At 44.0% G+C, this 144,179-nt stretch overlaps 1 long non-coding RNA gene across 1 annotated transcript; it reads left to right on the forward strand.

Annotated features, from left to right (window-relative positions):
• Nucleotides 1-10,890: 10,890 nt before the first annotated feature.
• Nucleotides 10,891-108,092, forward strand: LOC141134655 (uncharacterized). Its single transcript, XR_012243260.1, has 3 exons — nt 10,891-11,237; nt 107,621-107,755; nt 107,836-108,092. It is a non-coding gene; the product is annotated as an uncharacterized lncRNA (long non-coding RNA).
• The last annotated feature ends 36,087 nt before the right edge of the window (nt 108,093-144,179 follow it).

The following is a 144,179-nucleotide window of genomic DNA, read 5'->3' on the forward strand; positions in this document are numbered from 1 at the left end:
TTTACTGCATTCAGCACATTCATTTTTAGAATCTACGTTTTAGAATATAAAACAGATCCATAAAACTTGCTGTGTATATGGAAATACTTCTGTACTGTTAAGCTGTTCAAAAATGAAATAAAAATTATTTAATTACTATAGTGTCTTGTCTTGTGTGTCATTTTTTCTTTATGGTCTGGTGCTTGATGCCTATGTAAAATTTTTGACTTCGCCTACATTTAAGGCAAATGCTGTAAGTGTAGCCCTTGTAAAGCCATTTTTTATGTCAAACTATAGTTTTATAACGCAATCACAAATGTTTCTAAGGGTTGCTACACATGTATCTAAAGCCCCAAACAGAACATCTATATATTGCATCTGGTCAGGCCTTGGATGTGGTGGCTGCATTTGTTTTGTTTTTTTACCTGGTGATCCTGTCAGTAACACACTTCTGTCCTAGTGTTGGCGGGCCGCATCACGCATTGCCATAGCGAGCAGCTGAGCCAACCCCAAATGTGACATGACCTTCTGCTGATAACCTTGTTTGAGACAGTCATGCAGGCAGGATTAACATATTTGATACAAATAATATCAAACTTGCAAAAAATTTACTGAAAAGAAAAAACTAGTGCAGCCACCAAAACTAAGGGCAGGTAAGCTGAAATGAATGTAATTTCTTTTTCATACATCATGGGACACAGAGTTAGGCTAATATTCATTACCTGCTGGGTTATACTTCATCTCCAGGTGAATGGACACTGGTAGACCAAAGGTCTTTAGACAGGAAGTGATCCCCTATATAACCCCTCCCACGCAAGAAGTACTTCAGTTTTTTTTTACCAGTGTCTGCAAGGTGGATGGCACGGTTGTTTGAGCTCTCTGCGCTCCAGGTCTCTCTAGTCCCACAAATGGTTCTTAAATGATTCAAGGGATTGACCGATCAGATCCATTTGACACAGGCTTTATATGCTTAGATAAATGGTACCCGAGCCCCGCAAAGAAGACTCAAGACCCTGCAAGGTTTTGCCTGTAATGCAGCCTCCGGGCACTGGACCCTGCGAAGTGGAATCCTGGACACCACAGCACTAAGGTATTCCTTCAGGGTGCTGTATGGGTCCAAGGGAGTGGACCCTAAACGTGAAAAGGGGTACCCAGTCCTTGAAGGTCCTCAAGTGACAGCAACCCGCCGTGATAGGTGAAGTTTGGGCTCTTAGTTTCTAAGCTGCCCTGCACCTGGACGGGTAAGTGAAACCCCTTTACTTATTGTGGAGTTTCCCAGTGATTGTAACAATCTGTCAAGCTTGCTAGAGGCTGGACACCTGTCTGCCGTGACCATACGGGAGAGTTTTGAGCTAGCTGTGGGTGTTTGCAAGGTGTATCTTTTTTTGCTTGTCTGGCCGTTTTTTACCTGTATGATGGCACACGATGGTGCGCCATTTTGCCTTGGTTTGCCATGGCACACATGCATTCGCAAGAGCGCCACTGGGCTCAGCAGTTTGTTTGGCAGCCATGGTGCACGCAGCTTCACCGCACATGAGCTGTAGCCTTTATCTGGGCGCACGAAGATTCGCATCGTATGCGAATACAGCCACGCCCGTTTGCCGGAACCACGCACAGAATGTTCCGGCGTACAGCCAGCTTATTTAAGCTGTTTATGCCAAGTATGCGGTGCTTCCAGAAAGCAGCTGTGGGACACAGAGCAGGCGCTGAACAGGCATTTGCAATGGTTCATTTCTCCTTACCTGGGTCACTTGAGTCACCAGGTGTTGCTTGGCAGGCTAAAGTTGCTTAGGATTGTTACATAGGGGCTTGGTGAGCTCTATTAAAGGGTCTCCCTTCTGAGGTGTTTTAATACTACACCCATGTACATTCTTTTTATGGCTACTAAATGTCTTTAAAAAGGAGCGGGACTAACACTACAGGGAAGGGCACACCTATGTCGTCAGTAGTTCCTGATGAACCTAGTTGTATCACTAGTGTTGTATCCCCTGAAGGACCAGAGGCTTCCGGGCAATCTGAGCCGCCGCGCCTATCTGGTATTGTGCCTACAGTCAACGCTGCTGCTTCACCCTTTATCAGCAAGGATGAACTGTCCTCGGCCCTAGCCGGATTAGAGCACAGGATTGCTGGCATGATTGCCTCCATCCTACAGGGTGGCAGGAAGTGTGACAGATCCCCCTCCCCGGAGACTCCTAGTCTGGAGCAGGAATGGGTTGAGGATGCGGAAGAGCTAAAAGCTCAGCATTCTGTGGAGGGCCTGGCGGATGAGTCTGCTTCCGAGCAATCTGGACAAGAAGATATCCAGTTGATGTCTGCCTTTCAGTCACAGAGGCTTTTGATCTTGACTCTTACCAAAATAGTTCATTCTGCCTTTTAGGTTGCTTCTTGCAGAGGTTACTGAGCCCCCCTGGTCCTCTTTTGGGATCTCTGAGGCCGCACAGGCTTTCCCCTTACACCCTTTGTTGGAACAGGCACTGTATGCTGATTGGGAACATCCGGACAGGATTTTTGTTCCTCCTAAGAGGTTTTCCCTTTTTATATCCCATGGATGAAAAGTTTAAGAAGTGGAGCATGCCAGCTGTAGATGCAGCAGTCTCTTCCTTAAACAAGAACTTAACTTATCTGGTAGATAACGCACAGGGCTTGAAAGACCCTGTTGACAAGAAATTGGAGTCATTTATTAAAAGCTTCCTTTTCTTTGGCCAGTTCAGCTATTCAGCCAGCTTTTGCAGCAATTGGTATCTACCAGTCCGTAAAGGATCAGATCAGACGGCCTGACTGGGAGGATGATCTGGCTGGAAATAAGACCGATATTCCTCGAGCGCTGTGTTTTGCTGTTGACGCCTTAAAGGATTCAATACAGCAGGTTTCTCGTTTAGCTCTCTTCTCTGTACATATGCACAGACTTTTGTGGCTTAAGAACTGGTCAGCCGAGCTTCTTTGTAAAAAGTTATTGGCAAGTTTCCACTTTCATGGGGAACGTTTATTTGGTGATCATTTTGACAAATCTATCCAAAAGATTTCCGTAGGGAAGAGTTCTCTACTTCTTGTAAAGAAAAGCATCAGGTGTCCCTCGTTTAAAACCTCAGGGACTGCTTCCTCAAACGTCTCAGCGCCAAGGCAGATCTGCTGTCAACAGGGCACTAGGGCCAGGGTAAACCGCAAGGCCAGGACCCAAAAAATCCCTGGGTCCAAAATTCTTCTAAACCCAGCACCAAGCCCTCCTTTAGAGGGGACACCCCCACTCCATCGGGTGGGGGGGGAAGGCTGTTGCACTTTTGCAGACATTTGGAGAACAATAATTCAGGACGAGTGGGTCACCTCCAACCATATCCCGCGGTTACAAGCTGGAGTTGCGAGGGGTTCCCCCTTGGGTTTTTTAGATCCAGCGTTCCCTCGGATCCTCCAAAAAGACTTATTGCTTCAGGCACTACATCATTTATTATTATTATTCAGGATTTATATAGCGCCAACAGTTTACTCAGCGCTTTACAACATTAGGGCAGACAGTACAAGTACAATACAATTCAATACAGGGGGAATCAGAGGGCCCTGCTCGTTAGAGCTTACAATCTAGGAGGGAGGGTCAAGTTATACAAAAGGGTAATAGCTGTGGGGGATGAGCTAATGGAGAAAATAGTGCAGTTGTTAGATGGAGGCAGGATAGGCTTCTCTGAAGAGGAAAGTTTTCAGGGATCGCCTAAAAGTGGATACATTTGGCGAAAGTCTGACAGATTGGGGTAGGGAATTCCAGAGGATGGGCGAGGCTCGGGAGAAGTCCTGGAGGCGGATATGGGAGGAGGTGATGAGGGAGCTAGAGAGCAGGAGGTCTTGGGAGGAACGGAGTGGGCGATTAGGTTAGTATTTTGAGACTAGGCTAGTGATGTAGCTGGGGGCAGAGTTGTGGATGGCTTTGCAACTTATTGTTAGTATTTTGAATTTAATTCGTTGAGCGAGTGGCAGCCAATGGAGGGATTGGCAGAGAAGGGTAACAGACACTGAGCGGTTTGTAAAGTGGATGAGTCTGGCAGCAGCATTCATGATGGACTGAAGGGGGATAGTCTATTTAAAGGTAAGCCAATGAGGAGGGAGTTGCAGTAGTCGAGTTGAGAGATAACCAGGGAGTGAATCAGGAGCTTTGTGGTTTCATTGGTTAGAAAGGGACGTAGTTTAGAGATGTTGCGGAGGTTGAGGCGGCAAGCTTTGGAAAGTGATTGGATGTGGGGCCGAAAGGAGAGTTCAGAATCCAGGATAACACCTAGCACCCTGACATGTGGGGACGGGTTGATGGTTGTGCCATTGCTCTTGACAGACAAGTCATGGGAAGGGGCACGTGAGGGAGGAAATATAAGCTCGGTTTTGGACAAGTTGAGTTTGAGGAAGTGGTGTGACATCCATACAGATATGTCGGTTAGTAAGTTAGTGATGCGTGAGTGATTATAGAGGTTCCTGTATCTGAAAGGGGCAAGGGGTTTAACTCGAACCTGTTTATGGTTCAAAAAATAAACTGGGACACAAGGCCTATTTTGGACCCAAGATCCCTGAAATAGTATCTGCTGATACAGTCCTTTCGGATGGAGTCTGTCCGCTCAGTAGTAGCCTCACTCCAAAGGAGAGACTTTCTTGCCTCCATCGATATAAAAGACGCATATTTACATTCAGCCTCATCAGAGGTTCCTACAATTTGCAGTAGAGGAACGTCATTTTCAGTTGTGGCTCTACCCTTGGGGCTTGCTATAGCTCCCCGGGTGTTCACAAAGGTCCTAGCACCAGTACTGGGTCTTTTAAGGGCCCAAGGGGTCCTGGTGCTCAGGTATCTGGATGACCTCCTGCTCAGAGATCACTCATTACAGGCTCTAGAACAGAGCATAACATGCACAATGCGGTATTTGAAAAGCTTAGGCTGGATCATAACTACCGAAAAGTTAGCCTTGAAACCTGCTCAAAGCCTAAAGTTTTTAGGTCTGATCCTAGATACGGTCCAAGCAAGAGTATTCTTGACACCCGCAAGGATTTGTGCCCTAAAGGATCAGGTGTGTCAGATAAAGGGCACCAGACAACCCTCCATTCAGGTCTGTATGAGTCTTTTAGGTAGGATGGTATCCTCCTTCGAGGCAGTGCCCTATGCCCAGTTCCATTCCAGGCCTTTACAACAAGACATCTTGTTTGCTTGGAACAGGAGAGGACAAGCCCTGGATTATCCAATGTTCTTATCTCCTAGGGCACGTTAAAGCCTAAACTGGTGGTTGCAGAATCAGAACCTGTGAAGGGTAAAATCCGTCCTCCCAATAACTTGGAGGGTACTGACTACAAATGCCAGTCTCTCAGGCTGGGGAGTGACCCTAGAGGGGTCAAAGACAGAACAGATCCTGCCCATCAATGTCCTGGAATTACAGGTTGTACGACTGGCCCTACGGTCCTGGATGGTCGAGCTTCAGGACTGCCCTATCAGGGTTCAGTCTGACAATGCCACTGCAGTGGACTATATGAACCACCAAGGTGGTACCAGTAGTCGTTCAGCTCTGAAGGAGGTGAACCAAATACTAGCCTGGGCAGAGGGACATGTGCTGATTCTATCGGCAGTCCATATCCCGGGAGTAAAGAACTGGAAGGCAGATTATCTCAACTGCCAGCAGATCTGCCTGGGGAATTGTCCTACACCCAAGGGTGCTCCAGGAAATTTGCCAACGTTGGGGATGACCAGAGGTCGACCTACTGGCATCCAGGTTCAACAACAAGCTACAGCAGTTTGTGTCCCGAACAAGAGATTCTCTGGCAATCGGAGCAGATGCTCTGGTAGTTCCATGGAGCCAGTACTCCCTGGTTTATGCTTTCACTTCGATTCCTCTCCTTACACATTTGTTGCGCAAGATTCAGAGAGAGGGCGTTCCCGTTATTCTGGTGGCACCAGCCTGGCCCAGAAAGGCCCTGGTTCCCGGAGATTGTGAGACTGACAATAGACGGGTCATGGACTCTTCCACATCACCCCAATGTACTGTCTCAAGGTCCTATATTCCACCCCAATTTACAGTCTCTGAATTTGATGGCATGGCAATTGAAACCAGGGTGTTAGAGGACTGTGGCATCTTGGGACCAGTGGTGTATACCCTAGTGAATGCTAGAAAAACTGTCACTAGGAAGATCTATCATAAGGTCTGGAAGACTTGTATTGCTTGGTGTGAAGCCAAAAAATGGCATCCTCAGAAATATGTGATTGGGAGAATTCTCTTTTCTACCGTCAGCTGTGGAAATCAGATTTGGCTTTGAGTACAATCAAAGGTCAGATTTCGGTCCTGTCTGTATTCTTCCAAAGGCCTTTAGCCTCCCATTCGCTGGTCCGAACCTTTATGCAGGGGGCAACTCGTTTGCTTCCCCCCCCATTGGGTCACGGAAATTCCATTAGACTTGCTGTCACGCAAGCTAGCCTTCCTCATGGCCATCACCTCGGCTAGAAGGGTGTCGGAGTTGGCAGGCCTTTAGTGCAGGGAACCATATTTGATCCTTTACCACAACAGGGTCGTGTTACGACCTGTTCCATCCTTTTTGCCAAAAGTGGTGTCAGCCTTTCATTTAAATCAGGACATTATTTTGCCTTCTTATTTCTCTGCATTCCTTGGACGTTGTCCGGGCAGTCAAGGTTTATTTGTCTACATCCGGGGATCAGACTCCTTTTTTTGTTTTACCAAAAGGACCCAAGAAGGGGCAGGCAACTTCCAATTGGGTCCGTCATTTGGTCATTCAGGCCTACGATCTGAAAAGTAAAGCTCCTCCCTTTAGGGTGAGAGCTCATTCTACCAAGGGTGTAGGAACCTCCTGGGTTTTTCGCCATCAGGTGTAAGGCTGCTACCTGGTCTTCAGTGCATATGTTCACAAAATTTTATGAAGTGGATGTTGGAGCAGCCGAGGATTCGGCTTTCGGTCTGTGTACTGCTGGCTGCCGTATAAGGTCTGATGGCTATTGTTTGGCAGGGTGTCTCCCTCCCCTCTAGGCTGTTGCTCTGGGATGTCCCAGCAGGTAATGAATATTAGCCTAACTCTGTGTCCCATGATGTATGAAAAAGAAAATAGGATTTTTTCGTCATACTTGCCTGTAAAATCCTTTTCTTTGAGTACATCATGGGACGCAGAGGTCCCTCCCCTCTTTTTGAGGATTCAGTGCTTGCTACAATACTGAAGTACTTCCTGTATGAGAGGGGTTACATAGGGGATCACTTCCTGTCTAAAGACCTTTGGTCTACCAGTGTCCATTCACCTAGAGATGAAGTGTATAACCCAGCAGGTAATGAATATTAGCCTAACTCTGTATCCCATGATGTACCCAAAGAAAATGATTTTACATTTTGATGAAAAAATCCTATTTTTTTTTTTTTGGTTCTTAGGTGGTTTGGATATACTTTAAATGCAGTGCACACAGGCAGATTGGTTATTTTTTTTTTTTTGTAACTTTAAAGTACCAACAGCTTACAGTTTTTATTATTAAAAAGAAAAAAAAAAAAAAAAAAAAAGACTCTGTGCATCACTTTCTTATTTTCTGCCATAATTACATTAAGGCCCCTTTCACGCCGGCTGTCCGATCAGGTCCACCTGTCAGTTTTTCAGGTGGACCTGATCGGACCTTGCACTCTCCTTTATGGAGCGGAAAATGTTAGCGGTGACATGTCCACTGACATCTGCTGCTATCCGATCTAATCCGGTCTGCGAAATCCAGATGGATGGTGGTCCTATTTTCCATCCGACTGGCAGATCAGATCGATCAGACGAAAATGGACAGGTGGTCTGTTTCCATCCGATTTCCCCCTAGAGAAAAATGAGACTCTGTCCGTCTCCGCTCTGCACAGTAAGCGGAGATGGACCTGTCATCCGCCTGCTCAGCGGGGATCAGCGGAGCGATCCCCTGCTGAGCAAGCGGAGTCCATCAGGCGGAGGCGCCCGTGTGAAAGGGGCCTAAGAGTCCCTAATCCCTGGAGAAACTTATTCTACTATCACAGCCTAATATCTCTATCAGGTACAGTTGTGCTCATAAGTTTACATACCCTGGCAGAATTTATGATTTCTTGGCCATTTTTCAGAGAATATAAATGATAAAACAAAAACTTTTCTTTCACTCATGGTTAGTGTTTGGCTGAAGCCATTTATTATCAATCAACTGTTTACTCTTTTTAAATCATAATGGCAACAGAAACTACCCAGAAGACCCTGGTCAAAAATTTACATACCCTGGTGATTTTGGCCTGATAACATGCACACAAGTTGACACAAAGGGGTTTGAATGGCTATTAAAGGTAACCATCCTCACCTGTGATCTGTTTGCTTGTATTAGTGTGTGTGTATATAAAAGGTCAATGCGTTTCTGGACTCCTGACAGACCCTTGTATCTTTCATCCAGTGCTGCACTGACATTTCTGGATTCTGAGTCATAGGGAAAGCAAAAGAATTGTCAAAGGATCTGCGGGAAAAGGTAGTTGAACTGTAAAACTAAAACAGAAAAGGGATATAAAAAGATATCCAAGGAATTGAGAATGCCAATCAGCAGTGTTCAAACTCTAATCAAGAAGTGGAAAATGAGGGGTTCTGTTGAAACCAAACCACAGTCAGGTAGACAAACTAAAATTTCAGCCACAACTGCCAGGAAAATTGTTCGGGATGCAAAGAAGAACCCTCAAATAACTTCAGGTGAAATATAGGACTCTCTGAAAACATGTGGTGTGGCTGTTTTAAGATGCACAATAAAGAGGCACTTGAAGAAAGATGGGCTGCATGGTCGAGTCGTCAGAAGAAAGCAATTACTACACAAATTCCACAAAGTATCCTGCTTATAATACGCCAAACGGCACAGAGACAAGCCTCAAACCTTTTGGCGCAAAGTCATTTGGAGTGATGAGACCAAAATTGAGCTTTTTGGCCACAACCGTAAACGCTACATTTGGAGAGGAGTCAACAAAGCCTATGGTGAGAGGTACGGAGGTGTATCGCTGATGTTTTGGGGATGTGTGAGCTACAAAGGCACAGGAAATTTGGTCAAAATTGTTGGCAAGATGAATGCAGTATGTTATCAAAAAATACTGGAGGAACATTTGCATTCATCAGCAAGGAAGCTGCGCATGGGACGTACTTGGACATTACACCATGACAATGATTCAGAACACAAGGCCAAGTCGACCTGTCATTGGCTACAGCAGAATAAAGTGAAGGTTCTGGAGTGGCCATCTCAGTCTCATGACCTCAATATCATTGAGCCACTCTGGGGAGATCTCAAACGTACAGTTCATGCAAGGCAGCCCATGAATTTACAGGAACCTGGAGGCTTTTTGCCAAGAGGAATCGGCAGCTTTACCATCTGAGGAGATAGAGCCTCATTCACAAATGACACAAAAGACTTCAAGCTGTCATTGATGTTAAAGGGGGCAATACACTGTATTAAGAACTGAGGTAAACTTTTGATCAGGGTCATTTGGGTAGTTTCTGTTGCCATTATGATGTAAAAAGAGTAAACACAGTTGATAATGGCTTCAGCCAAACACTAACCATAAGTGAAAGAAAAGTTTTTGTGTTATTCATATTCTCTGAAAAATGGCAAAGAAATCATAAATTCTGCCAGGGTATGTAAACTTATGAGCACAACTGTATTTAGAGATGAGGTGTCCTCCAAACTTTATCTCTAGCTGAACTCTGAACTCTCACTCTTTGTTTCCACCCCACAGCTCACCTAAATAAAGAGGAAGGCTATGAGGCAGAAATTACCTGGTTTGCAGCTCATTGGAGTAAGAGTGCAAGTTCAGAGTTTGGAGGACTCCTAAGCTCCTCTATTGACTACATTAGGTGAAAACAGTTTAACCTACCAGTATGTTATTTAAATGGTGGTAATAAACCTATGCAAACACAGAGGAGAAAATACTTTTTGCAGAGTGCATGGTGGGATTCAAACCTAAGACCAAGAGCAAGGTAAAACAGCTGACCACTGTATTGCTGTTGATATGAATCCACTGTAACTGTGGAAGTGAACAGACTTCACAATATGAGTCGTGTATAAGCATTCATATAAGCTTATTTAAAAGTCCATTTCACCCAAAGCCTATTTTGTGTGGTTATTAAGTTCAGGCACGTGATGACCTTTTAGATCTCACATAGAATCCACTGAAAGCAGAGGAGAGAAAGCAGAATTTTTGGGAAGCTTTAGCAAATGGCCTTGTGGAGGGGGAAGATACAAACTACTATAGGGAGAGCAATTGATCCAACTTTGCAAACCTAACCAAAGATGGAAATGTCACCTTCAGATGTTGCTAGTTTTTCATTTAAAAAATAAAAAAACTGCTGTTATCTATAGGAGGAAAGGACACCTGTCTTTTTCTGATTTAAGCTGTTTTGACCGTTTTTAAACTGATAAACTAGTCCTATTAAAATAGCCTGATAGTGCAAAATAATAACATATCAGTTGAAACATGTTTCTTAAATCTTTATACATGTATAAAGATCTGAGAAAAAAAATATATGAAGAATATCCCACATAATAGATGTCAGGGGCAAGGTTAAACTGCTGTTCTGCAAATGGCAAGTGTGCACTACACTGTATATGTCTGTGTTGTCTATATCTACCTTCGTTTTTGCTTGCTTTTTCCATTGCAATCCTAAAATGACACAAATCAGGTTTGTTGCAGACATTACGAGGATGATTAACAGTCTGTTCGCTTATTAAAGGAATTTTCCCTTCGATTAGTGAATGAGTTGAACCTCTACTGAATGTTTTTTTTTTTTTTTTTTTTTTCATTTTCATTTTTAGCAATCAGGTATTCTTTGCAAAGTGAAAGTTTAGTGCATTCACTAAGCAAAGGGAAAATTCCCCTGCAAAGTGAACAGTCTATTTGCTTTTAACCCCTATGTCCATTTTCCTTTCAAGCCAGACTTTTGTATGTCCTTCACATCATTTTTTAGGGACATAACAATAAGAGCATTTAGAACATGCAAACACAACAGAACTAGTCTTATTTAATCAATGGAGATTGATTTATGGTTTTGTTATAACTTTCCTTTGTGTTTTGTAATATACTTATTATGGCTGTTCCATAGCCACTGGCATGATTCAATGCTCCATATTTGCTCTGGAACAGGAGAAAACCCCTTTGCCTAGTCTAGACTTGGCCAGCGCGGCAGGAAGTTGATGACAGTAATGATAGCCTGTTTGGATGCAGTTTGCTATTCCCTGCCTTTTACTGCAGGGTAGTAAAGAGGTTTATCATAATACCATCATCTCACCACGTAAGGTAAGGTTTCCCCACGCCTGTCGTTTCTGTGGTGGGTGGATGGCGGAAGTAAAGTTAATCACTAGTTTTTACATTATAGTTGGGGGACTGAGTCATGCTCATAAGTCTGTTGTTGTGTTGGAAACACCACGGATGCATTTATGACCCTTGTTATAAGAGTTTATGTGCTAGTAATGTGTGTTTAAATATATCCCCTGCAGACCTGGCAGGTTTGGTTACACTAGCTATAGTTAGATTGTCTGCTATCTACATGCCTTCAATCAGCAGCTAATCACATCTGCTTTCACAAGATGGTGAAGTTGGGTCATACACGACATGTCTGCATGTATAAAGACTTGGCTGACTCAAGACTTGCTCCAACTGAGGGTTAGTGTAACTGTCATTTGTGTTCTCATCCTGAGATAGATTTATGACTTTTTTTTTTTTTTTGTTAGGCTCTGGAATGCAGTGTTTGAATTGGACTATATGGAACAGTGTTCACTTGTTCTTGCTTTTGCTATGCTTCGCGTTTATTTTTCTATACCAGACAAAGGGAAAACAGTCTGAACTCGCAGGAAACTCCTCTCAAACAAATCTCAGTATCAAACCTTTTTTTTCCTTCCCCATAAAAGCATTTAAAAATCAGACTGTGACTTAATACTAAATCTGGTGTATGTGTGGGTGTGTGTGTGTATATACATACACACACCCACACTGCCATTTAACAAATACTTGCTATGTTTACCAAAGGGCAACACAATGTAATGCATTGGGAAAGAAACAATACTGGTTCATACAGTCCAGTTCCAACACCAGGTTCCTCAATAATGTTTCACAAACACGCCAGCTGAACAAATTGCCTGTGTACACCAAGCCTAACAAAGTTACTACGGTGTCAGCGCACCAGGCCTAACATAGTTACTACAGTGTCAGTGCACACAATATGGGCATCTTTTGACGATGTAGTCTCAAACTAATTTTATTCAAAGTGGTTCTAAAGGCCGAAGGTTTTTTTATTGTAATATAAAAAACCTTCTGTGCGCAAAAGCCCTCCCTCAGCCTCCCTAATACTTACCTGTGCCCCATCTCGATCCTGAGATGTTGAATGAGAGACTGAGTTGTCCGGGACTCTCCCTACTGATTGGCTGAGACACACAGTGGGTGCCATTGGCTCCCGCTTCTGTCAATCAAAGTCAGTGAGCCAATGAGGACAGCGACTCGAGTGCCTCCATAGGAAGCTGCTTGCTGTGGGGGGGGGGCAGGAGGGAGGGGCCAGGAGCACCGGCGAGGGACCCAAGAAGAGAAGGACCTGGGCTGCTCTGTGCATAACCACTGCCACTGCACAGAGAAGGTAAATATAACGTTTGCTATTTTTAAACAAAAAAAAAAATGAGACTTTAGTATCACTTTAGGTCTCTTCACATTTAATTTTTTTTATTGGCCCATGGAAACCTTAACTACTGTTGTTCCCTCTACCAGCAGACTAGGAGGCCCTCCATACACATGATCTGGGGGATTGTCATCTTGAACAGTCATGTGAAAAACAAAATACGCCCCATAGAATTTATTGACTTTGCCAATGTATCTGAATAGGTAAACATTCCATCTTGATTTAAATGGTGCCTAAAGATAAAGTTGCTATACTTGAACAAATGACAGATAAAACTGACATGTTGCATGATAAAAAATCAACAACAATGCCGATTTATCACATGTAAACAAATTAAAATAAAGTAAGTGCACCCCCCATATTTACCACTTCAAATTCGTGAAATCTGGTGTTTTAGATTAGATGCCAATGGTTAGAAAGTCCTAAGAAAGTATACAGGTAGAATCTGGCTTACTTAAACCTCAGACATCTAGGTTATGGTTCTCTTTACTATTGACATGTGCATGTCTGGCAAGGGGTTGAAAACATTTGCCAAATGACTTGAAATTATTCATGCCACTGTACACAAAATGATCTACCAGTGGCATAGATCTCAAACAACTGCTAACTTGTCCAAGCCTGACTGGCCAAGAAAATTCAACCCAAGAGCTGACAGTTTGATGCTAAAAGAAGTCTCCAAGAACCCCAAAATGTAATCTTTCAGGTAACACTTGCAACAGTTGTGAGTCAAAGTGCATGCATCTGCTATTAGAAAGGGATTGCACCAACATAACCTACATTACAGTTTGCAAATGGACATACAGACAAAGAACCAGGTCTTTTGTAACAATGTGCTAGAGACTGATCAATCACAAGGTTGTTTGGGCACAGTAACAGTAGACATGTTTGCCACAAACTGAGGACAGTATTTCAGGAGAATGAACCTCATAACAACTGTGAAGAAAGGTGGTGGAAATATTATGGTTGCTTTTTTAAATCAGGTATTCATTAAGTATCATATCAAAATGTGCTTGATGAGAATGCAAGGCAATTTGTCTAAACTGGAAATTAGTATTTCAACATAATGTTTTAAAGCACACAGGAAAATCCACCAAAGAATTCCTCAAAGAAGAAATGGGGGATTATGGACTTCCCTAGTCAAAGGCCTGATTTAATTACTGCAACCTCTTGCACCCAAGGAATTTTGTACTGAGTGATCAGAAATTATGTCTGGTGGGCAGTTATACAAAATGCCTACAAGACATCAATACAGCTACAGGGGGCAATACCAGTTTTTGATGCCAAGGGTATATTTACTTTTTCTAAGTACACCATTACATTTATGAATATTTTTGTTTGAATTAATGATTGAAAAGGACAATTTTTTTTTCTCGTTCTTAGTTCATCTTTAGCTGTAGCCACCGTTTGAAGAAAAAAAAGCAAATGTTTGCATGTTATGTTGAAAGTCCATTTCCATGGGTTGCGCTTCATTTTTCACAACTGTGTCTACAGGTACCCATGTGTTGGAAATATGCATGGACAATTTTATACCAGTTTAAGCTTTTGATCTCAATCAAATAGATCAAGACAGAACCCAATGACAATCTGCCATGGCATCATATAAATATATAAATATTTAAAGTGGTAGTATACCGCGGCATTTAAAAAAAAAAACAAAAAAACAAAAATCCCCTGCAGGTCAATGACATAATGTACTAGTATGCATCGCATACTAGCACATTATGAAATGCCTTAGAACAAAGCCCTCCAGTGGTGCGCTGACAGGGCATCCATCTTCCGCCGGTCTTCCTTCTGGGTTTGCAGGTTTTGACTGTATGAGGGCCGGGCTGTGATGCTGTTTGGCACAGAGATTTGAAGGTCCGGCACAGTATGCCGTCCTTTCAGAGCGCATGTGCTGGTGATGTCACCGGCTGCATCCAGTGTGAATATCTCCTAAACCCCGCAAGTTTAGGAGATATTCACTGTACCTACAGGTAAGCTTTATTATAGCAATATATAATGGCATGATGTGCTAGTATGCATTGGATACTAGTACATTAAGAAATATTTCCCTTAGAACAAAGCCCTCCAGTGGTGCGCTGTCACCGCTGACAGGTCTTCCATTTTCCCCTGGTCTTCTGGGTTTGCAGGTTCCAGCTGTATGAATGACCGGGCCGGGATGCTGTCCAGCACGGAGCTCTGAAGGTCCGGCACAGTATGCCATTGTTTCAGAATGCATGTGCCGGTAAAGTCACCGGCTGAATCCAGTGTGAATATCTCCTAAACCCCACAAGTTTAGGAGATATTCACTGTACCTACAGGTAAGCCTTATTAGAGGCTTACCTGTAGGTACAAGTTCAAAAAATTAGTTTACTACCACTTTAAGAGGTGCAATTGACTTAATTACAGAAATTTTTAAAAGAACCTGTAGAAGACACTTGCTTTTAACCTGTCCCAAAGCCTGTTCATCTTTGCTCAGTTACTGAGTAAAACTTCTTCAAATTTCTGGTGGTGTCGCATGCCTGTGTCCCCTTGCATTCTGTGATTCCTCCAAGTGGTCCCTACCTCACTATTGTGTCCTGCAATAATGTGATCTTCTTATTTTTGTTTTGTGTTTTTCAGCAACAGAACTACTTTAAGAAAAATGCGCTAACATGGAAAATTTCTTTTTGCTCCAAGCAATTGTTCAGAATCCTTGTTTTATTTGTAGACTTGAACTGCAGTTAAATGCTGGTTGGCTGCAATAGGCAGCAGGAAAGTGTTATTTTTTGCGTGTTTTTCAGACATCAGTCCAATAAACTGTTATGCCCCGTACACACGGTCGGATTTTCCGATGGAAAATGTCCGATCGGAGCGTGTTGTCGGAAATTCCGACCGTGTGTGGGCTCCATCGGACATTTTCCATCGGATTTTCCGACACACAAAGTTGGAGAGCAGGAGATAAAATTTTCCGACAACAAAATCCGTTGTCGGAAATTCCAATCGCGTGTACACAAATCCGACGGACAAAGTGCCACACATGCTCAGAATAAATAAAGAGATGAAAGCTATTGGCCACTGCCCCGTTTATAGTCCCAACGTACGTGTTTTACGTCACCGCGTTTAGAACGATCGGATTTTCCCACAACTTTGTGTGACCGTGTGTATGCAAGACAAGTCTGAGCCAACATCCGTCGGAAAAAATCCTAGGATTTTGTTGTCGGAATGTCCGAACAAAGTCCGACCGTGTGTACGGGGCATTAGTAGAAGTTTATAATGATCTGATTGATTGATTGCCTTGACATTCAGAACCTGAATTGAAAGTAGTGCAATTGCTAGAAAAGTTCCCTGTCCCTTGAGTCTGAGTAGCAGAGTTAAGGAATCTGATATGTTGGTTGCTATACACTCAGACTTGTTTCCTGGTCTTCGAAACGAAAATGATTGACAAGGTGCACAGTTCAGGAGTGCCATCCCCTAAAATAAATAGAAAAGAGTATGCCCTATCTAGACTGCACCACCCAAAAATGTTACACATTAAAGAATTGGTGTATTTGTTAAAGGGTAAGTTCACCTTTACAATAAAATTACTCATGCACTCAAGCATCCCCAATACATTAAAAAAAGCACTGCTTAAAGTCTAATAATTGAACCTTTTTTTGGTGGCATACCTCCTAGCCATTTGTTAACCCTCCCAGGTACCAAATACCACCAAAAGAAAGCTCTATTTCTGGGAAAAAAGGACATCAATTTTGTTTGGGTACAGCGTGGCACGACCGTTCAATTGTCCGTTAAAGTGACGCAATGCCGTATCGCAAAAAAACGCCTGGTCATTAAGGGGGAAAAAAATCTTCCGGTCCTTAAGTGGTTAAGGCTGTACACATGCCACATTCTGTAATGTCTTGCATTGCAGCTGCAGAAAGAGTAAACCCCCTGTCACATTTGGTGACTTGGTGGGCAGTACCACCCCTGCACGTGACCCATTAAAGTTGGGGATTTCGCTGCAACCGTGTGCAGTGCGTGATAGTTCAGCCTTTTTGGGGTTCAAACAGACAGTGGGGAGACAACATATTTCCTCTCCGCTGCCTGTCAACTGCCCTCTGAAAAGCAATCCATTGCAGATAGCTTTTCAGAGGGGCAACAAGGTCTGCTGCAGGTAAGAACAAGCTCTTAGAAACAGTAACAAAAACAGAAAATTACATTTACTGCTTTTTTTTTACATATGAACATATCAAGACTGTGCTGCAAAATACGAGATACCTAGCAACTTTGCAGAGAAAAGCGCCGGATCAGTTCTCTTCTGAGTGAGAGGACTCAAGGGAGATCTCTACATCCTACAAGGTGAGAGGGGTAAAAGACAGGGTGACCTTTATTTTAATGGTGTCACTAAAGGGGGGCCAGAGGGGGCCCTGACCCCCCAAAATTATGCTGTGCCCCCCAATTAAAACATATTTTTGTTTCTATATGTAGCGGTTGCCGCTGAGGGGACACAAGCTCTCCTGAGAGGCAGAGCGTCCTGACAGCTCCTGCAGGGGATTTCTCCCTCTGCTCGCTGACACTCTGCAATGCTGCATGCATAATATGAGAGCCGCTCGCATAGCCACAGCTGCCCCATCTGCTCCCTCTCCCTGCATCCTCATTGCAGGGAGGAGAGCGACTTCAGGAAGGACTCCACCAGCACTGGGGCGGGCAAGCCTCCCATTATCTAAGTGACAGTGAAAAAACAGACTGATTTTTCCCGTCCGTAGGACAGGAGAATCAGCCTGTAAATTGTCAGACTGTTGGCTGCAGCTCTGTAAAAGTGCCTGTGACATTCTTACACAGCCCAGCGAACACACCCTCCCCACCCCCTCACTGATGGGAGATCATAGAGCAGTGGTTCTCAACTCCTGTCCTCAGGACCCACTAACAGGCCAGATTTTAAGTATTACCTTGGGATGATGCAGACTAGAATACTGCAATCACTGAGCAGCAAATGATATCACCTGTGATGTATTTCAGTTATCTTGCAAACCTGGCCTGTTAGTGGGTCCTGAGGACAGGTGTTGAGAACCAATGTCATAGAGGAATATAGCTCTCCTCCTATCACCTCTGCTCCTCCTCTGTCTACCCATCCCGCCCACACTATCCCCTGCGTTCAGCTGTATCTGGAGAGAGGGAATGTGTGGGCGGGAAATATGAAAACCAGCAGCTGTAGATTCCTGTGTGTGCTAAAAATGCCTGATCTTCCAGCCTGGACCTGTGGGTGAGTGCACACTGCAGTACACCGTGATCACTGAACTGTCCCAATCTGCCTCCCTTCTCTCCCCCATCTGTCCCCCCCCCTCCTGTTCTTTCAAGACATTCACAAACTTTCAGTTACAGTTAGGCAGACCATAGACCAGGGATATGCAATTAGCGGACCTCCAGTTTTTACAGAACTACCAATCCCATGAGGCATAGCAAGACTCTTGACAGCCACAACATGACACCCAGAGGCAGAGGCATGATGGGACTTGTAGTTTTGCAACAGCTGGAGGTCCGCTAATTGCATATCCCTGCCATAGACGGTACACATTTCTTTCCTGCAACCACAGATTGCAGGAAAGAAACTTGCATGATTCCCCCATCAACACCGTTAATGCTGATAGGGGAATCCCTCCCGCTGAGCAATTGTATTCTCCCCCGACAAACAGCTATTATCACTAGCAGATATAGCAACCGCTAGCGATAATCATAAGAGAATCCGGCAGGGCTGGTTGTACCCAATTTGATCAATCAACTTGGTACATTCAGCCTGTCCATTAATGGTTTAAATCTCAGCCAGTTCTCGCTGAAACCGACGAGATTTAAACTGTCTATGGCTGATCTTAGCTCTTAGGCAGCCCATACATTGATCACTTTATTCATTCAACTATTAGGTTGAATGAAAAAAAAAAAAAAGAATGTTCCAATCCCCCCATCTACACTTTCCAGGCGTATGGGGGAATCCTCCCACTGTGGACTACTGGCAGAACTACCATTGTTGCTGTCCTGTCCCTGCTAGGTCCTAATAGACTGCCACCGCTGCCAAGGAGACAGACACCAGACCAGTGCTGTCAATAGCAGGGGCAGGACAGCAAGAGGAGGCTGGGGAACCCCCACAGTGGCAGAACACCAGGGCCCGGTCACAAGTGCAACCTTTGCATCCCTGGTAGTTCTCCCACTGCTTTGGTTCCTTATATTTTCCTGGTGTGCTGGTGACATACCTCTTGTTTTCTGCCACCCTGGGGGTCCCCAATACAGTGGGAAGGGAACTAATTGCATGTGAAAGGGTCTAGTTGCGGGATTGTAATAAAGGGCCCCACAACAGAAGTAAAGTGCCCCAGGATATATACAGTATATATAACTGCATTTTATAGTTGGCCCCCCTATTTTTGTTCCTGTCCCCCCCATGTGCCCCCCCTAAATATGAAAGCTGGAGACACCACTGCTTTTTTTTAGGATGAGTTGACATGGCTGACCAGCTCTCGCATGCATACAGTGCATTCACTAACGATTGTGAATGCTCTACAGTGCATACTTCAGCATTTGAGCTGATTGGCATGATACCTAAAACATAAACATGATTTTCTCAGAAGTTTTTCTCTGCCCATTCTTAAGTTTACTAGAACCATAGAATGTGCACTGAACATCGGATAGGTATACTAGGTTCAGCTAATACGAGTCTGTAGTGCAAATGTCAGGACTCCTTTATAACAATGCCTCAAAGGAACGTGTAAGTGTTATGCAGGGACTGGTTGCCATAGACATCTGTCCTATTTCTAATGGAAATTTGGACTTTATTTCAGATGTCTCTCTCTCTGACCTAGTTTGGCCCTGTGTTTACATCCTATCATGTTTTTCATAAACCCTCATGATGCATCTCCTGAGCATCTCTGATTGTTATCTTCTGTCTGACATTCCACAGGACCCGCATTGCATATGTTTCAGATATGCACACATAATGGTCTCTAAAATGTAATTTTTATCTTAGCAATTGACCTTAGAAGGTTATTGTGATTTGAGTCTGCTCTTTCCCTGTCCCCTAAAGTGTTTTGCTGGTGTTTATTTTCACACTCGTGGTCATAAATTGCGTATATCTCTTGTTTACCTCTTTGCTGGTATCTGGCCTTGTGTGACACACCTATAGGACAGTAATGGAGCATGTGCTGGCCGAGGTAATGTGAGGTAAGTGAGAAGGGGAAGGCTCTGTTACTGCCTCCTGTCTATACATACTGCTCTCAGATTTCCATCACTAAACATAGAAATGCATAATAAAGAGATCACCATGGCCTGTAAGATTTACTGTTCCAACTGATTATTTTATTCCATTATTTCATGACTGCATGTGTGGTCATGTTTTCTAGCGGTGTCTATCAGAATTTCAATTCAAATGGAACATAATCAGATCTCTCTCTTACTTTCTGTGTACCCCCTTCTCTCTCTCTCTGTATGCCCTCCTCTCTATTATATCACTTCCTGTGTACCTCCTTCTCTAGCCATGCACCCCTCTTCTCTTTTCGCACTCTGTGTACCCCCTTCTCTCTCTCTGTATCCCCTCCTCTCTCTTCTATTACTTTCTGTGTACCCCCTTCTCTCTCTGTATCCCCTCCTTTCTCTTCTATCACTTTGTGTATCCTCTCCTCTCTCTCTATGCATCCCCTCCTCTCTCTTTCACTTATTGTGCCCCCCATCTATGCATCCCCTCCTCTCTCTTCTCTTATCCTCTGTGTATTTCTCTCTCCCCCCCCCCCATACATCTCCTCCTCCTCTCTCACTCTCTGTGTATGCCCTCTGTCTCTGTATCTCCTCCTCTCTCTTCTCTCACTCTCTGTGCATCTCCCCCTCTCCCTTCTCTCCTGCTCTGTGTATCCCCCCCCTTCTCTCTCTATGCAATCCCTCCTCTCTCACACTATGCGTATCTCTCTCTCTCTCTCTCTCTCTTTACTTCTCCTCCTCTCCCTTCTCTAACTTTCTGTGTACCCCCCTCTGTCTCTATATACTCCTCTCTCTCTCTGCTTTTATTCTGTGTATCCTCCTCTCTCCTCTTTCTTTCTGTATCGCTTCTTTCTGACTTTCTCCCTGTTTAAGTCTGGCTCTCCTCTCTCAATCTGTGTCTCCCCCGTCTTTCTTCACTCTCTGTATCCCCTTCTTTCTTTTTTCTCACTCTGCATATCTCCCTCTCTTGCCTTTCTTGCTCTCACGCTTTATACCCCTCTCTCTCCTCTCTTACTCTCTGTGTATCTCTCTTGTCTGTGTCTACCCACTCTCTCTCTGTACCCCCTCTCTCCTTCCTCGCTGCACTTACTTCTCTCTCCACCTGTGTATCCTTTCGCTGTCCCCTCATCCCCTTTCTATGGGTCTCCCACATCTCACTCCCTCTTCTTTCTATCACTGTACCCACCTCTTTTTTGTTTCTCTCACTTTTCTTTTTCCTTCTCACGTCATACCCTCTGCGATGTACTGTTTCTTTTAGAAAAGGTTTTATTGATAATCATAGCAATTTTACAGTTTAACAGTGTAGAGAATGCATCATGAATAAACATAACATGAAATTTAGCATCTTATAAATAAAATAAGTGTGCTAGTAAATCAGAGAAAAACAATAAGAATATAACAGAGGTTGAAAACAGTTGTACGTTGGACACACTAAGGTTTCAGGAATGCCCATAGGACTGCGTCCGATTTTTAACAAATACTTGAAGAGTTTGTCTCAACAGGGGCCTAACTGTAAATAGTCCTGAGTATCTATCCATGAACCCATCTCATCCAAGACTATGGCTGGTGGCCAGATGGATTCTTAGGTGCAACTGAGAAGTAAGAGTATTGAGAGGGAGGTTAAAGAAGAACTAGGGGTTGAGATTAGCTAAGAAGGGAGGAGTAAAGAATATGGGGGAAGGAGAGAAGAGGAAAAAAAGGGGGAAGGGTGGGTCCCCTCGGTGGGGAACAAGAGTGCATTAAATCCGAAGAAGGGTGGTATCAAATCTGGTGGGTTTAAGTATATTCGACCCATGGCCTCCATACCTTCAGGAACTTATCATGAGTGTCCGAAAGGACAGCAGTCAGCTTTTCATTAACCATTATATCGTCCATGCCATTCTTAACCGCCTCAAAACTTAGTGCCTGTGTCTTCCATGCCCTAGCTATCGTTAGTTTGGTTGCAGTAAAGAGATGCAGAGCCAGTTGGCGCTCCGGGAGAAGCAGTTCTGCAATTGGGTTGCAGAGAAGTGCTTCGTATGGATCTTTTTTGAGGTCAGCATGGAGTATGTTTCGGAGGAGGGAGTAAACTCTGATCCATAACCTGCATACCTGCGGACAGGTCCACCAGATGTGCGTCATTGTGCCCTCCTGGGAGCACCCTGGGAAACGCAGGGGGAGTAGGCTGGAATGAAATGGGCCAGTCTAGTCAGTGCGTAGTACCACCTGTAAAGTACCTTTTATAGGCATTTTCTAAAAAGATGACGTTCTTTGAGCATTTGGATATCGTTAAAGTCATGACTTGCCAGTCTTCCGGATCTAGCTGTTTCCCTAGTTCCCTTTCCCATTGAAGGTGATAGGAATAGATCAGTGATATTAAACCCGAGGTTTGGGGTCTTGCTCTGCAGAAGTTCTCAAAGGGGGTCAAAGTATAAGGGGGTCGGTCGAAATTTTATAAGCCCCTGGAGAAAATGGCGAATCTGTAGGTAGCTGTAGTGTTTGCGTAACGGGATATCGTGAGAGGAGCGTAGAGCTTCAAATGACATTATCCTACTGGGGGTAAAAAAAGGGTGGATGTCCGTGAAACCGTTTGTCTTCCACCAGGAGAACTGCTGGGGACTTTCGCAGCCTGGTCAGAACAATGGGCACTGGAGAAGTTGAAGTAAGGGTAGATGAGGAGAAATCAGGCTGGCTGAATACTTGACTGAGTCCCATATGCGAAGGGAATGGGCCAGACATGGCCCCGTCACGAGAGGGCGATGTGTGGGGGGGAGCCAGGGCAACAAGGAGATGGGTGCGAGTCCACTAGGTCTATAGTGGCCCATAGCGGCATTTGGTGTTGTGTATGGAGTTGGGATAACGGGGCTATGTTTGCAGCTATATAGTAGGTTTGTAGGTTAGGGACTGAGAGTCCTCCATTGATTCTGCGGGCATATAGTATTTGCTTATTGATCTTGGGATGGGTAGAACCCCACACAAATTTCAGGATTTTACGCTGATGTATTCGTAGGATATGTGGTGGAATCAGGACCGATAGGACTCTAAAGAAGTAAAGTAATTTTGGCAGGTATGTCATACGAATTGCCACGATCCTGCCGAACCAGGATAATGGGAGATGAGCCCAGGAGGACAACATGTCCGTCAGCTTCTTAAGTATAGGAGGAAAGTTTGCCTTATAGAGTCCCGCGTAGGTTGGGGTAAGCTGGATCCCCAGGTAGGGTAATGAGGTCAGCCATTGGAACGTGAAGGTGTTTTTTAAAGTTATCAAGTCCGAGGGCCGAAGATTGATTGACAGGGCTTTTGATTTGGTGGGGTTAACGGACAAGCCAGAGAGGGAGGCAAAAGAGTCTAGTAAAGAGAACAGGTTAGGTAGGGTGATTCTAGGGTTTGTTAGGGTTAGAAGGATATCATCTGCGAACAGTGATATCTTATAGGGTGTGCCTGCTATTTCAACACCAGTTATGTCCGGGTGAGATCGGAACGCCTCTGCCAATGGTTCCATGGGCAAAATAAATAGGAGTGGGGAGAGTGGGCAGCCTTACCGAGTTCCCCTCCTGATGGAAAAGGGAACTGATTTGAAACCATAGTATTTGACCTTAGCCTGGGGTGGGGGGGGGTGGGGAGGAGTCATATAGTGCCATTACCCATTGCAAGAATGACGATCCAAAACCATAGTGGCTGAGTACCGTTGTCAGATAAGGCCAGGACAAAGTGTCGAAGGCCTTGTTCATATCAAGAGACAGTAACATAGTTGCTATAGACCGGCTATGGGCTATGTGCTGAAGTTGTATTATACGTCTAATAGCGTCTCCTACTTGTCGCCCCGGAACGAACCCCACCTGGTCCTTTTTGACCAGGCGTGGTAAGAAGGAGTTTAAAGATTGGCCAGAATCTTGGTCAGTATGTTAATGTCTACATTAATAAGTGAGATGGGCCTAAAATTGGCCCAAGATGAGTGGTCACAGTCGGGCTTTGGAATCATAACAATATTGGCGGTTAAGAGGTTGGGGGTGAGTGCATGGCCATCTTTAACTGCATTGAACATAGTCATTAAATGGGAGGCTAAGACGTCTAAGTTCCTATAGTAAAGGGCCGTGAAGCCATCCGGGCCTGGGCGTTTGCCTACTCTCAGTTTTTATGCCCTGTAATACTTCCGTTAACTGAACGTCTCGGTCCATTAATGAAGTGTGTGTATCGGACAGTTTAGGCAATGTCAGTCCTGTCAGGAAGGATGTCAGGTCTTGGGTAGGAGGCTGAGTGGGGGCCTTGTAGAGGGTGGTGGGGTGGTGCCTAAATTCTTCCAACACTTTCAATGGATTACCTGTGAGGACATTATGTCTAGTGCGAAGAGTGATAGGGTTGTGTTTTGGGGTAAAGGTGCACAGCCTATTGGCCAGCATTGAGTAGGGTCTGTTGACTTTGGCATACCATTTCTTGCGGGCCCACGTACGTTCTGCCTCTTCAGTGAGGCATAGGTCGAGTTCTATACACGCCCTATCTAATCATTTACAATTAGCCGGAGTAGGGGACTGTTTAAAAATTGCGGATAGGCAGTCTAGGCACGCTTCTAAAGAGTGCCGCATTGCTATTCGTTCTTGCTTGCATTTTGCTGTCAGTTGAATTATATGCCCCCTAAGTACCGCTTTGTACGCTTCCCAGAGAGTCACCTCGGAGGAAACCGACCCAGCGTTAAGCCTGAAATATTCCACTGAGGCTTGAGTAATATTAGTGAGGACTTCCTTAAAAGATAAGAGTGAGTCATTCGTAGTCCAAGGGGAATATTGTGGTTTGCTGAGTAGTGAGTGGCATATGACCAAAACAGGGTCATGGTCTGTCCAAGGAGCTGCTAAAATGTAAGCAGACACAACCAGGGGGAGATGTTTCCTCAGAACAACCATATGGTCAATATGGGAATGATGCGGATGGGAGTAATGGGTATACTCCCTGCCAGTGGGGTGTAGCTCCCTCCAGATATCTACCAGGTCATGACTTTGTAAAGAATGCTTAAACTTTTTTGCATTGGGTGATGGAGCTTTGTGTTCCGAGGGGTACTTATCCAGAGCAGGGTTCAGCGTAACATTAGAGTCTCCCGCTAAGAGGAGAGTGCCTCTCTAGTGCGACTGCAACAGGGAGCAAATATGAGAGAGGAAAGTTCCCGGATTATTATTTGGAGCATAATAAGTTAGGATGGTGACCTCCGTGTCCTGAATAGTGCCTTGTAGTAAAAGGTACCTACCATTTGGGTCAGCAATCTCTCTACTGCAACTGAAGGGGACCGACTTGTGTATGGAAATCAAAACGCCCCTCTGTTTAGTTGGGCCATTAGCCAGAAAAACTTGAGGGTACAGGGCATCGAAGTATTTAGGACAGGAAGAAGATGAGAAATGGGTCTCCTGTAGGCATGCTATGTTCACTTTCTGTTGCTTAAGATATTAAAAAACTTTAACCCTTTTTTGGAGGGAGTTCATTCCCTGCACATTCAGGGACAGCCAGTTAAGCATCATGGTACATGGGAAGTTAGCCATAAAACCACTTTACTCACCCACCGCGAGGACCTGGAAAAGGGAGGTAGAGAGGGAGTAAAATAAAGAAAAGAAAAAGGTAGAAGGGCATACTGTAGTACATATAATGGCCAGTAAAAAATTGTAGCATATATTACTGAAAAAGTATGGGTGCAACTGGTTGTGGGGCTAAAGGCCCACAAGGGGGTTGGATGTTGATCGGGACTAATGTCCCAACCAAGAGCCAACACATGGGGGGAGCAGTGATCCAACGGAATCGTTCGGCATTGTTATATTGTAAAATTAACCTTAAATTTTTAAGCACAAGACCTGGTGCACCGCTTAAGGCACTAAAGAGGAACACAAACATCCTAAGATATGTGGTTGCCTTTTATCATAGGTCTCTGTCGCCCTGGGTTCCCCTCCACTGTCGAGGAGGCCCATGGCGAGCGAGCGACCAAAATGACATTGAGGTAGTCCCATATGGCTACCAAATATATAGAGAGGAAGAGGCAATCAATCTCAATAAAAACAAATGTAAATCACAACATTAACAGGGTAAGGAAATAACAACATATTTTGAAACCCACCCACCTCCCAGCGGGGGAAGGGAGACTACTGTCAGCAGTGTGAATGCACCCCGCTACAGAGGCGGCAGTAAGCAGCCAGATGAACACTCCATGGCTGCCACGTAGGACCCCTGTAAAGGGGGCCAAAGTGACATGCCATATTGAGGGCTCAATGTCTTGCCTCAGTGAGGCCGACATATCCCGGAGGCACCATCTTGCAGTTGGGGCGCCTCGGAGGGGGGCCCAGTTCTGTGAAGTTCTTGCAAGCAGTTGAGTGTCAGTTCAGGTTCAATTGAACGGAAAAACTAGCATCTGTGAGATCAGTTCTGCCTTTTACCGATGTAGGTCCGATAGCAGTAGGAGGCATGCTTAGGGTTTCATGGAATCATGTGTAACTTTTCTGTGTAGAACCGTCAACGTGAGAGGTTACATGTCATCAGCCCTTAGGGCCCGCTATGAATCTTTGGGCCTGCAGGTCTCGCAAGGCCTGGGAGCCGGGTTGGGACCTTTGGAGGGGCCTGGTGAGGAGACTGGGAGGATCTGGCCTGGGAGCAAGAAGAGGGTGCATCTTCCTGGGAATGTGGTATATCCAGCTGCAGTTCCTGGAAATTACTTTTCAGGTCTGAGGGGGAGGATGCGTGGAACTGGCGACCGAGAAGTGAAAATGAAAGCTTAAAAGGGAACCCCCATCTATATTTGATCCCTTGGGTCTGCAGGATCTGGAGGTAGGGTTTCAGGCCCCTTCTCCTAGTAATGGTTACTGAAGAAAGATCCGCAAAAAGCTGAAGGGGGTTACCCTGGAAAGAGAGGTCTTGCTGTTCCCGCGCAGCTTGGAAGAGCCGCTTCTTGGTGCAGTAACTGGTGCAGGCTGTCAGCTGGGAAGGCAGGGTCCACTGCCGAGTGTTATGAGGAGTCGTCAGGCTCCGGAGGATCGGGAGCCATTTTTTTTTTTCCCCCTTCCCTGAGGCCGGAGCTGATGTAGGCTGTGTATTATACTTTTGACGGTTCTTCGTCAAGTGGTACATAACCGCCGGATGCCTGATATGTTCTGGAGCTGTGGGAAGCTTGCAGTGTGTGTCGGAGTGCAGGCTGTGCTGTGCTAGCCCAGGTTTGCCGTTCCGTCGGCGCGGAGCAGGGGAATCGGGCAGCCATCTTCCCTACTCACGGGCATGCGCCCCCTAGGGCTGCGATTTTAACACAGGGTAAAGTCAATCTGTCCATCCTTGGGGGTCACTGCCTGGCCTGCCAGAGTGTTCTAGCCCCCAGGGGTGGCTTACCGGTCGCAGAGAAGTACAATGTACTGTTTCTATTTACTCCATTACAGAGGGCAATAGCTCATGGTATACTTCCAGTTACTAGAAAAATGCAGTAATGGTCAGTCCACATGCTCAACAGTAGAGGAAATCGCTCAATGAAGCTGACCGCTCTTCACTCATTCCTTTTGGTAAGATAATAAAGGAAACGTATATATATAAAATAATATGCAAAGTGGTTGGAGGCAAGCTTCAGAATGGCAAAGATGTTTTTATTACAAATTATGTGAGCAGACTGCAGTTCCTCTTTAAAGTGAAAAATTAAAAAATAAAAATATTCTACTTACCTGCTCTGTTGCAGTGGATTTGCACAGAGCAGCCCAGACCTCCTCTTCTCGGGTCCCTCTTTTGTGATCCTCGCCCCACCCTCCTGTTCAGTGCCCCCACAGCAAGCAGCTTGCTATGGGGGCACCCGAGCTGAGTCACAGCTCCGTGTGTCCACTCAGGCACGGAGCCCCGACTTGGCTCCGCCCCCTCTCTCCCCTGATTGGTTAGCTGACTTTGACAGCAGCAGGAGCCGCTGTTGTGTCTCTGCCAATCAGGAAGGAGAATCTCTGATGGCTGAGACACTTGTGGACATCGCTGGACAGAGAGGGAACTCAGGAAAGTATTAGGAGGGCTGGGGGGGTGCTGCTGCACACAGAAGACTTTTTAATGCCTTTAATTACCACATGCATTTATTTATTTCCTTCTGTGAATTAACTTTTTAATGCCTTTTTATGCGGTATTTAACAAGCCTTTTTGGCGTGTGCGCTAAATACCGCATACGAGCAATAGTAAATGTACATTTTCATTATCGCATGCGTTAAGTGGTTATGTGACCATCGTAACGCATTTGATAACCTTTAGTGAATTGTGCCCAGTGTTCTGAAACAAGTATGCAGCTGTTGCACGGGCAGTAACCTCAGTACTCTTGATATGCATATCTTTCAATGATTTGGAAAGCATTGAAACTAGAGACTTTGCATGACAACCAGGCAACTAGTATTCTTCAAAGCAGAGAATTTATACAGTACAACCTGGAGCACTAAATGCAGATATAATGCGAGTTCCAGGGTCGCAGTCCTGTCATATAAGACCTTACACTTCCTTTTATGCCCACTCGCAAAAATATAAGGGGAAATTTGTGTCTTCAGTTACCCGCACAAGCCCCAACACCAGCAAAGCTTAGATTTTCAACTATATTTCTGATGTAGGCTGTTTGGATCAGGCTGGAGTGTGGTCAATATGGGTATTTAGGATTACTAAATGAGCCAAAAGGGCACACTGGTTTATCCAGTAAGTCCGTAGAAAGGTAGTGTATATGCTCACATATGTCAGAGCCAGCGCCATTGGAAGCCATAATGATGCAATGGCTCCCCCTAATGAATTATGTGCCTTCCCCTCATGGGAAAAAAAAATGCAAGTTTGATTTTTGGTCAGTGTTCCACGTAGCTTTGTATCTCAGCATAGATTTCAAGCCCAACTCCAGCCAAAGCTTTTTGTTTTCAGCTTTTTTAGTAGGGAAGGTTTAGAGTTTGTGTCTTTTTAACTTCGTTGCTCATCTAATTTCTTCTCCAATTTGCTAACAGAGTGCAATAAACACTGCTTTCTCTTCCCTAAAAATACGTTTAGGCTGGTATTGGGCTTTATTTATCTCCAGGGCTTATAGGTAATATTGGCAGCCAATTCTCTTGCAAATCTCTTTTTTCAGCCATATCACACTCACTCTAAATCCAGCCTGTTTTTACTTTTCTCACCTACTCTCCCTGCATGATGTACACTTCCCTGCACAGTTGCCAGGCTTATTGTACTTCGCTACACAGTTCTGATATGTTTATATGTGTAATGTACAGTAGGTGTATTTTGCCGTTTTGCTTACTCTTTGTAAAATTTTAACACTTACATATGAACATTGCACAGTACTACTTCTTTTGTTATATTGAGTAAAACTGTTTTCTTTTTTGTTCTTTGAGCCTAAATTTCACCCAATGCCACTTTTAAGCTATGCCTCTTATAACATTTGGGCACACACAATTCTTTTACATCCCTGGATTTACATCCCTGGAGCCTTTAGCGTAGGGGAAGCCTAACTGGAGTCAGTCGGGAATTTTTGTCCACTTGTATATTAGGCTGGGTTCACACTGATGCGAATTTTCCATAATGTTTCATCACTCAAAGTTCAGCCTATGATCTAACTGCCTTTCTTTTGTTTTGTTAGCTTTGTGTATGTTTGGGTAGATACAACATTTGGGTTGTAGGTCACTCCTACATCTATTAGGTTGAGCGACACTCCAGAAATTGAGAGTCTGAATCAGTCAAGTAGTGGCTGACCTGGTAAGGAGGCCAGGGCCCCTAGGGATTTTGGTTATTCATGCAAGCAGAAATTACACCAAGATTCTTATTAGGACCTCAGTCTAGCAGGTATATCCCGTATTAATGTGTTTTGGGGACTTGTGCAAACCATGGATCTTGTGTGGTAAGAGATGGTACCACGGCTAACTTGGAGGGGTGAGAACTCTCAGGATAAACTATAAGGACCAGAGTTATGGGTAATCGTCTCGAACTTCATTCATCGGACGGGGGGAGTGGTGGCGAGACACTGAGAAGGATCAGTCCTTCATCTCTGTAGATGCAGTATATATTGTGGACCTTGGATGGGCCTATTTAAATTATGATTTCCTGGATGATATTGAGGTGATGCTGGTTCTATGGTGTAGCACACAAAGGCGGGGGGAGGGGGGGGCTCTTGACAGTTGTTGGCACTTGTCAATGATGAAGAACTACAAAAAAGTTGGAAGGGGAGGTGGTAAGAGTGGTTTGATGGAGCCATGGGAAAGTTCCTATTAATGGCTATTGTTTATGTTGTTGGGTGTACCCACTGGTAAGGTGAATTGGGAAAGAACAATGGCAAGTATGGTGGTGGTTGGATCATCAGTGAGAAGGTGCATTGTCAGAGGCCGGGATGTAATGGTTTAAAATATCTGTTGATGCCACTGTTTTTTTTATTCATTCAATACTCATCTTGTATTAACATGCAGTAGAACATTTTTTTTTTATTTAACATATTATTGTGCCATGCTCTTATGGTTTTATTTAATTTATTTAATGCTGTTCCTTAAAAATAAAGCTATGGCTGTTTGTTTAATAAAACATCTAAACTGTGTCAAAGCGTTTTGAGTTTTCATTTCATATAGAGTGTCTTTGGCCCTGCCCCAAGTCATGCCGCAACGCATGCTTTTTCATTAACACCCTATAAACTGTTACCCCGAAACTGACACCTGTGCTTGTTTCTGCATATTCTAGTTCAGGGAACTGCAGTAAAAATGCTTGTGTATTTTTTTTAATCTTAGGATGCACACGATAGGCCTTCATCTGCCATGAGAGTTTTCTGGAACTCTCATTTGCTGTTGTGCCTTTAGTGTGACATGATGGACAAGGAATGTTCCATATTACAATACTTACTAGGATTTTGCCCCATACACACGGTCGGATTTTCCGACGGAAAATGTTCGATAGGAGCTTGTTGTCGGAAATTCCAACCGTGTGTAGGCTCCATCGGACATTTTCCATCGGAATTTCCGTCACACAAAATTTGAGATCTGGATCTCAAATTTTCCGACATTGTTCTTGTAAATTTCAATTGTGTGTAGACAATCCCGACGCACAAAGTTCCACGCATGCTCAGAACCGAGTACGAGACGAAAGCGCTCAGTCTGGTAAAACTAGTGTTCGTAATGGAGATAGCACATTCGTCACGCTGCAATTTTTAAAAAATTTTAATGCAGCGCATTCTCTTCTTCTTTAGAGTGCTAGAATAATGATGTTGTTTTGCTGCTGATATTCACACAGAGTTCTGAAAAAAATATTTCTTTATTATTTCTCGTGATCTCCTCCTGAATATTTTATTTTTTGTTTTTTGTCAGATCTCCATAATAATGTATTCAATTTTTGTTTATAGTGTTTTTTTTAATCAAGATCTCCTTGTTTTTTGTCTAGTGCTCTCCATAATATTGTTTTCGTTTTGTGTGTCAAGTTACCACAAAACCATTATTATCTTGTATTTTTTTAACCTCAAGGAGGTTGGTTTGTGTTGGTGTCCCTTGTTAATTTGACATTGTATTTTGGAAATGTACCTGCCTTCTCACAAACAAACTGTCCTTTTTGAAGTAAAACACACAGGCAAGTATTTGTGAATACAAAATAGCCATTTATTATGGATCATAATAAAATAAAGAGGAAGGCAACGCTGGAGAAACTGGTGAAATTGGCAAAGCCTTTGTACCCCAGGGCACACATCAACTATTTTACACCCAAAATTGGTAGCCCGAGCAGTCCATATAATAGTGAGCACAATCCGGGTCCCAGACTACAAGAGATCAGGAACAGCAGCAGATGACATGGCTGTGGCTGTGGTGTTGGAGGTGTGGGAGGAGGTGGTGGAGGAGGAGAAGGATGGTCTAACTCACACAGTTGTGTTTTGGTTGTGATTTGGCCCCTCAACCCCTTATTTGGGGTCATATACATAATTTCCTCACACAAGAGGCATTGGCCCTCCTCCATTTCCTGCATTTTGCTGGCAGTCATGCAGGCAAAGGCCACTTGAAGAGTGGGGGTGGCTCTGAGGGCCGCCTTAGCCTCCCAAATTAGCCCAAGCGATGCCTCCTGCACATTACTCCCCTTCCTGGACCTTTTGGTTGGAAGGAGGAGGGGGAGGGACCTGGGATTCTGCCAGGCTACTACTGGTCCCGGCCACCTCCTGGCTGCTACTTACCCCCGCCACCTCCTGGCTGCCACATTCCCCAGCCTCCTCCTGGCTGCCACATTCCACGCCCTCCTCCTGGCTGAGGCTTTCCTGTGTATGACAAAAGAACATAGTTTTAGTTTTTTGTTCATCAATCGCACACAATTTTCAGCTCATAACTGTTGCAAATTGAATGTTAACAAATAGAAAAGACTATCATTCTGACCCCTGCATTTTTCCTTCTTGTCCTAAACATTTTTGGCCACTACTGTCTATTGGTATGTAAAACACTTTATTAAATCAGCAATTCGTGATCAATAATAACATCTAGTTAACATCGTTAATTTTACGACCAGAAATATCTTGAACAATGCTATACCTGACTCAAGCCGGGCTCCTCCACTTCTTCTTCCTGGCTGTAAGGCCCAGGTTGGACGTCGGAAGCCTCAGCTGAGGTGGAAGAAAGAGTGGAAGGAAGGGTTGAGAGGGATTGCCTCACTTCAGTCTGGTCTGTCAGAAAATGCAGTCTGCCATAGTACCACAGCCTGGGGACATAAATGGCATCTGCTGCTGCTCCTGATCTCATGGATTCGTGGACCTTATTACGCTCTCTATTATAAGTGCTCCTCAGGTCACCAATTTTGGCTTTAAAATAGGTGATGTTTGCCATGGGAACCACCGGCTTCACCAACTCCAGCAGTTTCTCCAGCGCTGCCTGCCTCTTTTGTTTATGATTATAACGCGGATGTTTTACCTGCCACAGACAGGGCAGCTCCCTGTACTTGTCTATGAATATGGGGAGGAAGTTGTGGTCATTGAAGCCATCCATTTTCTCTGCAAGACACAATACAAGACAAACCCTAATGTCAGGCTAAACTCCCCTAATCTTGTCCCAATATAGGCCTAAGTCTATAAGCAGTATGGACCACTGATGTCCCAAGTTCAAATTGTACCTTCGTTCTAAGGATCGGCGCTACCGATACTCCTTCCTCTGCTCACAGATCCTACGTACGACGCACGTGTTACGCTTTATATACACTGCGCATGCGTGAAACTCCGCCCGCCCCTGACCTACTTTCTAGTCTAATCCCTGCCCCTTCTCTTTCTGCGCAGTGGGGAGAGCACATGGTAGAGAAAGAGCAAGTGCACGCAGACAGCAGCAGCAATGACGAAAGCCCGAAGCCACGAACGTCAAAAATCCCGGAGGAGATTTAAGGCCTCAAATATGTCCTTTGTAGAGATGGTGGAGATCTTGAAGAGGGCCCACTATGATGGGAAGCATGGACCTTACCCAAACCCAAATGTCAGAAAGGTCAAGATCATGGCTAAAGTTGTGAAAAGCACAGGAATTTTGGGGTACGACTATCCAAGGATCAATTATGGAAATGCTGGTCAGACCTGAAATTGAGGGAGCAGGATCAGTACAGAAATATCAAGAGAGTTCTTCAAAAAAGTAAGTAGTTGTCATGTGTTCCTATTATTATTATTATTACTTGCATGCTGCTCCACGTGCTTTATTTACTGTTGTACAGTTTATGGCAACTTTCAGGTTCGTGGGCACAGTAATCGTTCGTAGTAAACATTGTTCATTCGCCCACTAATACAATGTTTTTGGCAGATACAGGTTAACTACATTTGTTCAGGCCTATTTGTATTAAAAGAAGTTTATAACATTGTTGTCTAGATGGGTTTGTACTAGAATGAAAGGCAAACTTGATTCATTGTAAGGAGAGGACACTCAGCAGCTGTTTACACATCTGGACGCAGGAGCACTAGTGTGTAACACCAGAACAAACTTTTTAGGGTGTCCCACGCAGGTGCTCCAGTGGATACTAGGGGTGTCTCCATGTGTGAAAATTGTACAAAAAAGGTAAGTATTCCAGCTTTAGAAAAAAAAAAGACAATTGTACGACACTTCCAAGCAATGTTTCATATTATTATTTCTGGCCTCAAATATCTGTGCGCTAAGTATACCTTTTTTTTTATTCACATAGGGGAGAAAAGACTCAGGACATCTGAAGACACCAAGGACCCCCCACCTCCAAAAGAAAAGCAAATCCCCACACCAGAACCAGAACATGTGGAGGAAGGAGAAGTTTATGAAGTGGGTGAAATAGTGACCACAGCTTCAGGTAATAGATGTATGCCTGCATATTCATAATACATGGTGTATTTTTTAATTTTAGGTGATGTGGATGTTGTGGAAGAAGATTCGCATTTCACAAGTGCAAGTCCAGACATCTTCGGGGAGATCATGGTGTGCAATCGTGATTTACAAAAAAACAAGGAAGACCTCAATGATGTGGAAAAAAGACTCAAAAATATCACTGTTTTAGGCCGAATCTAAAAAACGCCTAAAGTTTTAATTTTTTTTTATATTTTTCACCAATTTAAGTATCTTAAAAGCCAAATTTTGAAGATGCACACAGTGTGTCAACATGTGCTATCTGCCATCACGGGATATCAATGTACGCGTTTGGTGGGTGCAACCTCTTCCTCACAACTAAAGTTGCTGAGAGGAAGGAGTTGCACCCCGAAACACGTCTATTAGTCCCCCATGATGTGAGCTAGCACATGTTCTCCAAAAGGCCATTGGAGAACCTAGGAGACAGCTAAAAGAAACACAAGCAGTAAATCAAATGACATATGATATCAGTTTATACCAAAAATATTCATTTGAGAAAAGTTTCACACATTGGCATATCAATGGCCCCCCTACCCGCAAAGTACAGAGATACTTCTGTCTAACTTCGTGGGCGCTTTGGGGGGGCAAGCCAGGACGGCCAGATTCAAGTGTAGTCAAGGTAGTTGGATTTGGAACACCGGCCTCAGTCCCAACTGAGGCCACATAGTTTATAGCATTTTTCCGTAGGAAATTGTGGAGAATGCAACCGGCAAGGACAATATGATTCAGTTTATATTCCGCCATATGGATCGCTGTCAGAAATAGGCAGAACCGGCTGGCCATTATTCCAAAGGCATTTTCAACCACTCTTCTGGCTCTGGCCAGTCGGTAATTAAAAACCCTCTGGTCCGGGGTAAGGGTCCTCATCAGGAATGGCTGCAGAAGATGGTCCCCCAGCGCAAAAGCTTCATCCGCAACGAAGACAAATGGGAGTTCCGCCACACTGTCTTCCGGAGGTGGCTAGCCCAAGCTGCCATTCTGGAGCCGTCTGTAAAACTCGGTCTGGGTGATGACTCCACCATCTGACATCTGGCCACTTACCCACGTCCACATACAGAAACTCGTAAGTCGCCGACACCATCGCCAACAACACTATACTATTAAACCCCTTGTAATTATAATAGTATTACCTTGAGTTGGGGGGTGGTTAGATGTGGACGTGTTTCCCATCTATTGCCCCTCCGCAGTTGGGAAAGTCCCACCGCTGGGCAAACTGGGATGCCACAGTCTACTATTTCTGTGGTGTTGAAGGAAACTGTGGAGTCAAACAAGAAAACAAAATTGTAATTTTGCACATAAACATTGCAAGCAGATTAAACACAAACATTCTTGGCCAACATCAGTATACCGTTTATTTGAAGGAGTATTTAAAGACAAATATATAAAGTACACTTATGAGATTCCTAACCCTCTCTGATGGCCCATTTTAAAAATTATAGGGGGGGGGCGTTTTGGACAGGTAACCCTCTCCACTTCCATGAGAGCTGAATGCATAAATAATGTGTTTAACTTTGGCCAGCTCCTCCTTACTTACACTATAGGCAGCCCACTGTCAGAAGTGTCATAATAAAAAATATGAATACACACTGTACAAATTGAAGCACATATTTTTCATTCTGCAATTACCTATCAAGATAATAAGAGAACAAAACTTTAAACAGTACCATTTGAAAGTATTCAGGCAGGCCCTTGGACTACATGCTTTGGTGAATTCATCCATAAATATGATCACAAAAGAGGTAGCTATAGTGTGTATGGGTTGGGCAAAGTCAGCAGATAGAGGATTGGTATCAGTTGACTTAGCGGTTGGGGGAAGGAGGGTTCCAAATGAGTTTGAGACCCCCAAAAAAAGCCTCAGGCACTCTGCATGAATTTAAGGTCAAAACAACATTTTTACACATTTTAGGGGGTGTTTAGGGTAAAGCACTACAATGGAGCTGACAAAATACATTAAGTGACTAGGCTAGGTGTGTATGGGCCAAGGATAGCATGCTGGGGGCATGAAGGACAAAAAAAGGAACTTTAAAAAATCCAGCATGCATGAGGACAAAGGGGACATTCACAGCATATTACAATCATGGTAATTAGGGAATGATGAAAGAAATACAATACATTAGCAAAAATTAAATACATATAATATGATGTTAAAGGAGAAATCTTACCTTAGTATAGTCCTTCTGCAGGACCTGAATGATGGCAGAACGGGTCTCTGGAATAATGAACCCCAGAGCCTGGGGGGAGATGCCTGTCGAGAACCTGATGTCCTGCAGACTTCTCCCTGTCACCAAGTACCGCAACGTGGTGACTAGCCTCTGTTCAGGAGTGATGGCTTGCCGCATACAGGTGTCCTGCTTGGTAAAATAAGGGGACAGCAAAGCCAAAAGATGGTGAAAAACGGGGTCCATCATCCGGAGATAATTCCTGAAATCATCAGGATTATTCTCCTGGATCTCCTGCAACAAAGGCATGTGCAAGAATTGGTTACACAGGAGCAACCAATTCTTGGTCCATGAACTCCTCCCTGCCCTGTTCATGGACTGGGCTTGGGTCAAAGTAATAAGAACCCCAAGACCAAGCCCCTGCACAGCACGAACTCTACGATGAGTACGTAACCACAACATGGCTTCAAAACGGTCGACTAGTCAGAACGAACTCACTGAAAAACAGAAAGGCCTGAGAAGAGCGAGCTGAAAATCAGAAACGAGCAGAAAAGAACGCACTGCAATATCAAATACGTACTATAAAATATGCACGGAAAAAGAAATGCGAACTCGCTACACCCACTGAAAACCAGATACGAACCCACAAGCACAAACTGAAGAGCTGAAAAGTACAAATCGTCTCTCACCAAACTTCTACCAACACGAGATTAGCAGAAGGAGCCCAAAGGGTGGTGCACTGGCTATTGAACTTCCCTTTTCTAGTGTCGTACATGTTGTACGTCACCGCGTTCTGGACGTTCGGAATTTCCGACAAGATTTGTGTGACCGTGTGTATGCAAGACAAGTTTGAGCCATCTGTCAGAGAAAAATCCATGGATTTTGTTGTCGGCATGTCCGATCGTGTGTACCCGGCATTAGTCCTGTCAGCCTCCTACTAGAAGAGAAAGGTTCTGACCAACATTACTTCCTTTAGACTGTTAAGACGGGAAGTTAAAGATACTGAGCTGACAGGTTTGTCCATTTGCCTTTTATTTGCATATTAGAGACACTCTCTGACAGAAATCACTGTCTGTACAGTAGCAAGACAAACCATACTAAGGGTGTCCACCTGTTAGCATTACAGTCCCCGCACCACCCTGCCCCCAGGCAGTGTCTAAAGTTGGCACTGGGCGCTAGGTAGAGAACAGGCACCTTTGTTTGCTGGTTTTGGGTTAAGAAACCAAAGTGCCCAGTCAATGACTTGTATGTCTTCACTCTTTCCGGAGGATATGTCCTTGCTGTTAATTAAATTATTTTAATGTCAAATGTGCCTGAGGGATGTATACTGAATGTGCTACCTAAATGTGATTATACTTTTTCAGCTCGAAGAGCTTGTCCTATTGTGGTATTTGTCTTTACCAACATATTTACCATATTTCCCTGGGAACAAAACTTTTCTGAGCTCAGGCCCATCCCATCCCATCCCCCATAACCACCAATCCCTGGTGACCACTCAGCCACCTTGTCCTGTATCTGGCCATGTCCCCATCAGTCAAGGCTCTCTTTCCCTGGGGGGGGGGGGGGGGGGGTCAAGAGGCCCTCATGAACGCTGAGGTGCAATGGGCCTAGTACAAATTAAATGTAACATACTATATAGAAACCTTCACCCCATTAAATAAACACACAACAATTAGGTTGGAAAGGGCAAGGCCACAGCTTTATTAAAAATCCAACACATAACACTTTAAACCAGTGCTAGTCACAGTTGTACTGTGAGCAATTCCAAAGGAGGGGGCCTGGCCTTACCATAAGTGCTGGACAGACCGCCTACTTCCAATTTCCGTCAAGGGCATAGCCCATTACAGCCTCTTTTATGCTGGCAAGGTCAAGAAACCGCCACCTGCCTGTCAGTGGATAACTGACGGGCGCCCCACCGCCGCCAGCGTCTGTCATACACCACGCTGAAGGCCAAGGTTAAAGATATCCAAACCGATATCATTAAGGTGAATGCCATCTTATCGCAGCAGATCATCGTTAGCACCCTCCAAATCCTTGTACCGGATCAAAAACCCCCCAATCTGTCGAACAAACTTGGCGACCTGGGCATTAACTTTGCAATGAAAGTGTTCCAGGCGGGGGCCCAGGATCACCGGGGCCCATAACAAGCAAGGCATGATTTCCGACCAAATGAGAACCAAGTTAGTATATGCTGCATAACACTGGGCGATGTCTCTCTTGATAGTGGAGATTAAATCCACGAAATGTATATAACCCACATCATTCTCTCCAGCATGAAGTATCAAGACGATGGGGCCGGAAACATGTGCACGATGGCGCAAACACTCCGGAAGAACCTGATGCCAGTGTAACCCACGGCGCCTAAGCCAGCGGATCCTGGCAAGGTCATGGGTGAAACCCGAATTCTTCCCATAGCTCCAAACTTCTGATCGATGAGCGGCCCAGTAGATGAAGGAATCTCCAACTATCCAGATTGGAGCAGGTAACAACCTGAAAAATTTTAAAACAGGAGGTGTGGGCAGACATACAAAGCAAAACGAGAAGATTCTCACCTAACCAGACGCTGGAGTTCTGTGTCTGAGAAACCCATACCAGCAGCAGCGGTGGCAGTACCGATGCGAAAAGAGTGGGTTGCAAAATCACGCTAAGGGAGGCCCAGTTTCTCAAGGCAAAGTCGGGAAAACCCGCAAAAATTGGAACCTACTCAGTGAGGAGGAATCAGCATGGACGAAAAAGGTGAGGGACAGGGGGGCGTGCGGACAGGAAGGGTGAGGCTAGCGAAACCGGGCAAAAGGGGCCCCCGTACGGGTACAGGACAACCCTCCTACCCTTACAAAACCATTGAGGTACGCAATAGCACCGACACGCAGCGCTCAGAGAAGGATACATCCTCCGTCTGAACACCCCCCCGCCGAGTTAGTGGATTTGGAAACCAGTTCGCCGATGCGAAAGGCACCAAAAAAAGCCCAGGAGAAAGGGTAGCACGTCTCCAGCCCCGCAGGACCCGTCGGACAGGGAATGCTTTCGTGATGTCTTCCCACCCAAGAAGCTGAAACAAAAAGGACAATGCAGACATGGTCGAAGAACCTTTCTGAAGCAAATAAACAAGGTAAGAAAACAAAGCCATGAGTCTGTCATGTTGAGACGAAATTAAGAACTCACCGCTCGACACTTGGACCCATTTGTTCCACACCCGACAGTATGACTCCCACGTCCGCAGAGACAGCGACGCTCGGAGGAGGTCTAGCAAACATCGGAAATTAGGTTCCACAAGTGAGCCAGGCAGGGGAGGCCCTCCAGGGAAGCCGACGGAGCCAGGGAGCTGAAGCGATCGAACTGCAAATGAGAGAGAGCATCAGCAATATCGTTAGCCATCCCGGGAACATGCCTAGCTCTAAAACAAATGTTGAACTGCAAGCCTTTTAAAACTAAAAAACACAGTGGCGACACAACCGGAGGGGAGCTAGCTGACTGTCGGTTAACCACCTGCGCCACGCTCATGTTATCGGACCAGAAAACTACTTGGCTATCCTGCAAACGTTCGCCCCACAGCTCGATGGCAACAATGATCGGGAAGAGCTCCAGCAGTGTGAGGTTCCGCAAAAACAAATCCATGCGGGCCCATGAGGCCGGGCAACACTCGGCAGACCATTCCCCTTGGAAAAAGGCGCTGAAACCACAAGATCCTGCCGTGTCAGTGTATAGCTCCAGCTGTGAGTTCGGCACCTCCTCCTGTAACCAGCAAGACTGGCCATTGTAGGACTGGAGAAAGGAGAGTCATACCCCAAGTCGTCTCGCAGTGGCTTGGTGATACGGACATAATGGCGGGGGGGGGGGGGGGCAGCCACTCCCTTCATGGCCCGCACCAAGCATCTACAGAAGGCCCTCCCCATTCGGATGACTACAGGCGAAGACCAAGTGACCTAGCAATGACTGAAGCTGTTTCAACTGTAGTTTTTTTGGCCCCTTTTGCCAAGCGGACCAGGGAGCGTAGCCTGGACAGCTTGTCGCTGGGCAGCCGAAAAACCATCGCCACGTGTCTATTTCTATGCCCAAAAAGGCTAAAACCGTCACGGGGCCCTCGGTCTTGTCAGCTGTCAGCGGAATAGTAAACTGCTCACAGGTGTCCTGAAAAACAGATAGGAGATGCCTACAAAAAGGAATTCGTCTAAGTAGTGCAACACGGAATCCAGAGGGAGCGCTAGCCGGGGACTGAAAGGACGAAGGCCTGTGGGGACACATCAGCAATAACCACAGGCTACCGTCTTGGCAGTCAAAACGAAACTCCTTACGTGTCGCCATTTTTTGGTGAAACTGGGTGTCATAGTGAAACCAATACTGGCCCTGTAAACCTTAAAGGCACCCCAAATAAGATCTAAGTAGCAAAAGAGAGATGCGGCCAACTCTAGGAACTGCAGCCAGTTCCCGAACGTACGAGGAAGCTGTTTGGATTTGTCGCCCTGCGCCGTGACATAAACGCGACGAGATTTGACTATCATCTCCTGGTCGGGAGGGACGAGCGTGAGAAAATCAATAAATTCACGACGCCAGGTCTTGTCCTTTACCTCTTCTGCCAGGTGCGTGCCAGTAGGCAAGGCGCAGGGGGACCTGTGCAGTCAGGGGACATGAGCAGTGAGTGGGCAGCATGGGATGCGGTGGGATCTCCCACCCATCCGGGTGCAGGGAGATGCAGATCAAGCAGCAAAGGCTGAGGATAGAGACATGGCACATTCAAATCTCCCGCCCTGCTGGACGCAGGGAGAGAATGAGCCACTGGGGGCAGCAGCGCAGATGCCGGGGGAGCCGAAGAACCACCCGCAAAGAGATGTGAGCGGGTGGCCTGCGGGGACCCAGCAGAGACTCCCAGATGAAGAGCCATGGGACGGGCTGTCCTGACAGAAGACACCTGTGCGGATCTGCATGGAGCCCCGGCAGCCCCCAGCGTGCCGGGGGAGCAGGGACAGCACCAGGTGCGGCATCTGTGGGCACTCTTGAGTGAGGGATGGGGGTGGGGAGCACCGCAGCACCTGTCCGTCCGGACACAGAGAAACGGCCAGTGGGAGAGGCAGCTGGAGGAGCCTGGGCAGACCGCATCAAGGCTCTAGGGCTCCAGGAGCAGGGATAACGGGTAGAGACCCGGGCCGCAGAGAGCACTGGCGGGGAGGGAGCCCACCAGGCGGAACCACGGCGGTGGTGGGCAGGTGTTCAGGGCTTCCTGGACGGGAAAGAGCCGGCACCCGGATCAACAATGGCTTCGGGGGAGCGGGGAGGGCAGGCAGGCGTGTAAGTGGCCCTGGAAGGACTGGGGCTTAAACGGGATGGAGGGCGGGCCCGTCTCCGGGAACTCCTCGCCGGGGGCCCCGCAGCAGAGACCTCAGGAGGCGGGAGGGAGAGGAAGGCACCGCAGGGGAGAGGAGGGCAACAAGCCAGTCTGCCTGACCTTGCAAGGCCAGTTCACGGACCCTGGCCAGCAGGAGTTCATGTCCATGGTGGAGGGATAGGGTCTCTTCAGCAGCTCTTCCAACCATGTTCCTCGAAAGACCTAGAATTCCCTGGGAACAAAACTTTTCTGAGCTTAGGCCCATCCCATCCCCCATAACCACCAATCCCTGGTGACCACTCAGCCACCTTGTCCTGTGTCTGGCCATGCCCCCATCAGTCAAGGCTCTCTTTCCCTAGGGGGGGTCAAGAGGTCCTCATATGGAAAACAGAGGAAACTAGATAGTTTTATTTACAATGACAATTTTCCCTATATTAGGATACTCACATTTAATAGGTGCTAAAAGTACACCAATCTGTAACAAGCCAAACAAATATAAAGACGCTGTACTGGTGTGTCCTCTCCTGCTCAGAAACCTCTGCACTGTCTCACAAGCCATCCTGTCCTCAATGCGTGTCAATATCAGGAAATTATGTATTTTCCTCAGGGGGAATTCTATTTGATTGTTGAGATGTCAATCATTTTATAGTGACGTAGCGGCCATTTTGCTGAAGACTGCAGACATCTATAGTTTAATATGTGCTCGCGCCCATTTTCTGATAGAACAAAGCATTCCACACTACCTATACGGCAGGCTGTGCATTGTGACCAAGCACAATAACATACAGCGGCATGATTATGCCAGATAGTAATGGTTTAAAAGACGCTCATCAGCTTAAAAATATAGATATATATATATATATCCCTCTGCAGACTGCATTCAGGATGGCATGTAAGGAGAAGCACACATCTTCACAACCTCATTAACATAATATAAAACCAGTATCATTAAAACAGCAGCATCCTAACCACCTAATCTGCCTGTAAATAGCAGTTAACAGTATGCTAATAAATACTACATGCTACATCATTATATATCATAAGCTAATACTGTGTTTATTAATCCTAATACTATAAAAACATCATCATTACCCATAGGACAACTCATAAAAGACACATAACAGGTAAGTGCATGTGTAGCACGTATTCACAAACCCGCACATCCAGACATGCCCAGCCCTAAACCATCTACCATCAAAGGACGTCCTGTTCTATTGCATAATCCATCTATTAAAAAATGTATATTATTAATGAAAAAAATGTATATATATTTAAATTTCCACTTATAAAAGCCGGACACTGCCTAATGCTAACCAACATGCACATGTTTAAAACCAACCCACATGCACATCTATGCAAGCCGGAAATTGCCTGCTACCAACCTAAATGCACATACCGGCCCAATACCATGTGCACATACAGTACTATGTGATAGGCCCTACACAGCTGTATAAACATCCTCAATATAAAAAATCCATAGAAAAAAATATTCCATAGAAAATATATATATATATAGGCATATAATAAAAAGACTATCAACACACCTTACCACCTCTCATTACCCCCATAAAACATCCTCCAAAGAATAACGATAGAAGACAAGGGGTAATGACCGGTTCCATATATGAATATGAATATTTACCAACCTTATACCAGGTATTGGTCACATGAACCCTAATATGCACCATATCCCAACTTCATCTACCTAAATCAATCTGAATGGGCATGGGAAATAACCTATCCCTCAATGGCTATATAATTGCCAACTAAAATCTGTTATAACCCAATTCCCAACCATAATAAGTATGACCCAAAAATGGTATGCTTAACTATTACTAAGGAAACACTTAAGGTCAAACTCTTTATTTAACCCCCCGGTGCCAGGGATCCCAATTGATAAATCCACCAGGATTCTTTTTTGCTGATCTCTCTTATGTAATTGGACCCTCTCCGGTGTCTGTTAGGGTCTTCTATGCCCCAAAATTGCATCCCTGCTGTATTCTAATTGTGGACATCCCGAAAATGTACAGATAAGTGATGTTTTTCAAAACCCTTTCGGATATTTCTAATATGTTCTTCCATCTGAAATTTTAGCGCCCTTTTCTTCCTACATACATTAAGTTACATGGTCATTTTATGACATATACTGCCCCAATCGTATCGCATGAGATGAAATCTCTAATCGTGTGTAGGATCTGGGTTTTTGGGTTAACAAAACTTTTCACCTTTCTAATATTATTTGGAACCCTATTGCAACTATAGCACCTACCACATCCATAGAAACCTTTAACATCCAAAACATCTTAGGTATAGGTGTGGGTGGCTCAACAATATTGTGTACCAGTTTATCTCTTAGGTTAGGTGTACGCTTGTAGACAATCCTTGGTTTATCTGACAGGCAATCTTTTAGGTGTATATCCTGCTTCAATACCCCTCAATATTTGCTGATAATCTTTTCCACCTCTCTGTTTTGTAACTTGTAGTCCAATACAATGCAAGTACCCATATGGTCCTTATCATTGTCACTTACTTCCTTATCTACTAAAAGCTGTTCCCTTTCTATGCTTCCAACTTTCTCTTTCTCTGTCTTGGGAAAATCTAGTTGGTAACCTTTCTCATTGAACTCATACATTTATCTGTTTGCATCTCAAAATTGTCATTATTTGTGCAGTTCATTTTAATACACATAAATTGCCCTCTGGGTATGTTATTGCTCCATGGTGTAAAATGGCAACTAGATGTAGGGATGAATTTTGGTCAGTGGCCTTAAAATATGTTATCTTTCTAAACCTCTGGGAGTACTCTTAATCTCTAGATCAAGAAAGTGTATGGTTTCAGTACTAATGTCCCATGAGAGCATAACATTACACTCATTCTCGTTCATATTCTGCAGAAAGCCTTCAAGATCTGCCTTAGAACCCTTCCATATTATCAAAATATCATCAATAAAACACCTGTAAAGTAAAATCCTCGAATCCAAATTGTAAAATAACAACCTCCTTCTGCCATTTCGCCATGTACAAATTGGCGATGCTTGGCGCAAATTTAGTGCCCATGGCGACGCCTTTTGTTTGGAGGTAGAAGGTGTTTTCATACCAAAAATAATTGTGTTTTAAACAAAAATCTAAACATTTCAAAATAAATTTACGTTATCTCCTTTCCATATGGATATTCTTTATTAAGGCCCATTTGACTGCTTTCATAGCCCCCTGATGATCTATGTTTGTATATAGTGAGGCCACATCAGCCATGGACAACACTATATTTGCATCACCGCTAACCCCCTTCAACAACTGTAGAGTATGCTTGGTGTCTTTCAAAAAAGCTGTGGTGTTTTTAACCAAAGGTTGCAGATGTATGTTGATATATTCCCCTAGTCTTGCAGTAAGTGACTCTATGCCACTTACTATGGGTCTCCCTGGTGCACTTGTTCTATATTTGTGTATTTTCGGATTAAAATATATAATAGGCAATCTACATGCCTATTTACAGGCAGATTAAGTGGTTAGGATGCCGTTGCTTTAATGATACTAGTTTTATATTATGTTAGTGACACTGTGAAGATGTGTCCTTCTCCTTACATGCCGTCCTGAATGCAGTCTGCAGAGGGATATATATATATTTTTTAGGCTGATGAGCATCTTTTAACCATTACTATCTGGCGTAATCATGCCGCTGTATGTTATTGTGCTTGGTCACAATGCACGGCGTACAGTATGGGTAGTGTGGAACGCTTTGTTCTATCAGAAAATGGCCGCGAGCACATATTAAACTATAGAATGTCTGCGGTCTTCAGGAAACGGGACTATAAAATTATTGACATCTGAACCGTCCAATAAAATTCTCCCTGAGGAAGATACGTATTTTCCCGGTATCAACACGCGTTGGGGAGGGGACAGGATGGCTTGTGAGACAGTGGAGAGGTCTCTGAGCAGGAGAGGACACACCAGTACAGCATCTTTATATTTGTTTGGCTTGTTACAAATTGGTGCGCTTTTAGCACCTATTAAATGTGAGTACCCTAATATACGGGAAAATTGTCATTTTAAATAAAACTTTTTAAAAAGGTAATACACTATCTAGTTTCCTCTGTTTTCCATGTGAATGTTGTTGCAAGCAACCATCCAAGGATCTGAAGGCTGACCATAAACCCAGAGGTGGTTTAAAAGCGTGTTTTGACCGAGCTTAGGTGCAAGGTATCACGCTCTAGGGTGAGCACATACACCAAAGGGGGAGCACAAGGGCGAGTGCTTTACTGTTTTATCATCTGTTTTATCATCTGCAATAAGAAGGATGGACTAGTTATGAATGGACTCCATGTTGCGACTTTGTGCACACATATTAATGCATGATATATTTTGGCACAAGAGCACTTTAAAGCGGAGTTCCACCCAAAAATGGAACTCCTGCTTTTCCGGTTCCTCCCCCCCTCCAGTGTCACATTTGGTACCTTTTAGGGGGGAAGGGGGCACAGATACCTGTCTAATACAGATATATTGCTCCCACTTCCGGGCACCTGAGTCACCCACGGGTATCTACGCCACTTCTGGCGCCTTCTCCATCCCCCCCACTGTCTTCTGGGAGACACACAGGTCCCAGAAGACAGCAGGGACCAGTGCTATAGCGCAGCTATATTCTGATTCCCTTACCGAAGATGGCGGCTGCAGCACCCGACAGCCGAGGGATAGATCGGCTTTGGGTGCCGACATCGCGGGCGCCCTGGACAGGTAAGTGTCCTTATTTTAAAAGTCAGCAGCTGCAGTATTTCTACCTGCTGACTTTTTAAAAAAAAATTGGTGGACCTCCGCTTTAAACACAGTTTTCTTGATTTTATAGTATTGTATTGTATTATTGTATATTGATGCACTTTTATATAGATTTATGTAAATTGCAGGTTGTCACTGCAATTATCGCTATTATCGCATAGGGTTGCAAGCTGTCTATTGCATATGAGTGTGTATGGTACACAGGTTGTCATTGGGAGTATCGCATAAGACTGCAATTTCTAATTGTTTATGATCTCAACTTTTAATTGCATCAGATCGCATCGTTATGTTTGCTTGATTAATCACATAGGAATGTAAAACCTCACCATCACTATTGTACTGAGGTTAGTATTATTAGGATTAAGTAAAATAATCACTTGATTATATTTGGATAGCGCAGCATTATATTGGTTTTAATTTTTGTTTGGCACGAGCATATGGGACGTGATCAATGTTAGCAGCTGTCCTTTAATTATCTCTAATTATCATCTGGATCTTTACATGGTAGCTCGCAAGACTCTGTTTGTTTTTTAGATCCTTTAATAGCAGTTAGCGGTTTAGTTGCTATTAAATTTGAATTACTGCCAAATCATTTTTCTATTTTTGGAATGAATGGAAACCAGTTAGATTGTTCATCCGGCTTTTATTACCCAAATTTTACATTCTAACCCAGAGGTCTCCAAATTTTCTAAACAAAGGGCCAGTTTATTGTCCTTCACACTTTAGGGGGGCTGGACTGTGGCCAGCGGGAGTGGCATCAGTGGGAAAAAATATTTCTACATTTGGTATCAGTGGAAGGAATAGTGCTCCATCATTGGTGTCAGTGAGAGGTATAGTGCCCCACTGTTGGTGTCAGTGGGAGGAATGGGAGGTATAGTGCCCCCATATTGGTTTTATAGTGCCCCATCATTGGTGGCAGTGGGACAAATGGTGCTCCATTGTTGGTGTCAGTGGGCAGAATAGTGTCTTTTAGCAGTGGGAGGTTTAGTGTCCCAAGGGCCGGATAAAGGAAAGCAAAGGGCCACATCGGGCCCCCGGACCACAGTTTGGAGACCACTGTTCTAACCAATGAACACAGACACAACAGAATGTTAAATGAAATCTCCCTAAATGCGGAGGGTGTCCTGCTGTGAAAACAGTTCCAAGAATCTGGGGAAAAAAATGTATGTTTGAAGATAGTTTTAGCAAAAAAGTCAATGTTTGAACAAGAAAGGACATATGGACCTTAAAAATCTGGTAATCCACTGGGGACACCTTGAGGTACCTCTGGGGTTGCATCCAATATGGCCAAACAGTGAATCATGGAGGGGTCTTCACACCTTTACCAGTTTGCAAGATCTGCCCCCAGTGTGCTCATGTCGGGAATGTTTACCATTCCTCTCTGAGAGGGTTTGGCACAATGATTTTTACGTGAGCGGATAGGAAACCATAGTGATGTTTTGCCTTAAACAACCACATTTTTATGATGTCTAGTCATGTAGAATGTAGAGAAGCATAAAAATTCAGTTTACCCCAAACAGTAGGATTTGTTGAGATGTGTGAATAAAATAATGACTTATGTAACTATTAAAGAAGTCTCACTTCATTTTTGATAAGTGACAAATTGCATGCGTTTTTTGTCCAGTCTTTCTACATGGTGTTTTTTAAAAGGCTAGTTGTATGCATAGTTGCCAACAGTCTCGAATTTCCCAGAACATTCCCGGTATTTAGACCCTTGTCCTGGTCTTACCGTGTCCCAGGAAATTTCATGGGAAATTGGAGTTTTCCTGATTTTTCACCACAGCCACCGCTATTGGTCAAGGGCCGGCACTTGTGAATTGTCTCCGCCACCATTTTACAGAAGACCAGATCTCGTGTGGAATAAACAAGAGGCGGAGCCTGGGTGGCAATGAAAGTGGCTGCCAATAGAAATGAAGCTGCTCCATTTCTATTGGCAGCTGCTTTCATTGCCACCCAGGCTCCGCCTCTTGTTTCTTCCCTTTGGTCTGCATGACACCTGGTCTGCTGTAAATGGCACAGAGACCGAATCACCAATAGAGAGCAGCATGGACTATATCTGTGGTGACAGGTGACAAGTGACACGCTATATCTGTGGTGACAAATGACACACTGTATCTGTTATGACAAATGACATGCTGTATCTGTGGTGACAAATGACACGATGCATCTGTGGTGACAAGTGCACTGAATCTGTGGTGACAAGTGAGCCAAGCTGCATCTGATAGCAGGCGACGTGACAAGTGACACACTGCATCTGGAGGCAGGCGACAGTGGCAAGTGACACGCTCAGGGCTCCCACTGATTCTGCATTATGGTGAGTTGAACTATTTCATCTTATATTACAATGCAATATAAGAAATAATGCGCTTCAATCATCCTGACACCATAACAACCATGGTGCCGTGATGATTGAAGCGCCAACACCAGGTGTTTGGAGTATCTTTATCTGCTGATTGTTAAACTTTCTAGAATACACATATTTCTATTGTGGTGTAAGATCTGGGCCTGCTCTCCCTCCTTTCTTTCTTTCTTTCTTTCTTTCTTTCTTTCTTTCTTTCTTTCTTTCTTTCTTTCTTTCTTTCTTTCTTTCTTTCTTTCTCTCCTTCTTCCCTCTCTCTTTCTTCCCTCTCTCTTTCTTCCCGCTCTCTTTCTTCCCGCTCTCTTTCTTTCTTTCTTTCTTTCTTTCTTTCTTTCTTTCTTTCTTTCTTTCTTTCTTTCTTTCTTTCTTTCTTTCTTTCTTTCTTTCTTTCTTTCTTTCTTTCTTTCTTTCATCACAGACTCTAAACACCCCCCCTTCTTTAAGCCACGCCCAATATTCCCTTTAGACCACACCCCTTTTCACCACACGCCCATATTTTTCCACCCCCACTACACCACGTCTACAAATGAATGCCCCACCCCCTAATTATAATAAGACTCTGCCACCAGACAAAAAAGCGTCCTTATGCATTTTTCGAGACTGTTGACAACTATCTCTTGCCTAGCAGTAAAAAGGGTCGCTGGTTCGAATCCCAACCACGACACTACCTGCCTGGAGTTTGCCTGGCTTCTGTCTAAATTGGCCCTAGTATATGAATGTAAGTTGGGGACCTTAGGTTGTAAGCTCCTTGAGAGTAGGGACCGATGTGAATGTACAATGTATATGTAAAGCGCTGCTATATAAGTAACTTAAATAATAATAATAATATGTATGGTCGGACAGGGATTCCCCCCAACGCTGTCTGACCACACAGCTAGTAGGGTGTTTGATGGCGCATGTCTCCAGCTCTAAATGCTTAATCAAGACAAGTGCTGCCACTAGGAATTCGGGGGAGAGGGCATGTCAGGCAGCTTGCTAGTAACGTCCCCTGTTCTCAGGACACATAAACATGGCTTCCCCTTCACCAAGTTCCACCCCCTGTTTGGCTAACTGTGGCTCAGCTAGATCAGCCACCTGACAATTGCTAGGATGCAAGCAACTGGGCAGTACAGCTTCATTCATTTCAATGGTGCAGGCAGCCTGGCCATCAGCACAATAGCAACCAATGACGCTGTGCGGGCCGGCTGCCTGCGTTCTTGCAAACAAAGATGCTGGGTAGCTGATCAAGCTGAATCACAGTGAGACAAACAGTGGGCAGAACTGGGGAACTGGGTTCCATATTTAGTCATGCCATAGAAGAGGGGTGGGAGTGGGTTAAAGGAATGGTCAGTGTAAACAGCAGCAATACACCCCAAAGGCGCTCCCGATAGGCCCACTCATTAAACAAGGGGTTATGGCAACTGAACACAATCGTAGGAACGCCCATAAATCAGGATTCTGGTAGGGGAGGAGCTGACGGGTAGGAATGTGGGAACTAAGGGATATTCTTTACAATCCATTAACGTTTCTCTGGAGAGGCAAAGATAGGTATTAAAACCTGTAGTTAAATTTTAAATGCTCATGAGAGTTTTTCTTTAAGCATGGTGATGTATCATAAAACAATGCACAGGGCCATGCTATATGGAAAGTCTGCAGCTATGGAGGAATGCTACAAAACTATACACTATATGTCTTATGGATTGTACTGTCTTTGGCTTAAAACATACTTGTATCATTCCAGGAGGTTCTCCGTTTCAGATATTGATTACACTTGCTTTTTCTTAAGTGAATTTTTACCTTTTCATGACACATTTGAGAGATGAATTCTATTGTGCTGTCCACGGGTTTGGCTGTCATGTAAGGCCGGTATTAATGAGCTGTAGCTGGAGGTGATGTGTTTACCGTGCACACAATACTTGTACAGAGTTATGGAAATTTAACTCTGCTTTCTGGTTGTTTTGAGCAATAAATGGAACATTCTTTGGAACCACAGACAAATATTTTGTGGCTAAATAATGAACATGACAAAAACACCCACAGCCCCACATAGAAGCTCAGACAATGTTCTCAGTGAATTGCTGTCAGAGCCCCAGGGCACAGAGGGAAGGTTACAGTGAGCCCAATGCAGGAACATTAGCAGGGTAAACTGAGGTAACATGACACAGAGACATGTACAGTATGCAAAGGGGTGATTTGTGTAGAAAATATCCCGATATATGAGCTACACACTACGTCAAGCCTCTGTCTGCCACGTTAATGTGTCTATATTTATATATATATATATATATATATATATATATATATATATGTATGTATACTGTATATATACACATACATTATATATATAACATAGATATGTTTTCAGTTATCTATACCATTTATCAGACCTTTGTTCCACATTAGTTATATATCCTCACATTAACGTATAAAAAAAGGTTAAGGTAGTGAAATAGATGGAGACTTAGAGAGAAAAAGATCAATTATATTATTTTTGTATTTTTGCATTTGCCCACTGTCAAAAAAGCAACCAAATGCTTTCTACTCTTGACAGGACCCGAAGAATGTTCTGTACAAGATATTGATAAATTGAACCCGCCTTTTAATTTATTTAGCTTGAGTGGTCATAAGCATGTGTGTGTGTCTATGCTGGTGTTTGTATGTGTCCACATAGGTATGTGCATAAGGCTGGGTTCACACTGGTCCGACAAACGCTCCGACATTGGGAGCTCATGTCGCAAATCAATGTTTCTCTATGGGAGCCATCTTAACTGGTCCGACACAAGTCAGTCCGACTTTGAAAATGCTTCCTGTACTACTTTGGTCCGACTTTGATCCTACTTCAGCCCATTGACTATCATTGAAGTAGGATCAAAGTCTGATCCTTGTCCTAACCATTCGACTTTGGCATCCGACATTGTGTTATTTCCTGCACCCCGCTGTAGCCCCTCCCATTGTGTGTTAGTTTTGATTGGTCAAAGGACAAGTGTACTATCTGAAAAGTCGGATCAAAGTAGTATCCTGTTCATGAAAGTCGGATGGATGTAGGACCAATGTAGAATCAATGTAGGACTGATGTCGCAGAGCAAAGTAGGATGAAAGTCGTACTACTGTCATGTAGTATAGTGTGAACAAAGCCTCAATGTGTATGTGTATATGTGATTATCTATCCTGTGGCTGTCAGTGACTTGGGAGCCTCTATATGTTCCTCCCATGCTTGCTGTGACCTACTATGAAGCCTGCTAAGACAAGAACTGCAATGGTCGGGTTAATATATTGATCATAATGACTGCGAGAGCGTATAAAACCTGTTAGGCCCACATGATTTAAAGTACGCATATCATTAGAGTTATGTAAGGTGCCATTGCTGAACCCCAGTATTTGCCTGACTGTTTTACTGACCTGCTAACTTTAACCACTTAAAGACCAGGCCTCTTTTTCAGACTCGGTGTTTACAAGTTAAAAACAAGTTTTTTTGCTAGAAGATTACTTAGAACCCCCAAACATTATACATTTTTTTTTCTAACACCCTAGAGAATAAAATGGCGGTCATTGCAATACTTTTTGTCACACCGTATTTGCGTAGCGGTCTTACAAGCGCACTTTTTTTGGAAAAAATTCACTTTTTTGAATAAAAAAATAAGACAACAGTAAAGTTAGCCCAATTTTTATTTTATATTGTGAAAGATAATGTTACGCCGAGTAAATTGATACCCAACATGTCCAGCTTCAAAATTGCACCCGCTCGTGGAATGGCGTCAAACTTTGACCCTTAAAAATCTCCATAGGCGACGTTTAAAAAATTCTACAGGTTGCATGTTTTGACTTACAGAGAAGGTCTAGCGCTAGAATTATTGCTCTCACTCTTACGATTGCGGCGATACCTCACATGTGTGGTTTGACCACCGTTTTCATATGCGGGCGTTACTCACGTATGCATTTGCTTCTGTGCATGAGCTCGTCGGGAGGGGCGCTTAAAAAAAAAAAGTTTTTTTTCTTATTTATTTTACTTGATTTTATTTATTTTTTCACTGTTTTTTTTTTTTTTTTTTAAATGGGTCACTTTTATTCCTATTACAAGGAATGTAAACATCCCTTGTAATAAAAAAAAAGCATGACAGGTCCTCTAAAATATGAGATCTGGGGTCAAAAAGTCCTCAGATCTCATATTTGGACTTAAATGAAAAAAAAAAAAAAAAGTGCCTTTAAGACGTATGGGCAGAAGTGAAGTTTTGACGTTGCTTTCGCCCTGCTATAGTATGGAGACAGGTGGGGGCCATCTTCCCCTCACTCATCTCCATACCCAGCCACGGACAGGTCCCAATTGCCTCCGCTGCTGCCGGCGGCTCTGGTAAGCGGCGGAGGGCGCGGGAGAGTGGCGGGAGGGGGTTGCACCTCTCCCGCTGCCGATAACAGAGATCTTACGGCGAATCCGCCGCAGAGACCACCATTATCGTAAACAGAACCGCCGGCTCTAAAGATGGATACCTCAGTTGTGGCAGCAGCTGCTGCCGACACCGAGATATCCATCTTCAAACTGCCGACGTATATGTACAGGAGCCGGTCGGCAAGTGGTTAATCACTTCAGAATCAATGACCCAGAACAAGTACAGTGCCTTGCAAAAGTATTCACCCCCTTGGCATTTTTCGTGTTTTGTTGCCTCACAACCTGGAATTAACATGAATTGTTTGAGGATTTGCATCATTTAATTTACAGAACATGCCCACAACTTTGAAGATGTTTTTTTTTTTTTTATTGTGAAGCAAACAACAAATAGGACAAAATAACAGAAAAAGTCAATGTGCATAACTATTCACCCCCCTAAAGTCAATACTTTGTAGAGCCACCTTTTTGCTACCTTGGCTATCACAGCTCCAAGTCGCTTTGGATAAGTCTCTATGAGCTTGACGCATCTTACCACTGGGATTTTTGCCCATTCCTCCTTGCAAAACTGCTCCAGCTCCTTCAAGTTGGATGGTTTGTGCTTGTGAACAGCAATCTTTAAGTCTGACCACAGTTTTTCTTTTGGATTGAGGTCTGGGCTTTGACTAGGCCATTCCAACACATTTACATGTTTCCCCTTAAACCACTCAAGTGTTGCACTAGCAGTGTGTTTGGGGTCATTGTCCTGCTGGAAGGTGAACCTCCGTCCCAGCCTCAAATCACACACAGAGTGGTATAGGTTTTACTCAAGAATATCCCTGTATTTAGCACCATCCATCTTTCCCTCAACTCTGACCAGTTTCCCAGTCCCCACAGCATGATGCTGCCACCACCATGTTTCACTGTGGGGATGGTGTTCTTTGGGTGATGTGATGCGCTGGGTTTGTGCTAGACATGTGTTTTCTTTGATGGCCAAAAAGTTCAATTTTAGTCTCATCAGACCAGAGCACCATCCTCCATACGTTTTGGGAGTCTCCCACATGCCTTTTCGCAAACTCAAAACATGCCATTTTGTTTTTTTGCTGAAAGTAATGGCTTTCTTCTGGCCACTCTGTCATAAAGCCTAACTCTATGGAGTGTACGGCTTATTGTTGTCCTATGCACAGATACTCCAGTCTCTGCTGTGGAACTCTGCAGCTCCTCCAGGGTTACCTTATGTCTCTGTGCTGCCTCTCTGATTAATGCTCTCCTTGCCTGGTTCATGAGTTTTGGTGTGCGGACGTCTCTTGGCAGGTTTGCTGTTGTGCCATGTTCTTTCCATTTGGTTATGATAGATTTGATGGTGCTCCTAGGGATCATCAAAGATTTGGATTTTTTTTTATAACCTAACCCTGACTTGTACTTCTCAACAACATTGTCCCTTACTTGTTTGGAGAGTTCCTTGGTCTTCATGGCAGTGTTTGGTTAGTGGTGCCTCTTGCTTATTTGTTGCAGCCTCTGGGGCCTTTCAAAAAGGTGTGTATATGTAATGACAGATCATGTGACACTTAGATTGCACACAGGTGGACATCATTTCACTAATTATGTGACTTCTGAAGGTAATTGGTTGCACCAGAGCTTTTCATGGGCTTCATAACAAAGGGGGTGAATACATATGCACATGCCAATTATCATTTTTTTATTTCTGAAAAATAGTTTTATGTATATATTTTTCTAATTTTACTTCCCCAACTTAGACTATTGTGTTCTGATCCATCACATATAATTCAGATTTAAAAAAACATTGAACTAAAGGCTGTAATGTAACAAAATAGGTAAAAAGCCAAGGGGGGTGAATACTTTTGCAAGGCACTGTATGTAAGGTGCCATTGCTGAACCCCAGTAGTTGCCTGACTGTTTTACTGACCTGCTAACTTTAATCATCTCAGAATCAATGACCCAGAACAAGTATATAGACCAGGAATGTTTGAGAAAAGTCTGAACTCCCTATGTGTTTTGTGGTTCTGGGTCATTGACTCACTGTATTGAAGTTGAAGGGCCAGCCAAGTAACTAGAATCTTTAGAGGGATTCCTCAGCAATGGTAGCTTCCATATATCTCTTTTGACATGTATATTAAGTTTGCCAGCCTCTAATATTTCAAGTGGTTTAGTATATGGCATGGTACGAACAGTAGGACAAAAACCGAATTACCTACAGCTATCTTGTGGGCCTTGCGTGTAAAAACTTTCTACTCAGATGCAAACTGCCCCAGAAAAATACAGTTGGGATCTGAGGTCTGTACAGCCTCCTTTCAGTTTACTAAAACTATATATGAAGGCCTATTTGAGCAACCCATTCAAACTGTACCCCCCCCCCCCCCCCTTGTGGATTCTTGCACTAAAAAATTGTTAGAAAATTGATAGATTGAACAGAGATTGCGCCAGTGTTGCCAACCGTCAGTATTTTTACTGGCAGCCAGTAAAAACCAGGCAATTTCTCCTGCCAGTAAATGCCAGTAAAAAGAAAAGGTTGCCAGTAAAAAATATGGCTGTGACGCTCGGCCCAGAGCCAGCCAAGACCATACGAGTGCCTGCTACAGTGTGTTCGGGCGGCTCTGGTGGAGGCCGTGCCAGAGCATGTCCTGTGATGTCATGGTGCAAGGGAGCCAAGCAGAGTGGCCAGAGCCTTGTGTGTGGGTCTGCGCGATGGGAGCATAGGAGATGGCCAGGAGCGGGACCATCGGTGCTGTTTGGACTGGAGGGACCATCTGGCTTGGAGAGAGACTGTCACTCAGGAGGGGACGTGTCATGTCGGTAATCTATAGTGCTGCACACTGCAGTCAGTATCACTGTGAGAGTCAATTTCAAGTGTGTGCCGCTCATTCTAATTTCTTGCCCCCGAGTCCTGTCCCTGGGCTACTTACTTACTATATCAAAAATAAAATAAGAAATATGTTTTTTTCCTTATTATTTACCTTAAATCACATTGCTAATTACATATTGTACTTGTTTGTAGCCTAAATAGTGAAATTTGTACTTAAAACTGTAATTTTGTAACGTTTGGAAATGCCAGTAAAAACGTGGCTGTGCCAGTAAATTTTGGGTGTCGTGTCAGTAAATTTCAATCTGTTAGGTTGGCAACACTGGATTGCGCAGATTGTGACAAGTGTGGCCAGCTTTACTGCTGACATTCTAATGCATGAGGTCAATAGAATTATGCCCCATACACACGGTGAGCTTATTGGACGAATGATCGTCCGTTTTTTATTGCATGCTGATCTCAGATTGAATCTGATGAGTTTACTAAAGTCACGAAAATTCCCGCACGATAGAAATAAAATTCGGAAGTGATATCATGTGTTGTAATGCATTTGTATTGCATTTTCGAAACGATAGCTGTACTGATTAAACGAAAATCGTATGATCTGGCATCGTACGAAAAATTTTTCCTGCATGTCCGATAGAATACTATCAAATGAACTGTCCTGATCGGCTCTCGAAAGCTCTGTACTAACGATCCGATTATCGTACGATTGCTTCGAAAGCGGTATTTTCCATACGATTTTCTGATCGTGTGTACGGGGCATTACACTTTATACCTGTTCAAATATTGATCAGCAAATGCTACTTAACCTATCACTGATTGTTGGCCAGTTCAGTCTCCAGCTGCCTAAAGGCTTCTTACACATGAATGCCAGAACCTGATTCCAAAGCATGTTCCTACAGTGCTCACGGTGCTGATTAATGCCAAGCGCATTAAACGTATTTCAAGCACAAAAGCCCAATTATTTACATGGGTTCCAAGTGAGGCAATTGTTTTGATTATCATCATACTTCAATTCAGGTGGCTGCTTCAGCCGTTGCCCTCTAATACAAATCTGAAAGAAGCACATGCAGAGATATAATACACTATGGGAGAGAAGGAATATTGGGGGTTATTTACGAAAGGCAAATCCACTTTGCACTACAAGAAATTGCACTGAAAGTGCACTTAGAAGTGCAGTCGCTGTAGATCTGAGGGGTAGATCTGAAATGAGGGGAAGCTCTGCTGATTTTATTATCCAATCATGTGCAAGCTAAAATGCTGTTTTCTATTTTCCTTCCATGTCCCCCTCAGATCTACAGCGACTGCACTTCCAAGTGCACTTTCAGTGCAATTTTAAGTGCACTTTGCATTTGTAGTTTGCACTTGTAGTGTAAAGTAACTTTGCCTTTAGTAAATAACCCCCATTGTGTCTTCAAGAAAACATGCACAATACAGACTTGGTATAACTGTTAGCTGTTATTAGGAGGTGGATTGCTCCTTTACCCTTGAGACCAATCATAACATACTTAGTGTAATAGACCAGCATTGTGGAGCATTTCTGGGCTCATTATTCACCTTAGATTATGGTTTACAGGTATAATGTCTCAATAGATTTATTGCACCATTGTGCTTTACTGCCATAGCCCATCCACTTATATAGCTGTTTCTACATGTTTCTAAATAATCTATGTATGCATACAGAACACTTCTGTGCAGCCATTTCCTCCTACTATTGATATGCATACAGAACACTTACATACAGTATATACTGTGTGTTTCATTATATTTACATATATGGCAGCTAATACTGTTTTATTGAAAGTTCTACAAGACTCACATATGTTATGACTAATGAAAAACTTACTGCTATACTGGCAGGTTCTCACCCCAAGTTTCTTCAGATTTGAGAGCCATGGATATACTATTCACAGCCCTATCTATATCTAATTGACTATGCTGATAAATAGCCCCCCTAAAATTTCTTGACCATTCTACCCTTCTAATTTTCCCTTTCTTTCTTTTCTGCTTTCATGCTTTGTTCACTGGATGTCCTTCTTCATCTGTGAACTTTAAAATCTCTATATTAAAGTACAACTCCACTTTTGTTATGAAAAAAAACATTCCCCTTTGAGTGATCCATGTACATTGCAAGAATTATAACAACCTTTGTTGCAGATTCCTACCTTTTGTTATTCTGAAGAAATCCATGTGCGTTTGTCTCTGCCTCTGTACAGAGTGGGTCTATTGGGAGTGGTTTCATAATTAACTGTCAGGTGTGCAGCTGCAGGCCACAAATGAGGAAATCTGCTGGGCCTGCATCCCTTTAGATGTGCTCCTATTGAAAGTATCTCTCCAAAAATGAAATGTTTGTTGCAGGGGATGCCTGAAATCTGAATTGTATCTTAGGCAGACTTCTGGGAAAATTGGTGAGCCAATCACACAAGCAGGAAATGATGTTTCTTGAGAGTGGTCAGTACACATTCTGTGTACAGAACAACTCCAGGTAGCCATATTGCAATGCATTCTCAGAAAATTTCAGTGGCTGCAGATTGAAAAGAAAAGGTAATTTTTAATAACATTCAATTACAATATGATTAGTGTCACAATTATATGCGCTATATTATTTTTTCTTTATTTGCTATTTTTTTTCCCCATGAAAGTGGAGTTACCCTTTAACCGCTTCAGCCCGGAAGATTTTAGCCCCTTCCTGACCAGAGCACTTTTTGCGATTTGGCACTGCGTCGCTTTAACTGACAATTGCGGGGTCGTGCAACGTTGCACCCAAACAAAATTGACATCCTTTTTTTCCCACAAATAGAGCTTTCTTTTGGTGGTATTTGATCACCTCTGCGGTTTTTTGAAATTTTGAAAAAAAAAACATTATTTTTTACATTTGCTATAATAAATATCCCCAAAAATATATAAAAAAAAACATTTTTTTCCTCAGTTTAAGCTAATATGTATTCTTCTACATATTTTTGGTAAAAAAAAAATCGCAATAAGCGTGTATTGATTGGTTTGCGCAAAAGTTATAGCGTCTACAAAATAGGGGATAGTTTCATGCCATTTTTATTTTTAACTTTTTTTTATTAGTAATGGTGGCGATCTGCGATTTTTATTGGGACTGCGACATGGCGGACACATTGGACACTTTTGACACTATTTTGGGACCATTGTCATTTATACAGTGATCAGTGCTCTAAAAATGCACTCATTACTGTGTAAATGACACTGACAGTGAAGGGGTAAACACTAGGGGGTGATGAAGGGGTTAAGTGTGTCCTAGGGAGTGATTCTAACTGGGGGGGTGGGCTTAAAGTCACATGACAGCGATCACTGCTCTTGATGACAGAGAGCAGAGATCTCTGTCATGACACAAGCCAGAACGGGGAAATGCCTTGTTTACATGGGAACTTCACCGTTCCGAGTCTCCATGACACGATCGCCAGGAGATCGGCGGACATCAAGTCCTTCGGTGCTGCGGGAATGGTCACGCTGTACGTGGCGCGCGCGCCTGCTATCCCTGCCTCTTAAAGGGGATGTACAGGTACGCCCATTTGCCCACCACTGCCATTGTGCCGACGTATATCAGCGTGCTGTGGTCGGCAAGTGGTTAAACTTTCTCTTGTGGACCACTATTACTGGCTGCACTGGATAGTCTTACACAACGTATATGCTGCCTACGCCCTTATGTTTTGATACTGTTTTCTCTACATACCGGTTTGTAAGTTGCCTTGTTTAATAATATGTTACCCTGTCTTTATCCCTCAAACCATGTAATATATCATTTCAAATAGTACCGTGCTACCCATAATTACTAATAAATGAGTAATGATACAACAACAAATTATGATTCAAAATAACAACTTTTTTTTGTTGTGCCCAGAGTTGGGCTTTAAAGAGGAACTGCAGTCTGCTCACATAATTTTTAATAAAACATCTTTGCCATTCTGAAGCTTCCCTCCAACCACTTTGCATATTATTTTATATATACTGTGGATTCTGTACTTGCCAAATATTCTGCAGAAATCCCCCTCCACTAAGTCTGGCTGCAGCCATTTTAACTGTGGGCAGCTGAAGCTGCTGCCTGTTCACTTCCTAGATTTACACAGACACACAGAGGCACACCTCCAGCTCTGCAGCCCTGCAGCTCTCATTGGCCCTCTTATGACTCACCCCCCCTCCCTTCCTGCAAACTCTCACAAAAGTGAGAGAGAGAGAGCTGTGCATGATGCTGTCCTAGATTCCCCCCAGAGGTTCTCCCCCCAGTGTATAGATTGCATTCATGTTTTTGCCACCCAAATGCATTATTTTACATTTTTCTACATTGAACCTAATTTGCCATGTAGTTGCCCACCCCATTAATTTATTCAGATCTTTTTGTGGAAACCTTGCAAAAAGATCTGAACAAATTAACGGGGTGGGCAACTTCATGGCAAATGAGGTTAAATGTAGAAAAATGTAAAATAATGCATTTGGGTGGCAAAAACATGAATGCGATCTATACACTGGGGGGAGAACCTCTGGGGGAATCTAGGATGGAAAAGGACCTGGGGGTCCTAGTAGATGATAGGCTCAGCAATGGCATGCAATGCCAAGCTGCTGTTAACAAAGCAAACAGAATTTTGGCATGCATTAAAAAGGGGATCAACTCCAGAGATAAAACAATAATTCTCCCGCTCTACAAGACTCTGGTCTGGCCGCACCTGGAGTTTGCTGTCCAGTTCTGGGCACCAGTCCTCAGGAAGAATGTACTGGAAATGGAGCGAGTACAAAGAAGGGAAACAAAGCTAATAAAGGGTCTGGAGGATATTAGTTATGAGGATAGGTTGTGAGCACTGAACTTATTCTCTCTGGAGAAGAGACGCTTGAGAGGGGATATGATTTCAATATACAAATACCGTACTGGTGACCCGACAATAGGGATAAAACTTTTTCGCAGAAGGGAGTTTAACAAGACTCGTGGCCACTCATTAAAATTGGAAGAAAAGAGGTTTAACCTTAAACTACGTAGAGGGTTCTTTACTGTAAGAGCGGCAAGGATGTGGAATTCCCTTCCACAGGAGGTGGTCTCAGCGGTTTTGATAGTTTCAAGAATCTATTAGATAAGCACCTGAACAACCGCAGCATATAGAGATATACAATATAATACTGACATATAATCACACACATAGGTTGGACTTGATGGACTCTTTTTTCAACCTCACCTACTATGTAACTATGATGTCATAAGCCTAGGCCTAGGCTTTTTACCAGACAACAAACAGGAAGTGGGCTGTTTAAGGTATTTACTGGCAGAAAAAAAATGTTTTACTATCCAATGTTAAATCAACAAGGGCAGAAGATTTAAAAGATGGAAAGATGAAAAAATGACTGAAGGTCCGCTTTAAGTAAAAAAAAGTCCTACCTAAGATCAGACACTATAAGGTACTGCTTTATTAATCAGAAAAGGTACTGTGTACTTTCTAAAGTCATAGCTGAACCCCATCAACTGCCATTACACTGTCCACGGTGACCAGTAAAAGTATTTTGTCTTGTGGCTATGTTGCATGACTGCTGAGGCACAATGGGCTTAGGTCCCACTTAATGTAACACCAAGGGATAAAATCCCCCACCACCCTTGCCCTTCACTCCATTAAATAAGACACAACCATTAGGTTGGAAAGGGCAAGGCCACAGCTTTATTAAATTCCAACACATAACATGTGAACATATTTAACCAGTGCCAGTCACAGTCGTACTGTGAGCACTTAACCAAAAGAGGGAAGTGGGGCCTGTCCTTACCATAAGTACTGGACAGACAGCCTATTTCCAATTTTCCATTAAGGGCATAGCCCATTACAGCAACTTTAACTGCTGGCAAGGTCAGGAAACCGCAGCAAGCTGTGACATACCAAACATAGGAAAAAAGGGGCAGGAGGGTGGGCAGCTCTTCCAACGACTCCTCCGAAAGACCCAGAATTCCCTGGGGCACACGATTTCCTGAGCTCAGGCCCATCCCATCCCCATGTCCCAACCAATCGTTCCCCTTGTCACACACCTGGCCATGCCCCCATCAGTCAAGGCTCTCTTTCCCTAGGGGGCTCAAGAGGCCTTCATTGCTGTGCAGAAACTTTGCCAAAAGTCCAATGGAAAAGTCAAATAGTGCTGTACTGAATTTCTTCTGTCTCCTACTTTTACTATGTGTTGAAGAGCGCGCATGTGTGTAGACCAGTGTTTCTCAACTCCAGTCCTCAAGGCACACCAACAGGTCATGTTTTCAGGATTTCCACTAATTTTGCACAGGTGATTTGATCAGTTTCACTGCCTTAGTAAATACCACAGCCTTTTCATTTGAGGGAAATCCTGAAAACATGACCTGTTGGTGCGCCTTGAGGACTGGAGTTGAGAAACACTGGTGTAGACGATGCCCAGCATAAGGCTCCATGCACACTGGAGCTGATAAACTGCAGTTTATTGGCGTTTTTTTTTTTTTTTAATTCAATCTTTTTTTATTGAAAGAAGCATACAAGAAAATGTACTTCACATAGACATCATTAATAGTAATAGTGTTGATAACAATAGATCCAGTGTATTCGCAGGATACATAGTGTAGTACGTTATGTGTGCAGATAACAAGGAAAAAACATTGTTTTAAATAACATAATGAGATATATCAAGGATAACCAAAGAGCCCTCTCCATATACGGGAGGGGATTACATGTAAACTTTGTGTGTTTTTACAATCACTTATTCCAGGAACCTGTTATGTTGTATAGGATTAGCTTGTGCGGGTCGTATTCTGCATCTGGATTTTAAGGAGTACATTGATATGAAAAGGAGAAGGATTAGGGGGAAAGTAGAGAAACAGAAAGGTTAGGAACAGGAGTCGCTCCAGCATGGTCATGGGGCGGTACTGTCCAGGTTGCCCTCTGCCCAGGGGATGAAGTCCGATGAGTATCGGAACATGGACCACGAAATCCACGTAAGAGAGAACTGGTTGTCTTTATTGGATTCCTCAGCCAACAGACGTTCAAGGTCCCTGATGCAGTCCACCTCAATAGCCCACTCCCCCAGGGAAGGTACAGTTCTTGACTCCCAATATCTTGGGATCACCATTCTAGCAGCAGCCAAGAAATGGCGTAATACATCTTTTTTAATGGACTTGAGCGTGCCCGGGAGCATGGACAAAAGAGCTATCTCGGGTGAAGGAGAGAGAGCAGTCGTAATCAGCCTGCAGTATAGTAGGAAGATCTGTTGCCAGAATTTTTGTATGGGTGGGCATTCCCACCAAATGTGGAGCATGGTGCCAATGGAGTTTAAACATCGCCAACAAGTATCTGGGTTTGTCAAGTTGAAGTGATGCATTGTCGAAGGGCATCTATACCACCTCGTCACCAGTTTAAACCCCTTTTCTTGAGTTTTAGTGGCTAGGGAGAGCTTATGTGTTAGAATAAAGCATTTTTGCCAGTCAATGGGGGAGATGGAGTGTTGGAGATCTTTTTCCCAAGCCTTCGTGTAGGGTGGGAGATCAGGGTGAAGAGCATTCAACAAAAGGGAATAAAGCTGTGATACCACGTGTGTTGGAGGATCGTTTTGGAGGAGCATATCCTCGTATCCTGTGGGTTCAGCTAGAATATCTTGTATTGATTGGAAGGTTTGGATATAGGAAGTCAGTTGTTGTTTCTGAAGCCATTGCATAGAGTATCTAGAAAGCGATTCGGGGGGAGTATCTGGCATTAGAGTGGGGTCTGTATGGAGAACCTGAGAAAGCTTCCTATGGTCTTCTTTCCGCCAAGGTCCAAAGCTTGTCACGTGCATAGCCGGTGGGAAGGCTGGGGTCCCAAATAGGGGGGTCATAGGCCCCGAAGGTTTGGATATGTTACCTCCAGAGTTTAAGCGATCCCAAATTTGGATCGTTTGGCGGGTGAGGTCACAGAGGGGGAGTGAACCCCTACGAATCGCGGGTGTGGTCCATGGAAGGGCTGAGAGATCAATGGAGTTCATATGGCCTTTCCAAGTGAACCCAGAGCTTAGTCGTATGGTTATGGAACCAGTCCAATATGCCAGTAAGTATTGCTGCCTTATGGTACAATGAAGTGTCCGGGGCTCCAGCTCCCCCTCTCGCTTTCGGAAGAGATAATGTTTTGTATCTAATTCTAGGACGGGCTGAATTCCAAATAAATTTAGAGAACAGCTGGCGCAATTTCTGAAAATAGGAGTTAGGTATGTATATAGGGATTGTCTGAAATAGGTACAAAAACCGGGGAAGGACATCCATTTTCAAGGTGTTCACCCTACCAAGCCAGGAGAGCCGTTTAAATGTGTAGTTAGACAGATCAGCCTGAGTTCTGAGAAGTAAGGGGGTAAAATTCTTGGAAAAGAGTTGGGATACATCCTCCGGTATCTGAATACCAAGGTATTGGATGGAGGTGGATCCTGTTTTAAAGGAAAAGGCAGTAGAAAGCCTGCGTAGGTCCGATTTGGCAGAGAAATATTGAGAATTTCCGATTTATTATAGTTTACATTAAAGTTACTGACTTCCCCAAATCCCTGGAACTCCTGCATCACCGAGGTTAAAGACAAGTGTGGACGTGTCACAAATAGAAGAAGGTCATCTGCAAACAGAGCAAGTTTAGTTTGAGTGGGTCCGACTGTTATTCCGTGCACAGAGGGATTGTTTCGCAAAGCAATGGCTAAATGTTCCATGGTAAGAACATACAGGAGGGGAGATAGGGGGCATCCCTGTCGTGTCCCGTTAGAGATAGAGAATGCCGACGACAAAGAACCGTTCAGTCTTATCCTAGCGGATGGAGAGGAGTATAGGGACATTATCCTTGAGATCATGTGGGCTCCCAGTCCTATTTGTTGTAGAGATAACCGAAGGAATTGCCAATCTACTCGGTCGAATGCCTTCTCTGCATCAACTGTTAAGAGGCATAAAGGAATATCGTGAGTTCGGGCATAGTTGGATAAAAGAAGGGTTTTCAGGGTGTTATCCCTTGCTTCTCGGCCACTCACAAATCCTACTTGATCCAAGTGGATCAAACTGGGCAACAATGGTTGTAACCTGTTGGCTAACACTTTAGCGAAAATCTTTAAATCCACCCCAATCAAGGATATTGGCCTATAATTTGTACATAAAGTCGGGTCCTTCTCTGGTTTTGGAATAAGGGAAATATGAGCCTCAAGTGTTTGTGGGGGAAACACTGAGCCCTCTGATACAGAATTGAATACTTTAGTGAGGAAAGGAATAAGGAGGGGAGCAAATAATTTATAAAACTTTGGGGTAAAGCCGTCCGGCCCTGGGCTCTTGCCAGTTGGTGTACTTGCAATGGCTTTCGCAACTTCATCTGCTGTTATAGGTGTTTCAAGTTCGGTAATGGTGTCCTCATCCAAAGTGGGGAGCGCAGTTTCCCTGATATAAGAGGACTTGTATAGGGATTGATAAAAATCCCTGAATATCTGTGCAATCTTAGAAGGTGAAGAGATTAATTCTCCATGCGGTCCTTGGATATGGGAGATGAAGGTAGAGGATTTTTTTTGGGTGCAGGGAGCGGGCCAGTGACCTGCCACACTTGTCTTGGAATTTATATTGATGGAAAGTAAGTTTGTCCGCAAATGTACGTGCAGATGTCTCATATAGACCTCTGAGATGTAATCGGGCTTTGGAAACCTCAGTGAGCGTTTCGGTTGTTGGGGAACGCTTATGGTCAGTTTCCAGGTTTCGGAGCTTCTGGATTGCATCCACTATAGCGGCTGAGCGTTCCTTTTTCAGACGAGATCCTAATTGAATAAAGGTTCCACGTAATACTGCTTTCAGTGCCTCCCATTGGATGGGGAACGACATGGTATCTTGTGCGTGGTCCCCAAAAAAGTTAGAGATTGTTTCAGAGATACGTGTAATACAGTCCGAGTTAGCTAGCAATGAGTCATTCAAGCGCCATGTCCACTCCTTGATAGGTGAGGAGGGGAGCGAGAATGTCAAGTATGTAGGGGAGTGGTCTGACCAGATCATAGAATCTATTTCACACTCAGGAGACCAGTCTAGGCAACTGTGGTCACTCAATAGATAGTCTATGCGACTATAGGTCTGGTGTACCTGAGAAAAATGTGTGTAGTTACGAGTCTTGGGGTATAATACCCTCCAAATGTCTACAAGGCGTAAGTCGTATAGTACGCGTTTCAGGGCCCTCAATTTGGGGAATGAGATACGTGACCTTGAAGTGAAGGAATCTAATGTTGGCTCCAGGGGAGTATTAAAATCTCCACCGAGGATGAGTTTGCCCTCCATGAATTCAGATAGGATCTTCAGATACTGCAAAGCTGATGGAACTTAGTTAACATTTGGCAAATATATATTAGCTATCGTAAATTTAACTCCCCACAGCAAAAATTTCACGAAGACGTACCTTCCCTGAGGGTCGGAGAGATGATCGAGCAATTCAACGGGGGGGAGGCTTTTGTGAAAAGCTACAGATACTCCCTTAGTTTTCTGGGATGGATTAGTACTATGGATCCATTTGTTAAAATATCTGTTAGAGCAAGGGGTGGAGGCTGATTGAAAGTGCGTCTCCTGCAAGAGGAGTACATTAACTTGGCATTTATGCATTTGATATAGAATTTGTCCCCGTTTAGAGGCAACATTGAGTCCATTTACATTGTATGAACATAATTTTAGTCGAGGGTGAGACAACACTGTATAGGTCATGGTGGAGCGAGGAAATAGGAAAGAATTTGAAAGTCTAGAAAAAGAGGGGGAGGCGGTTGGGGAAGATACGGAAAAGAGAAGGTAGTTGCAAAAAGGGAAGAGGAATGGAGAATGGCTAGTTAGAGGACACCTGGGAAAGGTGTCTCAAAACAAAATCTAATGTGTTCGCAGCAGCAAAACACTCCGTGCTAGGCACAAATCGTGCCAAACCTATTTGGGGAGGGAGGTTGGATTAGAGAGGTCTGAGTTGTGAACCCGACAACATAGCAGGCATATATAACGTATATGTATCACACCCGTCTACCATAGTATATCGAATACTTAATATTTTAGGTTATAGGAGAACATGGCATATATCTAATCAGTGTTTGAAAAAACACTTGAACACCCATAATCAGTCAGCTATCATCACAAGCAATAATATGTATAACAAACATTTAAATGATGTAACATTGAGGAATTTTACTAGTTCTATGGTGTAGGATAAGTTAGGCCCTGGACTGAGAGGAGACCAAGAAGCCCATAACAGGTAATAAGGTATCTTCTGGAAGACTCCAAGTTAGTCAGCGGGTCCCCAGGCCCAAAGAACTAGAAAGGCACATTGGTTACAGGTATCACCCCAGAGACTTAGTGGTGGGCTCCACTCGGGCCAGGCCGCATCCCGAATAAAAGAATCATAGGGTTCTGGAAAATTGGACAGAGGAAGGTTTCTTAAGGAAACAATGCTCATAGCATTCAATTTGGTCTTGGTATGGTCCATGTGTGGATAAGTGTACATTTAAAGCTAGGGACGTCCGGTGTCGAATGGAGCCCCCACGTAGCCATAAAAAGCAGTAACATTACCACCGTCTAATCTACACCCTTCTTTAAATGTAACTGTCCCATTAAGGGCAACACAGCACCCCCCCACCTCCCGAGCTTAGTAGACTTCTATACTATTCCTGTAAATGGAGTGGTATAGTTAGTATGAGTTCATAGGAGGGTACAGAGAGAACACAGTACCATTGCAAACCTGGACCAGTACCTTAATGAAACTGTGGAGTGAAAGGTGTAGATCCATTGTAAAACATTGAACAGATAGAACAAGTAACAGTGTTGACTCACGTGGGGAGCCAAATCAGTCTTCCGGGGATGTTGGACGTCTTGCTCTAGGACCAAAAGAACCAGATCTAGATCTTGAGCGTCTGCGACGTTGTGGGAGAGGGCCCTGTAGTCGTTGACGATCCTCTGGAGGGTCTAGCCAGTTCGGGATGCTGATAGGGTCCTGTGCAAGGAAGGTGAAGAAGGCAGGAAGTTGTTCAGGGTCCGACAGAACAAACTTACAGTTGTCGTCTCGGGTTACCTTGATACTGAATGGATGGCCCTAGGTGTAGGAAGCCCCTGCTTGACGGATCAAATCCAAAAGTGGGCGGACCGCCCGTCTCATGTATAAGGTGTTGCGGGAGAGGTCCGGATAGAGGTGTACTGTAGATCCATCGAATTCTACAGGACCTAAGTGCCAGGCCTTACGCATAATATCTTCCTTGAGGGTATAGTAATGGACCCGGCATAGGACATCACGGGGGCGGTCACTGCGGTCTCCCCCCATGCCTCCCACTCTATGCACTCTGTCCAGTTCAATAGGGGATGTAACTTCCCTGCCCAGGACCTGGTTGAGGATAGAAACGACAGTGGGTTTTAGATCAGTACCTGAGGTTGCTTCCGGCACTCCCTGTATCCTAATGTTGTTCCTGCGGCTCCTGTTTTCGCTGTCCTCTATGCGGAGTTGGTGTTGCCGCAAGCGGGATAAATGTGACGTGGTTGCAGATTCGAGGGCCACAATACGAGCCGTATGGTCATCTTGGGTAGTAGCCAGAACGGATACAGCATTCTCTGTCGTTGAAACCCGATGCTGGAGGGCTTGTAGTTCTACATGGAGGGAGGCTTCCATCTTGGACGCCCAGGATTCAAAGTCCGCCCTAAAGGCAGAAAGAAGGGCTGTAGTCGCAGAGCCGGCCGATCCGCCCAAGGCCGGAGGAAGTAGTTCCGCGGGGCCATCTTCGGAGGGGATGTCAAGGGGCATAGCGGCCATTGAAGGGGCCGAGGGCTCACCTGTAGCGTCCTTGTACTTTGGGGAGTCCATGTGAACCAGAGAAGGAGGTTTAGATTTGCCTGGGGTGCGACTGGCCGCCAGCTTGTCCTTTCCCGTGCGGGAGTCGAGCGATGATGTACGGAGTAGGTAGCGCTGGATTGTACCTTGCTGCAGCTCAGAGGAGTGAGAGCTTGAGGATGACATAGAGATTCTGGGTGTAGGTAATTTGCAACACAGCCTGATAATGTCGGGAGAGCACAGAGCTCAGTAGCCCATTTCTTCAGCCATCCATCGTCAGCCAGGAAACATGATATCTAGTATGGGGGGATAGGACGGTCGCTACCTGCGACTCTGGAGCCAGGACTGCGTTCCCTGCTAGTTTTTTGCACCACAGTATGAGATGGAAACGTGTTGCAGAACTATGGCAAGGTAGCAAACTGTCAGCCAAGGAGTATTTATTCTGTGAGAAGGGTTACAAGTGGCAGCTGGGTCCTCTGCGCAGTTCTTGTGACAGTGTAGAGACACAGTGATCCAGGAGTGCATACACTGCAGCAGAGTGGAGCAAGATGGCCGCTCCACGTGGTCCCAGGGTTAGTGTTACAATCCACCCCACGAGTGGGGGTAAATATTAGTTTAGTCCCTTTCTGAGGTCACAGTCTACTATATCAGGGCACCCTGGTGTTTAGATTGGCCCTGGATTGAGCACAGGAGAGATGAGGAAGCTACTGAGGTGTAGTAAGATGGCCGCCACTTACTGTGTGTGTGTTGGTAATCCTTCAGGCTGGCATACAGGAGTGGCACAGGGGAGAATGCAGGCTTCGGTCAGTAGGCTGGGCTGCTCTGGTGTCTGTGTAGAAGTAGATCCAAGTGCGGAGTAGCCAGGAAGGCCCAGGTGTGTAGGCCGGGTGCACCAATATGGCCGCTGCTCCCCCCTGCCAAGGCCGAAGCCGCGGCCTGTAGTTAAAACGGCCGGAACACGGGACCGCCGTGTCAGCGGTCCCAGGCTAAGCCGTCCCGGTGTCCGTGTAGGGGGAGAGCTAAGTGTAGAGCGGCCAGGAAGATCCGGATGCGGCCTGTGCGGGCCGGGTGTACCAATATGGCCACCGCTCCCCTTGCCAAGGCCGAAGCCGCGGTCTGTAGTAGATTCGGCCGGATCTCGGGATCGACGTGTCAGTGGTCCCAGGTGACACCTCAGTGTGCAGGGGGACCCCCGGTTTAGTGAAGGTGGTGAGGCGGTCCTGCTAAGGGGAAAAAGATGAAGTTATTCCCCAAAACGGCAGGAGCTCTCACTGGGCACGTCTGTTCAGGTCTCCATCTGGTCACGCCCCCCGGCGTTTTTTTTTTTAAAGCCCATAAACTCCACTCTATGTTAGCCTATGTGTCCATGCACACATGGATGTTTTTTAGCTTTAATGAGCAGTGGAGTTTATGGGCTTTTTTCTGAACGCCAGAAATTCGCGTTCAAAGTGCCGTTTTTCACCGCTAAAAAAACAACAAACGCCGATAAACGCTCATAAACGCGCATTAATTAGCATTCGGCGTTCTATTTTTTCAATGCATTGTGGGAGTTTGGAATGCATTGTGGGATTTTTGCAGTGTCCTCTGTGTATTTTTATTAAAAACGCTCATAAACGCTAGTACAAAAAGCTGTTAAAAGCATGTTTTCAACCAGTGTTTTCTGCCAGCAATCTGGCGTCCAGAAAAAGCTTTTTTCAGTTTCAGTGTGCATGGAGCCTTACTTTAAGCGACTCCACACGCCTTGTTCTACGGTCTTGCTACCTTATTTGCTTGCTATTGATTGAGATTCTGCATCATTCTGGCTAGCAAGCAGAGAGTGGAGTGATTCTGACACTTCTTAGGACCCTTGTACATGGGGGAATCTAGTTGCTGTGCTTCTTTGTAACCAGATGGTACTCACATTTAGGGAAATGTGTATGTGAGTCAGTGCTTGTTGTGAAAAGGAAAATAATCTCTAGCTGCATGCAAGTCAATATAGATACAGTGCATCCGGAAAGTATTCACAACGCTTCACTTTTTCCACATTTTGTTATGTTGCAGCCTTATTCCAAAATGGATTAAATTCATTATTTTCTTCAAAAATTTTACAAACAATACCTCATAATGACAACGTGAAAGGAGTTTGTTTGAAATCTTTCCAAATGTATTAAAAATAAAAAAAAATCACATGTATGTAAGTATTTAGAGCCTTTGCCATGACACTCAAATCAATTGAGCTCAGGTGCATCCTGTTTCCACTGATCATCCTTGAGATGTTTCTACAACTTAATTGGATTCCACCTGTGGTAAATTCAGTTGACTGAACGTGATTTGGAAAGGCACACACCTGTATGTATAAGGTCCCACAGTTAACAGTGCATGTCAGAGGACAAACCAAGCCACGAAGTCCAAGGAATTGTCTGTAGACCTCAGAGAAAGGATTGTATCGAAGCGCAGATATGGGGAGGGGTACAGAAATATTTCTGCAGCATTGAAGGTCCCAATGAGCGCAGTGGCCTCCATCATCTGTAAATGGAAGAAGTTTGGAACCACCAGGACTCTTCCTAGAGCGGGTCGCCCGGCCAAACTGAGCGATGGGGGAGAAGGGTCTTAGTTAGGTGACCAAGAACCGGATGGTCACTCTGACAGAGCTCCATTCTGTGGAGATGTTTTTCAGTGGCAGGAACTGGGAGACTAGTCAGGATCGAGGGAAAGATGAATGCAGCAATGTACAGGAACATCCTTGATGAAAACCTGCTCCAGAGCATTCTGGAACTCTGGGGTGAAGGTTCATCTTCCAACAGGACAACGACCCTAAGCACACAGCCAAGATAACAAAGGAGTGGATACGGGACAACTCTGTGATTGTCCTTGAATGGCCCAGCCAGAGCCCAGACTTGAAAATGATTGAACATTTCTGAAGAGATCTGAAAATGGCTGTGCACCAATTCTCCCTATCCAACCCTCATTATGGCTCAATTCTGCAAGTGTTCTAATTTACTATCGCTGTTTCCTAGCTGGTCTAAAACCACTTTTGACGTAAACGGACACTTTTTGGTTGCCATGAACAATCTCAAGTTTCCAGGAAGAAAGAACAGTATATATATAAATATATATATATATATATATATATATATATATATATATATATATATATATATATATATATATAGAAAAAAAGTCCAAGAGGTTGCTGCACTTAAAAACTTCTTTGCTTTATTTCACAATATCTTCAGGAGAGATTTACAAGCACGCTTCAATGGATCTCAGGAAGGGCTTAAGCTGACTAGCCCGAAACGTAATCCATCCATCCATCCATATCTGAATCTACTCATGTCTGAAACTGTGTAGGCATTTGTTGCCTTTGATATTGCTTGAAAGGATTATACTTGCTTTGTAAATCTCTCCTGAAGATATTGTGAAATAAAGCAAAGAAGTTTTTAAGTGCAGCAACCTCTTGGACTTTTTTTCTATATACAAGGTCGGTGGGAAGACCTGATTGCTGGCACTAAACTGTAAGCAGAGTGCGGTTCTCCTCTACAAGTGTGTATATATATATATATATATATATATATATATATATATATATTATAAAACTGCATGCAGGGCACTGGACAAAGCACTAGGGGCAAAAGGGAGGTGAAATGATTTGATACAGTAATGTAATCTGTAAGATTACAGTGTACTGTATGTGTTGTTTTTTGTACTTTTTGAATTTGCCACCGGGCTCCGCCCCCATGCCTCGTGACGCTCGCAGGGAAAGGAGCACAGAACACAGAACATCGGGCGGATGATCCGGTGGGGGACACAGTGGGGGGACATCGCAGGATCCTGGTGACAAGGTAAGTAACCTGTACCAGGATTCTGCAATGCAATCCCGGGTGTGGCTCAGGGTTACCGTTAATGGTACTGAAATTTAACCCAAAGCCACACTCGGGAATACCACCAGGGAGGTTAATTGGTGCCAAAGGTGCTTCAACAAAGTATTTAGCAAAGGCTGTGAATACCTTTGTACATGTGATTTTTTTTTTTTTTTTTTTTTAATAAATTTGCAAAGATTTCCAACAAACTTCTTTCACGTTTGTCATTATGGGGTATTGTTTGTAGAATTTTGAAGAAAATAACGAATTGAATCCATTTTGGAATAAGGCTGTTAACATAACAAAATGTGGAAAAAGTGAAGCGCTGTGAACACTTTCCGGATGCCCTGTATATGATATATTAAAGTGCCAATAAAATTAAAAAAAGGCATTGCTAGTGGAAACTACATGAAAACATCCAGTATTAATCAGATGCATGTAACAATATATATGTGAAATTGTAATAGCAGAAAGGAAAAAAGTTTTATACAAAAGCAGAAAATAAGAGTCCAAACAATCGTGCAAAGAAGAATATCTATGCGTCTGTCCCCCTGATCTTCATATCAGGGCACCGGGTGCATGGATTCCAATGGGGGGGGTGGATTTTTGAAGCAAATGATTAGAGCCAGAGGCTCTAATAGACTTCAAAAAAGGGTGGGCTCGGGGCGCAGAGCACTCCGTCCTGACTGCACCCGGTTGTGTGACTATAGCAAATTAAGTTTCACTATTTTTACATTAAAGTTCCCCGCCAATCAGGAGAAAGGTCATGAGAACTGTTTCCCGATTGGCTTAAGTGTCAGGCGATCCTATTGGATACCTAGCACTTAGGTGGAAGAGGAACAGTACGCTGTAGGAGATGGAGGAGCGGACACTGGAGCTAGCGCTCCCCGCACCTCTGGGGGAAGGAGGAGGGGAGATCACAGCGCTGACCTACAGTACGCTGTGAGGAGGAGCAAACACCGGAGCCACCGCTCCCTGCGCCTCCAGGCCGCTCCGCACACCTGTGGCCGCCTCTCCCCGCACCTCTGAGAGAAGGGGGGAAGTCACAGCAACGATCGGGTAAGTGACAGGGCCGCCGGGGGGGGTGCTGTCATTGCCGCCGCCCCCCCCCCCCCAAATTAAAAACCCATCAGCTGTCACTGTCCTTCAATAAACAAACTCCACTGTGCAGTACCTTCACCAACAGTTAAAATGCACACTCACCAGACTGTATTGCTGTCTAAGTTATAGGACAGCACCATACACATATAGTTGTAATCCTTAGATCAGGAAATCAATGTCACTCCAGATAATCAGTAGTTCAGAGTATATGTGAACAATCCAACTCAATGGTAAACACATCCAGCCCAAAAATAAAGAGAGGGATACTGACCATAGTGTTGTATTTGTGATTTATTAAAAAAGAAATATAATAAAAGCACTAAATAATCAGACATAAATAAACACTATGGGGGTTATTTACTAAAACTGAAGGGTGCAAAATCTGGTGCAGATCTGCATTGAAACCAATCAGCTTTCAGGTTTTATTGTCAAAGGTTAATTGAACAAGCTGAAGTTAGAAGCTAATTGGCTACCATATTAAGCTGCACCATATTCTGAGTGCATCAGTTTTGGTAAATCTCCCCCTATGTGTCATTATATCTCTGGCCATCTCAGGTAAAATGGTGGCTGGACATCTAGACAGTATCCTCTCTATGAAATGCAGAAAGCTCCTAAAAACGTACATAACCAGCCGCCACAATAAAGCAAAGTGGCCATAGGACCTCGGGCAGTGCACCTTGTATGCTCGACAGCTGTTTCACGCGATAGTGCGTCTTCAGGAGCTTTACATTTAGGGCCCTGTGTGCTCAGGGACAAATGCCAGAAACAGAGATCTTTTGCAGGGTGGGCATTCATCCCTGAACACATAGAGCCTTAAATGCAAGTATCACTTGATACAGGGTTCAGCCCTGTCCAGCCACAGCATGCTATAGACAGGTAGGGGGGTTGGGCGCTGCACCTGTCCCTCCCTACTGCACAAAATTGTCAGGAGGGACTCACAGCAGCTAGATGCCCACTGTGTGCAAGGGGCCCTATGTGTCACCATCAGCATAATCACCAGTGTCACACAAGCTTTACTCCTGTGCGATGTAGCACATGCACATGTTAATGAACTGATGTGCCTGTAAAATATATACTGTATAATTATACATGTGTAAAAAAAAAAAATAAAAAAAAATTGTGGAAACCGTCTTTCACTTCTACGTTAGAGAGGATGGGGGGCGGGGGTGTCAGCTTGCCAACCACCAGTAAATTTACTGACAGTTTGTAAAAATCTGTGATTTTTTTTTTAAAACTGCCAGTAAATATCTGGGGCTGATAATTTCATGCTGTGTTGACTTTTTAAGTGTAAATCAAGCAAATTACTTTGTTATAGGTATTGTCAGTGTTTCCATATCACGTTTCCATATCATATACTGTTCAAATATTCACTGTGTTAGTTTTCAATAGGAGTTCTGTAATTTCTCAGGTTGCCAGTAAAAAATGTGCTCCACCAGTAAATTTTCCATGTTTTGTCAGTAAAAAATGCTGCGGGAGGTTGGCAACCCTGGGGGGGTTTAGCTTTCCCGACTTGAGAAATGGTTAAGGCCCAAAGATCATTCTACTGAAGATGCACTTTGTTTATTGGACCAGTGATTTATTTGTCTAGGTTACATATAATTACAAATAGTACTGTAATAATAATACTACTAATAATCACAGTTGTATAGGTGCTCAGTGTGTTCAAGACTGGATGCCATATTAGATCACAAAGGTCATCTTTTCAAAGTATCGCCCATTACCAAGCTGTCACAAAGAACACCAGATGGGTTGGTGTGTGGAATACCTCACGTTCTCACGCTATTCTCAGCTTAGAAGAACTGATATGTTGTCATGTCTAACAGAGAATTGTTCAGTGCCTTGTGTAACCTTGCAGTAATACACAGACTTCTTCTTTTTTTACACAACTACCTGTTGACCCCTTTCATAAACATAGGATGTTACAGGTTTATTCATTTTGGAGGATGGGGTAGGGTGCATGTATGGTAATACACACCAACACACACATGTTCCTTCCATTAGGCATAACTAGTTATGATTTTTTTCTTAGAATTCAAAAATAATATTTCTTTATAAATATAAACCTTTTACATTTTTCAGTAGGAGCACTTTACATGTCTAAACTGTTTTCATAGTATGTGTTGTTTTACTCCAGACAGACAGCATGTTGCCTCAAGCAGACAAAACAGTCAAAACTACAATGCACCGCACCTTCCTCGCAATGACTTTCCAACCTACGTCACACTGACTCAGTCCTTGTAGGGAGAGAGATCACCACTTCCCCATTCTTAGGCAGTGTGTCTGGATACCTGACACAGCGTGGAAGTTCCTTTCCTGCACAACACTAGGTCATTGGGTTGGGGGATTTCTTCCAAGGCTACATGGCCTAAGTGTCATTACATAACACATAGCTCCCTGATTTGGAGGGACTGTCCCTGATTTGGAGCAATGTCCCTCCGTCCCTCATTTTGGTCTGATCCATATAGTTGTGTCTAAAATTCACTTTTTATCTTTCAAAATTGTTTCCCAATGCTAAACCTTTCATCCAATTTCTAAATGGCTGCATTTGTAAATTTAAAAGCCAATATAAAGGAATAGGAGTGGAAAAGAAATAGTCCTTGTGGATTTCATTAACTTTTTTTGGTTAATTTTCCTTTAAGGGGGTGTGTCAGGGGTGCCTACATACATTTGCAAGTAGGTGTCCGTCATTCCCATTTTAAAATGTTGGGAGGTATGCTTAACACAGTAACGTTTTTTTTTTTTTCTTTTATCGGTCAGGTACTTTTTATTTCTAGCTTGTTTATGGTGCACGTTCCAGGGCTTTCATCTTCATCCATGCTGACCTAGAACAAGTAAAGTCAGAAGTGACTTTATAAACCTGCATAGTTTTTTTTTTTTTTTTTTTTCCAGGTCAGTGATACATAAAATTGTAAAGCAAATGCAAGATGTGGAGAATACCTCAGTAGGTTAAAACATATGTTGCAAGCCCTCCTTTATTTTTATCTTCAAACCTTTTTTTTTTTAAGAAGAGCCTCAAACTAAATTATTCTGTTGTTTTAAATCCCTTGAAATAACCAATGAACAATTCTGTCTCGCTTTCAGAAACTGGGTGCGCTGCTAAGAGGCAAATCTGCTAAACCATGCACCCACAAAAATGTACCTATGACCACCCTGTTTTAAATTGAACCTGCAGGAAATACTAATCGAATAAATCCAAATCTGAAGAGGATAGGTGACAGTTCAAGCTGTTCATTAGTACATTCTCATTTTGCTTCATCTAAAGCCCTCTTGAAGTGTCCAACCAAGCACTGACTTTTTCATAGTCAGTATTTGCATACCTATAGGCACACCCCCCCCAGCCTACATGTCATGTTGCCATGCCTGAGCCTGCTGCTTGGTCTCACTGGACACATTGTGGTTAAATTAGTATAAGCTGCCAGTTTATGCGGCTAGCTATCTGCTACAGCTTTTGTTTAATTAATTTTCCTACAGATTTACTTAAAGGTCATTTGGAGCCATGATGTGTCTGTGTTCTCCCACCATCATAATTGACGTTTAAAATAGAGCTCCTACTGGCTCATAATATAGAGCTTTGCTCCTTTTTTTTAGACCTATTCAGCTATTTCTCTTTTCTGATTCATCTTCTTGACAAAGATAGTGTGAGTCACATAAACAGTAACAGTTTTACGCAATAAGTATTACAAAGCGCTAGGTACGGTAACAACCAGATTTCACATAACTAAAGACTGGTAAAGGTAATTTCTGCAAGTTTTGCTCTATGTTCTGCACTTTGCAATTGGCACTTGGATCTTGTGGAGTTTTACTGAATAAAGGTGAACACAATGCAAAAAGCTAAATAAACAGTTTAAATACATATATTGTGTTGGGCGAACAGTCTTATAGTTCAACAAGTCTTGGTCCCAGCAACCCTCATGCCGCGTACACATGATCGGTTTTCTCGTCGGAAAAAGATATAACGACTTTTCCGACGGGATTTCACTCAAGTTTGCCTTGCATACACACGGTCACGCAAAAGTTCGCTGAAATTACGACCGTCAAGGACACGGTGACGTACAACACTACGACGAGCCGGGAAAATGACGTTCAATGCTTCCGAGCATGCGTCAAATTGTTTCCGAGCATGCGTAGGGATTTTGCGCATCGGAATTGCCACAGATAATCGCATTTTCGGATAGGAACTTTTCTTGACTGAAAAATTGAGAGCATGCTCTCAATCTTTTGCTGGCTGGAATTTCGCCAGCAAAAGACTGATGGAGCATACACACGGTCGCATTTTCCGACGAAAAACTCTCATCGGTCTTTTGCGGGCCGAAATTCTGACCGCATGTACGTGGCATAACGGACACTACAGCTGGGTGCTATATGGCCTGAATCCTCTCTGAACACTGCACTTCAGTTGAGCAATACAGTCCAGTCTAGGATCTATTCCTAGACCGCGATTGGACATTGAGGAAGCAGTTATCCTCTTAATATTCATCACTCTGCTCTCTCCTTCCTGTTGATAAACTTCCAGTGTTGGATTGACAGCACAACATAATACAGTATTAGAAACCACAGGGCCCCATACAGCCAACCTGACAGGGCCCTCCCCCCAAAATAGACACTATGCTTAAGTTATGAATTAACACAGTGAGTGATCAGTACCGATCATTCTGGAGAGGAAGGGACTGGTAAATATGACATATTAACCGGGCCCTTCCCCACTCTCCATCCTGAAGTTTCCTATTGTGTGCTTGTAGCTGCTGGCAAGAAGGTGGGGGGGGCACACAGGGGGTGGTTGGGTAATGGGGAAAAGTATCCACAGGGAGAGTGATTGTGGCGGGGGGACAATTACTGAAACCGATCCCCTGTATGGCTCAGAAAGCTGGCGGGAGGGAGAGAAGAAGCCAGCTTTGAGCTGCTGCAGAGGAAGCCATACAGGGGATCGGTTCCAGTAACTGCCTCCCGATCACCGATCGCCCTCCTTGTCCACATCCGATTCACCCTGTTGCCTTGGCTCCTCTGCTTGCCCGGGCCCCCTTATCCACGGCCCTGAGTGTAGCCACTGCTTTGAAATACAGGTAGTTTGATATCAAGACAAGTTCATTACTCTAACTGTGAAGAATGGCTGGGGCTCAGCTATAAATGTTTTGTCAAAATAATTTGTTGAATTATTATTATTGATTTGCACTGGGGTTATTTGGCTACTTCTGTTGTAAGTGGCGTAGGAAACAAGCCTCAAAAATATTTCCCAGAGTTTGAAGGGGAAATATACAATGAATGTTTCATCCCACTTATAATGCTATACTCGCACAAGATACATACTGTATGTTTAATACATATGAAATCCATCAACACTTCAGATGCATTTTTAAACACAGCGTGAAAGCCCCATAGAATTTCCCTGATTTGGGGAAGCAAATCAGCTGGCTAGAAATGCCATAGGCAATATATTTTTCTGGTGTTCATCAAAGCAATGCACTTTATGTAAACAGCTCCCATATGCTGGTGCTGATCTATACATGAAGGGTCTATTTCTGATCTGAGCATGCAGGGAAAAGCCTAGTGTGAGCAAGCTCTAATTCATTCCTTTAACATGTGATAACAGCAGACACAATAGCTATTTTACATTTTTTTAGGTGCTCTTAAAGGTTTAGCAACTTAATTTATGGATGGATCTATAAAAATGCGTATTTTTAAAAAAAAAAATAGATACGGGATCCATAAGGTATCCATAGCCTGCTATATAATAAGGCTTAATAATTTGAAGCAAAAAATGGGGGATGTTATTTTTTTTTTTTTTACTAACACCATATGGATTCACTTTAACAAACCTTCATATTTCCTCCCCTCACATATACACACTTATAAGAAAGCTGTCATGATGTTTTCCAAGGTCATCTAGTACTGGAGACTGGGAGTATAGTCCTATTCTCAAAGGCATAGGATACCGCTGTAGTATTATGTCTGATTCTCAGTGCAAGGTACAGTGCATCCGAAAAGTATTCACAGCGCTTCACATTTTGTTATGTTACAGCCTTATTCCAAAATTGATTAAATTCATTATTTTCCTCTAAATTCTACAAACAATACCCCATCATGAGAACGTGAAAGAAGTTTGTTTGAAATCTTTGCAAATTTATTAAAAATAAAAAACAAAAAAAAAAATCACATGTACATAAGTATTTGTAGCCTTTGCTGTGAAAAATTTAGCTCAGGTGCATGACTGCTGAGAAGCATAGGCTCATTTATGACCAACTAATAAACGAATACCTTGCCCCCCCAAAAAGACACAAAAGCTGATTAAGTTGGAAATAGGGCAAGGCCACAGCTTTATTGAACTTTTCAAAAGTACAACTTTCCAAATGTACCAAACAATGCCAGTCACACAGTATACCATGAGCACCCATAAATATAAACTCACATAGTCTAAGAGGCCTGAATATTCAAGCGCTATAACTACCTTCCAAATGTAAGTGTTATACCTTCATTAAATTTTGTTTGCTTTTACGGTATCACGCTATGTGGCCTTCTTCTTTTATTCTCCCGTTACCGAATATCCACACCATACTGGTAAGAATTTGATACCGTCTTGCATGAAATCACCCTTTCATGGAGATTGAGAATCGACGAATATCTGGACGGTACATGATCTAGTCACAGAGGATCCCCAAGTCTTCACCCTGTTTGTCAAGTTTGACTCACAGAACGTATGTTCTTTTGAGTTCAAACTATCCGGTAAGCCTTCATTTTCATCAGTGGTGGTTTGCCGCACTATTAATATCAGTTTATGTTCACTATTTGGATAACAGCATGACGTTTTAAAGTTCTTCAGCGTTTTTTACAAATTCTTTTTGTGTTGAAACACAGTGGACTTTATTATATTTTAATTTTTTCTATATATGGACTTTTTGAAGTACAGTCCCTGACAAAAGTCTTGTCGCTTCTCTAGAAACTCCTGCTATTAACCTGACTTTGAATTAATCAATTGGTGTTAGAAATAGCTCATATGAAAAGCTAAAGCCCTCCCAAATGATGTTTAATGCACTGAAATAAATTAGTTTCACTGAAAAAAGATTTATCATTTAATCAAGACAGACAGGTCAAATTTTGGCAAGGCAAAAATTTTGTCGCCTATACAGAAATTGAACAACTTTACTGAAAATCCAAAAATATGTCAGCAAATTAAGTAGTGGTGCTGTGAGATCCAAATTTAATATCTTGTATGACTTCCATGAGCTTGAAGGACAGCATCCATGCGGTTTGGCAAGGATTCATACAATTTATTGATGAAGTCAATAAGTTCATCAATATTCTTTGGTTTCGTCTTCCATGCTTCATCTTTCATCCTACACCACATATGCTCAATGATGTTCATGTCTGGTGACTGGGCTGGCCAATCCTGGAGCATCTTGATCTTCTTTGCCTTAAGGAACTTTGATGTGGAGATGGAAGTATGTGATGGAGCACCATCCTGCTGCAAAATTTGGCCTTTTTTATGGTTGGGAATATAAGAGGTAGCTAAGAATTCTTGGTATTTTAGACTATTGATGTTGCCTTCCACCCTGCAGATCCCTCGCACACCCCCATACTGGATGTAACCCCAGACCATGATTTTGCCTCCACCAAACTTCACTGTTTTCTGGGTAAATCTCGGCTCCATGCAGGTTCCAGTAGGTCTCCTGCAATATTTGCGGTGACTGTGGTGTAATTCAACAGAAGATTCATCTGAAAAATCCACCTTCTGCCACTTTTCCAGAGTCCATCCTTTTAGCAGGCTGTGGCCCTTGGCAAATGCCACACGGTTTTTCAATTGTCTTTTGTTTAGTGTTAGCTTATGGGCACTGATTCGACCATGGAGGCCATTTCGAGACAGAATCTGACAAACTGTTCTGGTTGACACAGGGACTTTAGGTGACCAGGTCTCGTGGAGCTCTGCTGCAGTGGAAAATGGGCTGACCTTGGATTTCCGAGCCAACAAACGGTCCTCTCGAGTAGTTGTCTTGCGGGGTCGGCCTGACCTGGCCTTGTCCAAAACGTCTCCAGTCTCTTCAAATCTTTTTTTTATCCTCTGAACTTGACGCTGAGACACATTGAAGGTGTCTGCCATATCAGCAGTAGATCTGGTCTTCAGCCTCTTGATAATCAACACTTTAGTCTCCGGGTGAATCTTAGGCATGTTTGCAGAGGTCTAGTTGCAGTTGAGAAGGTCTAGTGTACTGCTGTTCTTTTTATACACACCTGAGACCTAATTGATCCATTATTAGTCACAGGTGAAGCTCATATAACAAGGCGACAACACTTATGTCTTGGCAAAAATTGACTCAATGGGCTTTACCAAGCTGTGAATATTAGAATACTTTTTGTCAGTTTCGTTTTGCACTGAAACATTATTACAAAAGCTGTTGGGATTAAAATGACCCATTTCTTGTAACAAAATCTTGATTAGAAATATATTTTAGCGGCACTTCAGGTCAATTTGTACACAAGTGACAAGACTTTTGTCAGGGACTGTATATTCATAGGTCCTGTTTTGCACCTACACATGTAATGATTTTTTTGGATACACATTCACATGTTTTGTCTTGTATTTACACATGATATTATTGTCACATTAATATTGGACATCACCATTCAGGGATCTATATCCCATTATTCATTTACGTAGTCTTGTTGTTATTGTTATAGCTTTGATTCAGACTTTTAGCACTACACTATATATATATTCATCCCTACAGTGAAGCATGGTGATGGCAGCATCATGCTGTGGGGATGTTTTTCAGTGGCAGGAACTGGGAGACTAGTCAGGATCGAGGGAAAGATGAATGCAGCAATGTACAGGAACATCCTTGATGAAAACCTGCTCCAGAGCGCTCTGGAACTCAGACTGGGGCAAAGGTTTATCATCTAAAAGGACAATGACCCTAAGCACACAGGCAAGATAACAAGGGAGTGGCTACAGGACAACTCTGTTAATGTCCTTGAGAGGTCCTGAAAAGAAGAATGGGAGAAACTGCCCAAAAATAGGTGTGGCAAGCTTGTAGCATCATACTCAAAAAGTCTTGAGGCTGTAATTGGTGCCAAAGGTGCTTCAACAAAGTATTAAGAAAAGGCTGTGAATATTTATGTACGTGGAATTTTTTCATTTTTTATTTTTAATAAATTTGCAAAGATTTCCAACAAACTTCTTTCACATTGTCATTATGGGGTATTTGTAGAATTTTGAGGAAGATAATGAATTTAATCTATTTTGGAATAAGGCTATAACATAACAAAATGTGAAAAAAGTGAAGCGCTGTGAATATTTTCCAAATGCACGGTAGACTGGCCTTGCCTCGGAACATTCATTTGATAGACCATTTTTCAAGAGCATACTATATTAAGAGCAAATGATATCATGGTGGGTGTGGTGGGATGATATTATCATCTTGCTCCCCATGTCAAGGGACTGCACAGCCCAACCCCAACCCTCAGCATTGCATACCAACTTTTGTGATATATTGAAATAAAACAGACTATCCAATAAATTGCCTTTTAAATGGCCTTGGAATTTTATTGTGGTTTACGTGCACTCTTAAAAACAGTATAAACTTTCTTATTAAATGCCAAAATATTTCTTAAATCTATAAAGAGGACTCAGTTATGTGACTCAAACCCAGCATTGACCAGTATTCTCTACATGTAACTAAACATAACTATAGACTTTACATCATGGGTGAACTTACCCCTAATAAGGCAAGCCAGGGAAGCGTGGGAGGGAAGCTCGCCTCCCTGCTCTAGTTCATACAAGTCAACAGGAAAAAAATTAAAAAGTAAAGTGTGTGTATATATATATATATATATATATATATATATATATATATGTTCTACTTACTGCTTAATGTTTCAGTCAAATGGCAGATAAGCATGCATGAACCTGCCTGGAGGTAACCACTGCTGGAACTGCCAGCAGGACAGCACTAACCCCTGTAAGACTAAAAGAAATACGCAGCAGTCAAGCACCACCATGCCTCAGTACACCTTACTGTGCACAGCAAACTAAACCCATACCCTTTAACTATTGATAGCATAAATAATATACATGACATGGTCATTGTTTAATATATTTACACATTTATTTATTTTGAAATAAAAGAAAAAAGGCCCCCACATGTGGCCACAGATGTATTAACTGTGACCCTTCATAACTGCGGGGTGGGCTAGAGGCTGGAGCCCAGATACAAGCAAGCCATAATGGCTTTGATTCAATTTCACCCACTGCACCCACCCATGATTTTTCCACCACTGAATTCATTTACATCTTCCTTGTGTATATTTAAGTGATCTGTAAAAATCAATGGAGGATAAAAAAAGACTCAACAAGACTGTATTAATGTTTACAACATAAATGAAACAGTAAAAAAACAAGGATTCAAATTATGTAAATTTTAGACTGTACTAAAAATGTAATATGGAAATTTTGCGTTTCGCATGATGGACTTATAAATATGAGGATGACCTAATGGAAAAAAATAAATAATATTCCTAGATCAGGCATCACTAGCCCAACCCCAGATAAAACTTTTTTTAAACTTTAGAGTAGGGTCCCCTCACTACCTGTAAGGGCAAGAAGTGATAGGAATTTTCCCCAATGGCTATACAGATTGGAAAAAACACTTTTGGAGTAAAATGAAGAAACATATTCAGGCTGTTATTGCTGTCTGTGACTTCCTCTCCTGTCATTCCCTGCTATAAAATATTGCAGAGTCTTATCAAATACTGCTGGCTTACCCTACCACTAGGATATAACCATCCCATCTGAGGTTTCCACAAAATCCAGTTCCTAGTATTATAGCACTTACGAGTTGCTCATCTCCTGACAATGACATAGTACTACGCCAAGGAGGCGTCACCGTTGCTAGGCAGGGGCTTGTCGCTGCCTGTTTCTCATCTTTCCTTCTGATTGACTGCAGTGGGACTCTATTTGAGCCTCAGAAGCCCAGTGCTCTGGGTCATGTGTATATAGCTCTGTGCCTTACGTTTTGGGAGCATTCAAGTATTGGTAGGCATACTAGCTCTAAGGGAAAGGTGGTTGCTATTGGTGAAAGTGAAAATAAGTATCACTATTTTCACAGAACAGGATGTGAATGGGTAAACCTTACAATATCACATGCCACACACCATGGAGATGGATCCTATACAGGTCCAGCTATTTGCAAAAGGACCCTGTAAGATGTCCTGCCAGGTTCAGGCACTCTCAATCAAGACTTCTCAGCATGCAAATTCAGTTGCCCTACCTGTGCCATCAGCGGCCCCTGGACCTGAGCCAAAAATTATTTACTGAACTATATCAGTGGTAACCACTTTCCAAATTTCAAGAACTCTTGAAAGTTGTATCTTCAGCTCCATTCCTGCTCCTTTGGTTCAAACCAACAAATTAAGGTTGCTATTACAATATTCCAATGGGATTCATTGTCCTAAGCCTTCAGCTTACAGCCCTCTGATTCTGCTCTGGAGATGGGCCCAGACTCTACAGTGGGGCTCTCTGAGGCTATCAAAGGATCCTCAGGTTAATTACCCTGCACCAGAAATTCTGCCGAAAGCCATGCAGCTGGCAATTTTGTATTAATTGCTGGCTTCCTGCAAGCCACTCAGAAAGACTGGCCACTGCTTTATCTTTTCCTTCTTTGCCTTCTTCTTCACACTACTGGAAGCTCCAGCCACCATTATTTCATCAGATGAGCCTATGCAGATTGGGACCACTTCTCTTTCCCCTCAGGAGAAAATACACAGAAGAAACTTCTGCCTCTACTGTGGTTCCAAAGGCTATTTTGTAAGCAGTTGCCCAAATAAACCAGGAGATGCCAAGGTCTTTTGGAGCAGGGACAACCCTGCTGGGCCATATCAGTCTCTCTGAGGAGCACAACAAGCTATTTGTCCTGGCCTGCATTCCTTACCAAACTTTTAAACATGATGTTTCTGCCTTTGTGGACTCTGGGTCAGCCAGAAATTGTATTTACCAAAGCTCTAGTCTCTCAGGTTCAGTTCCTTCTTGTTCCAGTTGTAACCCTGTTCTCTCTGATTGCCGATGACAACCACCACCTAGCCTAAGGAGCAGTCAACTTCCAGACTCCATTGTATTTCTTACTGCAGCAGCCTATTACCAAAAGCTGATTTCTTTCTTCATTGTATACACTTTGGCCTATCCTCAAATCTTAGGTTACCCATGGTTATCTGCACACAAACTGAGTATCAACTGGGCTTCTTGGACAACTTCAGCACTGAGAACTGTCTACACAAACCAGTAGTTCTAAGTTCTCTTGCCTATAATATTCTCCATGTCTGCTACCAGGAATACTTGTCTTCAATGCCAGATCTTCCACTAAGCTACCACTGCATCAGCCTTATAACTCCCCAAATGGTTTGTTTCCCAGTGTCTCACTGCCAAAGTGGCAAGTTTCCCTCCTCCTGGAACCTGAGAACCAGGCCATAAAGGACTGGGAAAATCAGTAAAGGGGTTCATCTGCCCCTCAACTTCTCCTGTTGGAGTATGTTTCTTTTTCATGGAAAAACAAGGATTGACTATTGAGGACCAAATTACCATTTCCAACCACTACCCTTCTCCCCTTGACTACTGAGCGTTTTAGCTACATCCAGGGTGCTTGGATTTTCTTCAAGCTCGATCTTGGGGGCAAACAACTTACCCCATATCTGTGGGGGGGGGGGTGAGTGGAAGACAGCCTTTAATACTGGTGATGGGCACTATAAGTAGCTGGTAACACCCTTTGGTTTACAAAATGCTTCTGCAATCTCTGGACAGTGCTCTGGACAGTGGTCTAAGGAGGCCTGTAATGCACATAGTGCTCTGGACGGTGGTCTAAGGAGGCTTGTAAATCTGCACAGTGCTCTGGACAGTGGCTGTAATTCTACACAGTGCTGTGGACGGTGGCTGTAATGCAACACAGTGCTTTGGACAGTGGTCTGAGGGGGCCTGCAATGCTGCACAGTGTTGTGGATGGTGGTATGAGAGGCCTGTAATGCTGCACAGTGCTGGATGGTGGTCTCAAGTCTGAGGGATGGTCTGTAATGCACAGTGCTTTGGATGCCGGTAGTCAGAGGAGGCCTGTAATGCTGTACAGTGCTGGATGGGGGTCTCCGGTCTGAGGGATGGCCTGTAATGCACAGTTCTATGGATGCCAGTGGTCACTGGTTACAGTGGTTAGTGTTTCGGAGGAGGCCTGTAGTGCTGCACAGTGCTGGATGGTGGTCTCAGGTCTAGGGGGTGGCCTGTGCCCTGGATGCCGTTAGTCAGAGGAGGCCTGTAATGCACACACAGTGCTCTGGATGGACGGATGGTGGTCTGAGGGGAGGCCTCAGGCCTGTAATTGTAATGTACACATTCACAGTGCTCTTGTCTGCTCTACTCTGGTTGGCCATCGTTGCGACTGAGTCGGGAGTAGGACTGAGAACAGTGCTGCTCTGCTCTGGACGGTTGTCTGAGGACTCAGAGGAAGCCTGTAATGAAGGATGCACAGTGTGGCAACTGCTTCTAAGCGATGCACGCTATGGACTTGACTTGCTTGCTTGCTGGGAGCAAAAGCAGGCAGGGCTCTGTGGAAACCAGTTCTGAGGGTAAAGGTTCTTGCCTCACATTTTTGTTTCGTTTTAGTTCGTTATTGAAAACTAAATAGATTTGCGTCATAGTTTTCATCAGTGGACAAAAATGTGATGTGCTTTTCATTTTGTTTTCGTCACTGTAAAAATGCCGCTGACGAAAACTTCGACGTAAATGTTTTCATTGATGAAATTAACACTACCAGTAAACCTTACTTTTCTCCCCAGTATTACTTTCCTCTGTAGTACAGGCTGCACTGAGAGAGCAAGGCAGCCATGGGTTTGGACTTAATATATTAAAGACTATGCACATATGTGTAAATAATAATACTTCAGAAAAAATGTATTATGAATTATGAAAAAATAAACAAACTGCCCAATAGGCTTAGTGAAATGTAATTAATTTGTGTTGTAGATAAATGCAAAAGAACATAAAGTAAATATCTGTGTGAACAAGCCCTAAAAAAAACAAATGCTGAACAGCTGTAAGTAGTGATAACGTAAAAGGAGCTAAAAGACAAGCACGACTGCATTACTCCATGACGTTTCATGCATTATTGATCCTGTGCCAGTAAGGTCGCACACCTATTATGTAAATTTAGCATGTTTGTGCATTGCTTTCCTGTCTGCTGTACATGTCAGATCATGCCCTGACTTGCCTAGGTAGACAGCTCCAGAATAGGCTGTTGTCCTGTGAACTTGCCCGCTTTTTGAATTTTTTCTTTTGAAATATATGATAGAGAAGACTCTGGATATGAGAACAGATTGGTCCTGTCTAACCTGCCTGCTGACCTAAATTTGCTGACAACCCACACAGTGTATTCAACAATTTGGACAGTATTCAAGCTCAGTCATCTGAGGAATGCAATTAATTTATGCCCAATGAATATATTATAATGATATTATGTGAAATATGAGGGAAGACTCAGTCACACCTTTAATATAATAATAATAATGTAAATTTGAGGTTCATATGTAGCACAATTTTTATAGCAGAACTATCATGTAGCAGACGGAGCAGATTAGGGTTGCCACTTTTTCTTCAAGCCAAACCCAAACGCACCGCAAAAACATTTTTTAACCGTTTCCGGACCAGCCGCCGCAGTTTTACTGCGGCAGGTTGGCTCCCCTGCATGAAACCACGTTACTGTACGTGGGCTTGTGGGCTCTGGATAGCAGGCGCGCGGCCGCTGCACAGCGGGGGTATTGATGCTTAGGGCCGACAGTCGCAATGACCGCTGGCCACGAGCGTTCTTGACCAGGAGACACAGAACAGGGACGAGTATAGGATAGGAACAGACCTGGGACACCTTTGGGCGCTCCAAAGAGAATAGTAATGCTGTGCACAGAGTGCCCTCTCACTCTCCTATCAGGCCTTGTTCTGAGCCACATTCCTGTCCGATTATTGTGTCTGGGTTTCAGATGGACTGAAACTCAGACACATGATTTAAAACTCGAACTGTCCGGGTAAATCCTGGACAGGTGGCAACCCTAGTGCAGATGCAGTCACTTTTCTTTGGATAGAAGGAACCCAAGATGTGTCGTATTATATCATCACACAGGAATTGGGGTATTTTTTATTTGTTTCTGTGCTTGTGGAGGCTTATGCCGCGTACACACGGGCGGACTTTTCTATGGACTAGGTCCGGTGGACTTTTCGACGGACTTTCCGACTGACTTTCGAATGAACGGACTTGCCTACACACGATCAACCAAAATCCAATGGATTCGTACGTGATGATGTACGACCGGACTTAAATAAGGAAGTTCACAGCCAGTAGCCAATAGCTGCCCTAGCGTCGGTTTTTGTCCGTCGGACTAGCATACAGACGAACTGACTTTTCGACCGGACTCGAGTCCGTCGGAAAGATTTGAAACATGTTTCATTTCTAGGTCCGTCAAACTTTTGGGGAAAAAAAGTCCGCTGGAGCCCACACACGATCGAATTGTCCGACGGATTCTGGTCCGCCGGGCCAAGTCTGCCGTAAAGTCCGGTCGTGTGTACGCGGCATTAGAATGATTTTAAGAATGAGCTCAGGCTCATAGGAGAGACCTCCAAAAATCTACAATCAGCATCCCACTATATCACATTCCCCTAAGAAATGTGTGAAAGGCATGTCTCTACCTTGCTAATAGGCCCTATTCACATCTGATCTGAGCGTTTTTCGTAGTTTATCAGACATTTTGTGAGCGTTTGTAGAGGCAATTTCATGTGCGGTTCAGACTTAAACTTCGTTAAATAATTTACAACCATTTGTTTCCTAGACAAGAAAACACAAAGAGTGCGTTTTCATGCGTTTTTCAGGCACTCCTATTGAAGTCTACTGGGGCCAAAATGCGTTATTCTGCCCCAAAAGATGTTATTTTTCAAGAGACGGATTTCGATTCAAGTGACGCTACACTCAGGTGTGAACAAGTACCAACGAATATATTGGGAACCCCAGGGTTTAGCCCTCTTGTGAGAGGGGTCATGAGAAATGACCCTCCCCAAATAGGATATTGCACTAAACATGTAGGTAAATAAGAGAATAGGATAGGAGTCCTGGTGGAATTGTGCACAAACATACCTCCCAACTTTTTGAGATGGCAATGAGGGACATTTATCAGAAAAAGTATGCAGGCATAGGACACACCCCTGGCCACGCCCCCTTAAAGGAGAATTGTACAAAAAAACAAGATTAGTTAAACCCACAAGTGCTTTTTTTACCACTACTATTCCTTTATATTGGCTTTTGGAATTTACAAATGCAGCAATTTAGAAATCAGATGAAAGGTTTAGTGCTGGGAAACATTTTTAGATAGATAAAAAGTGCATTTTGTATACATCTTTATTTTTATTTTTTTCACAAGAAAATATACATCTTTATAGATCAGACTAAAATGAGGGACGAATGAGGGACAGAGGGACATTGCTCAAAATCAGGGACAGTCCCTCAAAATCGGGGACAGTTGGGAGCTATGTACATATACCTGTGTATATACCCTCACTGACCACTTTATTAGGTACATCTTGCTAGTACCATTTTGGATCCCCTTTTGCTTTCAGAAATGCCTTAATTCTTTATGGCATAGATTCAACAAGATGTTGGAAACATTCCTCCCCAGCCGTACAGTCCATATATATCAAAGGGACCTTTGTCCTACCTGTAATGGTAGAACTTGTAATGGTTCACTCTTCTTTGCATATGTCAGCAGTCGGGAAGAGGGGGTGCTTGGATGTAGAAATTCTGGCTTTGCTTCTAACATCTAATAAAAAGTCTAAATTTGCATATCTGTAGCAGGGCATGGAAAGAAGAAATGCGTTTGAAACTATTAGACTGTAAGCTCTTATGAGCAGGGCCATCTTAACCCTCTTGTATTTTGTTGTATTGTAACTGTGCCCTCTCCCTCTATCCTTTATATTGGAAAGCACTGTGAAAACTGTTGGTGCTATACACTCACTGGCCACTTTATTAGGTACACCTTTCTAGTACCGGGTTGGATCCCCTTTTGCTTTCTGAACTGCCTTAATTCTTTGTGGCATAGATTAAACAAGGTGTTGTAAACTTTCCTCAGAGATATTGGTCCATATTGACATTATAGCATCACGCAGTTGCTGCAGATTTGTCGGCTGCACATCCATGATGGGAATCTTCCATTCCACCACATCCCAAAGATGTTCTAGCTATTGGATTGAGATCTGGTGACTGTGGAGGCCATTGGAGTAGGCCGTGGTGTTTAAACGATGCTCAATTGGTACTAAGGGGCACAAAGTGTGCCAAGATAATATCCCCCCACCGTAATCAGCCTGAACTATTGATACAAGCCAGGATGGATCCATGCTTCCATGGTGTTTATGCCAAATTCTGACCCTACTATCTGAATGTCACAGCTGAAATGGAGACTCATCAGACCAGGCAAAGTTTTTCCAATCTTCTATTGTTCAATTTTGGTGAGCCTGTGCAAATTGTAGCCTCAGTTTCCTGTTCTTAGCTGACAGGAGTGGCACCCGGTGTGGTCTTCTGCTGCTGTAGCCCATCTGCTTCAAGGTTCGATGTGTGTTGTTCAGAGATGGTATTCTGCTTACCTTGGTTGTAACGAGTGGTTATTTGAGTTGCTGTTGCCTTTCTATCATCTCAAACCAGTCTGCCCAAATGCTGACACACGGCGCTGCAACCGCATGCATTGCAGGTGGTCATGGCACGGCCCCATTCACTTGAATGGGTTGCATTCGAGGTGGTACTGCCTGATAAATGCGACATGTTGAATTTTTCCTGCAGCATATGTACAGCCCTGAGTGACTGCATTTCTGTGTTTTTGTGGGCAATTGGAGGGCAGTAATACTACAATGAGCCCAAAGAGAGTATATTAATTTCAGTGGCTCAGACTTGTGACCTGAATCAAGAGAAATAGGCAGTAATACACAACTATGTGAGGTGTAAGGCTGATGACACACGGGCAACTCTGCCACTAAAGTTCCTGTTGCTGAAAATTTGTCAATTGCTAAGAGGCTGCCTATTTTTCCCCTATGGAATTGTTCTGTCTGTAGCTATGGCAGCAAGTTGTCACTCCATTGCTAGCGATCGATATTCAGTAGCAACAGGGCAACATCTCTCTGCATATGACTACAGAGGAAGTGATTTCATAGGAACACCATAGGGCGACCTTTTCAGTGATCCGGATGCTCATTTGTAACTAGCGGCATAATTGCCTGTGTGCCATCAACCAAACTATGGCCAGCTCCAAGTACATACACTATATTACCAAAAGTATTGGGACACCTGCCTTTACACGCACATGAATTTTAATGGCATCCCAGTCTTTGTCCAGAGGTGTTCAATATTGATTTGGCCAACCCATTGCAGCTATAACAGCTTCAACGCTTCTGGAAAGGCTGTCCACAAGGTTTAGGAGTGTGTCTATGGGAATGTTTGACCATTCTTCCAGAAGCACATTTGTGAGGTCAGGCACTGATGTGGACTTGAAGGCCTGGCTCACAGTCTCCACTCTAATTCATCCCAAAGGTGTTCTATCTCTGTGTAGTCCAGTCAAGTTCCTCCACCCCAAACTTGCTCATCCATGTCTTTATGGACCTTGCTTTGTGCACTGGTCCAAATCATTTGGTGGAGGGGGGATTATGGTGTGGGGTTGTTTTTCAGGGGTTGGGCTTGGCCCCTTAGTTCCAGTGAAGGAAACTCTTAAGGCGTCAGCATACCAAGACATTTTGGACAATTTCATGCTCCCAACTTTATGGAAACAGTTTGGGGATGGCCCCTTCCTGTTCCAACATCATTGAGCACCAGTGCACAAAGCAGGGTGCATAAAGTTTGGAGTGGAGGAACCTGACCTGCCTACACAGAGTCCTGACCTCAACCTGATAGAACACCTTTGGGATGAATTAGAGCGGAGACTGCGAGTCAGGCCTTTTCATCCAACATCAGTGCCTGACCTCACAAATACGCTTCTGGAAGAATGGTCAAACATACCCATAGACACACTCCTAAACCTTGTGGACAGCCTTCCCAGAAGAGTTGAAGCTGGTATAGCTGCAAAGGGTGGACCAACTCAATATTGAACACTATGGACTGAGACTGGGATGCCATTAATGTTCATGTTCATGTGCGTGTAAAGGCAGGTGTCCCAATACTTTTGGTAATATAGTGTATATAAATTATACAAAGAAGGTTTTTTTTAAACATTAACTGACAATGATAAGATCATTTTTATTAAGCTGATTAGTCATATGTACTGTATATAATAAAATTTGTTATATAGTAAAATCTTTCATATGATTGTGGCACAAAGAGAAGTGTTCTTGTAAATAGCAGCAGTATGAGGAATTGACACAAGGCTGCTCTCACCTCATAATGGAGATTTCCTATAAAGGCAGGCTGAGGACGTGCAGGGTATCATCTGTTCACATGTACAGTCCTCTGACAAGCCAAGGCATGTCACCAAATGACAATTCTTATCTTCCATGTACCCCAGCAGCCTGCTGTTTTTCTAACATTTGCTAAATCACATGACAGCGGGCGTATGGGGTGAGACGTCTAATCTCTGGTCAGTCACACAAGGACAGTATAGGAACGTCAGCAGGTGCTAATGTATATATTTATGTGTGTTCTGTAACCATGGAGACTAGAAATAATAAAAATATTACAGCTAAAGGTGAGCAAATCTACTTGCAAATCCGGTCAATGCTCTTTGGCAAATCATAGATTCTTTGTCCAAATTTACACACATAGATTTGTCAGATTTATAAATTCCTGTAATTCCTGAATCTTTAAACCTGGATTCACACTTCGGTGCCTAGTAACGCACAGGTTATCGTGATGTTTAATGCTATGGTGAGACTCTGATGGGGGGCTTCTGATGTGATGGGGGTACTCTGGTGTAATGGTGGAACTGTGACGTGACGGGGGGGGGGGGGCCTCTAACGTGGTGCTGCATATGTAGGCAGTTGTAGTGCAGGGCAGCCTAGTTGGCTGCAAGAGGTAGTGGGTTAGCAAGTGTATAGTCTCGCTTTTCAGCCTATTTGATATGTTTATGTGTACATATGTTCAGACTGTTTGGCCAGCACCATTTTGGAGAAGCCTGGTGTTCTGATAGGACAAGCAAATCTCGGGTGATTTGGTCGGTCATTTTTGGGTGGATACTTTATATAAGAAAGCCCAGCCACGTTTAGTTTAGTTCAGTTCACCTGTGTGCATAGACAGGGATAGAGAACCCTCTTGTCAGGGAGAGTTAGGAGAAGATAGAGAGAGTGTTCCAGACTGTGAGGGATAGCTCAGGGTTCCTCCGGAGTCCTGTATCAGCAATCCTGGTCGGATGAAAGACTCCCTATTGTGGATAATAAATCCGGTCTCCTCGCTGTGAGGGAAGGACAAGCGGATCAGATGCCTATGTCCATCTGCTGAAGGAATACTGTTGTACCGGGTAATGTGTGTGAATATCAGCCTCTACAGATACGCACCTTCTGCTTGGGTTTATACTATGTGAGTCAGTGGAAAGTGCCTATAGTACTGACGAATACAATTACCGCTTATATCAGAAGTGACTGTGCTGTGTATCTGTGCCTCCATGCTTGGAGTGAAACTACGTGCCTTACTGCTGTAAATACTCTTTATACTACCGTCTCTCCGGTAATAAACGTTGCCTGGTTTAGAAAGTCAGTACATGTGATTCGCTCTGTGAAAACGCTACACTCTATCCCCACTTACAATGTTCAATAATACTACCCATCACATAATGAGTCAATAGCAAAGCAAATAAAATGGGGTGGGGAGGACAAAGTGGTCTATTTGAAGCTGGTATTTGTATAATAGATCTTGTGATACATAGAAAACTACAGATGTGCATAGGCACTTTTAGTGACTTCTATATAGTCCACTAAAGTGTTACTTATTAGTAAGAAAAAGACTGAAGGTTTGCTTTAAGTGCCCTACATATCGGCTAGCCAGAGGAACAATGTGAAGCAATTTCCTGATAGGCTGTAGCACTAGGTTTTGACATACATCTGTGCCATCAATAGGAAAGTCAAGTTTCTTCCACACCGATATCTGCTGCAATCATTTCCACTCTATACATGGTAACATTGTCATTCACTTGCACCAAAATTGTATGCCATTGTGAATGAGTATTACATAAAAAAGACCTCACCAAATGATAAAATATCCCAGTTTGAAAAGACATGGGAACCCTGGGTCACCTATCTTACGGGGAACTTTTAGGGTTCTCCTGGATTCTTGGAATTAAGCTTTTCCTTTGCATACTCTACCTACTCCTTTTTCCTCCTTTCTTTCAATTCTTATCCTCCTTGGAGTTTTGCACCCCCGGTCTAGCTATCTGGGAAATAATCTGATGAGTAGCAGTGGCGACTGGTCCATATGGGGCTCAGGGGCGCCGCCCCCTAATCCAATGCGCCCGGCCCCTAATCTACATGCAGGACGCCGGACGCATGGATTCCAATGGCCTTTTTTTTTTTTCGAAGCACATGATTAGAGCTGGGGGCTCTAATTGGCTTCAAAAAGGGTGGGCTCGGGGCGCAGTGCTCTGCCCACCCAGTTGTGTGAATAGCGAATTAATATTCGCTATTATCTTCTGGATTCTGAGACCTGATTGGCCGAAGGGGGAGAGGCGATCGTATTGGCCGCTGAGGAGGAGGAGGAGACTCAGGGGAAGCTGCTGTGAAGCAGCTGAGGAGGAGGAGGAGACGAGACGCAGGAAGGATCCGAAGCTGCCCGCGACCTAGTACGGGGCTTGTGGGCGGATGAGCGAGCGACGTGCGGGTTGTATTGTTTGCCGCCCCCCAAAAAGGAGCACCAGCCGCCACTGATGAGTAGTAGAAATATTACTATCATCGGGGTGTAGAAGTAACGTTACTTTATAGACCTTTTTACTATTTTGAATGTTATTGTTGACTGATTAAGTTGGATATTTTTTTTCAACTGTTCGGAACTGATTTGTATGTATCATCTGAAATCTGCAAATAAAAATGATTGTAAACGAAAAGTGGCTTTACTGAATGAAAGGGAAGTACAGTTGCAGTAGTCACCAGAGCTTCAGCGCTGGTTTCTAGCGAGGCTATGCATCCAACAGTCACTGTTCGATGCATAGCTGTTGCACATCTGTATGGCACAGTTGCCAACCCATGCACCAGGCTGAAATACGTGGTGGCTGGACACTGTACTGAGTGGTACTCATGTTTAAAGCCATGTGCATTCAGGGACATATACCCTGAATGCATAATTTCTGAGGTATACAGCCTTAAATGTGAGAAGTGTCCAGCAGGCGCATGTTTTAGCCTGTTATACATTATGACAGGCTGCTGTAACTGTGCCTCCCGCACTCCCAAAATGCTGGGATTTCATGGGGACATTGATGGGCCAATCTGCCTGTGTGTATGAGGCCTAAAAACTACAGACATATTTTTGTAACAGTATAACTGCCCAAGCCTTTTTTTGTCAGAGAATAGGTGCAGGAACTCCCCCTTTTGGAGTTACGCCTTTGCTCTGCCCCTGCCTATCTCTGAGCACCGTTCCTACCCACCTCCCTCTACTGCCCTTTTTAGGGGAAACAGAACCAAATAACATTTGTGGTACTAAGTAATTTGTATGGAACTTGTTAATGATAACAAGAAAAGCAGTCAAATAGATAAATAGATCCCCTGCAGCCAACAACAATAACCCCCCCCCCCAGCAACAATAGATCTCCCCAGCAACAATGGACCACCCGCAACAAAATACCCCCCCCCCAGCATCTATAGACCCCCGGCAGCAACAACAGATCTCCCCGCAGACAGCATTACTAGACCCTCCAGCAGCCAGCTACAATAGACTGCTCCCTCAACAATAGAACCCTCTCAGCGGGCTTCAGTGGTATGAATGGCTGAGTCATGATGACTTCACTGTTTATGGCACAGGGCTCTGAAGGAACGGCATGGGTATGCCGTTTCATTCAGAGCGCATGCACAGGTGACGTCACTGGCTGCTTCTAAAGTAGATATCTACTAAACAGTGCATGTTTAGGAGATATTTACTGCACCTATAGGTAAGCCTTATTATAGGCTTACCTATAGGTAAAAATCAACCAAGGGAGTTTACTCCCACTTTAAATTCATCATAAATATAGAATATACATATTAATATCATACAGTAGATACATAGTGGGGAGATTTACTGAAACTGGTGCACACAGAATCTGGTGCAGCTGTGCATAGTAACCAATCCGCTTCTAGCTTGTTCAATTATGCTTTCACAATAAAACATAGAAGGTGATTGGTTACTATGCACAGCTGCACCAGATTCTGTATGCACCAGTTTTAGTAAATCTCCTCCATAGTGTACTATTAATGAGCAGAATATAGAGGCTTTATTTTGTTAACCTATTTTAAGGGTCAAAGTCTATTTCTTAACAAACAATAACAGAGTAAATCTCAACAGACTCTTAAAACCCTTGGTGCCCATCAAAGGGCCATATGCGAACCTTCAAAACCTATTGTACGGCTTTCAATCCCCGGCAGCTGGTAATTGAAGTGTGAGCATGTGTTATAAAAGTGCTGTAATGACAATGATTTCTAGCAGTCTCATGTAACCTGTCACCAGTCTTTAGTTGTCTCCTGCAGCATATCTCTATTCTCCAACCAAACCTGTAGTGTGTCCATGCCCTTGGACCATTGCCTGTAGTATCTCAGCAGTCTTTCACAATATTATGTAACATTTCATATACCAAGTACTATATGTTGCATCCTGGGGATTTCAGGGGATGCAGTTTAGAGGATGACCACTGCTTTAAACAATATCACATTCATTCATTTCTTATATAATTTTTAAACTTTTTTAATCTCTTACAATACATTTTATCTTTTATATCTATATCAAAACTTACAAATTGGTCTATTCCATGTATATCACCACTCTCTCTCTAGTATCTTAGTCAAACGTGTGACGAGACCGTATATATACAGGAATAACTAAAGTTCATGATTAGCTATCAACAACCCAACTTTTGCCAACAACGCTCCTCTGTTCTTGTGAAGATCAGGTCCTTTATGACCTGCTAAATGGTGATAACAGCCCCTAAAACAACCCTAATTCACTTTATTATTTATCTTAATTAATGCTAACTCCTTCGCTAGCAATAACGTAATCTCTCCTGCAGTATGACTCCCCTTTATCTCATGTTGAGTAGTCAAGCTCTGTAGCCTGCACCTTAGAAAAAACATAAGTGACATTCAGCTACCATATTTCCATCCTCAGTGGCTCACATTGAAGTCATCTGATACCACACTTACAAACAGAAAGGGGACTTGGGTGGCATTCAGGAGAAAAGTCACCCCCAGCGCCACCCTACTCCCTCTAGGTAATCACTGTAGTCATGTAAAAACACTATACTGAATTCCCCCTAAATCAGTGGTTACTTAAGGCAGTGGTCATCAACCCTGTCCTCAAGGCCCACTCATAGGCCAGGTTTTATGTATTACCTTGGGGAGATGCAGACTAGAATACTGCAATCACTGAGCAGCAAATTATCTCACCTGTGATGTATTTCAGTTTTCTTGCAAACCTGGCCTGTTAGTGGGCCCTGAGGACAGGGTTGATGACCACTGACTTACGCTGGCCATACATTATACAATTTTCTTGTTCAACTTTCCTTTAGATTTACCAAAACCATATAATATGAGGTAAAACCTAAGCCCTTTCAATTTGTATGCAATCAGGCAGGCCCTTGCACTACATAGTTGAAGGTAAATCTAAAGGAAATTCAATAAGAAAATTGTATAGTGTATGGCCAGCCTTAAGGTACTGGGTCCTGAGTCTTCTCTTGTCCCCATGGCAGAGTTGAGGGTCTTTCTTGGGGTTCCATTGGTGATGTTGACACTTTTTATTGGCTGATCAATGATAGGTTCCACAAGATTCCAGAGGCATGATGATGCTATGGCAAGGAGCAGTATCAAGAGCGGTTGGCAGCAGGCTGGGACTCAAGTGAGGGATTACTGGTCTGCATTCTCAAAAGAATAGCCAGCAAGGGACAAAGACAATGGATTCAGATCAGTGGAAAACCTCTCTTGAAAGATCATTTTTGTAATGTAAAGGGCTGTGGATGGGTAAAAGTAGGGTGGGCATGAGAAAATATTGTAAGCATTGATTTTATAAAAAAAACGAATGTTTTATCAGGTTGTCCTGGTAGATGTGTGTCTATGTCTTAGTCTCAGGGCCTCAGGCTCTGATGACTTAGCATTATTTACGGGGGAGTCAGCTGAGCACACACATCTTATCTCAGGAATGTCACTTGTCTTTTCTTTACATGCTACTCGGGAAAAAAGAGGGACTTTTTCATGTTGGTTATTTACTCGTTTAGTTTTCAGTTTCCTTTCTTTGCTTTCTTTACTGTTGCCGGTGTCACGTAAACATTGTGGTTTCTTAAGCAATGATTCATATTAAAAAAATGACAAAAGCAAGTGTACCATTTACAGTAAAGTGGAAGTTAGCATGTGCAATGAAAACATCATACCCATTGCTTTCTACACTCCCACAAAATAACCACAAAGAATTGCTTCTTTACACTTTTTTGACACGCCAGCCAAAACTTTTTTTGGTGGGTTTAGATCAGTGGTTCTCAACTCCTGTCCTCGGGGGCCACTAACAGGCCAGGTTTGCAAGATAACTGAAATACATCACAGGTGATATAATTTGCTGCTCAGTGATTACAGTATTCTAGCCTGCATCTCCCCAAGGTAATACTTAAAATCTGGCCTGTTAGTGGGTCCTGAGGACAGGAGTTGAGAACCACTGGTTTAGATAGAATGATTAAAATCTCAGTCAGGTTTTCATTTCTGTGTGTGTCCCATTAAGTATGGCATTGCAAGTCAAGGAAACTGGCCTTCAGGCTTCACAGCCGGTTTCCTATTGCGCATTCTGAATTGTCCTGCCATCTCCTGGGAAACACACAGGTCCCAGAAGGCAGCAGGGGCAGGAGAAGGGGCTGGATATGTCGTATGTCGATCTTCCTTGGAAGTGGGAGCAGGTACCTGTCAAAACTAGATACCCGCTCCCCCCTAAAAGTGCAAAATATGGCGGGGGGATGGTGGAGCTCCGCTTTAGCAATCACTGATATAGATAATAGACCTGAGTAATATAACTTCATCATTTTTGTAATATTTTTTATTATAAAAGTAAAGGATGGCAACATAAAACTAGTGCAATATTTTACAATGTTTTTAATAAACTAACACATCAATATCTGGTTCGATGTATGTATGTAGCAGCAATTCTCAATGAAATCTCGAGGTGCTCATCAGATATTTTGGTTCTAATTTTTCCCTTTGTGTGCTTCATCCATGAAAATCTTGCTCTCAAATATAGGTGCTGCCGAAAACTGATGACATGAATAAGCGGTGATTGTGAAGAGTAGGAGATTTTTCTTTGGGGAGTTAAAACTTATAAAAGTCCAGTAAGCAGACAACTATCAAGTGTAAACGCATTAAAAAAAAAACCTCCAAATTTTTAAGCAAGTTTACAATTTTGTGTTGGGCCACATTCATAGCCGTCTGGGGCTGTATGTAGCCTTTTGGGTAACAGATTGGACACCCCTGGTCTAGGGGAAGCTGAAGAAGCTGCATTACTTACCTTACCCCCAACTCTGTCTGGCTCCAGGGCTCTCCTTCAGTACCTTGGTTCATCAGGCCATGGGTTCCCTCAGCGTCATCACGTACAATGCAGGACTTTTAACCCTGCGTTGTATGTGGAAGAGGCAGAAGTGTGACCGTGGCCCAGAGCGCCTAAGAGAGGAAGCTTTGGACAACCTGTTGCACCACTGGAGGGACCCTGCTGGAGCAAGGAATAAGGTAAGTATCACCCCTGCACCACTAGACTGAACGAGCAGTCAACACCCTTGTAGCGCCGGGGGGCTGGTTCGGACCATGCCAAAGGTTAAAGTGGAAGTCCACCCTAAGACTTAAATTCTCACCCTGCAATCATTATTGTGAGCTAAGTTCAGCCTTATGTCTAAAAATGAAAACAAATCCCAGTTTTTCTACCTTTATTTTGCAGAATCCAGTGCTGTCACATGACTTCAATTCTACTTCCTTCTGAGACTAAAATCAGCCAGTAGGTGTGGTTACTGAAAGCTAGTGACATCACTTCCTGGGAGGGACACTGTTCCTGTGTAGCCAATGGGCATATAGAGGATGGGAGGAGCTAATCATAGGTCCCTGACCAGTGTTCTCTCATTGTACATCCTAATTCATGAGAAAATTAAGAAATAAAAAGCTCCACCCACACACGAGGAGGGATGGGAGGTGCAGAGCACATATGCAGTATTACTGTGCCCTGGAGAAGGGAGCTGGGCGGGGCGGGGGGGGGGTGTCAGTGTAGCTGGAAGTGCTCTGGGGTCTCAGCTCATAGTCTACAATGATCAACCACACTAAGGCTCTGTTTCCACCAGTGTGACTTATCATGCGACTTTGGACAAATAAAGTTACATGACAAGTCACAGCCCATTGATTTCAATGGCACCCGTTCCCATCTATGTGACTTTGAAAATCAGCGACTTTGAAAAGGTACCTGCTTTGATGCGACTTTTATCCAGAGGATGTAAAGTTGCATCAAAGTCACACTTCAAAGCCTTAGGCTACGTTTCCACTACTGCAACTCCAAAGCTGTGCAATTTAGAGTGCAGCTTTGATCCAACTTTACACTCTGGATCAAAGTTGCATCAAAGTAGTACAGGCACCTTTTCAAAGTCGCATAGATGGGAACATTTGCCATTGAAATCATGTGTCCAAAGTTAAATTTATGTGTCCAAAGTTGCATGACAAGTCGCAGTAGTGGAAACAGAGCCTTAAACTCATTACTCACATGTAGCTCCCTCAGCTGGGCGTGTGCCCAGTGAGAGATGATCTCATCTTTCTGCTCACTCACCTCATCTCTAACAGTGTAGCGGCACCGCTGTGAGGGGGGTATTGTGGTGATGAGGGCGGTGAGAGTTGATGTATTCTCTCTGCTTGCCCCGCCGCCGCACGTCAGACGGTGCAGCCTTCGCGGCCCGGCTTCAAACAGGCCGCAGGTTGGGGACCCCTGATCTATATGATTTGGTTTCTGGTAAGCTGACTATGTTTACTGTAGTCCTTATCGTCTACTTTTCATCATTTCCATTTTTTTATTTTTGTCATATTTTTTTTCTCTCTCTCTCTCTTCTTTTTTCGATTCATAGATATGTTTTATATACAGATATACATGCATTATACTGAGTAGCGGTTGTTTACTCCCTTCTTTTGTATAGGTGCTATGAGCCTTTTGAGATATATCTATGACAGACCTACCTCTGCATTAATTTTCGGCTAGATTCACCTCTTTGGGGTGAGTGTTCAGGGGGCTTCTGGGCTCATATACGTTTGTCTTTTTTCCACCCATTCTGTCCATCCACTCAACCATTATCAGGGTCATCCCCGTTTCTTCGATCCCTTCCCCCCCACTTTCTTCTTTATGCATGTATGAAGGTGTTTTCTATTTTTTTTATGTTATTTGTTGTTTTGTTTATTTTTATCTGTGATGTATACTGAAGATTTCTGATAATTCCACATGTATTAATTATACATTGTTTGTTCATTAGGTAAATTCATTATATGAACCTCAAGTGTATCCTGAAGAAGCCCTCATTAGGGCGAAACTCTCTGATCCCATCACCTCTTTGGGTTCTGTGGATTATATGACATATTTGGCAGAACTTGTACACATGTTTTAAAAAGCTTTTATATAGTGGTTTCTATGGATTAATAAAATTATTTTTTTAAATATATGTATCTTATTTATTATTTCTATTGGCAATCCCCCTACATTCCTGTGTCTGCCTGGTTGGGGAAACTCAGGAATACTCAGTCTATATTTTTCATTTACAATCACTTTAAGTTTGCAAGAGTTTTAGAAAGTGCCTCACTAAAATTTAATTTCAAGCAGTGTGAAGAGAAATTTTCCTGTAAAATCAGACACACAAACTTCGTATTTCAGTTGCTTGCTGATGGTGGAAAGTTAATCACCATAGGTTCCTTACAGCCCTCTGAGAACACATTGCGGGAGCACTTTAAAGGAATGGGAACACCTTAAAGTGGAACTCCAGGAAACTTTTCTATGACTTTAGTTGTGTACCTTTAATGATGGTTCTCATAGGTCCGGGTGTCTGCTGTGTAAGGTAATAATCTTAATTTCAATCATGTTGGATGCTGTCAGTGCCGAGACCTGTGGCCCTCGTACAGTAAGGGGATCCAGTCAGTTATGAAAAGAGATAGTCTGCAACTCCTTGCTTGTTCTTTAAAATCTTCAGAATTTATTGGTTCTCCATAAAAGACACAATATCAGACAGCAAATGTAAATGCGTTTCGGCCTTGTGGGCCTTGTTCACTACCACAAGGCTGAAACGCATTTACATTTGCATTTGCTGTCCAGTAATTGTGCCTTTTATGGAGAACCAATAAATTCTGAAGATTTTAAAGAACAAGCAAGGAGTTGCAGACCATCTCTTTTCATGATTGCCATTGCAGCTGTGCGACTGCCTTTCCATACCCAGGTAGCTCTAAAACGTTCTCATTTTATTAGGTAGTAGCACCTCACCTCTGCTTTATTTTATGATCTGGTCAGATCACCCTGCCTTTTCTCCCCCCGTATCCATTCACAGAATGCGTTTTTATTCCCTTAACAGTACACAAGGCGCTTTGTGAATGGTCAAGGAGGGATGAGAGGTGGGTAAACTACAGAAACTCCTCTTGTCTATTTACACGTCTTGTGGGCCATGGGTCTCATACAGTGAAGTAGTCCTGTTATTTACCTTTCGTTTCCTCTCTCTCCTTGTCCATTCACAGAACGCCTTTGTGAATGGAGATTTTGTAAATGGACTAGATGAGATGATTGTCAGGTGATGGACAGGATTCACTGTATGAGACCCACTGTTCATACTATACAAGGTGTTCAGTGAATGGACAAGGGGAGATTCTATTGTTTACCTGCCTCTCCTCTCCCTTTGTCCATTCACAAAACGCTTTGTATACTGTTCACAGAATACAATGCATTCTGTGAATGAACAAGGGGAGTGGAAAAGTAGGGTAAATGACAGGATCCACTTATTGTACAAAACCCACAGTTCCCAGTCACAGTGCTGGATGTTCAGCACTGACAGTGATATCTGGCATGAATGAAACAGCAGCCATCCAGACCTATAATAACCATTATTAGAGGAAACTTATTTGTACACAGCAAATATCAAAAGAAAGAAGGGGATGCCTCTGCTTTAACCTCCTCAGTGGATGAGAACAGAACCAGAAACTATGGCGGGGGAGGGGGGGTCTTGGATATATTAGAAACCAGTGTGTTACTCGAGTCATAGACTCCATCTATGCAATACCACTTTTGGGTGACTGTGCTTATTCAATAAAATAAGATGTAACATGTAAAGCTCAGTAATGCCCAGCGACCAGTTAGCTGCCATCTTTGATTGTTGAAGCCACTTTACAAGGTAAAATCTGGTTGCTATCAGTTACTACATTTTTCATATCATCAGTGACCTCGTTGCTTATTATTTAAAAATCCAGGAACGGGCAGGAATGCCAAGCAATAGACCTAATGGGGTTTTATTTACTAAAGGCACATAGGCAGTTCACTCTGCAAGAGAATTTTCACTTAGCTTAGTGAATTAAGTTAAAATTCACTTGGTAAAGAATACCCAATGCCATGCAAAGAAAGTTTGAAAAAATGTATTTTTGCTTGCACTCGACTGGATGATGTCAGCAAAGCTTTGCCTAGTTCAATAAACTATGGGAAATTCCCTTGTAAAGTAAAATTTCCCTTGTAAAGTCAACAGTCTATTTGCCTTTAGTAAAACATAAACATTTATCCACTCATATTTTTCCATAGTTTGTAAATAAAATATAAATGTATTTGATGCACATGGGATATTTCACTGTAACACACTTACCATAAATATGTATGTAAGCGGTGTCCCTCAATATAAAAAAAAAATGCAGACTGTGTAAAGCACCCTCCTGACATTTTATGGCAGTGTTTATGAAGTATAAGGTTATGCTACATAAATAACTCTTTGCTTAAACAGGTAACTGCGGCCATCCTAGGTCAAGGGTATGGCTAACCATAACAGCTTGTTCCTCATGGTACTTAACACCAGTGCCACCTTGTGGTTAAGAAATAAAGCACTTAACATGCATCAGTTTTCAGTGTGTACATCAGCCATAGCTAAAGGCACCTTCTGCAGTTTTTATTATAACACTTCCCAAACCCACACACCACAATTCTTGCTTTTTCTTTCTGTGATCAGCCATCATAAGAGATAGCCGCACAACCCTTTCACAGCCTCCTATATCCTTATCATGAAATTGATGTACAGCAAGTAGAGTGTGGCACGATACTGCATGAATTTAATGCTGATACTTTTAGTGCCTGTTAAGGTCATTGTAAATTTTAAAGGTTAAGGTTAGTATTAGAAGAAGGCTATGTAGTATTGTTTTTGGCAACAAAGGTCCTGAATCAAAAATGACCTGTACCCGATTCCCTTCACTTAAATGCCCCGTACACATGGTCGGACTTTCCGACGGCAAATGTGCGATCGGAGCTTGTTGTCGGAAATTCCAACCATGTGTAGGCTCCATTGGACTTTTTCCATCGGAATTTCGGACACACAAAATTTGAGATCTGGATCTCAAATTTTGCGACAACAAAATCCTTGTAAATTCTGATCGTGCGTAGACAATTCCGATGCACAAATGCTCAGAATAAATTACGAGACGGAAGCGCTCGGTCTGGTAAAACTAGCGTTCGTAATGGAGATAGCACATTCGTCACGCCGCAATTTTTAATTTAATGCAGTGCATTCTCTTCTTCTTTAGAATGCTAGAATAATGAAGTTGTTTAGCTGCTCACATTCACACAGAGTTCTAACAAACTGATTTCTTTATTATTTCTCGTGATCTCCTGAATCATATTATTTTTTTTTTCGTCAGATCTCCATAATAATGTTTCTAATTTTTGTTTATATATATTTCTCAAGATCTCCTTTTTTTTTTTTTTTTTATAGTGATCTCCATAATATTTTTTCTCCTTTTGCGTGTCAGGTTTTTCTTTGAACATATATAGAACACTTGTCGTTATTTCTGAGGATTTGGATACATCAATCAACTTGCTTTTTATTTTCTTCTTTTATTTTCTTCTGATATTTATCTGGGTGTTTTTTTACCATATGAAGGCAGCTATGGATTTTAATGATTTTAATTATTAATTTGGCATGTGGTTCACCTAATAATTTTGTTTTTAATTCACGGCAACATTTGTATGATATAGTTTATCATTATATTTGAATAGGAAGTTAATTGTAGCGCACTTATACCTTTTGTTAGGTTACCACAACGCCATTATGATCTTGTATTTTTCAATCTCATGGAGGTTGGTGTCCCTTGTTAATTTGACATTGTATTTTGGAAATGTACCTGCCTACTCACAAACAAACTGTCCTTTTTGAAGTAAAACACATAGGCAAGTATTTCTGAAAAAAAAAAATAACCATTTATTCTGGGTCATAACAAAAATAAAGAGGCAACGCTGGAGAAACTGCTGAAATTTGCGAAGCCTTTGTACCCTAGGGCACACATCAACTATTTGCCAGCCAAAATTGGTGGCCTGAGGAGTCCATATAATAGTGAGCACAATCCGGTCCAGGACTCCAAGAGATCAGGAACAGCAGCAGATGTCATCTATGTCCCCAGGCTGTGGTGATACCACAGCCTGCATCTTTTGGCAGATCAGACTGAACCCAGGTCATCACTTTTTTTGTCTTCCTTACACGCTTCCTTCCAGGCTGTGGCTGTGGTGTTGGAGGTGTGGCAGGAGGTGGAGGAGGAGGAGGAGGCTGGTCCAACTCACACAGGTGTGTTTTTAGTTGTGAGTTGGCCCCTCAACCTCTTATTTTGGGGGATCACCATAAGTTCCTCACACAAGAGGCGTTGGCCCTCCTCCATTTGCTGCATTTTGTATGCAGTCAAAGGCCTCTTGGAGAGTGGGGTTGGCTTTGATGGCCTCATTAGCCTCCAAATCAGCCTAAATGCTGCCTCCTCCACGTTACTTCCCTTACTGGCCCTTTTGGTTGGAAGGCGGAGGGGAGGGACCTGCGATTCTGTGAGGCTCCTACTGGGCCCGGCCACCTCCTGGCTGCCACTTACCCCCGCCACCTCCTGGCTGCCACATTCCCCAGCCTCCTGGCTGCCACATTCCACAGCCTCCTCCTGGCTAAGGCTTTCCTGTGTATGAAAAAGGGTCAATGTTAATAAATAGAAAAGACTATAAGACCATTCTGACCCCAGCATTTTTCATTCTTGTCCCAAACATTTTTGGCCACTACAGTCTATTGATATATAAAACACTTTATTAAATCAGCAATTAGTGATCAATAATAACATCTATTTCACATCATTTATTTTACGACAAGAAATATGTTGAACAATGCTATACCTTGCTCAAGCTGGGCTCCTCCACTTCTTCCTGGGTGGAAGGCCCAGGGTGGGCGTCGGAAGTCTCAGCCGGGGTGGAAGGAAGCGTGGAAGGTAGGGTTGAGAGGGATTCCCTGACTTCGGTCTGGTCTGCCAGAAAATGAAGTCTCTCATAGTACTACAGCCTTGGGACATAAATGTCATCTGCTGCTGCTCCTGATCTCATGGATTTCTGGACCTTAGTACGCTCACAATTATATGTGCTCCTCGGGCTACCAATTTTTTTTTTTAAATAGGGGATGTGTGCCGTGTGGACTAGTGTGGAACACCAGAACAAACTTTTAAGGGTGTCTCACACAGGTGCTCCAGTGGATACTATAGGGGTGTCTCCATGTGTGAAACTTGTACAAAAAAGGGAAATATTCCAGCTTTAGAAAGAAAGTAAAAATTTCTTCAGCTTGGAACTCTGCCAAAACAGACAATTGGGTGACACTTCCAAGCAATGTTTCATATTACTATTTCTGGCCTCAAATATCTGTGTGCTAAGTATACCTTTTGTTTATTCACATAGGGTAGAAAAGACTCGGGACATCTGAGGACACCAGGGACCCCCCACTTCCTAAAGAAGGGGAAATCCCAAGACCACAAGCAGAGGATGTGGAGGAAGGAGAGGTTTATGAAGTGGGCGAAATAGTTACCACAACAGGTGAGTGTCTGAGACCACAGCTTAAGGTAATAGATGTATGCCTGCATATTAATAATATATGGTGTGTTTTTTTATTTTAGGTGATGTGGATGTTGTGGAAGAAGAATCTCATTTCACAAGTGAAAGTGCCCAGATTCTCATCGGGGAGATAATGGGGTGCAATCGTGATTTAGAAAATATAAAGGAAAACATCAATGATGTTCAACAAAAAATGAAGAACATCATTGATGTTTTAGGCAGAATATAAAACACACAAAAATTGTACCTTTTTATCATGTATTTTTGCTTTTAAAAACAAGTTTTACAGTATTTTAAAAATAAAAAAATTTTTTTTGAAGATGCACACGGTGTGTCAACATGTGCTATCTGCCAGCACAGGATATCAATGTACACGTTTTGTGGGTGCAACCCCTTCCTCGCAACTCAAGTAGGTGAGAGGAAGGGGTTGCACCTCCAAAACACGTCCATTGATCCCCCATGATGGGAGCTAGCACATATTGACATTAGGCATGGGATCAGGAGGGAAATCCCCAGTTTGAATCACAATTTCTGTGCATCTTCAAAATTTGGCTTTTACAGGGGTGACATCACCCCATCTGATGAAGGCAATATCAACACGGTTTGGACATACTAATATCTGATTTTGCCTTCACTTTATCAAAGTTGAACTTTGTAAGTTCCTGAGTTGTGTATTGTTGCATGGTTTGAAACATGCCCGTTTAACCAAAAAAAGGATATTTCTAATGTCAGAAAAAAAATTTTTTACACCAAAGATGTTGGTTTGTTCAAAAACCCTTTTCTAACGCACATGTGAATGTGCTTTGAGTAAAATGTTTTCTACTCAACAATGTAATGTGTGGCTTCTTTCAATGCTCAATAGCAATTTTTGTAGTAAGGTGGTGTTTACAGTGACAATGGGGGTTATTTACTAAAGGCAAATCCACTTTGCACTACAAATGCAGGTTCAGTACACTTTCAAGTGCACTTTTGCAGTGCACTTGGAGTGCAAAGTGGAATTTCCTTTAGTAATAACACCCACAGTGCTTTATAATTTGCCACAATCGGGCCATTTTCGTGACTCCACAAATTTCAGTCATGGTAAAAACAAGGTGTGTGTGTGTAGCAGACCCACAACATAATAGTTTGCTGAAGAAGAGATTGTCACCTCATGTATCCAAAAAATTACGTTTGCAATATTGAACAAAAAGGGAAAAAAGAAAAGCCCATTGGATAACCTAGTAGCTAGCTAAAAGAAACACATGCAGTAAATCAAAGTAAATATTATTTCCGTTTAAATAAAAAATGTATTTTTCACATGTTTGTTAAACATTTTATGGCATATCAATGCCCCCCTACCCGCAAAGTACTCTAGATACTTTTCCCAAACTTCACGGGGGCTTTGGGGGGCTTTGGGGGGCAAGCCAGGGCGGCCAGCTTCAAGAGCTGTCAGGGTTGTTGTATCCGGTAATAAGCCAATCTCAGTCTCAACTGAGGCCACGTAGTTCGATGCATTTTTTCTTAAAAAGTTATGCAATATGCAGCATGCCATAACGATATGATTGATTTTATATTCCGCCATGTTTAATGCAGTGAGGAATAGGCGGAACCTGCTGGCCATTACTCCAAAGGCATTTTCCACCACTCTTCTGCCTCTGGCCAGCCGGTAGTTAAAAACCCTCTGCTCCGGGGTGAGGGTCCTCATCGGGAACGGCTGCATCAGGTGTTCACCCAGACCAAATGCTTCATCAGCGACAAAGACGAACGGGAGTCCTTCCACGTTCTCTTCAGCAGGTGGCAATCCCAAGCCACCATTCTGGAGCCGTCTGTAAAATTTGGTCTGGGTGATGACTCCACCATCCAACATCCGGCCATTCTTCCCCATGTCCACATACAGGAACTCATATGTCGCCGACACCACTGCCAACATCACAATACTATTAAACCCCTTATAGTTATAATAATATGACCCCCAAGTTGGGGGGTGGACATGCTTCCCATCTATTGCCCCTCCACAGTGGGGAAAGTCCCACCGCTGGGCAAACTGGGATGCCACAGTCTGCCATTCCTGTGACGTTGAAGGAAACTGTGGAGTCAAAAAAGAAAAAAAAATAGTCATTTTGCACATAAACATTGCAAGCAGATTAGACACAAACATTCTTGGCTAAAATCAGTATTAACATTTATTTGAAGGAGTATTAACCACTTGCTTACTGGGCACTTAAACCCCCCTCCTGCCCAGACCAATTTTCAGCTTTCTCACACTTTGAATGACAATTACTCAGTCATGCAACACTGTACCCAAATGATTTTTTTGTCCTTTTTTCATACAAATAGAGCTTTCATTTGGTGGTATTTGATCACCTCTGGGTTTTTTATTTTTTGTGCTATAAATGAAAAAAGACCGAAAATTTTGAAAAAAAATGCTTTTTTTCGTTTCTGTGATAAAATTTTGCAAATTTGCAATTTTTCTTCATAAATGTTGGCCACAATTTATACTGCTACATATCTTTGGTAAAAATAACCCAAATTAGTGGATATTATGTGGTCTGTGTGAAATTTATAGAGTCTACAAGCTATGGTGCAAATCATAAAAAAATTATCACATCTGATGTACTGAGGCTCATCTCATTTCTTGAGACCCTAACAAGCCAGGAAAGTACAAATGCCCCCCAAATGACCCCTTTTTGGAAAGAAGACATTCCAGGGTATTTAGTAAGAGGCATGGTGAGTTATTTGAAGTTGTCATTTTTTCCCACAATTCTTTGAAAATTAAGATTTTATTTTATTTTTTATATTTTTTTCAGAAAATTGTAATTTTAATAGCTTATTTCTCTCACATGGAATATTCATACCACAAATGACACCCCAAAATACATTTGGCTATTCCTTATGAGTATTACAATACCACATGTGTGGGACTTTTTCACTAACTGGCCACATACAGAGGCCCAACATGCAGGGAGCATCATCAGGTGTTCAAGGAGCATAAATTACCCATCTAACTTGTTGACTACCTATTACACTTTTGAAGGCCCTAGAGCACCAGGACAATGGAAACGTCCACAAAATGACCCCATTTTGGAAAGCTAACACCCCAACGTATAATCTATGAGGCATAATGAGTCTTTTAAAAGGTTCATTTTTTTCCAGAAGTTTTTGGAAAATGTGGAAAAAAATGAAAACGCATTTTTTTTTTTTTACACAAAGTTGTCCGTTTATAAGATATTTCCAACACATAGCATTTACATAGCAAAAATGACACCCTAAAATACATTCTGTGACTCCTGAGTATGGCAATAGCACATGTGTGAGACCTTTACACAGCCTGGCCACATACAGAGATCCAACATGCAAGGAACACCGTCAGGTGGTCCAGGGACACATAGCATGCACATACCAAGAATTAAACCCTAAAATACATTATGCTGAGCAAAGGGTAAACAAAAGATTACCTGTGGTTTTACAAATAACGTGGTGTTTTTATTTGATAAAAAGGAGAACAGTTTACATATGATGTACACATTACAACATTGCATTTATAGAGTATGTGCATACAACAAAACGGTATGATCCAATTACAGCGTGTATACCAGTCATGTATATTACATCTTGCCATCTTGGAACATAAAGCAACTATGGATATGCGCTTAACTTACATACAAGGCTCATAGAGATCTCTACACAGGAATTAGCTTATAGTGGGTCTCTAGGTATTTCCGTGCATGTATCTGCATTCTCCAGCCATGTGTCCCAAATCCTGCCATATTTAGCAGGGCATTTTCTATGCACGTATATCTCTTTTTTATATGGCAGCACCTGGTTAACCGATGAGATCCATTCCTGGATTGTTGGCGGTGTGGCTTGTAGCCACTTTCTTGCTATAAGTAGCCGAGCCGTGAACAATACCTCCTGTAAGAATATTTTATGAAATTTATCTGAGTCAGGGTCAGGGAATATTCCCAATAGGCATTGCTTCGGGCAAAGCGTCAGGGGCGATCCCATCTTGTCGTGGATAAAATTGACTATTTGGGACCAATAGTCCTGTATCACCGGGCACGTCCATATAGGATGAAAAAAGCTGCTCAAGGGGCTATCGCATCTAGGGCATAGTGGATTCTGGTTGGGTTTAAATTTAGCCAATCTGTGGGGGGTTAAATATGACCTATGTATGATGTACAATTGCGTGACTCGGTCAGATAGCCTAGTGGATACTTTTTTATTAGTGCTCAATGCATCCTCCCATTCATCATCCTCCAACTCCCCCACATCCCGGGCCCAATGTTCTTTTAAATTATATGCTAGAGTGACTGCGGGGGGGGGCGGAGTAAAGAGTTATAGAACAATGATATAAGCTTGCGGGAATCCTGGTCAGTTATAATGCTTAAAACATCAAGACACTCCACATTAGGGGATTCAGCATTAAACTGTGTTTGGAGGGCGTGGCGGAGCTGGAGGTACCTGAAGTGCATCGAGTTGGGGAGGTGGAATTCCTCTTTGAGTTGTTGGAATGACTTAAATACATTATTATAGTACACATCAGACAGATACCTTACTCCCTGGTTTAACCATAACCGAACATCAGGAATAGTTAATAATTCTTGTAGACCAGGATTATCCCATAGTGGTGTATAGTAGTGTGTAGGTGGTATTTTCAGTCTGCGGCCTATGACCTCCCATATCTTCCAATGATGATATATTAGACTTTTACATCCACCCAGATTCCCAGTACTCTTATGGTCTCTGAGCAGAATTTGAAAGGGGTGAGTTATTCCCTGGGTATAGGAGGAACACATCAGGGATAAATACCGCTCTTTGTCCTGCTTATCTAGAAAGAAAAAATGAGACAATTGTGCGGCCAGGTAATACATGTTAAAGTCTGGTAACGCCGCGCCCCCTAACTCAGTTGGGTTTTCGAGTGCTTGCCAGGACAGCTTATGCCGTGCCGATCCCCATACAAATGAGTTAAGGAGGGCTTCTATAGATTTGAAAAGTCTAAGGGGTATTTAAGCTGGAGCATGCCAAAGGACGTACAAGAATTTGGGGAGAAGAACCATCTTAATAAGATTGATCTGACCCATAACCCCCAGTGGTAGTTTGGCCCATGTTTGAGTTTTAGCTTTTAATTGTGCTATTAGGGGTTCTATGTTAAGCCTGACATAGTCTTCTGGTGTGCGGGTTATGATGACTCCAAGATATGTCATGGAACTAACTCTAAGAAGGGCAGAAGAGGCCATCGTATCAGTGGGAACACTGACATCGATGGGGAGAATCAGGGATTTATCCCAATTGATCTTGAGGCCAGAGTATTTGCCAAAATTTTGAATAAGCTCAAGGGCTATTTTTAGGGATGGGCCGGCGTCTGTCAGATACAACAACATGTCGTCCGCATATAGGCTGATCTTTTCTACTAAATCTCCCCGTCTCAGGCCCTGAATACCTACATGTGCCCTAATGGAGGAGACAAGAGGCTCCACCGCCAAGGCATATAATAAAGGGGATAGGGGACACCCCTGGCGCGTGCCTCTGGACAGGGGAAAGGAGTCAGATACTTTGCCGTTAACCAAGATCCTGGCACAAGGGTTCTGATATAGGAGTTGAATCCACCTGACGTACCTGGGCCCAAAATCAAAACGACGTAAGCATGACCAAAGATAGTCCCATTCGACAGAGTCAAACGCTTTAGCAGCGTCTAGGGACACTACTCATGTTCAGCTTGCATATTCATATGTAGTCTACGTAGGTTAAAGGCCGTGTTTTTAGCTGGCATGAACCCGGTTTGGTCAGGGTGGATTAAAGTCATTATCACTTTGCTCAATCTTAGTGCCAGGACCTTGGCCAATATTTTAATGTCCAGTTGAAGCAGGGAAATCGGACGGTATGATTCGGGGAGGGTCGGATTTTTCCCTGGTTTGGGTATCAGTACAATATAGGCTTCACTCATGGAAGGGGGTAGGACACCAGTTTTGAAGATGTGAGAGAATAATTCATAGAGCCTGGGGACTAGGGTTTCAGCATATATCGTGTAGAACTCAAGTGGGAGGCCATCAGAGCCTGGTGCTTTAGATGTGTTAAGTGTGGTCATGGCTTCTATTATGTCATCTTTAGATATGGGAGCTTCTAGCATCTCACATTGTTCACCCGTCAGGGTGGGCATTTCTATATTGGCAAGGATTGTCGCTGATTCTTCTGGGGGATTGGTATTAGTGGAATTGTAAAGCGCAGCGAAGAAGGTGCGAAACTCCCCGGCCACCATATCGGGGTCTGTGATCAGGGTCCCATCCGCAGCCCGAAGGGACACCACCACTGGAGGCCTATGATCCAAGTGGGCTAAGTAGGCCAAAAGACGTCCCGCCCTCTCTCCACTCTCATACACCCTCTGTTTATTGTAAAAGATCTTCCTCTCAGCTTTTTGGAAATGAAGACCATTCACAAGTCTGGTTTGTAGTTTTAATTGATCTGCTGTGGATGGAGACGGATCAGCTATGAATTCTCTTTCCGCCTCTGCAAGGGATTGTTCCGCCTGTTTTATTACCCGCGACGATTTCTGACGGTATCTAGAAATACGCTGCGTTAATATCATCCTAGCGTGTATTTTAAAAGCATCCCAGATCAGTTCTAGTGGCGCAGTATTTCGGTTGGTCTGAAAGAACAGATCCCATTCGGTCCCAATTTCCTCTAGCCCAGGGATAGCTGTCAGCCAGAAAGGGTTTAATTTCCACGTATATGTCGTGGGGGAGGAGTCTCTCCGCAATGAAATCCAATATGGAGCATGGTCGGATAGAACCCGTGGGTTGAAACCCACCTCTCCCAAAATGGGGAGGAGGGTGTGGGATAGTAAAATTAAATCTATCCGCGACATGGAATTATACGACGAGGAAAAGCAGGAGTATACCCTACTATTTGGGTGCCGGTGCCGCCAGGTATCCACGAGATTGAGGTCTGAAAGGAGTTTGCCAAATCTAGTGTGAGATTGGTTTTGGTTATTAGAAGGAGTCAGTGTCAGTCTATCCAAGTCCTTATTGATGAAGTTATTAAAATCTCCCAACCAGAGCACAGGGACATTAGGGTAGTGGGATATAAAGGTCAGCCCCTCTGTCAGGATTCCAAATTGAAACGGGGGAGGTATGTACATGGCCAGAATTAGGAGTTCCAATCCATGCACTTTGGCATGCAAAAACAAAAACCTACCCTGGGGGTCTGATTTGAGCGTTAGGAGTACGAATTGCACTGTTTTAGCCACCAAGATAGCCACGCCCCTAGAGTTTGCAGTATATGGAGCTTGGTATATCCATCCCACCCATGTTTTTTTGAGCGCCAGCATAAGTTGGCCTGTAAGGTGGGTTTCCACTAACACCATGATCCCTGCTTGCTGTTTTTTTAAGTAGGATAGGACTGCATTGCGCTTGGGTTTGGCTCTGAGGCCGCGCACATTCCACGTTAAACACTTCACATCAGGCATAATGACAAGGTACATATATCCGGAGCCCGAGCATCCCGAGCCCGCGCGCCCACCCCACAAGCCCCCCCGCGTACGTGAGGGCATGCGGGGCCGCCCGCCGAGCCCGGGGCCCCCAGACCAGGACACTGCCGCACACACCACCACATCTGCCGTATATAAACAGTATCTTTAATGAACCATTTTGTAAAAGTAGCTCTGCTTGCATGTGAGCATACCTAGTGATAATTTCAAGTGCATCATATATGCAATTTGCACCATACCAAAGAACAAACAAAAAACTCCACGTGTTTAAATTTAAAAAAACAAAATTTAACACACTGGATTGCCCGGTAAGACAACACATCAGGGATCTATCAGACGTGGTCTTTAAGACCCGGGCAGGCCAGGGAAACCATACTTGAAACAACCAACATTTGTTGCATTCACTAGTAACAATGGCGGATCCCCTAAGGGTCACCGCACCTAATGGGACGATTAACCGCTGAAAAACGTACAACAGTACAGGGAGTATGACATCCGTTCTAGTGGCTTCAGGATGAGTTTGTCTGAGTAATCTGAAGGATATGGGATGTCGAGACCATGTCGCAGATGTCATACCGGTTGCCGTTTTGCCATGAAAATTAGAAATAAACACGGGGCCATACGGATCCAATGCAGTACCGCGGTATTTGTGCGGGGACTTGAGTAACGGATAAAATATGTGATAGTGAAGGGGAAATTTGTACCCAAGTGAGGCAGTTTTGGGAGGGACTTTGCCCCTCCATGGAGGGGAGAGAGAGAAAAAGACACAAAAAAGGGGGGGGGGGGGAAATAGGGCACCAGTCCCGGGGTACAAGGAGGCTCAAATAGCACAGTACCTGTAGAGTTCCAAATGTTTTCAGCGCGGATAGAGAGGAGTATTCGTCTGTACCGGCATCTTAGATCAAGGGTTCATCCAGGAAGAACATGAGGAGAGAGCACAGCCGGCTCATCAAGCGGGTTCTCGTGCTGGCGCCGCCGCGTTTTCAAGCCAGGAGAAGACAGCTTCAGGTGTTTCAAAGAAGTGTGCTCGGTCTTCTCCGACTACCCGAAGTCTATCCGGGAACAGCATCGCGTAGGAGTAGTGACGTATCCTCAGCTGCCGCTTTGCTTCGGTGAATTGCGCTCTCTTTTTCTGTATCTCAGCTGAAAAATCTGGAAACACCTTGATCTCGCCGTTTTTAAAAGGGATGTTACCCTTCAATCTGGTAAGGCGGAGAACTGCATCCCGATCCCGAAAATTGAGTAATTTAGCTATAAATGTCCTGGGTGGTGCCCCTTGAGGCGGAGGTTTGGCCAATCTGTGCGCTCTTTCGACCACAAAAGATGTAGAAAATTCAGCCCGTCCAAAAGTATTGATGAGAAGGTTTTCAAGAAAAGAAGGAGGGTCTGTACCTTCGGAGCCTTCGGGTAATCCTACAAAACCGCAGGTTACACCTTCTGAGGCGGTTCTCCATATCGTCCTGCTTCGCTAGGACCGCATGGAGTTGATGTTGTAATTGCTCTGCAGTCACTTGTAGCGGGTGTATGTTGTCTTCCACATGACTGATGCGGTTTTCTGTCTCGGTAACCCGGTCTCTGAGTTTCTGTAAATCCTGGCGTATAAGTGAGACATCAATTTTCACCTCTTCAATCTTACCCGTTAGGGTGCTTTTGCAATCCGATATTGCCTCTAGTACTCTTGCAGTATCTTCTGCAGAGGAGCTCGTCGCTGCTGGAGATCCGGCGCCATTATCCTCCTCGGCCTCCTTCTCTGCATGACGGTATTTAGCCAGTTTAGCAGCTGAGTCCGTCGTTTTTTTTTGGCGGTGACATGTTCCTCAGTACCACGGTATGCCTGGAGTTCAGTAATGTATCGAAATTTAGCAGGCTTAGCCCCAGGATATAAAGATGCGGATGTTAGGCAAGCGGAGCTCCCGTTCCAAACTCCCTACACCATGCCGGTCCAGGCCACGCCCCCATTACCTGTGGTTTTAGTAGTACAGTTGTCCACAGGAGGATAGCACTGGTCCAGGCAGCAGGTAGGGACTTGGTCCGCAACAGCGAGCACAATTTTTCAGGCAGCAGGCAGGAATACTGTCCATAGTCAGTATAGGCAGCAGGCAGGGATACTGTCCATATACAGTCCAGGGTCAGTGCAGGCAGAGATTGTCAGCAATGCCAAAATATTGGTCTTGGTAGTAGGCAGGAACATGGTCCATGTGCTGTGGTCAGTGCGACAAACAGAGGCATGATAGCAGTAAGTCCTACAGGCAGCAGGCAGAAGTAGGGCCTCGTTCAGGACAGAATGGGGACAGGGGTAGAGGCTTCTCCCACCCAAATCTCTCTGAAGCCTGCGAATCTCCAGACCCTAATCTAGGAATAAGAAAACAAAGAAAATTGTTTTCTTCATCCAGAAAAACTATTCTGGAGCCCCTCACATATGTGAGATGCCTGTGTTGAATCCCACTAGTCCAGTTGCAGGGTACAAGATCAGTCCAAGAGGCAGGCAAGAGGCATGGTCAAACAGTCCAAGGTCAGTTCCAGATCAGGCAGTGGTATGTACAGAATCGTTAGGCAGAAGCATGGTCGAATAACAGTCATGGGTCAGTTCCAGATCATGCAGAGGTATGTACAGAATCGTTAGGCAGAAGCATGGTCAAATAACAGTCCAGGGTCAGTTCCAAATCAGGCAGCGGTATGTACAAAATCCGCAGGCAGAAGCGTGGTCGAAAACAAGCCAGGGTCAGTTACAGAGCAGGCAATGGCATAAGGGGTGTGAAGGCAGGAACTGAGGATTACGTTTACCATAATTCACTAATAATTTAGTGAAGTATGGTAACGGCGGAAACATTCACCTATGCAGAGGCCTGGTTGGGAAGGACATTGTGCACAATAATAAGATGTGTCTCTTCTGACTCTTGCTCTGGTACACACCTTACATCTTTTTTGACGTCTTTGGCCTGTTGGTTTGGAGGGAGTTTATCTGGAAAGTGGCGTTCGGAGAGTCGACTAACAACATCTGATCGGATGTTTTCTGGTGGGCCGTTCGGGAATATAAGGGCAGTGTAAATTTCCTCCTGGTAGCCAAGGAAGGGTTGGGGGGTTTGGGTGGAGTTGCGGTAAATGATATAGGAATTGAATATGGCCAATTGAAAAAAATAAATTGCTACTTTTTTGTACCAATGGTATGTCCGTCCTGTGGCAAGGTATGGTTCCAACATTAGATCGTTGAAGTCGACTCCCCGCATAAACAAATTGTATTCATGGATGCATATTGGTTTTTGGATGGGGCAATTCCTTCTGGGGATTTCCACATAGGTGTAATTGTGGATGGAAGACAACATGTACACATCCCTTCTGTCCCTCCACTTCACTGCCAGAATCTCTTTGTTACGCAGACTTGCCGTTTCTCCTTTTCTCAACTTCTTATTAACAAGACTTTGAGGAAAGCCCTTCCGATTCTTTTTTACAGTGCCACATGCTGGCGTCTTCTTCCGGTGAAGGTTGTGGAACAGGGGCAGAGATGTGTAGAAGTTGTCTACATACAGGTGGTAGCCTTTCTCCAGTAGGAGGTATATGAGGTCCCAAACAACTTTCCCGCTGGATCCCAAGTAGTCTGGGCAATTAGGGGGCTGCAGCTGGGTGTCCTTTCCTTCGTACACTATGAAGGAATATGTGTACCCTGTGGCTCGGTCACATAATTTGAACACCTTCACCCCATAGCGGGCCCTTTTTCCGGGTGATAAATTGCTTAATTTTAAGCCTGCCGCTAAATTTAACAAGGGACTCATACACACATATGTGTTGGTGCGCGGTGAACAGCTGGGGGAATACTTCAGAAAAATAATTTAATATTGGCCGAATTTTGTAAAGCCTGTCATAATTTGGATCATTTCGGGGAGGGCACTGGGTATTGTCACTGAAATGTAGGAACCTCATTATCATCAGATACCTGGTTCTGGGCATTACCGCGGAGAAGAGCGGCATGTGGTGGATGGGGTCGGTTGACCAATAGGAACGGAATTCATTTTTTTTGGTGAGTCCCATATTAAATGTGAGGCCCAAAAAAACCTTGAACTCCTCCACTGTCAGGTCTCTCCACTCGTAGGGACGGGCATAATATGATGTGGGATTTTGCTAAATAAATTGCTGTGCATACAGGTTGCACTGGGCCACAATTGATGCCAACATGTCCTCCGTAAAAATTAAATTAAAAAAATTAATTGGGATAAAATTATCTGTGTCCACCTGGACTCCTGGCTGGGCAGTGAAAGGGGGAACACTAGCTTCTCCTGAATTAGGAGGAAGCCACACTGAAGGGCATAGGGAAGGCTGGCATGGGACCTAACCCTTTGGGGCTGAGGTGACACCCCACTGGTACTTGGCCTTTCTTGCCGAGGTACTGCAGTGCTGGTGGATGGCACTGCGGTGCTAGTGGATGCCACTGCGGTGCTGGTGGATGCCACTGCCTCCTCACCAGAACGCCTTCGTTTGGCGGGCCGAGTTTCTTCCTCCTCTGAATCTGTTAGTGTTCCACTACTGAGGACTGGCTCATAATTTACGTCAGACTCAGAATCCGAATTGGAAAGGGAATCCGAAAAAGAGAGCTCCCCGTTGCTTTCGTCGGCCGTGGAAAGAATTTGGTATGCCTCCTCGGCGGAAAAGCTTTTTTTGGACATGGCTGCTGGTGGTTATGAGATTGCACAGGTGTGTGCTAAGCCTGCACTGATGAGGTGGCACTAATGAGCACTGATGTGCACTGATGAGGCGGCACAGATGGGCACTGATCGCACAGATGGGCACTGATGAGGCGGCACAGATGGGCACTGATGAGGCGGCACAGATGGGCACTGAGGCAGCACAGATGGGCACTGAGGAAGCAGCACAGATGTGCACTGATTGGTTGCACAGATGTGCACTAATGAGGCGGCACAGGTGGCCACAGATATGCACTGATGTGGCACTGGTGAGGTGGCACGGATGGGCACTGATGAGGCGGCACAGATGGGCATTGATGAGGTGGCAAAGATGGCCACTGAGGCATCACAGATGGGCACTGAGGAAGCAGCACAGATGTGCACTGATTGATTGCACAGATGTGCACTAATGAGGCGGCACAGGTGGGCACAGATATGCACTGATGTGGCACTGGTGAGGTGGCACAGATGGGCACTGATGAGGCGGCACAGATGGGCACTGATGAGGCGGCACAGATAGGCACTGATTGGTACAGATGTGCACTGTTGAGGTGGCACAGATGGGCACTGTTGAAGTGGCACAAATGGGCACTGTTGAGGCGGCACAGATGGGCACTGATGAGGTGGCACAGATGGGCACTGATGAGGCGGCACAGATGTGCACTGATTGATTTCACAGATGTGCACTGATGAGGTGGCACAGATGGGCACTGATTGGTACAAATGGGCACTGTTGAGGTGGCACAGATGGGCACTGTTGAAGTGGCACAGATGGGCACTGATGAGGCGGCACTGATAAACACTGATAAGGCGGCACAGATATACACTGATTGCACAGATGTGCACTGAGGTGGCACAGATGGGCACTGATTGGTACAGATGGGCACTGATGAGGTGGCACAGATGGGCACTGAAGTGGCACAGATGGGCACTGATGAGGTGGCACAGATGCGCACTGATTGCACAGATGCGCACTGATTGCAGATGGGCACAGATGGGCACTGATGGCACAGATGATGCACTGATGGCACAAGTGGGCACTAATGTGCACAGGTGGGCACAGATGGCACTAGACAGATGTCACTGTGGGCACTGTTGGGCACTTTTTGGGCACACTTTCTCTTTTATACTGTTATAATTTACTCACAGAATCTCTCTCTCTTCACACGCTGTCTCTGTGTGAGGAGAGAGAGCCGGCAATGAGAGATGATCTCAATTGTTTACATTTGAGATCATCTCTCATTGGCCACGGTGATCGCTGTAAACGGCCAATCACAGCGACCGTTTACAGCGATCTGTGATTGGCTGTGTCCAAGGGACACGGCCAACACAGATGTTCCCCGATGCGCGCTCATGAGAGCGCGCTGGGAACGAGGAAAGGGGACGACATCAATAGACGTAGTCCCGGTAATGTAGATCCGCGCTGTTGCCTTCATTTGGCAATAGCCCGGATCTGAAGAGGTTAAAGACAAAAAGAGAAGGTCCACTTATCAGATTCCTCACCCCCTCTGATGGCCCATTGTAAAAATTTTAGGGGGGGGGGGATGTTTTGGACAGGTAACCCTCTCCACTTCATTGAGAGCTGAATGCATACATAATGTGTGTTGCTTTGGCCAGGCCCTCCTTACACTATTGGCAGCCCACTGGACAGATAAGAAGTGTCATAATACAAAAAATATAAATACAGCCAGCCCGCCTCTTGGCCTGTCTCCGCCCCCCACCCTCCGCCTTTTCCATCTGCCCTATCACGATCTTTCCCCCTGGCTTTGGGTTATCCCCGCCCCTCGGGTTGACCCACAGCCAAGCCACGCCCATGCTCGATTGCGTCGGACGGTCGCTGTCCTCGTACGCACTCAGCGGGCGCTAGGCATTATGGTGATTGTAGGCTCTATGCGGTGGTGAGTGCGCAGGCGCACGGGCCGCTTCTTGCCCGCTCCTGATTGGCGAATTACTGATGCCAATCAGGTGGGAGGCTTTAAATAGGCTAGATATCTGTCCGTTTTTGCAGGCTTACCGGGACGCTGCTTAGCTGAAGTCACTACATAGGTAAACTTACTTTTCTTGCGACCACACTATAGTCATATGCATTTATAATTGATCCCAGTAACATCTACTACCATGATTACTCACAGGGGTTTTTGTTTCTGTCCAATAGGCTCATGCACTGCAACTGGTGTGGATACTCTGTGCACCTACCCCAGTCTGTGTTTCAACTTGCAGCTATTTTGCTGCCACTGATCGCTTTTTTTGCTGGGCTTGTTTCCCAATTTTTCTGTGCAGGTAGGAGATTTTTTTAACCAAGCCTTTTCATCAATCCTTGCTGCATTACGAAAGCCATCTGAATTATTGGTAAACTATATATGTTTCTCTATTTTTCATCCAGTGGAGCTAGCCAACGTACCAACTTATTTGTTCAATTTGATCAATCATTATTGATCCTCTCAGCGTCCCGGTTATTCTTTAGTGTACCTTGTAATTGGTGAGTATTTAGGACTGTTTTCTCCTTTTTATTGTTGATAGTTGAGCTTTTTATAGCCTTACACATGCATTTTGACAGCTATTTCCAAGGTATATTTTATCAAGCCCCCTGCAGCCACACTATTGGCAGTGAAGGACGACCTCTCCCCTTACGTTGGACGTTGTCCATCTTGCCCTGTGGGGCTCCGTGGGTATGTTATGATGATGTGTGATTGATGTTATGTCCTTCAGACTGCTTTCCATCTTGTTGGTTAGGATTATTTGGATGGGGAGAACGCACTCGTCTAATCTCTCTACGGTCGTCTAGTGATATGCACTATGTTATTTACCATTTATAATTTGTTATACTAATAAAAGACTCTTTTTTTCAGTAGAACTACAACTTATCATATCCCCTGAGGAAGCCAATGTTTTGGCGAAACTAGTAGGGATATTTCTACTATTTCCATCAACTGGTTGTAATGATCTGCCTTTGCTCCATTTTGTATCCTGTATGAATTGTATTTTTAACCTTTTGTAATAAACTTAATTATTTTTATAAAATGTATTGCTGTATTTTTTGGCACCGTAATAATCCCATACATTCAGCTCCTTACTCTAGTTCACTATAAATACACACTGTACAAATTGAAGCACTTTTTTACATTCTGCAATTACCTATCAAGATAATAGGAGAAGAAAACTTTAAACAGTACCATTTGAAAGTATTCAGGCAGGCCCTTGCACTACATGCTTTGGTGAATTCATCCATAAATCTGACCACAAAAGAGGTAGGTATAGTGTGTATGGGTTTGGGAAAGTCAGCAGATAGATAGAACTGGTATCGGTTGACTTAGTGGTTGGAGGGAGGGAGGGTTCTAAATGATTTTGGGACCCCCCAAAAAGCCTCTGGCACTCTGCATGAATTTAAGGACACAAATAACATTTGTACACATTTTAGGGGTATTTAGGGTAAAGCACTACTATGGAGCTGACAAAATACATTGTTAACCTCCCTGGCGGTATGATTCTTTCGGATTTTAGGTGCTGAAAGCGGTACAATTATTTTGCATGGAAATTTGGCGTTTTATATTGTAGGTCTGTAAATCTTAACAATAACACACTTAAATCTGTCCAAACCAGAGTCTAGTAGATATCCCGGGTATGATAAAGTTTGAAACACAAAAACATAAATTATAATATAATAAATAAAAATAAATAATTTAAAAAAATTAAAAAAAATAGTAATAAAATAAATTTCCCCACAATTCACTATCGCTCAATTCTGCAAGTGTTCTAATTTACTATCGCTGTTTTCTAGCTGGTCTAAAGCCACTTTTGACGTAAAGGGACACTTTTTGGTTGCTATGGACAATCTCCAGTTTCCAGGCAGAAAGAACAGTATATATCATGTAAAACTGCATGCAGGGCATGGGCCAGAGCACTGGGGACAAAAGGGATGTGAAATCATTTCATACAGTACTGTAATCTGTAAGATTACAGTACTGTATGTGTTATGATTTTGACATTTTTTTGAATTTGCCGCCAGGCTCCGCCCCCGTGCGTCGCGCCGCTCGCAGGGAACGGAGCCTGGCACGGAGAGGCTTCGGAGGAGGACGGAGCCCTCGGACACTGCGGGGGACATCGCAGGATCCCGGGGACAAGGTAAGTAACGCCGCCCCAGGATCCTGCAATGCGATCCCGAGTGTGGCTCGGGGTTACCGCTAATGGTACTGAATTTTAACCCCGAGCCACACTCGGGAATACCGCCAGGGAGGCTACGTGACTAGACTAGGTGTGTATGGGCCCAGGATAGCATCCTGGGAAGGTTAGTGCAGGCAAATATGCATGAAGGACAAAAAAAGAAGTTTTATAGCTTCCAGCATGCATGAGAACAAAGGGGACATTCACAGCATATTACATTAATGGTAATTAGGGAATGATGAAATAAATACAATACATTAGCAAACATTAAATACTGTACATATAATGTGATGTTAAAGGAGAAATCTTACCTTAATATAGTCCTTCTGCAGGACCTGAATGATGGCAGAACAGGTCTCTGGAATAATGATTCCCAGAGCCTTGGGGGGAGATGTCTGTCGATAACTTGATGTCCTGCAGTCTTCTCCCCGTCACCAAGTACCGCAACATGGCTACTACCCTCTGTTCAGAAGTGATGGCTTGCCGCATGCAGGTGTCCTGCCTGCTGATATAAGGGGACAGCAAAGCCAACAAACGGTGAAAACCGGGGTCCGTCATCTGGAGATAATTCCTGAAATCCTCAGGATTATTCTCATGGATCTCCTGCAACAAAGGCATGTGAGAGAACTGGTCATGCTGGAGCAACCAATTCTTCGTCCATGAACTCCTTCCCACCCTATTTATGGACTGGACTTGGGTCAAAGTAAGAACCCCAACACCAAGCCCCCGCACAGAGCGAACTCTACGACGACTACGTAACCGCAACATGGCTTCAAAACGGTCGGCTGGTCAGAACGAACTAACAGAAAGCACTGAAAAACAGAAAGGCCTGAGAAGAGCAGGCTGAAAATCAGAAACGAGTGGAAAAGAACGCACTTGGTATCAAATACATACTATAATAATAATAATGATATGCACTGACAAACAAATGGGAACTGACTACACACACTGAAGAACAGATACAAACCCACAATCACAAACTGAAGAGCAGTAACGATCTGAAAAGCACGAGGCTGAAAAGCACAAATTGTCTCTCACCAAACTTCTACTAACACGAGATTAGCAGAGGAGCCCAAAGGGTGGCGCACTTGATTTGAAACTTCCCTTTTATAGTGTGGTCGTATGTCACCGCGTTCTTGACATTCGCAATTTCTGAGTAACTTTGTGTGACTGTGTGTGTATGCAAGATAAGTTTGAGCCAACATCCGTCGGAAAAAAAACATGGATTTTGATGTCGGAATGTATGATCATGTGTACGCGGCATAAGGCTTCATGCACACTGTATTTTATATATGATTTTTTCTCCTACAGGAGTTTAGCAGAAGCAAACACATGGTAAAAAGACACGTTTTTCTTTGTGCGTTCATGCACGTTTCTGCCTCTGGTGTTACTCATTCTATTGGTCAGAATTCTGCCCATTATAATGCAATAACCCAGGAGCACAGGAGAACTCTTAAACGTGCCCAGAGCACGATTATGCTTATTTAGGCACATTTTTCTGCCTTTAAACACCCCTGCCCCTAAACTCTTTTGTGTGTATAGGCACATAGGTTAACATGGAGAGGTGTAAAAAGTAGCATTTTTTTAGCATGCGGCCTTGCCGGGCTGATGCTACAGATCCAGAAGAAAAGGATGCCAATGGTTCAGATGTGCCTGTTTCTCCCCTTCTGCCTCTCCTCCTCATTTTCTCTGCTGTATAATAGTCCTCTCACTGACTAACAAGCTTCCTGGAGCGAAGTGCAGTGGAATACTTTCCTTACAGGCTGTCTCCAACTTACAAGCCGACCTCAATGCGCTGTTTAATTGGGCAACTATGTGGCAAATAAGGTTTAATGTTGATAAATGTAAATTAAGCACTTGGGGGCTAAGAATATGCATGCATCATACATACTAGGGGGAGTAAAACTGGGGGAATCCATAGTGGAGAAGGATCTGGAGGTTTTGGTAGATCATAAGCTTAATAACAGCATGCAATGCCAAACTGCAGTTTCTAAACCGAGCAAAGTCCTTTCTTGTATTAGGAGAGGTATGGACTCCAGAGAGAGAGAGAGATATCATTTTGCCCCTGTACAAATCATTAGTAAGACCTCATCTGGAATATGCAGTTCAATTTTGGGCACCAGTTCACAAAAAGGATATCGGGGAACTGGAGAAAGTGCAGAGAAGGGCAACCAAACTGATAAGAGGCATGGAGGAGCTCCGCTATGAGAAAAGATTAGAGGCTTCAAAAAAAGGTGGACTCGGGACGCAGAGCACAGCACAATAGGAAGCTGGTCCTCTGATGCTGTGCTGGTCATCTGACCACAGCACTTTCTGCCAATCCAATCATTTAGATGTTCATTGACAAACTTCAGACAGGCCTGTACATGTGCCCTCTTGAGGAGGGGGACCTTGCGGACGCTACAGGATTTTAATCCATGGCTGTGTATTGTGTTACCAATGATTTGTTTGGTGACTATGGTCCCAACTGCCTTGAGATTATTCACAAGCTCCTCCCGTGTAGTTCTGGGCCGATCCCTCACTTTTCTCATGATTATCCTTACCCCATGAGGCGAAATCTTGCATGACCGAGGGCAATAGATGGTTATTTTATATTTCTTCCATTTGCGAATAATCGCTCCAACAGTTGTCTCCTTCTCACCAAGATTCTTGCTGATGGTCTTGGATGATAGTTCCAGGTTAATGAACCCTAAAACACAAGTCTTTCTGAGTATGATTAAGACAGCAGAGGCCATTCAAGGCTGTAAGATCTCATTATAGTCTTGCACCTCTGCAAGTTGTCCTAAAATACCCTTTCCTTTCAGTGCAGATGAAATGCATAGACTCCAACTCCAGTGCTCTATGTTAGCATAACTGTGTAAGGCTCGATTCACATTTATTGCTGTTGCTTTTGAGCGTTTCTGCAGTGCTTTTTGCTGTGCTTGCCGCATTTTTGGACACACATTTTTACCGCGATTTTGCAGCGATTTGTGTTTTTTTTAAACTGTATATAGCTGGCTGCTAATGAGGTGCCCGGGAAGCCGGCCGCCGCGTCCTTAACAACCAACGAGTCATCAGCTGTCAGCGGGCTTCCCCGCTGAATGTAAAAAAAAAGAATTGCTGGCTAAAAAAAAGTCCATACCAGACACTTGGGTCTAGTATGGATTTGGAGGGGACCCCCAATGCCAAAATGTGTAAAAAAAAAAAATGGCGTGGGGTCCCCACCAAAATCCATAACAGACCCTTATCCGAGCATGCAGCCCGGCAGGTCAGAAAAGGGAGGGGACGAGTGAGCGCTCCCCCTCCATCCTGAACCATACCAGGCCACATGCCCTCAACACGGGGGGATGGGTGCTTTGGGGCAGGGGGGCTCTGCCCCCCCACCCCAAAGCACTTTGCCCCCATGTTGATGGGGACAAGGGCCTCTTCCCGACAACCCTTACCTGGTGGTTGTCAGGGTCTGCAGGTGGGGGGGCTTATCGGAATCTGGAAGCCCCCTTTAACAAGGGGGAACCCAGATCCCACCCCCCCCATGTGAATGAGTATGGGGTACATTGTACCCCTACCCATTCACCAAAAAAAGTAGTGTAGTGTGAAGAAATACAGTAGAAAGTTTTTGACAAGTCATTTATTGAAAATATCTTCTTCTTTCCCGCTTCTTCCTCCGGTCTTCCAAAAATGCAGAGGCACAAAAAATACATTGATAAGAACATGTTAAAATGCATTGATGTGAACCCATGTTTAGGTTCACACTATTACAAATTGGATGCGGGTTTCCCCAACATCCAATTCGCCTAGCAGGAGATTGTGACCGACTTTCTATGGAGCCGGATGTAGGTGCAACGGACTCCTGCTGTATGCTGCTGCGTGGTCTAGTTCGAACCCAGCCTTAATAATCTACTTAACTGGTTAATTGACACAAACATAGGTATTAGAGGTGTTCGCACATACCGTGAGTACTACCACAGCCAGTGGTTCTAAAACATAATGCCCCGTAGACACGATCGGATTTTCCGATGGAAAATGTTCGATGGGAGCTTGTTGTCGGAAATTCTGACCATGTGTAGGCTCTATCGGACATTTTCCATCGGAATTTCCATCACACAAAATTTGAGATCTGTTGTTGTCGGAAATTCCGATCGTGTGTACACAATTCCAAGTTCCACAAGCAGAAGAATCAAGCAGAAGAGCCGCACTGGCTATTGAACTTCCTTTTTCTCGGCTTGTCGTATGTATTGTACGTCACCGCGTTCTTGACGCTTCTTGAAGATTTGTGTGACCATGTGTATTTAAGACAAGACATCCATCGGAAAAAATCCAGTTTTTTACCTTAATGCATTCTATATATTACCACTTGACCTCCAGAAGATTTACACCCCCTTCCTGACCAGGCCATTTTTTCTGTTAAGACACTGCGTTACATTAACTGTCAAATGCAGGGCCGTGCGACACTGTACCCAAATAAAATTTATGTCCTTTTTTTCCCACAAATAGAGCTTTCTTTTGGTGGTATTTGATCACCTCTATATTTTGTATTTTTTGCTCTATAAACAAAGAAAGTCAGACAATTTTGAAAAAGAAAAACAATATTTTTTACTTTCTGCTATAAAACATACCAGATAAAAAAAATTTAAAAAATCAAATGTCTTCATAAATGTAGGCCAATATGTATTCTGCTACATATTTTTTGGTAATAAAAAGCCCAAGCGTATATAAATTAATTGGTTTGTGCAAAAGTTATAGCATCTACAAACTATGGGATTTTTTTTAATAGTAATGATGGTGTTCCATTGGTGGGGGGGCAGCAGACGGACCTGACCACAGACCCATCCCCCCCACAGCCCGCACCGCCCACCACACCCCCATCGCTAGCTCACTCACCCTCTGTTTACAGGTGAAGACGGCGGCTTCCCCCCTCAGACTCCTCCGTGTCCCGGGCTTCCCATGCATCTCCTTGGCTCTTACGTCTCCTCCTCCTTCCTCCTCATAGGCCAATAGGATGGCTTCTCCTTTCGGCCAATCAGGGAATGGATCTCACAATCCACTTCCTGATTGGCCGGGAGGAGAATCAGTGTGGTAATAGCGAATATTCATTCGCTATCGTCATACATCTGGGTGGGAACAGAGCGCAGTGCTCTGCACCCCGAGGCCACCCTTTCTTGAAGCCTATTCGAGCCTCTGGTTCTAATCATGTGCTTCAAAACTCCCTCTCATGGAATCCATGCATCCGGCACATGTAGATTAGGGGGCCGGACGCATGGATAGGGGGGGGGGCGTGTGCCCCTAGTGGACGGGCCACTACAGCAAAGTGCTTACGTTAAAAAACCTTCTGTGTCACAGGATTCCCCGACCCCCCTTATACTTACCTGAGCCTGATCTCAATTAATCACTGTGCATGTGAGCAGCGGCTCTTTTCCTCCTCACAGGGCAGATTGATAGCACTGGGAGCCATTGGCTCGTGCTTTTGTCAATCAAATACTCTGACGAGGGAACAGGAGCAGGGCAAAGCCGCGCTGTCCGTGCCAATAGATGCTGACAGGGGGATTTGGAAGCGAGCCCACACAAGTTCCCCCACTGAATGCTGCTTTCCATGGGGGCACTCGGCAGGGAAGAGGAGCCAGCAGTACCCGCAAGGGACCCCTGAAGAGGAGGACCAGGGCTGCTTTGTGCAGAACCACTGCATAAAGCAGGTAAGTATAACATGTTTGTTATTTTATTTAACAAAAATAAAGCTTTACAATCACTTTAAAAAACAGCATAGCTTATTATGCAATTTCCTACTTATCCTTGTATATTTGGGCATAGAGAGCACACCTGCTCCTCCTGTATCTCCTTACTGACCCACCATTGTGAAAGGTGGACTTCTGTGAGGTGTGGAATGCTGTGGAACAGTTTTCAACTTCACAAAGAATCAGCAAAAAAGTGAGTTAAAAAGGCCTACAATGTCTATAAGTAATCAATAGGTGGCAGTATTGCTACACTTTGGCTAATGCTACCACCTGTTAGCAATGTTGTGCTAAAAATCCTACTCTGTGTGTACTGCCTGCCATTCACCCCTGCACCTGACACTACACTTTTATAGTTGTCATGCATAGCAGAAGCAAGTGAGGGTAAATATAGACACTTTTTTTAAAAGCTGAAATGTAGCTAAAAAATTATTTTTGGCCTTAGAGACCTAACTTAGGCTTTGCTCACAAGGGGGATGATGCCCATATAGCGTAAGGTGACCAGATTTTTAAAATGAAATCCGGGGATATATTTTCTTTTTTTTATTGGCAAATGGTAAACTATTTTATAAGCATAATTTCCTCAAATTATATATGCAGTGTATGTGGTATGTGTTTATGGACTTATTGGTATGATATATACATTATTTCTCACATTTCGTTCATGAGATTTTAACAAAAAGATCCTTTTTATGCCCCGTACACACGATCGGACATTGATCGGACATTCCGACAACAAAATCCATGGATTTTTTCCGACGGATGTTGGCTCAAATTTGTTTTGCGTACACACGGTCGCACAAAGTTGTCGGAATTTCCAATCGCCAAGAACGCGGTGACGTACACCAAGTACAACGAGACTAGAAAAGGCCAGTTCAGAACCAAGCGCGGCACCCTTTGGGCTCCTTTTGTTAATCTCGTGTTAGTAAAAGTTTGGTGAGAGACGATTCGCGCTTTTTCAGACTCATGGTTTTCAGATAATTTTCTGCTGTTCAGTTTGTGCTTGTGGGTTTGCATCTGCTCTTCAGTGCGTGCAGTCAGTTCGTATTGTAATATTCAGTGCGATCTTGTCCGCTCTTTACTGTTTTTCAGGTCGCTCTTCACAGGCCTTGCTGTTCTCCAGTGCGTTCTGTTACTTCGTTCTGAGCAGCCGACTGTTTTCTAGCCATGTTGCGTATACGTACTCCTCGTAGAGTTTGTGCTGTGTGGGGGCTTGGTGTTGGGGTCCTGACCTTGACACAAGTCCAGTCCATGAACAGGGTGGGGAGGAGTTCATGGACCAAGAATTGGTTGCTTCAGCGTGACCAGTTCTGTCATATGCCTTTGCTCCGTGAGATCCGTGAGAATAATCCTGATGATTTCAGGAACTTTCTCCGGATGACGGACCCCGTATTTCACCGTTTGTTGGCTTTGCTGACCCCTTATATTAGCAGGCAGGATACCTGCATGAGGCAAGCCATCACTCCGGAGCAGAGGTTAGTTGCCACTCTGAGGTACTTAGCGACAGGGAGAAGCCTGCAGGTCTTGAAGTTCTCGACAGGCATCTCCCCCCAGGCTCTGGGGATCATTATTCCAGAGACCTGTCCTGCCATCATTCAGGTCCTGCAGAAAGAGTATATTAAGATTTTTATCCTTTAATATCACGTTATTGTATGGAATGTTTGCTAATGTATTGTATTTCTTTCCTCATTCCCTAATTACCATGATTGTAATATGCTGTGAATGTCCCCTTTGTCCTCATGCATGCTGGAATTTTATGTAACTATTTTTTTGTCCTTCATACATATTTGCCTTCACTCACCTCCCCAGCATGGTCTCCTGGCCCTATATTCACCTCGTGTAGTCACTTAACAATGTATTTTATCAGCTCCATAGTAGTGCTTTATCCCAAACACCCCCTTAAATGTATTTAAATGTGATTTGTGCTTTAAATTCAGGCAGAGTGCCAGAGGCTTTTTTTGGGGGGTCCCCAAATCATTTTTAACCCTTCCTCCCCCCAACTGCTAAGTCAGCTGATAACAATTCTCTATCTATCCTCAATCATCTATCTGCTGACTTTGCAAAACCCATACACACTATACCCACCTCTTTTGTGGTCAGATTTATGGATAAATTCCCCAAAGCATGTAGTGCAAGGGCCTGCCTGAATACTTTCACATGGTACTGTTTAAAGTTTCTGTATACTATTATTATCTTGATAGGTAATAGCAGAATGTCCAAATGTGCTCAAATGTGTACAATGTGTATTTATATCTTTGTATTATGACACTTCTTACCTGACCAGTGGGCTGCCAATAGTGTAACTAAGGAGGGGCTGTTCAAAGTAATACCCATTATTTAGGCATTCATCTCTCAATGAAGTGGAGAGGGTTACCTGTCCAAGAATCCCCCCCCCCATAATGTTAGAAATGGTCCATGGGGGGAGGGGGGGGATCTGATAGGTGTACCTTATACTTTGGTCTTTAAAAACTTCCTCAAATAAATGTTATCTTGATGTTGGCCAATAATGTTTGTGTCTAATCTGCTTTCCCTGTTTATGTGCAAAATGACTAAAATTTTTTTTTGTTTGACTCCACAGTTTCCTTCTACGCCACAGGAATGGCAGACTGTGGCCTCCCACTTTGCCCAGCGGTAGTACTTTCCTAACTGCAGAGGAGCAATTGATGGGAGACACATCCACATTGTCCCACCACCCAACTCGGGGTCGTACTATTATAATTATAAGGGGTTCAATAGTATTGTGATGTTGGCGGTGGTGTCGGCTACTTATGAGTTCCTGTATGTGGACGTGGGGAAGAATGGCCGGATGTCCGATGGTGGAGTCATCGCCCAGACGGAGTTCTACAGGCATCTCCAGAATGGCAGCTTGGACTTGCCACCTCCAGAAGACAAGGTAGAAGGACTCCCATTCGTCTTCGTTGCAGATGAAGCGTTTGTGCTGAGGGACCATCTTATGCGGCCATTCCCGATGAGGACCCTCACCCCGGACCAGAGGGTTTTTAATTACTGGCTGACCAGAGCCTGAAGAGTAGTGGAGAACACGTTTGGAATCATGGCCAGCCGGTTCCGCCTATTTCTTACACCCATACATATGGCGGAGTTTAAACTGAATCATATTATCCTGGCGTGCTATGTTCTACACAACTTTTTACGGCAACATTCTGCCAACTATGCTGGCTCAGTTGGGCCTGAGGCTGGAATTCAAAATGAAACAACCCTGACGGCGCTTGAAAGTGGCCATCCTGGCTTGCCCCCCCTGAGTGCCCGTGATGTCCGGCTAAGATACCTTGAATTCTTTGCGGGTAGGGGGGCCATCAATACACCAGACAATGTCTGAAACCTTTTTCAAATAAAAAAAAACAAATAACTACTCAAATCTTTGGTAACATTTACTGCTTGTGTTTCTTTTAGATAACAACAAAACCTGGGGAATGCCCAGGAAAAAATTCCAAGCCTACTTACCACCAGCTCGCAGACAACCAATTGACCTGTCTAACAGTACGCGTTAAAAACAGGGGTTCAGTCCGCACGCATTTGCAAACGCATGCGTAAGCCACAGAGCCATGTCACGGCACCCTGTAATCTGTGGTCCTAACACTAAAATTTAGGTGTCCCCACAGTGGAGGCACATGCATTCTAATGGAAAAGTGAGGGCAGGTGGACTGAAGGGAGCCCACCCCTTCTTAAAGGTACAGGACACACCAAACACCCAACAGGTAGCACAATGGCTGCAAAGGTGCTGGTGCGTTGCTGGACCAATACACACACCCACGTGATTGCAAAAATCTTGCCACCACCCTCACTTATAGCTGGCTATCGCAGTAAGAGGCATTGGAAGGCCACAAACAGATAACAACAAAACCTGGGGAATGCCCAGGAAAAAATTCCAAGCCTACTTACCACCAGCTCGCAGACAACCAATTGACCTGTCTAACAGTACGCGTTAAAAACAGGGGTTCAGTCCGCACGCATTTGCAAACGCATGCGTAAGCCACAGAGCCACGTCACGGCACCCTGTAATCTGTGGTCCTAACACTAAAATGTAGGTGTCCCCACAGTGGGGGCACATGCATTCTAATGGATAAGTGAGGGCAGGTGGACTTTTAGCTGACCCTGACAGAAATGTGATGAGTCCTGAAAATGGCGTGATTGTGTAACCTTACAAAGCACTGTTGGGTGTTATTTACTAAAGGCAAAGACACTTTGCACTACAAGTGCAGTTGAAACTGCACTTGTAGTGCAAAGTGGATTTGCCCTTAGGAAATAACACCCAATGTCACAGAAAACACCAATTAGAGCACCACAAAAGTGTTGGAGCGTTGAAACAATAATCCACACATTCTTGATTAACAATCTTTTTAATACCAGCACAATCACACGTGCATTTAGAAAAGATTTTTAAAACAAACCAACAATTTTTGGGGTCACTTTAGAAAAAGTAGAAATGTCCATTTAAGATAAAACAGGCATGTTTAAAACCAACAAGAAAGACACAAATCTTGAACTTACAAAGTTCACATTTGGTAGAACTTGAAGGCAATATCAGACATGAGTATTTACAAACTGTGTTTGATATTGCGTTCAGATGGGGTGAAGTCACCCCTAGAAAAGCCAAATTTTTAAGATGCACACCAATTGCCGAATATCAACATGTGCTACCTGCCATCATGGGGGGTCAAGGAACGTGTTTTTGGGATGCAACCCTTTCCTCAGAGCTACTTTATTATTGAGGAAGGGGTTGCACCCCCAAAACGCGTCCATTGCTCTCCCGTGATGGCAGATAGCACATGTTGACACACTGTGTGCCTCTTCAAAATTTGGCTTTTCGCAAATATGTCAAAAAATGATAAACATTTTTAGCTCACAAAAAGCGCAAAAAAAATAAGGGATTTTGAGGGGTTTTAAACCCTCCCTAAAACATCAATGATGTTCTTCATTTTTTGTTGAACATCATTGATGTTTTTAAGGATGTTTTCCAAGTCCCTATTACACCCCATGATCTCCCCGATCAGGATCTGTGCACTTTCCGAGGTGAAAGGATCTGGATCCACAACATTACGATCACCTAAAAAGATAGAAACAAAAACACACCATGTATTATAAATATGCCGGCATCCATCTCTTACCTGAGCCTGTGGTCACAGACACTCACCTGTTGTGGTGCCAATTTCCACCACGTCTTCCTCCTCCTGCTCTGTTTGGCTTGGGTGGATTTCCCCTTCTTCCAGAGGTGGGGGGTCTGTGGTCTCCTCGGATGAGGGGTGTCCTCCAAGTCTTTTCTCCCCTATGTAAAAAAAATAGGTATACTTAGCACACAGATATTTGATGGCAGAACTATAAATATGAAACATTGCTTGGAAGTGGGGTACAATTGTCTGTTTTGGCAGAGTTCCAAGATGTTGCATTTTTCTTGTCCTTTGTCAAGCTTCAATACTTACCTGTTTTGTACAAGCTTCACAGATGGAGACACCCCTATAATATACACTGGAGCACCTGTGTGGGACCCCCTAATAAAAAGGGTGTTCTTGTGTCCCACACTAGTGCTCCAGCGTCCAGATGTGTAAACAACTGCTGAGTGTCCTCTCCTTACACAGAATCTAGTTTGCATTTCATTCTAGTAACAAACCCATCTACACAACCAAATTAGTTTCAGACAAGTAGGCCCTAAAAAATGTGGGCAAATGCATATGGCTAAAACAATGGTGTTTTCTAGGCCGAACGAACAATGTTTTCTACGAAGGAATAATGTGGCCATGAACATGAAAGTTGCCATTTTAAACTGGATAACAGTTAAGAAAAGCACATGGAGCATCACGAACGTAATAAACATAAAGAATAGGAACACAGCACAACTACTTACTTTTTTGCAGCACTCTCTGGATCTTTCTGTACTGCTCGTGCTCTCTTAATTTGAGGTCCGACCACCGCTTCCTGAGCTGATCTTTCGATCGTCGTACCCCGAAATTCTCTTGACCACTTTCGCCATTATCTTGGCCTTTCTGACGTTGGGGTAAGTTCTATACTTCCCGTCATAGTCGGCCTTCTTCAGGATGTCGACCATCTCCAACATCTCCCCAAAGGACATATTTGATGCCTTAAATCGTCTCCTTCTGGATCGTGATGTTTCTGGCTCCGGGCTTTCCTCCTCCTCCTCCTCGTTACTGTAATGAGCACGCACCTGCAGTGTCTCCGCCATGTGCTCTTCCCCCACTGTGCCGAACGAGAATGGGGCAGGAAATAGAATAGAAAGAACATCAGGGGCGGGCAGAGTTTCACGCATGCGTAGTGTGTTTAAATCGTAACACGCGTGCGTAGTACACACGATCTGTGAGCGGAGGAAGGAGTATCGGAGGCGCCGATCGTGATAACGAAGGTGAGATCTAAACTTGGGCTTATACTGCTTCTAGATTGAGGCCTATATTGTAACAAGATTAGTTTTGCCTGACATTAGGGTTTCTCTTGTGTATTGCAGATAAAATGGATGGCTTCAATGACCACAACTTCCTCCCCCTGTTCATAGACAAGTACAGGGAGCTGCCCTGTGTGTGGCAGGTCAAACACCCGCATTATAGTCATAAACAAAAGAGGCAGACAGCGCTGGAGAAACTGCTGAAGTTGGTGAAGCCGGTGATCCCCACGGCAACCATCCCCTATTTAAAAGCCAAAATTGGTGGCCTGAGGAGCACTTATCTTAGGGAGCGCAAGAAGGTCATGGATTCCCAGAGATCCGGAGCTGCAGCAGATGACATTTATGTCCCCAGGCTGTGGTACTATGAGAGACTGCGATTTCTGTCAGACCAGACTGGAGTCAGGGAATCCATCTCAACCCTTCCTTCCACTCTTCCTTCCACCCCAGCTGAGGCTTCCGATGTCCAACCTGGGACTTCCAGCCAGGAAGAAGTGCCCAGCTGGAGCCAGGTATAGCATTGTTCTACAGATTTCTGGTCAATAAATAAATGATGTTTACTAGATGTTATTATTGATCACTAATTGCTGATTTAATAAAGTGTTTTACATATCAATAGACAGTAGTGGGCACAAATAATTGGGACAAGAATGAAAAATGCTGGGCTCAGAATGATAGTCTGTTATATTTGTTAACATTCAATTTGCAACAGTCATGAGATGAAAATTGTGTGTGATTGCTGAAGAAAAAACTAAAACGATGTCCCTTTTTTATACACAAAAGGACCTCAGCCAGGACGAGGCTCTGGAATGTGGCACACAGGAGGAGGCTGTGGAATGTGGCAGCCAGGAGGAGGTGGGGGTTAGTGGCAGCCAGGAGGAGGCGGGCTAAGTGGCAGCCAGGAGAAGCCTGGGACCAGTAGAAGCCTGACCGAATCGCAGGTTCCTCCCCTCTGCCTTCCAACCAAAACACCCAGGAAGGGGAGTCTCGTGCAGGATTCAGCTCTCAGGCTCATTCAGGAGGCTTCTGCGTCCCTCAGAGCCACCCCCACTCCTGAAGAGGCCTTTGCCTGCATGGCTACCACCAAACTGCAGGGCATGCAGGAGGGCCAATGCCAGCTGTGTGAGGACCTTCTTTATAAAGTCTTAACTAAGGGGATGAGGGCGAAATCACACCCAATACCCACCTGAGTGAGTTGGAACATCCTCCTCCTCCTCCTCATCCTCCTCATCCTCCTGCCACAACTACACCACCACAGCCACAGCGTGGAAGGAAGACCAGAGAGTGATGACCTGGGTTCAGTCTGGTCTGGCAAAAGATGCAATCTCTTGTATGGCCATAGCCTGGGGACATACATGTCATCTGCTGCTTTCATGATCTCTTGGACTTCTGGATCAGACTGCACTCCCTTATATATGGACTCCTCAGGCCACCAATTTTGCAGTAAAATAATTGATGTGTGCCCTGAGGGCCAAAGGCTTCACCAATTTCTGCTGTTTTTGTGAGCCCTTAATAAAGAATTTTTTGTTTGAATTATACTCGCCTATGTGTGTTTTCCTTCAAAAAGGACAGTTTGTTTGTGAGGAGACAGGTACATTTCAAAACTACAATGTGAAATTAACAAGGGACACCAACACCAAACAATCTCCTTGAGATTAAATAATACAAGATATCAATGGTGTTGTGGTAACTTGACACACAAAACACACACAAAAATATTATGGAGTAAAACCCCCAAAAAATAAAAAAAAAACATCAGCCTTGAAAAAAATACAAAACAAAAATAAAACAACAAAAAAGAAATTTAGTCAGATGTGACAAATCAAAATAAATTGAGGGAATCGCGATAAATAATAAAGAAAGAAGTTTGTGAGAAGTCTGTGCGAATATGAGCAGCAAAACTACTTCATTCTTCTCACATTATAAAGAAGAAGAGAGTGCGCTGTATTAAACAATTTAAAACATTGCAGCGTGACGAAAGTGCTGTATCCATTCCGAACGCTAATTTTACCAGACCGAGCTGTTCCGTCTCGGAATTTATTCTGAGCATGCGTGGCACTTTATGCGTCGGAATTGGTCACATATGGTCGGAATTGACGCGATCGGATTTTGTTGTTGGAATATTTTATAGCCTGCTCTCAAACTTTGTGTGTCGGAAAATCCGATGGAAAATGTCCGATGGAGCCCACACACGGTCGGAATTTTTGACAACAAGCTCCGATCGCACATTTTCCATCGGAAAATCCGACCGTGTGTACAGGGCATTAGAATTTTTTGGGATATGACTACCAAATGTTAAAAAGATAAGCTAGAGAAAAAACTTTTTAATGCATATTTTGTATTTTATTCTTACCAAAGAAGTGCAGAGGTGTGCTATGTACAGAGTGCAGAGTCCAGGGGTGCACTATGTACAGAGTTCAGGGGTCCATGATGTACAGAGTTCAGGGATCTGCAATGTGCAGGGTTCAGGGGTCCGCGATGTGCAAAGTGCAGAGTTCAGGGGTGCGCAATGTGCAGCGTTAAGGGGTGTGCTATGTACAGAGTGCAGAGTTCAGGGGTGCGCAATGTATAGAGTGCAGCGTTCAGGAGTGCAGAGTTCAGGGGTGCGCGATGTACAGAGTGCAGAGTTCAGGGGTGTGTAATGTATAGAGTGCAGCGTTCAGGGGTGCGTGATGTGTAGAGTTCAGTGTGCACAATGTTGCAGAGTTCAGGGGTGCGCTATGTACAGAGTTCAGGCGTGCGCAACATTAAGAATGCAGAGCAGCTAGAAGATATTATTTGATGTTTTGTTCTTTGCAATATACTGTGATGGATATTCTTTGTACTGTATGATCTCTTAATAAAAGACTTAAATTTAAAAAAAAAAAAATGAAAAAAAAAAAAGAATGCAGAGCAGTGGCGGCTGGTGAAGTTTTAGGATGGGGGGGCGCCAGACACTGCCCTTCCTTTTTGACCCCTCCCACTTTGTTAAAATGGGCATGGTTTCAGTGAAATAGTGGGCGTGGCTCTGAGGTTGTGTGGTTAGCGTCTGAGATGAACGAGGGATGGAGGGAGAGGGAGGGAGATAAGGAGGGACAGCAGGCCCAGATCCTACACATCAATAGAAATATGTGTATTCTAGAAACAACAATCAGCAGATAAAGATACTCCAAACACCTGGTGTTAGCACTTCAATCATCCCGGCACCATGGTTGTTATGGTGTCAGGATGATTGAAGCGCATTATTTCTATTATTACATTACAATATAAAATTAAATCATTCAACTCACCATAATGCAGAATCAATGGGAGCCCTGAGCATGTCACTTGCCACGTCGCCTGACACCAGATGCCATAAGGTGCCCCCAGCGGAGTCCGTCCTTTCATCAGGTGCCCCCAGCGGAGTCCGTCCTTACATCAGGTGCCCCCAGCAGAGTCCGTCCTTACATTAGGTGCCTCCCGCGGAGTCCCTCCTTACATCCGGTGCCCCCAGCGGAGTCCCTCCTTTCATCAGGTGCACCCAGCGGAGTCCCTCCTTACATCAGGTGCCCCCAGCGGAGTCCCTCCTTACATCAGGTGCCCCCAGCGGAGTCCCTCCTTACATCAGGTGCCCCCAGAGGAGTCCCTCCTTACATCAGGTGCCCCCAGCGGAGTCCCTCCTTACATCAGGTGCCCCCAGCGGAGTCCCTCCTTACATCAGGTGCCCCCAGCGGAGTCCCTCCTTACATCAGGTGTCCTTACATCTGTGTCCCCAGTGGAGCCCCTCCTTACATCTGTCTCTGTGTCCCCAGCAAAGTCCTTCCCTACATCAGGTGCCCCCAGCGGAGTCCATCCTTACATCAGATGCCCCATTGCAGTCCCTCCTTACATCAAGTGCCCCCTGCGAAATCCCTCCTTACATCAGGTGCCCCCAGCAGAGTCCCTCCTTACATCTGTGTCCCCGTCAGCAGAGTCCCTCCTTACACCTGTGTCCCCGTCAGCGGAGTCCCTCCTTACACCTGTGTCCCTGTCAGCGGAGTCCCTCCTTACATCTGTGTCCCCGTCAGTGGAGCCCCTCCTTACATCTGTGTCCCCAGTGGAGCCCCTCCATACATCTGTGTCCCCAGCGGAGTCTGTCCTTACATCTGTGTCCCCAGCAGAGCCCCTCCTTACATCTGTGTCCCCAGCGGAGTCCGTCCTTACATCTGTGTCCCCAGCGGAGTCCGTCCTTACATCTGTGTCTCCAGTGGAGCTCCTCCATTAATCTGTGTCCCCAGCGGAGTCTGTCCTTACATCTGTGTCCCCAGCGGAGCCCCTCCTTACATCTGTGTCCCCAGTGGAGTTCGTCCTTACATCTGTGTCCCCAGCGGAGTCCGTCCTTACATCTGTGTCCCCAGCGGAGCCCCTCCATTAATCTGTGTCCCCAGCGGAGTCCCTCCTTACATCTGTGTCCCCAGCAGAGCCCCTCCATACATCTGTGTCCCCAGTGGAATCTGTCCTTACATCTGTGTCCCCTGCGGAGCCCCTCCTTACATCTGTGTCCCCAGCAGAGCCCCTCCTTAAATCTGTGTCCCCAGCGGAGCCCCTCCATACATCTGTGTCCCCAGCAGAGCGCCTCCTTACATCTGTGTCCCCAGCAGAGCGCCTCCTTACATCTGTGTCCCCAGCGTAGCCCCTCCTTACATCTGTGACCCCAGCGGAGCCCCTCCTTACATCTGTGTCCCCAGCGGAGTCCGTCCTTACATCTGTGTCCCCAGCGGAGCCCATCCTTACATCTGTCTCTGTGTCCCCAGCGGAGTCCGTCCTTACATCTGTGTCCCCAGCGGAGCCTCTCCTTACATCTGTGTCCCCAGCGGAGCCCCTCCTTACATCTGTGTCCCCAGCAGAGCCCCTCCTTACATCTGTCTCTGTGTCCCCAGCGGAGTCCGTCCTTACATCTGTGTAAGCTGTAATGTGTGTAAGGAGTGCACAGCACTCCTTCAAGCCGCGTCTGTAGCTAGTTCCTGGTTTCTCCATGTGTACAGTGGAGAGGGGAGAGGCCTCTCCTCTCCACTGAACACAAGGGGATTAGTGCTCATGGCGGCCATCTTTTTGTAGCCCGCCGAAATTTACTTTGTTCTCACACTGACGACAAAGCACCCGGATGGGCGGATGCTGCTCGGCGCGATCGTTTGCGCCGGAAAGCAGCTTCAAACCCCGCCAATGAAGCACCACGTCTGCAATTTTCGTGATTGCATTGACGTGGCGCTTCCTATAGTGCACTGTGTCCAGCGCATGAACACAGTGCACTTAGTTAAAGGACATTTTTTTTTCTTAAAGGGGCCATTTTTAAAAAAAATTTTTGTGACTACCTATAGACGGGCCGCCACTGCTGCAGAGTTCAGGAGTGCGCTACGTACAGAGTGCAGGGTTCAGAGTGCAGAGATCAGGAGTGTGCTACGTACACAGTGCAGAGATCACAAATGTGCTACGTACACAGTGCAGAGATCAGGAGTGTGCTACATACAGAGTTCAGGAGCACGCCATGTACACAGTGCAGAGTTCAGGAGCGCGCTATGTACTGAGTGTAGCATTCAGGCATGCACTACATAGGATTGCCATTTGTCCGGGATTCACCCTGACAGTTCGGGTTTTGAATCATGTGTCCGGGTTTCAGTCCACCTGAAACCCGGACACATTATTCAGCTAGGAATGTAGCTCAGAACAGTGCCTGATAGGAGGGTGAGGGGTCACTATGCACGCAACATTACCATTCTCTTTGAAGCACACAAATGTGTCCCAGGTCTTTTACAATCATATAGAGTATGCTAGAGTATAGAGTGCGGAGTTTCAAATTAGCTGATTCTCTTGAAAAGATTGCATTTGGTGGTGGTACTGATCAGCAAACTCAATATGGGATATAATTTACACTAACGTGAGAAGAGAGAGGGATAGTACAGAGACAAAGTTCTTTTGCACACTGATATGAATAGTTGTACACTGCTGTACTCATGTTTATGATCACTGACTAATACAGCGGCACACCAACTATTCATGTCAGTGATGGGCTGTACACTGCACCTGGGATGCAGTTACACTGAATCGGCTCAGCCACTTGTGTGCAAGAGCCATGGCCTGGATGGAGGGAGGGATGGTTGGATGGAGAGAGGGACGGATGGATGGGGGGGGGGCAGATGGATGGAGCAAGGGATGGTTGGAGGGAGGGAGGGAGGGAGGGATGGTTAAATGGATGGAACAAGAGATAGTTGGATGGATGAGGGAGGGAGGGATGGATGGAGGGAGGGATGGTTGAATGGATGGATGGAGGGATGGATGGATGGATGGAGGGATGGTTGGATAGAGGGAGGGATGGTTGGATAGAGGGAGGGATGGTTAAATAGAGGGAGGGATGGTTAAATAGAGGGAGGGATGGATGGATAGAGGGAGGGATGGATGGAGAGAGGGATGGATGGTTGGAGGGAGGGATAGTTCGAGCAATATATCATTTAGTGACAACTTTGTGCAAAAAGGAAAAAAAAGTTTGTAATTTTCCCAAAACTTGTGGCAAAATATAAAATATTTCAGGGGACTCAACATGCCTCTCAGCAAATAGCTTGGGGTGTCTACTTTCCAAAATGGGGTCATTTGCGGGGGTTTGAACTGTCCTGGCATTTTATGCACAACATTAGAAGCTTATGCCATACTCTTCTAACCACTTGAAGACAAAGCTCTTTCTGACACTTTTAGTTTACATGAAATTTTTTTTCTTTTTGCTAGAAAATTACTTTGAACCCCAAACATTATATATTTTTTAAGGCAAAGGCCCTACAGATTAAAATGGTGGGTATAGCATTTTTTTTTTCACACAGTATTTGCGCAGCGATTTTTCAAACGCAATTTTTTTAATGCACTAAACACAGTATATATACATGCTTTAAAATTGCACACAACCGTGCAACGGCTACAAGCTACCTACATTTTTAAAAGCATTTACAGGTTACCACTTTAGATCTACAAAGGAGGTCTACTGCTAAAATTCCTGCCCTCGATCTGACATTCTCGGTAATACCTCATATGCATGGTGCAATTGCTGTTTACATACGACACCAGACCGACGCTTGCGTTCGTCTTTGCACGCTAGCACGGGGGGACTGGGGTGCTTTTTTTATTATTATTATTAATTTGCTTTTTTATTTTATTTTTACACTGTTCCTTTAATTTTTTTTGTTATCATTTTTATTGTTATCAAAGGGAATGTAAATATCCCCTATGATAGCAATAGGTAGTGACAGGTACTCTTTTTTTGAAAAAAATGGGGTCTATTAGACTCTAGATCTCTCCTCTGCCCTCAAAGCATCTGACCACACCAAGATCGGTGTGATAAGATGCTTTCCAAATTTCCAAATGGCGCTGTTTATATCTGGCGAAAACGAAGTCATGAAATGCTTGTAGCTTCCGGTTTCTTAGGCCATAGAGATGATTGGAGCCGTTCTGGTCCCTGATTAGCTCTATGGTCAGCTGGCGGAACCACCGGCTGCATTCTAAGGTTCCCTGGTGGGACAGGAGAGCCTGAGAAAACCATGGAAGATGGCAGGAGGGGGACGTTTCCTCCCACTGCTTGTAAAAGCAGTCTAGTGGCTAATTAGCCGATAGGATTGCTTTTACATGAAAGCCGACCGCTGGCTGAAAAGAACGATACCAAGATGATACCTAAACTTGCAGGCATCATTCTGGTATAACCACTCAAAGTCCAGCTACATACCAGTACGTTGCTGGTCCTTGTTGGGCATATATTGTAATTTTTTTTTTCATGCAGCCTGTGGGCTGAATGAAAAAAGAGGGTGGGTATGCCCACCATTAGAATACCGCCCTGCATCCACCCACTTCTAATGATGGGCATACATGCACCTATTTTTTTAACTGTGTTGGTGAAATCACCTCCTACGTCGCTAGAGCCGCTGATTTACGTATTGTGAGAGCAAACGCTGTTGCTGTCAAAATAAATAAATCCGTGCTGCAGCTTAATGGCGTACCTGAAAAGCAAACAATGGTAACAATA

The sequence above is a fragment of the Aquarana catesbeiana genome, linkage group LG03 (genome assembly GCF_042186555.1).
Source record: "Aquarana catesbeiana isolate 2022-GZ linkage group LG03, ASM4218655v1, whole genome shotgun sequence".
NCBI classification, from domain to species: domain Eukaryota; kingdom Metazoa; phylum Chordata; class Amphibia; order Anura; family Ranidae; genus Aquarana; species Aquarana catesbeiana.